At 49.8% G+C, this 110,077-nt stretch overlaps 1 protein-coding gene across 1 annotated transcript; it reads left to right on the plus strand.

Annotated features, from left to right (window-relative positions):
* Positions 1-10,531: 10,531 nt before the first annotated feature.
* On the plus strand, positions 10,532-72,019 carry LOC311158025 (gamma-aminobutyric acid receptor subunit alpha-3-like; the record flags this gene model as incomplete). The annotated part of the gene is made up of 9 exons (XM_084213131.1): positions 10,532-10,620; positions 15,300-15,425; positions 41,807-41,870; positions 45,830-46,050; positions 55,573-55,655; positions 59,575-59,718; positions 61,591-61,743; positions 64,743-64,954; positions 71,491-72,019. 9 exons carry the CDS (start codon positions 10,532-10,534, stop codon positions 71,818-71,820), a joined length of 1,422 nt encoding a protein of 473 aa, XP_084069257.1. The 3' UTR covers positions 71,821-72,019.
* Positions 72,020-110,077: the final 38,058 nt, after the last annotated feature.

Below are 110,077 nucleotides of genomic sequence, written 5' to 3' on the forward strand. Positions count from 1 at the left end.
AACAGCCCTACACCACGTACTGGGTGCTGTCATTCATGTGTGAACAGCCTGAGGACAATTAAAATGTTGGCTGTCCACACGAGATCTCTCAACTTAGGTCTCTGCTGCTCAGGCAAAATATTTTTCAGAGGACAGAAAATAGCAACTTGAAGGTCTTGCTGCTACTGCAAAATTGTCCTGTGAGTATTTAATCTCCATTGTCTGGGGTTGGATGTGATGTTGAGGGCTGGAGAAACTTATCTTGATTAGGGTTTGTGGTGGTTCAGAGTTCCTGTAAGTGAGCCAAGCGTTGCAGTAACATTAAAGCTGCTCTGGTCTAAAACATGGCAGATTTGATTGTGGGGGCAGTGACCAGTTTTTGTTTGAGATGTTGGTATTCAGATCTTGTGAGCTTCTCAGGTCTTGCCTGTGGACCCTGCCCAGCAGAGGAAAGCAGAACTGCTGGCATTTAACCTGCTGCTTACAGATACATCTGGATACATGGACTAGTAAATACCATCCTCAGACTACAGGGAGATGAAATTTGGCTTTGAAAGAGAGATGAGGTTCTCTTCCTACTGTCCAGGAATGTCATGATGAATATTCCTATCTCACCAAAGTCAGGATGGCTGTGTTCTGCAGGGATGAGGTAGAACCGTGATTGCCCCTAACTTTCTCCTGGAAGCAAGAACTGGGTCATTTTCTAATACCTCAGTGCAGAGAACTGACAGCTAAATTGGATTTAATCACCCATGCCTTGAGGGCCCTTGTCCTGAAGTATGTTTCCGTGTTATTATAAGTGTTCAGAACCAAGAGTATTTTCCAGAAGAGCTCTGGGGTGGTCAGCAGTGCCTGCAGTGATGCTCCATTTGCCCACCCCACAGCCTCGGTGGCGGAGGGCAGGTTCTGTACCTCGGAGTCAGCTGCGGCTGAGCCTTGCGGTGCGTGCTGAGCAGGGAGAGCTCTGCAGGGACAATATATTTTGAGTGTGCCTCACTGTCAGCTTTCGCCTTCCCAGCTTCGCTGCCGTGTGCCTCTGCACAACCTCCCCGAGCCCAGCCGGCTGTGGCCAGCCCTTCCTCCGGGCTCCCTGCCCTTGCCTTCGCTGCCTACTCCTCGCTGCATTTTAACCTCTCTTCCTCCTCTCTCCCCTTCCCCGCGTTTTTCCCCTCTGCCTATCGTTTTATTGCGATATAAGCCTCGGTAATCCCAACTTGTGGGCCAAACTTCCCTGCCCCGGTGGGAGACCCGGCCAGGCCTGGCAGCGTGGAGGCAGCTTGGGGTGCTGCCCACCTCCTGGCAGGAGCATCAGCGCCTCGAGGAGCTGCCCCCTTCAACAGGTAGGGAGCAGCCAGCCCTGCTCTGCTCATCCTCCTGCGCCGAAAGGATGGCGGTGCTCTGAGGCCGGGGCTGGGCGGAGGACCCCGGAGCATCCATCGCTCGGGGAGGTGGCCCCAAACCGGGGCAAGAGACAGCGACCCATCCCCGCTGCCTGCGCTGCGGGGCGGGCGGCTCGGCACAAAGCGGGTGGGTAAACCCTCCTCCGGGGCGCGGGGAGGAGGAGGAGGAGGAGGAAGGCGGGGGGATGCTGCTCCCCTCCCTCTCTCCCTCCTCGCTGTCTGCCTGGCTCGCCGCGGCCGGAGCAGCGCGCAGGCGGCACGGGCAGCCCCGGCCGGGCGGCACGGCGGGCTGGGCGCGGAGCCCTGCGCAGCGCTGCGGAGCCCGGCGGGCTCCGGCCGCCCCCCGAGCCCCCCGCCGGGGCAGCCGGCGCCGGTGAGTGCGGGCGGGTGGGCGGCGGGCGCGTCCCCGCTCCCGCGGGGCTCCCCGCGCATCCCCGGCGGCGGCGGGCGCGGGGGGCAGCGCGGAGCCGGGCCGGGGATGGGATGGGATGGGGCTGCCGGGGGCTGAGCCGGCCCCCGGGTATTGTCTGGGGGTCGCGGACAATAGGCGGAGCGAGGAGGAAAGGGGGGGCTCGGCGGGCGGCCGCGGGTTCGGAGCATCCCTGCTGCCGCTGCAAGTCCCGCGCGCGTCGGTCCGGAGCGGAGCCGTGCCCCGGTGCTCCCTGCCGGGCATCCAGCCCGCCCGGCTGGCACTGCCGGCTGGAGAACGGGGAGAGCGGCTGCGGGGAGAAATGCCTGGAGGAGGACAATCCTGAACCCCCCTGGCTGGAGCCGGACGGGGAAGGCAGGGGAAGGGCTGAGGGGGGAGAAGGGTGTAGTGAAGCAAAGTCAAATTTCCCCCTGAATCCTGCAGCCAGGCCTAATGGGCACAGATGCTGTGTTGGGCTGGGGAGGGAAAGGAGTTTTGGGGGCTGCAGTTACTGAGACTGGTGTGAGGGGAGAGGGGAAAAGAGCTCTAGGTCTTTTCTCCTTCTCCCAGAGTTACTAGCACTGAGATATGGATCATTAAAAAGGAATAGCCTAATGCAATTAAGTGGCAGACAGTCCCCACTGCAACACTTAGCCATTGTTCCTCACTCTGCCTTCTGCCAGAATGGTTCTCGCCTGGACAAGAGAAGTACAATTGAACAAATAGTTCATTTCCCTGGCCAATTGCATCTGTAGTGTCTCCCTCGAATCTGCTGCTGACTGGCTGCAAATGCAGCAGCGTCCCCAGACAGAAACAGAGAACCAGGACCCTCTGGTGAGATTCCCGCTGCCGTGGGCTGGCAAGAGCAGCTCCCAGTGGCTGCTCACCCGAGTTGTTCTGATGGAAACAGCAGAGCAGGTTTGCTCCCTCACCTCTCCATCCCCTCAGTGCCCTTCTGGGGAGAGCAAAGAAGAAAACCAGCAGGTGCTGAGGCAGGACCAGCCCACAACTAGAAGATGCTACTTGTGGTTCAGGCAAGTCTTCCCCTTTCTGTAGTCTGCCTCTTAACTTTTTCCTTGCCCTGGAGGATGCGGGATTTTGGGGGGTTTTGGAGGTGATGTTGTTTCAGTGGAGTTTGGCCAGGCTGCCCTTCAGCCTGTGCCTGTGGTGCCCCGCAGTGCACAGAGGCAGGAGTGCTGGAGCCTGACCCTGCTGCTCCTTTCCGAGAGAGCAGCTGGAGGGATTGCAGCTGCACCTGGGCCCTCGGCAGGCTGGCCTGGAGGCTGCTGTGTCCTTCCCCTGGAATCTGCTCCTGGCTCTCAGCGTGCAGCCTGCCCGGCGTGTGGGGAGGCACAGATGCATTGTCTGCACTGCTGCGAGACACCCTCGGCACAGGGGGACTGCTGCTTCTCCTCGCTTTGGAGCTTCTTATCACAAGTCTGCATCATGAAGCTTTTCCCCTTCTGTTCTTTCTCCTTTTTTCTCCCTTTGTCTGTAGACTGCCACCTGTCCCACTTCACTCTCAGCTTCTCCTTCGCCTTTTCCTGCTTAATGTGTTCTTTCACCTCAGGTTTTTTTTTTTTTGTCTAAGTAGACCATGTCCTCTTCAGCCTGCCACTCTCCACACTGGAGACAGAGCCCAGCCCCTCATCTCAGTCCGAATATTCCTGCCAACTGTTTACAAAAAGTAGCACAATACCCAGGCTGAACACTGACATAATTACATACCCAGCCAGAGAGTGTAGTAAATAATCCAGCTTTTCAGGCTTTTGCCCAGTGGTGAGTCTTTTGCCATCTCCTCTGCCCATGGGCTAAATGTATTATACTTGGCTTGCATTCACTCACATTCTGGAAGCACGGAGGCAGCGCAGCCGTGTGTGGCACAGAGTGGATGTACAGGGATGCCTTGCACCATACACACTCCCCATGCCTCTGTGTCCCTGGCTGCTCCTGGGACCAGGCTCTGACAGTCCTGCTGGGCTCCTGCCAGGGCAGGGAGGCTGCTGAGGTGTGGGGATTGTTCCACCAGCAAGAGGAAGATGGTTCTGGGGTGAAGGTCAAAAGTGCCAGCAAAAAACCGCGGGGCTTGGTGCGCAGTGTTTGCACTGCTGGCCAGTTTTCCAGAGGTTGGTGTGTACATGGAATTGCAGATACAGAGAGCTGTGAATACTGTCAGCACGGTTGTATTTCCAGTTGTGATTGTGAGCCTGGGTCTGTCTGCAGTTGCTTTGATTGTGAGTCAGTCTGTCTGCAGTTGCAGTAGCTGTGAATCAGTGTCTGCCTGTAATTATGTGGGTGAATCAGTGTTGGCTTGTTACACTATGAGTGCAAACGGTTTCCCATAGCAGTTGTGGGTGTGAATCACTCTACAGTCCCTTTGGATGTGTTTTTGAGTAGAGAGATGCAATACTTGGATTAATTTTGTTTTGATGAGGAAAAACTGTCAAGCGGCTTCTCATTTTGGAAAATTAAAGCTGGGTTGGGAGTTGGGCACAGACCTTATTCCTTCGTTACCAGCAGAACAACTTAACAGAAGAAATCCACTTTAAGACTTGCTCCCAAGATTTACATGTTGATCTAAACCTTTAATTTCTTTGCCTGCTACCTCTGCTTCCAAGTGTCTTCTTCTGCTGGCGTCCCTTGCAGAGCTGCAGACAACACATTTGATAACCATCACATGTGCCTCGTACCTTCTGTGTGTGGCAGATTCACAGGAAGGTTGTTTATGGCTCCTACAGTGCCCGTGTGTTTGCAGGGACGAGCCAGTGTGTGCCTCTTGGGTAGGTGAGCACAAACATTTCCCTGCTCAGGAGTCGAGGACTGTGTGGTTCCTCTGCCACGCGCCCCTCGCTGCGAGCCAGGGCTGCTTCTCTGCGTAGGTGGCAAACAGCAAGTTGGATTTAGGTGGATGGAAGTGCTGCTGCTCTTGGTCTCTGATTTCTCTAAAATGCTGTAGCAGCTTCTGCCCTTCAGCGGCATCTGTACAGCACCAACCAGCGCTGAGCTAGAGGCAATTTGGAGACGTCCAGGCTACCTCAGGTGATGGAAGCAGAGCACTGGGCTGGATCCAGGCTCCCAAGGGCAGCCTGGCCCCGTGCTGGCTGCTGCAGGTAGAGCTGGGAGCTGGCAGGGCTGGGCTGCTGAACGGGGTGTCTGTGCCTGTGCTGTGCAGCACACACGGGCGTCCCAGCCAGCTCATTTCAGAACAAAGGGATGCAAACGACCTGGGATGCGAGACAGGGGTCTTGTGAAACACCACAGCTCCTTACTCAGCCCTTCCTGGGCTTCCAGATGAACTGTGGCTGCTCATTGCTGCCCCTGCTCTCGAATGAAAAGATGTTTTTGTTCCAAGGCTCCCTCCTTTTTAGCTGGAGTGATTGAGAACTGAAGAAAGCCCTCCCCAGCAGGGACACAGGGCAGCATGTGCCTTGCCTGTGTTTATTGCTGCGCTGAGCACTTGCTGGCTGCTGTCTCTGCGGAGAGGGCTCGGAGCTTTGCTCAGAGGCATAAAAGAGGCACAGCAGTGGTCACCAGAAGCCTGGTGTGCTCACAGAGGGTCAGGGACAGCTGGACAGAGCCCAGCCTGTGCAGGCTGGATGATTCTGCAATCTATGAGGGGTGTTGAAGAACCTCCCCTGCTGCCTGGGACCTGTTTTGGAGAACCTCCAGTGCATGAGGAAGGGCTTTAATGAGCTTCTTGTGCTGTGCAAGTGCTCCTAAATTTGGGGGTAAATATGCAGGTGTTGTGAGGTCACCTAGAATGCTGTGCTTGGCCGTGCTGCCATGCAGGTGGGCAGATGGTGCTTGACACCACCGGGGTGTGGATCACCCTCTTCTTCCTGCACAGAAGTGATTTGATCTGGGCTTTTGGGCTGAGGCTGCCTCTTCTTCCCAGTCTGATTTCCAGCTGGCTCCCAGCATCAGCTCCTCACTGCATAGCCCTCCCTGAGATACCTGACTTGACAAAAGATGTGCAGCTGCTGCAGGTCCTAGGGGCTGAGTGGGAGCTCTCCGTGCTCTGCAGCCCTCCAGCTGATGCCACTGGTGTCCATGCACGGCATGTGGAGATGCTGATCCAATAGCACAACAAGTGGACAGCATCTCTGGGTGCAGTGCTGGGGCAAATTTGTCCTTTGGGCTGGTTTCTGAATGCTCTCTGCATGGTGAGACTATTGCTGAGTGAATCAGATGGTTCCCTGGCTGTGCATCTTCCCAGGAGGCAGTAATTCGGGTGAGATGCCCATGTGACTCTCACAGACGTGCCCAGGTGGGTTTATGGGCCTCTTCTGCCTTCATTTCTTTTCTGGTGCTTGCAGTATCCCCCTCTCTGGTCATTCTCTCAGGTTTTTTTGCAATTTTATCTTTCAGTCTCCACCTCCAGAGTTCTGTGTCTCTCCCTTGTCAGCAGTGAGCCTGTGCTAATCACTCTTTCCTAGGAAGGCACTTCAGAATATTTAATGGTTTCTAGAATAAGGATTTCTGGGAAGATCAGGCTCAGTGTGCCAAGTCAGGAGATACCCAATGTTGGCATAGCTACTAGGATACCTTGCTGCTTTGGAAGTTTCCAGCACTTTTTTTGGTTCCCAAACCCACTTCAGTGGGAGCAGGGGCTGTCATGAGGGAAGGAAGGAAGGGAGCTTTTCCAACTCCTTGTTCACAGCACATCCAACAGGAAGACTGTATTTCCCTGGAGTGCTGTAGGGCTACGATGCTCTGGAGATTGGACAGATTGTCTTGGAGAGGAGTGGGAATGTTTGTGAAGCCCTTAGGTGTGTGCTTTTAAAGACACCTGCCAAATTCCCTGTGTTGTGAACTTCAAGTATTGCTGGATTCCAGTCAGCAGGGCTCTTAGGAAATCTGCATTGGATTCAGCTGTGGAGGTTACCAGCAACTGCACAATTAGTGCTGAGTGCATTTGCTAACTGTGCCATTAAGGAGTGAGCAGTGGACAGATGGAGGAAGGAAGAAGTGCAGGGCTGCTCTGAACACACACCATCCCTCCAGACTCCATCTTGCACAGACACAGAGAGCTAGAAGCTCTGGGGAAGATGTTCTTTAACTCATGTGGAAGAGGGGGGGAGGGGTCACTCTAAAGAGTTGTACCACTCTTCTGAGCTTGAAAATGTTGGTATTCTGCACTTTTTTCTTCATGGACACTGTGCAGTTTTCCCTTCAGCAAGTCCTAGTAAGAGATTTGGGTTTTTTTCCTTCTGTGGGGCTGTTAACAGCCAATTAACGTTCCCAAACCCTCGCTTGGTTCCATGCAGTTAAATGCACGTTGCCTGCATCCTCCCTCCCCTTCCCGAGGATCAGGGATCCCTGCAGGTATTCAGATCAAGGCGTTGGCTGATTCAGAGCTTTCCTGAGTGGGAAGTGACAGCTGAATAGCCTAGCACGGGGACAGCCCCAGCACGGCTGGAGGAGCTCCAGGGCTGCTGTTCCTGAGGCACTCTCGTGGGTGTTCCCATCCCTTCCCTGTGCTCAGAGGGACCCCTTTGCCTGCTCTGCCATCAGCACCCTCTCCAAGAGCTACTCTTGTGTGCTAAAATCTGAGGAGCTCAGTTACTGGGCTTTTGAAACCTGGAGAGTTGTTTTACAAACTGATTTTATTAGGGAGGCTGTGTGGCCAGTAGCTGTTGCACCAATTGGATTCTCGTGTGTGCCTGTGGCTGAGCTTGCAGGAGCCCCAGGAAAAGGGAGAAGTGATGCTGAGAGCTGCTGTGCCACGGGAACCACACCAGGATCTGGCTGTAGGGGCTGTGTGTGATCCCCTGAACTGTCTGAATGCTGAAATCCCCTCCTCTGCAAATCCTCCTTGTATTCCCCAACACTTTCCTGCATGGCAGCAGGGTGATGAGCAGGGCTGGCTCTGCTTCTCAATCCATCTCCAAGTGTGAAGTAGCCACAGAGCCCCGCAGGCTCTTCTGTCCAGCTTCCCAAGAAAAACACAAAGCATGGACCAAAGGAAAGTGGTAGGAAACAGTTCCAAGCTGCTCTCCATGCTGTGCTGTCCTCCCCCAGTCCCTGAGTGCAGCCATAGCAAAGCCCCATTTTGGGGACATTCTCAGTGTGAACAAACTGGGATGTCACTGGCAAAATGTCTGCTTGGGCAAGTAGTGAAAACAGATTTTGCTCCAGTGCAGGTGGGTAGAGCTGGTTCTGATGCTTCAAATGAGACTTAAGCACAAATTTGATTTAATTTGAGCACCTCTGTTGTCCTTGGCTAGCATCTTCCTCATCAGAACTATGCAGAGTAGAAAATGAACCTTCATCTCTGTAAAATATTGAAGGAAAACTCCATGAACAAGGTTTGGTGAAAATGGAGTTGTTAAGAGCTTCTTGGCACAGACAGGACCCACCCACGTGGAAGGTGTTCTGGATTTTGTCATTGTTCCTGACCCTCCAAATTACCTTGTTCCTCCATTTTCTGGTACTGTTTTTTTTTTTTAGCTTCACTTTTCCACTGTTGGTGCATTATCTGCCCCATGCATGGTTTCACCAAATCTGATAAAGATGGTCCCAAATGTTCTACAGGAGCCACAGAGCCAGGAGGCACCTGCTGCAAATCCAAAGTGTTCTCATTTGTGTGGGGATCCCTGGTCAAAGTCTGCTGGCTGTGCAAATTCTGCCCAAACAAAGCATTTTTTGAAATCAGCAGTTGAATGGGAAAATGTTGATTTCAGTGAAAATTTGCAGTGGTGTTTTGGGGAGGGGAGAGGACAGACAGCAACGGTTCTTTTATTTTTTAATAACTTTTTGTTTGCTTTTGGCTAGTATTTGAAATTGCCTTAGGAAAAAAAAATCAATTAAATACTATTGTATAATATGCAAGTTGAAATGAAATGAAAGGGAAAAGTTGAAAGGAAATCTGTTGAGAAGCTGCTTATTGAAGAAGTTCTGAATTTGACTTGTAAGAAAAATCAACATTTTATCTGTCCTTGTCATGATTTGGAACGAAGTCTCCCCAAAACGTTGGAGTTTCCCACAGAACAGATGTTCAGCCAGTTAATTTGTGCTTCATCAGCAAATACTTGAATTTCCGAGTCTCTGTGTCCCTTCTCAGCTGGAAAGTGGGGAGAGCCAGAGGAGGCCTCCCAAATCAGAGCCTTTCTCACCAGAGCCATGGGTGTGTCCATGCCAGAGGAGGAGCTTCCCTACGGGGCATTCAGGTGGAATCCTGATTTGAAAAGCCTGAGCACGCTGTGCCTAAATGAATCTGTGCATTCATTTCTGCAAGGATTTTATGTGACTGATGGGGAGGAAGGTAAAGGTAACTGGGGCCAAATGCTGGGTTGGTTGGTTGGGTTTTTTTTCCCCTTGTGCCTGCTGTTAGTGAGTATCTTGCCAGAACAAAAGCTGAGGTGGGTAGCAAGGACTGGTGGTGTCTGGCTCTTACCTTCTGCCTGCCTGGCAGCTCGTGTGCTCCTAGAGCTGAAAAACAAGGATCAGGCACAGCCTCCAGGGAGACTGTAGGGCCTCATTGCTGTGGGGAGACCAGTTAAATGCAGAAATGTGATAAAACACACCAGCCAGCCTGGCCTTGTGCCTCTTCTCCAGGTGCACACTGAGGACATGTGTGCTCTCCAGGTGTTTCCATGCTGCTGGGCTGAGCCCTCTGCACAGGAGGGATTTCTGCTGGGAGGTCTCCTCTCCCACATTGCTGTGCAGAACCCTTGCTCCTTGGCAGCACCAGATAGTTCCTCTGCCCCTTCATCCTGGGCCAGAATTGCCATCCATCTGCTGGGCTTTGGCTGTGCAACCAGCACCTCCTTCAGTGCTGGAGGGAGCTGCCTGAGGCTCTGCAGCATGGGGTGGAGAAACCCAGAGGTCACATTTGGCTGGCACCAGCACCTTGCCCTGGTTTCTGCCTGCTGTGATTGACTGGAGCCTTCACTGCTGGCTCTGGGGGCTCAGAGTGGGGCTGCCTGTGCCTGGCTGAGCCCCCTGGGTGCCAGACAGGGAGCGTTGTGAGGAGGAGATGTCACGACAAGCTGTATTTATCCAGGCTGTTGCTTGGCAGTGCTGCTCCAAGGTGCATCAACATAATGAGATACATAAAAGGAGAAGGCAGTTAAATGTGCAATAACATCACAATAAAAGTAAAACTGAGCATTAATGAAAACTCTGAGCACACTAAGTGTAGCATCGTCGAGCGCTCCCACCACCTTGGGCCTCGGTGGTCAAACTTAATAATAATTCCTGGCAGTGTCATTACCAGAATTAAACGAGGGTTTAACTGTCTAGAAAAAGATGTTGGGGAAAAAAAATGGGTCTTGAGACTTCCCAAGTGGTTCTGCTGTGTGGATGTCACCGAGTGGCAGAGGTAGCAGGTGAGCTGGGGACTGCTGCAAGGGGCAGCTTGTGACTGTGCCTGCAGGGTGAGGTGGAGGAAGAGCCAGGGTGGTTGTGAGTGAGCTTTGCACTTGCTGCTGAAGCACTGGGCAGCTGCAGGATCTGCTGGGAGGGTGGGGTGAGGTTTTAAGGTGTGTGCCTGCTTGGCTCTGCCATGATGCAGCTTGCCCAGGGCCAGCAGTGCTCCAGCCCACGATGCTGCCTTTGGTTCCTGAGGGTTTCCTGAAATCTCAAATGCAGGGCCCCAGGAATACTGACTGCTGCCCAACATGAAAAACTGAACTGTTTGCTTTTCCCTAGTAACTGAAACCTCTTTTCTCTCCTCTCATTCCCCTCTGTCCCTCCCTGGCAGGTTTGGAGGCTCGTTTTGCAGTGGCTGCACGCTGCCACCATGGCACTGAGGCTCCTGGGAATGGGGCCCTTCTCCCTCCTCAGCCTTGGAGTCCTGGTCCTGCTCCTGGCTCTCCCTGCTGATGCTGGGTAAGGTGGTGAGTGCTGAGCTCTTGGCCAAGGCTGCAGTCCTCTTACTGAACTTAAATATCCCGGGGTCAGGATGTGTATGAAGCAGTCCAGGGCAAAGTACTAAAGGGTCTCTGCTGTGTTTGACCATCCTCCCCATGTCCCCATCCCCATGTCTTCCACCCAGGGGCTGTTCAGTCCCTGACGTGGCTGACACTGGCGTTATTTGAGGTGCTCTCTCTGAGATCAGTTGTCACCAATTTTTTGCAACAAAACCTATTTTCAGATTTGGCCTCTTCACAATTCATTCTGGGCAAGGACTCTGCTTGCCTGAGTTTTAACCTGGAAGAGAGATTTCCCCCACCCCATTTAATATTTTAATACTATTTTAAAGAGCAGAAAATCAATCTGCTTCATCTGTTTGGCTGTTAATGGTGTAATGACCCACAGGCAGCACACCTGACCTTCTGCAGCACTGGGGTTCTCTGCCACTCTGGCTGCTCTCCTGTGCCTGGGTGTGCTCTGGCTGTCCTGGCAAGGAGAGTGCTGCTGCCAGCCTCACCTTTCCAGCCTCTGGAAACTGTCTGGAGGGGATGAAAGCCTGTCATCCCACCAGAACCCTTGCTGGGTGAGCTCAGGGAGCCCTTCGAGGAAGGAGGATGGAGATGTGGGGAGGGAGGAGCTCTGCACAGAGGGAGAGAAATGCAAATAATACATGATTTCTATAAAACATTTAGAAAAGCCTTTAGAGTGCCAGGTATGGACACTGAAATGCTGTCTGCTGAGTTACAAGTCCAGAAGGGATCAAGGATCTTCGTGCATGAAAAGATGTTGGTGCTGCCCCTCCCGCCCTGTTCTGCTTTGTCTGCCTGGATTTGACTTTGCAGCTTGCCCTGCCCTCTGAGTGCTGGCCCTGCACGGGCACAGTCAGCCCTAGCCTCTCACCCCATCCCCACAATGCCTGTGGGGGCTGCCCCCATGCCCTGTGCCTGCAGCTCTGCCCTCCTCACTGCTGCCTTTTCCTCCCCACCCTGTATTCAAGGGGCTGCTGCTCCCTCACCACCTGCCACACTGGGATTGCTCTCACAGTACTGGTCCCCAGGAGGATTTGCTTCCCAAATTGGGTGTGAGGGCACCCCTGTGCTGATGTGGCACAGCTCCCCAGAGAGCCTGTGCACAGGTGGCAAGGTAATGACTTTTCCTCAAGCCTATCCTAATTAAATTTGCTGTAAACCTCCGTCCTTCCTGCCTAGAGGATTTTAATTATTTTAAAACCTTGATCCCGCACATCTCTTTGCCGTCCCTTTATGCCTTGCTAAAGGGCAGCTTTAGCTTTATGTTAAGGTGAGGTGAGGCAGCCCAGAGCTTTCCTGGCAAAGGAATTATTAGCCCAAATCAGGTGCCAGGCAGAGGTGCTGCTGGCTCTCCCCTGCCTGCACCTTCCCTTGTCCTGCCTACGCTGCTCTTCCCCCAGTGCCTCCCAAGTGAATCCCACACTGCTCACATTGAAGTCAAACCCTCAAATGTCAGGCTAAGTAAAACAGCTTTGAAATTTGTAAACTCATTTTTCCCATCACCGCTGAGCCTCCGCCAGGAGTTCCTTCACAAAAATCCATCCTCTAGCTCTTTATATTATGGGTAATTTTTAAAGATAGCTTATAAAACATTAATGAATGAGCTTTTCATGAGCATGCTAGCTATTCATAAGTTATAGATGGTTATATACTCATCAGCAGAGACTGGGACAGATTGCTTTTAACCATGACATCTATTGAAAGCTGGTACAATTGAAACCCCACTAATTACTGCAGGCATTTGTTAAATTTCTCAAAACTCTTCTTACCTGCAGGGAGTTCAAGTCCAGATGAAAAGCCAAAGCCAGCATTTGGATTCAGCTGGAAATCTTGGAGGCTGTGATGCAGTTTGTAATGCCAGACATGTTTTGATGTTTGGACGTGGCAGGTTGCATTAGGGCTGGATCAGGTGTTATCCCAACCATGCCTCACCCTATGCCAACTGGAATTTTAGCACACTGTTACCCTCCTTGTGTTCCTGGAGGCTCAACTTCCTGGCTTCACTGCTCCTCCAGGTGTTGCTTTGCTAAAAACCAGAGGCCAAGTGGTCCTGGGTGAGGTGGGATGTGCCCCTGGAGAAGCAGACCTCAGGCACTTGAAAGGAAATTTCCCAGAGTGTTTGGTCAATGAAACCAATGAAAATTAATGTCAGAATTGCCCAAAAGGGAATATTTCAATTAACTGCAGCATTCTAAATAGTATTGATTCAGCCTGACTCCAGAAGTACCCATACCCTGCTCTCAATTTTTCCTCTTTTGCTAGGAAATACTCCTTGCACTTCTTTTGTCTTACAGAATCTGGCTTTTCTGTTGGGTGAACACTTTGGTAGAGAGCTCCAAGCCAGCTTTGGTACTTGCCACCTTACTGACATTGACAGTGTATTTACAGGTGCACCAGCAGTGTCAGGGGTAGCCAGTCTGACCAGATGGGATGCAGCAGGATTAAGCTTTGAACTCCTTAAATAATATTCCTTTTTCTGTAGTTTTTTTTGGTTTCATTATTTTTATCCCCAGTTATTTCATGATGCGTGCTGAAAGCAGTGGCTGCCACACATCAAAGGGCATAAGGCTGGGGTGGGAAGGAAAGAGGCAGAAGTGTTAGAAAGTGACAATCTGGGGGCTTTTCTTCCCCCAGCATGACATTTCTGATGGTCACAGGTGCTGTCCTTAGTAACTGGAACCATGACTTGCATTTCTACTCCCTCTGGTCTGTGGCATTCATGATCTTCCTCTGGCCAGTGCTCCCCAGTTTTTCACCTCTCCATTTAGTGCCAATTTGCCAGTCAGAGCTTCCCTGCTCCTGAGGGGCTCCTGTAGCTGCTGCTGAGCATCCCTCTGCTTCAGCTGCCTTTTTTGCCCTGCCTGGCTGGGCTTCCTCAGCCACCTCACTGCCTGTTTGTGCCTCTTAATCTTTCTTTTTGCCTCATTTGTCTCTCTGTTATTTCCTCTTCCATCTTCCTTGAAAACTTCTCATCTCTATAGATTTTTCCTTTTTGTTTTCTGTTACTTAATCTTCTGCCTTTCCATTTGTTTTGGTGCTAACAGCTATTTCTGCTGGGGAAAGCTGTGCTTGAAGCCACAGCACTGCTGCTCTGTGCCATCTGAAATCTCTTTTAGAGGCAGGTGGTTCCAGAAGGACTCACAATCTCCTTTTCTGTTGATTGAAAGGGAGACACAAAATGCAAATGTATTACTTGAGCCCCTTGTGTTTGCAAAACCGCATTGAAGATTTTGTTCAGCGAGATGTGCTTTTTTAGAGGAATTTACTCCTTGTTTTATTCCACCTGGGGCAGAATGTGTTCTGAGGAAATCATCTTGTTTGGGGGCTTCCAGGCTTCTTGTGTTGAGCAGAGATGGGAATGTGGAAGCTCATTTGTTTTTATAAGCAGGGAAAGTTCAGCAAACTGCAGGGATGGTTCACTAAGTGTTTTAATGATGAGGCTTTAAGCCTGTTTACTGAATTCTTATTTTTCTGTCTCCCCTCTTCCCTGGGGCAGAGATCTTTGAAATGGCTCAATCTGCCAAATACCTGGTGTCACTTCTTCCATGCTGCCTGTAAGGAGATAGTGGCACTTCAATAACTCAGTTCCCACAGCCTCTGCTCAGAAAATGCCCATTTTTAGGGGCAGGCAAGGGATGCTGGGGCATTCCTGTTAAAACAGAGCTCCTAATCCACTCCCCGTGGTACAGTGGTGGATCCCACCATGGTGGATCTGAGCTGGGAAAGGTGGGGAGGGGACAGTGAGGAGCTCTGTGGGGACATAGGGGAGCTGATCAGAAATGCCCTGTGGTGTGTGCAAACACAGGAATTTACCAAAACCTGAGTCTCATCCTGCCCTCCAAGCCCTTCCCTTCCTGTAGCTGGGAAAGAAGGGAAGGGGAGAGTGAGGAGCTCTGTGGGGACAGTGAGGAGCTCTGTGAGGACAGAGGGGAGCTGAAGATGATCAGAAATGCCTTGTGGTGTGTGCAAACACAGGAATTTACCAAAACCTGAGTCCCATATTGCCCATCCTGCCCATGCCCTGTGGTGAATCCTGCATCACAGGAATTTACCAAAGCCTGAGTCCCATCCTGCCCTTCAGGCCCTTCCCTCCCTGTAGCTCTGGGAAAGGTGGGATGGGGACAATGAGGAGCTCTGTGGGGACAGAGGGGAGCTGAAGTTGATCAGAAATGCCCTGTGGTGTGTGCAAACGTGAATTTACCAAAACCTGAGTCCCATCCTGCCCTTCAGGCCCATGCCCTGTGGTGACTCCTGCAAACACAGGAATTTACCAAAGCCTGAGTCCCACCCTGCCCTTCAGGCCCTTCCCTCCCTGTGGCTGGGAAGGGAGGAGGCCTGAAGGGCAGGATGGGGACTCAGGCTTTGGTAAATTCCTGTGTTTGCAGGAAAGAGGGGAGGGGACAGTGAGGAGCTCTGTGGGGACAGAGGGGAGCTGAAGCTGATCAGAAATGCCCTGTGATGATCCTGCAAACACAGGAATTTACCAAAACCTGATTCCCACCCTGCCCTTCAGGCCCTTCCCTCCCCGCAGCACTGGGAGCACGCACAGTGTAGATCTCCCCTCTAACCCTTAGATCTCCCCTCTAACCCTCTCTCCTGTTTTTTTCCCCCCTCTCCCCGTGCCAGGCTCTCTCAGAAGCACGTCTCAGACGTGGTGGATGACAGCAAGGACAACATCACCATTTTCACACGCATCCTGGACAGGCTCCTGGACGGCTACGACAACCGCCTGCGGCCTGGCCTCGGAGGTCAGTGGTGCTTGCTGCAGCCCTCAGCGGGGACAGGCAGCTTTGGAACGGCTCTGGCACTGCCAGGAGGGCAGGAGGTTCAGTGCCAGGCTCACTTTGGGGCTGTTTCCCCGTTTTTGGGGCTGCTTGGTAGAGAATGTGCAGGCAACCCCCGAGGAGGGGAGAGAATGATTCATGCGGCTCCATCTTATCAAAAAGTATGGACCAAGAAGGGCAGTGCAGTGCTGAAGGCGCTGGGTAAAAGTTGGCTTCCTCACAGGTCCCACCCTCTTCCTCTCCCAAACTTCAGGCTGAGTTTTCATGTTACGAGGAGGGACCCTGATCAAGAGATAGAAAATCAAGAAAAGAGTTATAATTCCTGGGATTTAGTGGTGAGGGTAGAATTTTGATCCTAATGAAGGCTATAGCAAAATTTTCCTGCCTATCAATGCTGTCTTTTTTGATCCTTTATTTTCCCATGATGTCTTCTCAGAAGTTATTTCTACCTCTACTTGGCTTTTGATATTTAATTATCCAGTGACACCTGTACCGAACACATTGGTTTCATTTCAGATGGTTACTATCAAAAGGCTAATTAATGACTTCATTATATTATATTATTCTATACTACATAGTATAGAATATAGTATACCATATCATATACTATACTATAGTATATAGTATACTATATACTATATATATTACTATAGTAGATAGTATACAACATACTATATATTACACTGTATTACATTACATCTAAACTGAACCTGCCAAGCACCCAACTCTGCACACACTGCACAGAATCTCGTGACTGTCCCCCAACAGTCTGCACACACACCTGGCCCTGACAGGCCAAGGAAACAAAACACCATCACTGTGGGTAAACAATCTCCATGTTGCATTCTACTTTGGCACAAGGCACAGCAAATGATAAGAATTGTGTTTCCATTCTCTGAGGTTCAGAGATTGTGAACCCCAGAAATATTCTTGGGAAGAATTGCGCATTGTTTTTCTCTGTGAAGAGAAATGTGGGGCTACAGTTTGGCTGTTGGGTATCTCGTGGGCTGAGAGGTGTGAGTCCCAGGGTGCTGTGGTGGCCTGTGACAGTGCAAGGACAGGCCTGCAGATGGAGCAGCTGTGGGTGAACCTATTCCTGCTATTTTAGAGGCAGGAAAAAACAAATTCCCTTGCAGAAATGCTGATGCATTCATTGAGGGGCCAGAGCGTGTCCAGAGAAAAGGTCTGGACACAACTCTGATGAGGAGCAGCTGGGAGAGCCCAGCCTGGAGAAAAGGGGGGGCATTCTCACTTTCTACAGCTCCCTGAAAGAAGGTTGGAGCCAGGTGTGGGTCAGTCTGTTCTCCAAGGAAACGAATGACAGGACAAGAGGAGATGGCCTCAAGTTGCACCAGGGGAGGTTTAGATCAGATGTAAGGAAAAACTTTTCACAGAAGGGGTTGTAAAGCATTGGAAAAAGCTTTCTGGGAAATGGTAGAGCCAGCATCCCTGAAAGTGTTGGTGTGGCACCTGAGCACATGGGTTAGTGCTGAACATGGTGGTGCTGCTGGCTGCACAGTTGGACTTGGTGACCTTTCCCCACCTGAACCATTCTGTGGCTCTTTACCACCAGCTTGCAGAACCTTCAGCTCATCTTGGTGTTGATTTTAGTCAGTCTGCTTTGCTACAGAGCCTCTATCTCCACATCTTCTCAGTTATTTCCTATGCAGCTGTCACCTGGCAAGCTCTCCCCCCGTGCTGCTCTGGGCACCGGGCACTCACCCAGGCCCTGCTGCCTCCTCCAGCACTGCTGCCAACATTGCTGCTGCTGCAGAACCTCTCTGCAAACTCCTGCACTTGTCTGAGGTGCCTCAGAAAGAAAAACCAAGGAAAAACCTTCCCACCTAATTCCTACAGCTAGTCAGCATGATCTAAGGGGGCAGAAGAAACAGGGAGATGTGTGGGGAAGAGAGATGTGAGATTAGGGAGCTGTGGGCCTGGCTGGTTTCCTGGTGGGCTGTTGCTGTGGCAGAGGTGGCCCCTCTCAGGTGCTGACAGCTGAGTGTCCCTGGGCATGTGAGGGGATGTCCCTGCACTGCTCTGAGCTCTCCTGCTCACCAAAGCTGTGCTGCTGGTGGTGATTCCCACCCAGAGCTGGAGCCACCACATGCTGTCCCATTTTCTGCAGTCCTGCTGCCAGGAGCTGCTTTCCTGAGCTCTTGCATGCTGATGGGGTCTCCTGGAATGGTTCTTTCCTTCCCCAGAGCAGCCCTGCCTCCTCCCAGCCCCCTGTGCAGCTCTGTGCCACAGCCCTGTGCCCTGCATCTGCCCTTTGAGACAACCCTGGGCAGGAAGGGCTTTTCCAGCGAGCATCCTCCCCTCTGCTGTGCTGCAGGACCCAGGCAGGAAAGGGTTACAGTGTCTGCATAAGCAATCAGTCAGTTTTATTGCTTTTGTTGCTTGTTTCTTTCCCCCAGAATTAACTGTGGTCCCACTAATAGCTTTGCTTCCTCAAGTCTCCCCGATGGCTGTATTGATTTAAGTGAAACGAGTTCTGCACGGGGACTGAGGGGCATTTATGCTCACTGTAGGCTCAGCTGCAGACAAGGCTGCTCAGTATTAACAAGAGGAGTCCCAAGAGCCCCTTGCTGGGGAAGTTCAAACCTTTCTTGGAACATCTTTGCTCTGTTGCTTTAGATCCTTTAATAACGTGTTTAACATAATAAATTGCCTTTGCCTGAGCCAGCCCTTGAGTGTTTAAGAACTGCTTTCACCTCCTTGCTGGGGCTCCCTGCAGAGCCTCCTTTATGCACCTGGAGCTTCCCTGGGGCTCCCAAGAGCAGGAGAGGGGAGATGTGGCCAGGAGAAGGAGGTGGAACTGCCTGGCCAAGGCTGAGATGTCCTGTGCCCAAAAAGAAGAGATGCTCAAGTAGTGGGATGCCGATGAAGGGACCACAAGAGATTCTTTGTGAATGACAGAGACTTGAGGCACTCTGGCAGACCCAGGTGGGAGGTGGTGATGAGGGCTGCAGGTTTTGGGGGCTCTTGACTGGCAGTGAGTTGTCCTCTGTGTGTGGAGCAGCCTGGTGAGCCAGGCTCCCCCCAGTTTTTGGTTGTTTTTCCTAAGGCTGAAGCCTTGGAGGTCTCTCAGGAGGAGAACTAGAGAAAAAGACCTCTCCCACTGCTGCTGGTGGCCAGAGAAACAGAAATGGTCCTGCTGCAGACTCCAGAGTTTGGGGTTAATGAAAGAGCCTGGGGTGGCAGTCAGCAAGAGGTGGGCTCCTGCTGTCCAAGGCTGTGTGAGGGCTGGAAAATTTGTGGATTTCCTTGCTCCCCATGAGCAGCTGTGCTGCAGTGGGACTGGGCCATGGACAAGGAACATTGGTTTTCCTGTGAGACAGCACTGGGCAGTCCCTGTAGTCTCCCCATTTCCCTTGGGAATGTTTTCCATTGCTTTTCTGAAGATGTCAGGCAAGAGCATCCGTACCCTGCAGCCCATGGAAAGGGCAGATGTGGTGCTCTTGTGCCCACACCAGGCTGCTGGAAGGATGGAGTTCCCTAAATTTGGTGTAAACCTGTGTGAAGCAGGACATGCAGGCTCTTTGCCTGGCTTGTTTTCCTGTTCTGGCTGAGATGGCCCTGCAGACATTTGGGACACGGAGGGCTGGGCAGGGTTTGGGGCTGCAGCACCTCTCAGAGCTCTGCAGTGCTGTGTGTGCTCAGCCCTGTCCCCTCCTTCAGCTCCCTGTGCACCAGGAGCTGAGCAGTGTTTGTTTAGACTTTGGGAGAAGACACTGTGTAAGCAACAGAGTGTTAATGTGGTGACTTCTCCCCTCAAGATAGCCTCTTTGTATTTATTTTCTTATCCCCTCTGCTTTCACCATCTGCTGCCACCCACTCTAATAGCTGCCATGCCAGAGCTCCTCTTGCTGCCAGGATGCTGCAGAGACAGGAGTTGAAGCGAGTGCTGAGGCTGCTCAGGAGTGCCTGCTGCTGCTGCAGAGCCAGGCTCCAGGTGAGCATGGCCCTGCCTGCTGCCCCTGCCCCAAACAGGACACATCCAGGCCAGCCAGGAGTCTGTGCTGTCCTGAGGCAAGGGGCAGATTTGGGAGCACACTTCTTCAGAAGAAGAAAGGCAGGGGAAGGTGGCTGTCAGACCCCTTCTTCTCCAGTGACCCCTGCAGCACTGGGGACAGGACCATTTGTGTCACAGTGCCTGGCAGGAGGTTTCTCCCTGGCTCTGCCAGCTGAGCCAGGGCTGGATTCCTCTTAGGAACAGAGCAGAGTCTTTTCTTTGGCCTCATGACCACAGAAAGACGGTCTGGGCTTGGGGAAGGGGCAGCTGCATAAACAGAACCTCTTCTAGGGCTCAGCGTGGGGCAGGAGAGGAAGGAGTGTCAGCACAAGGGCTGTGTTTCCCCTGGGAGAACAGGGGGCAGATTGGGTATTAACTCAGGAGAGGACAGGGATGGACCCTGAGGGAATGGAGACATCTGCTGTCATGGCCAGCCTTGCAGGATCAGAAAATGTCCTGAGAGAGCTTCTGTGGGCAGCATGGGCCTCTGCTCCTGCTCTGGGGCTGTGAAGTCACACAGGTCCTCTGTGAAGTCACACAGGTCCTCAGTGAAGTCACACAGGTCCTCTGTGAAGTCACACAGGTCCTCAGTGAAGTCACACAGGTCCTCTGTGAAGTCACACAGGTCCTCTGTGAAGTCACACAGGTCCTCTCTGAAGTCACACAGGTCCTCTGTGAAGTCACACAGATCCTCTGCCCAGCCTGCAGGGGCTGAGGAGGGAAGTGTCTGTCTCCAGCTCTCAGGTTCTCCTTGCTGGGCTCCCTGCAGAGCCTCCTTTATGCACCTGGAGCTTCCCTGGGGCTCCCAAGAGCAGGAGAGGGGAGATGTGGCCAGGAGAAGGAGGTGGAACTGCCTGGCCAAGACTGAGATGTCCTGTGCCCAAAAAGAAGAGCTGCTCAAGTAGTGGGATGCAGATGAAGGGACCACAAGAGATTCTTTGTGAATGACAGATGTCCAAAACCACCCTGTGTGTCCTTGCAGACCTCACAGGGCCACCGTGGTGTCCAGCACAGTGACCATGAGGGAGAGCAGAGGTTGGGGGTTCCAGGGTCAGTGGTGCTCCCTGGACAGCTGAACCCCCTCTACCTTAGTTCCTAATTGATGGCATTTGGGCCCCTTGTGCTGCAGCTGAAACAGAGCCATGCTGGGAATGCCTGGGCAGGGCCAGGAGGGGACATTTCCAGGCATTTCCTTCCTCACAGCCTCAAGAGTGCTTTAAAGATGCTTTGGCAGTGTAGGGCTATTACTGCTGGAGGAGGAGGCATGTGGGACCTTCCCACAGCTGTTTGCAAAGCAAAAGGGGTTTTTCCAGCTCAGGCAGAGACTGGCTGTTCCACAGGGCCAGGGGTGTGCCTGAGGTACATTTGGGGTAAGGCTGAGGAACCCAAAGGGCATCTGGACAAACTCTCTGTATTGAGTGGTTGGGAAGCATTCCAGAAAACTGCTGGGCTTTTCCAGGGCATGCCAGGAGGAAAAGATTTTGCCCCAAGGAAGAGGAGAAGATAGTAGGCTGCTCAGTTTTCTGAAAGATGAGTTGTAAACATCCTAGATAAGCCAGTTTCTCCACTTGCAATTAAAAAGCAATTTGTACCATGTTAAGCAGCCAGGCTGGGATCAATGAGTGTTATCCCTCCTGGATGCAGCATGACTGACAAGGTAACTCGCGGTGTTTCCCTGAAGCCTCCCTGGAGTCCCTGACCAGCTCAGCCCTGCTGAGGGGGTGGTGGCTGCTCAGCATCCTGCCAGGCCAGCTCTGCACCAGAGGCTCCTGGACAGCTGAGCTTTGGGAGCCTCCTGAAGTGTCCATGGGGTTTAGCAGGACCAGCAAACACAGACACCTGGATTAAAGCAGCACAATTCCCCAGGCAGAGCAAGGCCCTTCACCCAAGGTTCCTTCTTCCTTGGGGACAGGGCTGGCACCCACTCCTTGTCCCTGGGGTGGTCCCATCCAGGCAGAGGGGAGGCCCAGTTTTTACCCTCCCAACTGGGTCTATCCAGAGGGTGAAAGCAGCCCAGGCTCCTCTTCCTCTTCTCCACTGTGCTGCTCTTTGGTGTCAGCACCTCCCAGCCCACGCTGGGCTCCAGCAGGACTTGGTGCAGCCAGGGTCTGCTGCTTACACCAGGACTCAGATCAGGGGTGCCCACCTGGCCTGTGGTGCCTTTTCTCTGTCCTTAAGCTGTCAGTTCTGCCTTGCCAATGGTTTTGATCTATAACCAGCTGTTAATATTTATCCTGTTGTTGTATTTCCATGATTATTTTGTCAGCAAAGGGCACCTCAGTTGGGGTTTCTCTGGTTTCCTCTTTCTGTGGTGCAATGTCTCTTCCTGCTCTTTTAATGATGGTGTAGTTTGGCAGGATGGCTCCTGAGGAACATCTGTATCCCTGCCTCCACCTGCATTTCACTAATTCAAGTGCTGATGGCCAACAGGGTTTGGATCTGGGTTCAGAGCAGCTCCCTTTAGGTTGAGACATTCCCAGGAGATGCTTGGTGTGCTACACCTCAGTGCGTCTGTCATTTTGGCCTGACCTCCTGCAGGTGAGGGTTTGTCTGTTACTGTGGGAGCACTAAGGCAGAGGGGCTGAAATAGAATAATTAAATTACAGAACTGCCTTCTCTTGAAAGTACAGTGCTCTCCAAAATGAAATAGCAAGACCTTATCTGCCTGGCAGGATCCAAGGAGAAATCTGTTTGCAGTGACATTAACCTATAACAGTGGTAAAAATTGTTAAATTGTCCAGATTGAAGTTTATGGAACTTTTATTTCCTAAAATCTGGATGAAATGTTGAAATTGACCTTTTCACTTGTGGATAGGTTTTTCACCTGTGTGTGATGAAGCTGCCTCAGAAACATTATCTAAACCTAGTGTTTGTGTGAGAGAAAAATGAGATGACAAACAGAGTTGTCCTCTGTTGTTTATTACGATTTCTAGGGTTTCAAGTCTGTGTTTAGTCTATTTTTCTGTCTTAATGTTCCACTTCTCCCAACTTCTCATCTCTTCTCTCTGATCTGACTTCATGCTTTGTATTGATTACTCCAGGGAGGAATTTGCTCCTTTCTTAGGAAAAAAAAAAAAAAGCCAAAATCCATGTCTTATCTCAGATTTTTGTCTCTGTCTGAGCTTCCTTGATGAGTTTTAATTTGAAGCTGAGGCATTGCCTGAACAGCATTTCTTTCTGTTTACCTTCCTGGGCAACGGGGACCCTGCTCTGCTCGTCAAACTTCTGAAGTCAAGATCTGTCTCTGAAAAAATTAAAGAAAGGTTGTCTTCCCCTCGAGGGCAGCTCTCCAAAGGCAGCTTTGCTGTGGATTTGCAGACCCTGGTGCTCTCCTCTCTGGCCCAGAATTCCTGGTGGTGTTGCTGTTGAAACCCCTGGTGCACAGCTGTGTGTGAAAAGCCTTGCACACATCAGAAGGCAGGCGAGGAGCACGGCCCTGACAGCTGTGCCTAAGGGTGGAAGTCTTCTCTTAAATAAGTTATGAATGTGCTGAGGGCAACAAGCCTGTATCAAAGCTTCAGGGGTGTCACAAGAACCAGGGAGGGGTGGGGAATCTGCTGTGAAAGGAGATGGATTGCTTTTGGTGTGAAACACCTGGCTTTGGGTCAGCACTGGTGCTTTGGGGGCATCTGGCAGAGCTGTAAGGGCATCACCACGCCAGGTCTGTGCCTGCCACCCTCTGCAGGGTCAGTTTTGTGGCCAAAGTCCATCACCAGCTTTGTGTGCATCCTTCTGGGCTCTCCAGGGCAGCCCAGCCAAGCCCCTGGGCTGTGGGGCTGTGGTTTGTGAGAAGGAGAAGTGTTTCTCCTGCTCCTGTGGGTGCCTATTTTAGCCCAGCCAAGCCCCTGGGCTGTGGGGCTGTGGTTTGTGAGAAGTGTTTCTCCTGCTCCTGTGGGTGCCTTTATTAGCTGTTGCCTTCCCTGGCTGCGTGTTTCCAGCCAGGAGATGCTCCCCCTGCCCTGCACCCACACATGTAGGCAAGAAGATCTTCCCCAGGGGGCAGGAAATATTTCTAGGAAAGGAAAGCCACCTGGAGGGGGTTTTTTGCCCCAGTAATATGTACTGGAGTATTTCAGAGCTGCAGTGCTGGCTCAGCCACCTGCAGTGAAGCAGTGGGAGCGTCGGGCAGCTGCTCCCTGCCCGAGGGGGAGCTGTGCATGTGTCAGAGATGGGATGATGGTGTTTGTTTATAATGACTCTGGAAGGCGATAGCTGATGTTTCAGCATGTTGAACATGTGTTAGATGGGTTTAAGAACATTAGTAGATGATGTTATAGATGGCTATAAACTGCTTGTGAGGATGTCTTTATTGATCTGTTGGACTATGGCAGCTTCTCCTTTATTAGAATTTCCATTTGTTCAGGCCCATGTAAAGGATTTATAATGGGGCTTTGATATGGATTGAGAAATAAGATTGTTTTATTGGATGTTATGGAGTTTAAAAACAACTTTAATTGGTTTGTTCTGGGAAGGTGGTGGGGAAAGAACTGGTCAAATACTGAGGAAACGGCAGCTATTTTATTTGATGAGCTAGAGGATAAAATGTTTGCAGCAGTTCATGTAGTAATATATAGGTATTGTTTATGTCTGATGAGGCAACGTCATTGATTGTGTTGGTGGTGAATTTCAGCCCTGATCCACCTGGAAGAAGCAATCAAATCACATCTATCTGAGCCCCCTGTGGAGGGGGGATTAATGCTGCTTGAGACCTGTTAGCTTCTAAATGCTGTTCCATTTATTTAAAGGTTATTGTTTGATTAAATAAAAATACTGGAGTGTTTGTGAGGGTGGAAGAAGCATGGGTCTCTGGGGAGTGCTGCAAGGCTGTGAGGCTAAACTGTGCAGGGTCCCTTAAGCACAGACTATTAAAAGTCAGAGGGAAATACCCTGTTGCAATAAGTGGCAAAACTCTCACCTGGTTGGGCAGGAATTTCCTGTAATATTTCTTTGTCTACTAACTTGTAACTGAACTTTAAAAATGTGCCTCTGAAGGATGTGCAGCTAATGATTATTAAAAAGAAAAAAAGAGTTCTTGTGGAGTACTGACAATTATAGGCACAGAGTATAGCCTAGAGAGGGATTTTAATCTGCAATTTGCATTGTGAGGAAAGGACACCCCGTTCTCTTTACCTTCTGGAAGGATATAATTCGAACCAAAGTGCTGAGAACAACAGGCATAGAAGAAGCATATGATTTTTTTATTTTTTTTCCCCCTCTCCCAACCTGCTGGAAAATCCTATTGATGACAAAAGTTCAGGCTGAGTCAGTGGATGGAACAACTCGTGACTGGAGCGAAATAAATTGTGTCTGAAAAGCCAGGATGCTGTTTTGACATCTCAAAAGCCACTTCAGACAGCTCTGGTTTGGAAAGATCAGCTGTGATACGAGAAACTTTGCTGAGGAAAGGGTCTGAGGACCATAACAAACCCCCCAAAGCACAGCCATTCGCCCTGCACAGGTCTTGCTGCATCCTTCAGAGCTCTTGTTGAGGAAGTTTTTTGTCCAGGTTTTTGTTTTTGCTGTCCTTCATTCATTCTTACTCATCTGATTTCTTATCTCATCATGTGGATGTCACTTTAGCCAGCTGTGGCCACTGTCCTGCAAAAAATGCAAACTCTGTGGGGTTCCCTCCTCCCCCCCCCAAGTTGTGTTTTCTGTGAAGGGTCTGTGCACATGTGGGAATTGAATTCCAGGCTCTTGTGCATGAAAGATGAGAGCTCTTTCCTTTGGCAAGATGCACCTGGTCTTACCTGAGTTTGAAAACACCTTTTCCTAGAAAAGGGCCTTGTCTGCTTTCATGAGGAAGGGTTAAAAAACAAAAGCATGAAATCTCCTTTCTTCTTCCCTAATCAATCTGGCCATGGTTATGAGAGAAGCTTTCTGATAGCTCCTCTTTGTCATGTCGTGTCAATACCATTAAGTCCACTTTGGCAAAGGAAGCAATGTATAATTAATCTGCAAATCAGTAAGGAGGATGTGATTTTTATACAAAGGAGAAGGTCTTTAACTGCAGAAGGCTTTGTGTGGGCATGGCCATGCTTGGATGGGACCTGCCTGGAGCATCCCTGTCCCAGCAGCCCCCCTGGGTTTCATTCTAGGGACATACTTTCAGTGGGGCCCATTTGCTGCCCTCCAACAAAAGGACTGAGTCAACAAATAAATGGGAACCAGGTGGGGCAAGGCTGAGGTTAGGAGTATGCAAGTGCCTTTGAACACCTGTCCAGTGAGTTGGTTGAGCCAGAAAAATATCTTTAAGACTTTGCCTCTATCTACTGGCTTTGTTGTTTTGGGTTTTTTAAAGCTTTGGCTCAATTGAAATTATTATTATTTTGATGCAGAACGCATTAAAAAGGGAAAAGGAAAAAAATCCAAGCCCTATCTGGACTGATTTGTTCCCAGAAAGATGTTCAATTTTGTATGTATAATTGAAAGAGGCTAAATATAGCTGTATTAATATTTATGGGCCTTATGTTGGAGTCAATACAAGAGTTGCTGTTCAAGGCAATTAAGCTTTACCTTTTCACATGTAGGATTTCGGTGTTTGGAGATGACATTAGTGGTGTGACCTGCATCCAAGAGAGAAAACACTAAAAGCATGCCACCATCTGTGGAGTATGATACCCTGTATTTAGTGCTGTTTGCTGACAGGCAGTTTGTCTCCTGCGAGGCTGATCTCTCCAGGGCAGGGCTGCTGTCTTAATAGCAGGGAAATCAGGGAAAACAGTGCTCTGGGAGGCTTGCAGGAGAGCTGGCCCTGCTGTGTTTTGGGAGGATCTGAGCCACGAGCCTCTAGTGACATCACAAAGCGAGGATTGCCCACCTCTGCTGCATCTGTAGCTGCTGGGGATGAAGGGAAAACCACGATGGTGGCACTCGATGGATCCCGTTTGTGCTCACACCACCCACGCCCTAGAGCTGGAGCACGGGAATTGTGACTCTGGGAGGGCTCTCCGTGCCCTCCTGTGCCAGGGCTCAGGCTCTCAGTGCCTGTCTGCAGGGCCAGTCACAACCTTCATGTCACCAAAGCACCGAGAAAGCAAATCCTGTCCGGGGCTCTGAGCCGCTGTAGGGAGCGTGTGCACGGGGAATTAGGTCGGGGCTGTAAGGATGAAAACAAGTCAGTTTGCATGAATAACAAAGGCAAAGTGATGCTGTGCTGGATTTCTGAAGCACTGCCTTTCAAGAGAAGGGTATCTATCACTGGGATAACACGACAAGAATCCTGGCAGTGGCTGAATTGCCCTGCATTGCTGCTTTTTGGGAGCTGCAGCTCCTCACTGCTCCAGTTAACAAAGAGCAGTTGGATGCTGTGAAATCTCTCACTGATAGGGACTGTCTGAGTCCTGCCTGTCTCCTAAATTTGATTAATGTGTCAGGCTTTTTCTTTTTTCCATCTGGCTCTGACAACTGCCTTTGGGAAGGAGGGCTGCAGCAAGGAGCCTTGCTTGGGCTTGACCTGCCCTCCCCAGGGCTGCAGGTGGAGATTGTCTCAGTGATGCTGATCGTGGTGCTCATCCCTTCTCCAAGGACTCTCAAATCCTGCGTGGGTGTGTTTCTGTTCTTTCCCTGGTGCGTGGTGTGTTTGGGTAGCTGGAAGCCTTTTAACCTCCTTCAGTAACCATCAGGGGGGTGCATTTTCCAAGGATTTTCATTAGCTTTAGCTGCTGGAGCACAATGGCTGCTTAAACAGCGAGGGGAAAGTGGAAATCAAAGGGCACACCTGCCGAGGAAAAAATGGGGGCCATGCTCTCAGTGGTGGAAAATGAGTTTTCAACTCCAAGTGGCCCTTTGGAATTCCACCTCAGCTCTGGGGATTTGCTCTGGGTGATGCTGACCCCAGCACTGGTATTTCCAATTACTGATGACATAATCCTTGCCCAAAGGTGCTGGCTCCAGAGCAGTTTTCCTTGGTGTGTCTGTGAGTGAGCCAGTCCCACCTCATCTCTGTTCCTGAACAAGGGCAAGCCAAGCCATATATTAAGGAACAAGGAAATTGCACCAGTTAAATTTAAAAAACTCATTTAGCTAAAGCAGTGTAAGCGCCCATGAATATTTATCTGATGTTATGGAAGCGTGCGGACTCCCACCTACTTTATTAAATTGATTTTCAATAAAAATGCAAGTGGAAGACGTTTGATTAATGGCTGGTGGGACGGGACAATTAATGTGAAGTCTGGAGTCAGCAAGAAGTGTCCCCTGAGCCTGTGTGTCCCTGCTCCAGGCTGGGCTAAGAAAAGGTTTCTAAACTCCTCCAAGGGACCACAGCAATGTTTATCCATGTGGTTTCTAAAATGGGGTGAACAGGAGCTGCTGTTTGGCTGGTGCATGGTTTTGCTGAGGTCCTGACCTTGAAGCTGGTGTGTGATATTTGCTCCCAGCGTTCTGATTTTCCCTGATTATCCCTGCTTTTCCCACCCCTCGGAGCAGGCTGCACCTGAGAATTAAACCCAGCAGCGAGCTCCAGCGCTCGCGCCGGCTTTGAGTGAGGCTCCCTGGGCCTTTGCATTTAAACATGCCTGGGATTAGCTCCATCAGCCTCCAGATCTGCTCAGCTCCTACCAATTTCCTGGCTCGGATTTGCCTCCTGCAGGAAGGCAATTTGGAGCTGTAAGGTTACAGCTCTATTAAGGCTCTCCAGCGCGGTGTCCCGCCGGGATCCTCGCGGCGCTGCCGCCGCCTCTTTCCGAGGAGCTGCTGGGAGATGCTGATCGTGGGCCAAGTGAGGCTTCCTGGGATGGGATCCTGCTCACTGAGGGCACCTGAGCAGCCCTGCAGGAACTGGGGGCTCCCCTGTCCCAGCGGGCAGCAGAGCTGGGAGCTCCTTGCAGCCTGGAATGGAAACTCTCTGCCAGGGTCTGGTGAAAAACCTCTGGGAGCTGCTGTGGGAGGGATGTTACAGCTCCTGTGCTCTGCAGGGTTTGCAGAGCCAGGGGTGCAGGGTTTTGGGGTGATGGTTAGGGGCAGGCAGCGTGCCCTGGTGGGACAGGGAAGGCTGGGGTGGGTCGGGCAGGGAGGTGGCTCCATCTCAGCACCCCTCAGCCCCACAGCTGTGGGGCACAGAGAGGCACCGCAACACCGTGAGCCGCTGAAACTGCTGCCCAAGTGGCACCAGGTAAACCTGGGGCACAAATCCTTTCCCCAGCCAGGATGGCAGCCCCATGCAGCACTGAGGAGCAGGATGAGCGCCTCAATGCCCTCAGCCCTTCCCAAGGGGCACGTGGCACCCAAAGGGCTCCAGCCAGATGGCACAGGGAGAGCATCCAGGGGCAGGGAGCTCCTGCTGCTGCACCTCCAGCACAAAGAGGCTTGTGCAGTCTCTGTTCTGCAGCACTTTGGGGTTTTCTCTACGTGCAAATGTGGCAGCAGGGAATAGGCACAGACACTTCTGACACAGTTGGGCACTCCCCTGCTGTGCTTGCTTTGCTGGGGAGCTGGGCACGGACAAGAGGGATGGGAACAGAAAGGAATTAAAGGAAAAAAACAGGGGGGAGCAGATGCTGGGCATGGACAAGAGTGATGGGAACAGAAAGGAATTTAAAAAAAATAAAAGGGAGTAGGTGCTGGCAAATAACTGCATGGCAGAAAAAGTGAGGGAGAGTTGTGGTTGAAAACAGAAGCTGAGAAAAGGCAGATTGGCAGGCAGCATATTTCTGGAGACAGCTTTCTCCTCTGTAGGCTGAGTCACCTAAGAAACGTGTCAATAAAACACACTCTCGGGCACTGTCTCTAATAAATATATATTTAAGAGAGACATTTCTTCAAAACTTCTGCGAGGAGATGTCGAATTCTGAAGGGATGGCATGAAAAATGACATCTCCAGTGGAAGCAGAGAGTTGCCATGGGAACTGGAACGCTTTGAACATACATCACTAAAACAAGAAAACATTTTCCCCAGCAAAGGAAATTAAAAATTACATACATCTGGAGGCATCTGCCCTCTGCCTGTCTCTGATGGGAGTATCAGAGTACCATGCAGCATATCATAATTCATGTAGTGGGCAGGACTGACAATTCCCTATCAGTTGTTGAATTTTTGTGAGTAACTGTGATAAAAAAGCCTTCCTGTCCTTGGGACAGGCAATGCTGGTGTCTGAACAGTGCTGGGGAGAGAGAGATTTAGAGCCAAAATGGAATTTCCTCCGAAATTGTTCTGCTCACCTGGGGATAAAACAGGAACCTGAATGCACAACTAAGCCCATCTTGCCACGTGGGCATGAATCCTCTGCTGGCAGAGCTTGCTGGCCCCACTGGGCAGCCAGGGACTTTTCCTGGGAAGCAGGGGAAGGCAGGTGAGAGGGGATGTCCTGGGGGAGCACAGAGAGTGTTTGGGGGTTTATCTTGTGCTTTGGAGACTCCATTCTCCCCTGCAAGTCTGGGCAGCAAATCCAGGAGGAGTTATTTGCACCTGGCAAAATAAAATGTAATTCTTTCTTTCCTTTTTCTTTCTTTCTCAGTGCGTGGCAGAGGTGGCACAGGGTGAGCCCAGGGGAAATGCTAAATTGACCAGTGCAGGGCAGTGTGAATTAAATAAGTTTATTTGCACACTCTATTGGCATTGCTGAAATAAATAAGCACTGGCCATGCAGCTCAGTGACCTGTGCATGACAGGGGACAGACAGCTCGGTGCAGAGCTGGGCTCTGCCACACAGACACGTTGGGGTGCATGGAGAAGGGAAAATGTTTGTCTGCAGTGCCCTGGGAGTAGAGGTGAAGGATGCCAGAAGCATCACCAGAGGCACACTGTCTGAGGAGCTGATTGAGTTCTCTGCTGAAGGAAATGCCAGCCAGGAGCTAATGGATAAGGAACCAGAGTGCAAATTACAGCTTTGCTCCCTGCTATGGTACTCTTGTATCTTGTCTCAGTACCTGGTGTTGGCCTCAGGGGACAGGCTTGAAAATTAAATGGGCCCTTCCTCTGAGCTGTACAGCAACCCCCAGGAGTCACTTTCTTCTTCTATTTTTTTATTTCCATTTTTTGCCCACTACAGCCCATCACGTGTTCTGGCAGTGCTCAGCCTGCAGAGGCTGGAATGAGATCCAGCCTGAGGCACAGGCAGGCAGCACTGGGGCTGGGAGGCAGATGGGGAAACTGAGGCACAGCAGAGCTGCCTTCCGTGCATGCTCAGAGCCACGGTGCAGAGCAGCAGTGCTGGGGCTGGAGCCCAGAGCTCAGCCTGCAAGCCTCATGCACTGAGACATCTCTTTTCTTCCTTCTCCCTCTGCAACAACACGCATTGAATGCAGATTTGGTTTGAGTTAGACTGGTTTGGGGGCCCTCATGGCAAGAGGAGCTGGAGCATGTCCAGGGAAGGGAATGGAGCTGGGGAAGGGTCTGGAGCACCAGGAGGAGCTGTGGGGGCTCAGCCTGGAGAAAAGGAGACTCAGGGGTGATTTAATTGCTCTCTACAGCTCCCTGACAAGCAGGACAGACAGGTGGGGATCAGTCTCTTCTCCCAGGCAACCAGTGACAGGGTGAGAGGAAATGGCCTCAACTTGAGTCAAGGGAGGCTCAGGTTGGATATTAGGGAAAAGTTCTTTACTTAAAGGATTGTAAAGCCTGGAACAGGCTGCCCAGTGAAGTGGTGGGATCACCATTCCTGGAAGTATTCAAAGCACACGTGAATGTGGCACTTAAGGGCATGGCTTAGTGATGGACATGGTGGTGGTGCTGGATTGAGGGTTGAACTTGATGTTAGAGATCTTTCCCAAGCTTAATGATTCTCTGTTTTTTCTTGCATTCCCGTGTTTGCTTCCTTGCTTTCCAATCTTTGCAGCTGTTTTCTCTGTTGTCTATCAATGATTATCAGGTTGGCAGCAGCAGTTTTGTATTGCACCTTCGTGCTTATCTTTTTCCTGGGGATCTGCCTGATGAATTGCAGAGCTCAGTAATTGCTTTACAAACTCCAAGGATGTTACTGGCACTGATCTGAAGATTTTGTAACTCCTCTCAAAGCAACTGTGGCTTGTTGGGAGGTGGTGATTTCTGCTCAAGAAAGACTGGCTGAGAATGAGTTACCTAAAGGCTCAGTGTTTTTAGGAAAGGGAGTAAGCAAACCCCTGCCAGGCCAGTCTGTCTGAGGAAGAATCTTCAGAGGCACACGGAGTTCATGTAGGTTATGGATAAGCCTGGTCTAATAAGTGGTTTTCCCAGCTGAGTTGTTCATGTGGAGGGATACAGTAATGCTTTGTTTTGGTGCCTCATCTCTCCTGTGTTTGAACCTCAGGCACAGCACTGAGGTGCTGAACCTGCTGCAATCTTTCCCCAAGGGTTCTGTTCACCAAGATCCGTTGGCATGGCCAGCAAGAACCTCGTCACTGATCCCCAAAGAGGAGAATTACCTGAACAAGGTCATCCAGGCAGGCCCAAACCAGCACAGGTGCTTTGCAGGTGACATGGAGGGGGTTTGCCCAGTGCTGAGGTAGCAGCCTGGCATTTTTGCCCTTAGGTTACTGCTCCTGCAGCACAATTCTCCTGGCTTTGGTTTCCTCAGGGCACAGCTGGATGTACCAGCTGGCCTTGCCTGGCTGCTCTTCCCCTGTCCACAGGGACCAGCAGGGATTCCCTTTCCCAAGTCCCTCTGGCTTAGCCATCAAGGCCAGCCTTTAATACTGAGTATGTTAAATTATGCATGCTGATTTATATTCACACATTTTCCCATTGTATTTATAATATATAACAAACATGTTTATGTGGCATCTCCCTTCCATTACCACAGGGTCTGAGAGCACTGCAGAACCTCTAAAAGCATGCTCATACATACATATTCCTCCTCTGTCTTCCTGGCATCTGAGGGTGTCCTGAGTCCTTAAAATAGTAACGACAGTAGCTTTGTTCATTCTGTCTTAGTTCTGTCTGTGGCAAAAATAGCACAGCTAATTTGTAGCTCTGTTTGTAGTCTGTATGTGTGAGAATGAGGGGTGTGTATAAAGCCTCCATAGCTGCACACCCTCCAGCAGTTGCTGTTTCTGACTCTTTCTTCTGTCCCTGCTGGAGTGGTTGTTTATCAATAACTTGCACCACATCCTGAGTCTAAGCCCTGGATCTGTATCTTAATGTGGTGATAAAAATATGTGCACGTGGATAAAAGGGGGGCAAGCTAAATTAGTCACATTCTGTGGAGCCTTGTGGTAGGTGTTTAGCCAGGGCTTCTGATGGTGCAAGGCTTATCACACCCATCTTGCTGCCTTTTGTCTTTCATAAGCTTTAGAGCCTGTGGCTGATCTGAGCAAAGCCTGACAGCAAAGGTGGATAACTCTGAGATTTGGAGTCCCTCCAAGATTTGTGGAATTATGAAGCTGAGTGGAAAAAGACCCAAAGCTGAGAGAGGTAACTAGGTGGGATCAACTGGTGTTAGGCATCAGAAAATCAGGGAGGAAAAGCTGATTTGAGGGAAGCAGGGTTTGTTGGCTCCTCTGCTGGTAAAGCAGCATCTCTCCTAGGCTGCTCTGCTGGATAGAGCTGTAACCTGCACCCCACACTCTTGACAAGTGTGAGAAAATGCCTTTCACCAGCATGGGAGGGTGTGAAATCCCTGTAGCACCTTCTGCAGCACCACCTGGGCGTGCCAGGTATGCCTGGAGTCCCCTCAGCCAGTGTGTGTTGAGACAAAGGGGCAGTGCAGCCAGGTCAGAGCAGAAAGCTGGGCTACCTGTGCTGTTCCCCCACGGAAGGGCTGGGGAGGGAGTGCAGTTACTCACCCAGCAGGGCCAGCAGATGCCCCCTGTGCCTCACAGCGCTGCGCTGAGGAGCCATGTGTGTCTGAGAGCTCTGCTTTAGGCAGTAGCTGTGCCTTGATCCCAGCTCTGTTGGTGATGGAGTTGTGTATGTGTGGAGAGAGCTCAGCCCTGGGTCAGAGCCACAGGCACATGTACAGACCATTTGCAGACTCCTGAGGGATTTCTCTTCCAAAAACCAAGCTGATCTTCCCCATACAACCCAGGAGTTTGTGCCCAGCAATTAGACATCCATCTCTGCCTGAGAGTGTGCCATAAATCCCAGACAAGCCACACTCAAGTGGTAACTGGGTCACTTCATGGTCCTGCAGCTCCTTCCTGCAGAGGACATTGGTTGCAGCCATGTGAGAACTCTGCATCTGCAGCATGTGGTGTGAGACAGGGAATCAATCTATTCCCTGCCTCAGCTCCCGTGGCCCTGCTAAGAAAGGGAGCCAGGGCAGGCTGTCTTTCTGAGGCTTTGACAGGCATCATCTCACTTCATCTGGGCTGAAGAATTGAGCACATGTAATTGCAGACCATGCTGATCTCTCTCATCACGTGTGAGTGGCTTTGTTGTTGGCTGTCTCTTGAGACAGCCCCTGGAATTCTTTTGAATTCCTTGTTCTCCCTGAAATATCCAGGTTGAGGGGAGAGAGGAGAGAAGCACAGCTGGAAGTGACACCACATGGGTAGCTGTGTTTACAGATTGGATGATTTCTCTCTAGTCTGGCTGGAGGACACGCAATTGTAGACACTGATGTGCCATCACACCAGAGAGAAGGTAGTAATTAATCACCATGGCTCACAGAGCAGCAACTTGGGAACTGGCTGTACAGCAAATGCTGGCAGTGCCAGGGGATTGGAGCCGCAGCAGTGGGTGAAAAAAAGCCTGGGCACCCCAGGATTGGGAAACAGGCTTGATGTTTTCCTGGCAAGCAGCAGATAGCCTTGTTCCCCATCTAAATGTGATGTCCTTTTGATCATAACCCTACAGAAGTCACTGGAAGCATAACTGAGGGTGTCAGAGCTGTTACACAGACCCAGTTACTCTGGAATCAAGCAAATAGCTGGGCAAAACTGTATGAGACAAATTGTCTGTGACATGGCAGAGCTAGATAAGGATCCAACCCAAAGGTCTTGTTGGCAATCCCCTGCAGGCTCTTACTCACCCCTGCTTTTGCTGAGATAAGACATTTGTTTCAGACATTTATATTGTTTCTTCCCTTACTATGTGGTTTATTCTGCAGAGTACAGATTTCCCAGTCCTCTGTCCTTGGCTGACCCCACTTTGCAGTAGATGAGCATCCTGTCATCTTTAACCACTCTGTCCCAGGTCACCAGCCTTCATCCATGGACCCTGCTCATCCTCATCTCTGTGCTCCCTAGAGAGAGAAAGCTGCCATCAGAGGTGGTGAGGTCTGGGTGGGCAGAACTACCTGTGGGATTACCTGTGGGGCCAGCAGTGTCTCAGGATGTTGTGATGCTTCTGCCCGAGTGAGCTTTCCTGGAGATATGGGTGTTTCAGGTAGCTCAGGGAATTAAACATGCTGTTAGCTCTGTCTGGCCTCTGAAGGGCTGGGCCACCTGCCAGCCCCCTGGTGACACTCCTGGCCCTGCTGGCTGCCACTTGGCACTGACAGGACCCAGACATTCTGTGTATGTTCTTGCTGCTTCTTCTCAGAAGAAGAACATGTACACACTGCTGTCCACTTTTGGGAAAGGTGCCCGGGCTGAGCTGCCAGGCGGGGGTGAATGTCTCTGATGGGAGACTTGGCTTTCACTTCTGAGCAAGTAATTTTATATTCAAGGTTGCTGGGGTGCTGCAACAGCCAAGCAGTGTCTGAAAAAATGTAGTTTTACTTTGGGACTGGGAGTTTGAAGAGGTTGCTCATGACCTCTGTGTGTGTTGTCTGAGATCCCTCAAGTCAAACCCAGCTGAGGAGAGAGAAGGGCTTGTGCTGAGACCTGCCTGCACCTCGGCTCTCCAGCCCTGCTCTCCCTTTCCCAGAGGCTGCAGGAGATTCAGGTGGCTTTTTGCCCCCTCTGTTCCCCAGCAGAGCCTCTGCTCCCAGGGTACCTGGTGTGGCAGCACTCCAGGCACAGTAGGGATGTTTGTGGTCGTGACATTAGCAATAGCTCACACTGCTGTGGCCTTTTGTGTGGCAGGAGCTCTGTCAATGTCCTTGGAGTCAGCTTTATCCCCTGGCTGGGCTGGACAAGCCCAGGAGGCATCACCAGCACTGCAGTGATGTTCACTGCAATATTTCCTTCTCTGCTGCTATTTCTGAGCTCCCTCAAAAAGAAAAAAAATTGCAAGAAAAGCAACTCTGGGGTAAGTGGGGGAGTCTTTCTGCCCCCACAGCAGGAGAGCAGCAGTGAAGGACACGTCAGGGTTTCATGGTGTGTGCTTGGTGATTTAGATGTCTCCATTTCTGCAGTTTTAGGCTGTGGAGAGAGGTCACCCTCTCCTCTTGGGCTCCCACCCCTCTGCTTGTGCCTCCCTGTTTTCTCCCAGCACTGGCCTGGCATTCCCAAGTGCCACAGAAGGTGCCACGTGCCACACCACCCAGAGATGTCCCTCCCTTCTTCAGGGCCTCTCATCCTGCAAGGAGACACCATTCAGCTCCCACTTCCCAAAACAAGGCAGCACCAGAGGTTAAAAACCAGCTGAAAAAGCCCCAGGTGGGGGCTGGGAAAGGCAGCCCTGATGTGATGGGGGTCAAAGGGAGAGGAGGGCCCCGAGGGGGGAGTTGCTGGCTGGGGCTGTAGTGACCCCTCTGAAGGCAAGGGCTGCCCAGGGCTGTGGTTCAGCTCAGCTCCAGTGGGCTCGTGGAGCTTGTAGCAAAGGTCATGGAAAACTCTTCTGTTGCAGAGGCTAAAAGTGGAAGGAAAATTAAATTCCCCCAGTGGGAGGCTGAGAAGGCGAAGAATGAAACACACAAAGAGCTTCTGTGTGCAGCTGCAAAAATTACCTTCTGCTGCTTGTTAATTACTATGGCAAGGAGTTGGGGGAAGCTGTGAGGTGGAAGTGGGTAGTACCAGCTGACTTCTTGTGTTTCCCTTCCCAGAGATGCTGAGTTAGCTGGGAAACACCACCCTGGTGCTTCTGGGTGTCACCCTGGTGTCCCTTTGAGTTGTGTGGAAGAGAGCAAGGCTGCATCCCCTCTCTTCACGGTGCCACTGTTCTCAGCACAGGCTGCTGGGGATCCTTCCCCGAGGGTTTAGTGTGGTTTTTGGGGGACATGGAATAAGGGGACACTGAATGAGGGGGTCTCAGAAATTCTTGAGCTAAGGATAAATGGCGTTGTCTAGGAGGGAGTTAAGAGGCGTTATCAGCTTGTTACTGCCCTTCTTAGGTTGTGACCACAGCTGGAGATGGGACATTGGAGCCCAGAGCAGAAACATCTCCCTCCAGGAGCCGGCTTGGAGTGGATTGATGGTTTGTACCCCTGGCTGCAGAAAATCCTGAACCCTTCTATTCTCAGCCACACCGCCCCGCACAGAAACACCAGTGCAGACGTGTTTGTCACCTCCCAGCTCCCTCAGGTCCCCGCAGAGCCTGGAGGAGCTCCCCACCCCCCAGCTCATCACAGCCGGGGCTGTGCAGCCTCCCTGACGTCAGCGCAGCATCCAGGAATCCCCTGCACGGAGCCGCAGCGGCTTCGCCCCTGTTTGGCACAGCACGCATCACTCGGGAGCCCCCAGCGCCCGCCGGCACGGCTGCAGGCACGGCTGCACGGCTGCAGGCACGGCTGCACGGCTGCAGGCACGGCTGTGGGCACAGCACCCCGGCTGTGGGCACAGCACCCCGGTGCAGGCACAGCATCCCCGGTGCAGGCACAGCATCCCCGGTGCAGGCACAGCATCCCGGCTGTAGGCACAGCATCCCGGTGCAGGCACAGCACCCCGGTGCAGGCACAGCATCCCCGGTGCAGGCACAGCATCCCCGGTGCAGGCACAGCATCCCGGCTGTGGGCACAGCATCCCGGTGCAGGCACAGCATCCTGGCTGCCTGTGCATCATCCCAGTGCAGGCACAGCATCCCGGTGCAGGCACAGCATCCTGGCTGTGGGCACAGCATCCCGGTGCAGGCACAGCACCCAGTGCAGGCACAGCATCCCGGCTGTGGGCACAGCATCCTGGCTGCCTGTGCATCATCCCAGTGCAGGCACAGCACCCTGGCTGCCTGCACAGCATCCCGGTGCAGGCACAGCCTGCAGGACCCCCCTCCTGCCCAACCGCGCTCAGCGCAGCCCCAAACCTCCGCGGCTGACACCCAGCCGGCCGAGCAGGGCTGTCAGGGTGATTCCTGAATAAACTGCGCTGGATGAGTGCAGGGGAGGTTTAACACGAGCCCGCTCAGCCCCCCGTGCCCCCCTCCCAGGCTCACTGGCAGCTCCGCAGCCGGGGAGGGCAGAGGCAGCGAGGCGGTGTAATTCGTGTTCCAGCCCTGCCGCTGCTCCCCGTGCTTCCAAGAAGCGAGTAAAAATAGCACTCCGTCATTTTGTAAATAATAGCTCGCTATCTCCTCCCGGGCCCGCGGAGTCACGAGCACTTAAAGGGGGAATTGCAGGGGAAAGGGGGTGTCTGCCTTGGAACCGGGGCCAGGGAGATGGGGAGGGCTGCGATGGGGGCACAGGGGAAATGGGAAGCCTGAAACACCTCAGCATCAGCTGCTGCTGGTTTGCACCTTGTGCACACCCAGGGAGGTGACAGACCCGCTGGTATGGAGCTGTGGGGGCTGGAGCTGTCCCTCCCCTCGGGGCTGGGAGGGGATTGTGGGGGTACACAAACAGCCAGATCTGGGGGAGCAGGTTCCTGGAGGAGAGGGGTAGCTCTCAAAAAGCAGGCAGGTGTAGTAAGTGCCATGGTAACACTGTGGGAAGGGTGGTTTGGTTTGCCATTTGCATTGCAGATCTGCCCAGCTGTGGGGGATTTCTACAGCTGGGAGCAAGGCAGAAGCAGGCTCTGTACCCTGGGGGGAAGGGGCAGCCCTGGCTGACCTGTAGAGCCTTGTTCTGCTCTCACACTTGCTCCACATTCTTTCCAGGAACGTGGTTGTGCTGCAGCTTGGGAATAAGCTGAGCCTATAGATGGGCAAAGCCCCCAGACAAGGGAATCATCCTCAAACAAATGACTTGGGAACGTGACGTGCCACTTGGATCTGCAAATTCAGTTCAAATACTGAACCTGAAATCTCTTGCTTTTCCAGTTTCATGTTGGCTCCAGGGTCCTTTTTATGCATTCCTGGTGCAGCAGCTCAGCAGGGTGGCTGGAAGGGGCTTGGGCAGCCCACCAAGGGCTCTGTTGGGCAGTGTTGTGCCAATCCTTAGGGCAGCCAGACCTGGGCTCTGCTCCTTGCTCTGCTCCAGCTTCCTACCTGAACCCAGCCCTTGAATTTTTGTTTCTCTGGTTATAAACAGGACTGGCAGCATCCACCTGCCACCCCAGCAGCCTTGAAGACTCGACTCGTGCTGTAAAAAAATTGAATTACAGGGAAGGATGCTGCTAGGAAATGAAAAATGCTGTTTTGTGTTCTGCAGCAGTTCTAGAGAAAGTGCCTACCCCCTATAATGTCCTTAATTGTTAAATCTTTGGTTAGAACTGTGCAAGACAGCCAAGCTACAGCATGAGCACATCTATGGCGTGAGCAGAAAATAAGAATTTCCCTGCCAGGTCTCTAAGCAGAGGCAGGAGATGCTTTTCTCTCAGCTTTCTCTTGCTGATAAAGAGATGCAGTTTCATCTCATTCAGGCTCTGGGTGGGTCAGTGTGAGGGTAAGGAGGGGGGAGGCTGCTGGGGCAGCTGCTGGTTTCCCTGCAGGTGGAGGTCTCACAGTCACAGAGCTGGGAGCAGTGCAGGTGCTCTTGGGCTGTGGGATCACAAGGGAAGTGAATCTCTGAGGCTGCAGCTTGCTCTGTTCTGCTGGTGTTTTACTTATCTCTGGATTTCCCAGCTCTGCTGAAATCCCTGCCTGCGTAGCAATGATTTAATTTCAGAAATCCCTCCGGATCCCAGCCAAATCCTGCCCTTAGGAGCACTTATTAACAGGGAGGGTTCAGCCTGCCTTTTGCCATGAGAGGTGCAGGAAGCTCATTTTTCTCAGAGCTGAGGGACATCACTGAGCCAGTGGTGAAGCCCCAGCTTGTCCCTTCTCTGGGTGCTGCATGGCCTTGCCAGGGGGTAAATCTGCAGGCTGGAAAATGGGGGATTCTCTTCAGACATGGGCGTAATTAGTTATTAATATTAATAAGTTATTAATAGATTATTGAGGTTTCCTAATGCCATTATCTTTGATTGGATTTACCAGTAGATTGAAGGGTCAGGGAGGGGTTTCTGGAGCTCTGTGTCAGCCAGGTTACAGCGTGATGAGGGCATAAAAGCTCATTTAAGGATTGCAGGATCATATCAAAAGGTGTCCAAGACGAATTCTGCCTTTTTGTCTTCTCCTGGGTTCCTGAATCCCCTCCCCTGTGCTTGGACCCTGCAGAGCACTTTGGAAAGCACAGACCCTTCCGTGCCCCCCTACTGAATTTGCTGGCAACCTCGGTGAGGGGAGAGAATGACGCATCTGACTCCATTTTATCAGAAGGCTAATTAATTAATTTATTATACTATGTTATTCTATACATCTAAAACTGAGCCTGCCAAGGACTCAACCCTGCACACACTGCCCAGAATCTCATGACTGTCCTCCAACAGTCCCAACACACACACACACACCTGGCCCTGACAGGCCAAGGAAACAAAACACCATCACTCTGGGTAAACAATCTCCATGTTGCATTCTACTTTAGCACAACACAGGCACAGCAAATGATAAGAATTGTTTTTCCTTTCTCTGAGGTTCAGAGAATGTCAAACGCAGAAATATTCTTGGGAAGAATTGTGCCTTGCTTTTCTCTGTGGTGACAAATGTGGGGCTGCAACCCCCTGTCCCTCTGAGCAGGGCACAGCTCATCCTGCCCCTCCCAGGCACTGCCTTCCCGGGCCATGTGTGGCCACAGCTCCTGATCTGCCATCCATGGCTGCAGAATGGATCCCAGCAAGGGGAGGGAGAGTTTTGTGTTTTCTCCAAGACAAAATGAGTTTTCTCTCACCACATGAGGTAGCAGAAAGAGCCTCACACCACTCAATGTTCTCTGCTGTGTGCCTCATCTGGGGACCTGTTTGGAGGAGGCTGAGAATCCCCTGAGTGTTTCAGCCTCACAGAAGGGACTCATTCTATTTGGATTTCTGGGTGTTTCACAAAGTGTACCACATACATATTTCTCTTTAACCTTCTTTTTAGCGCATCAAGATGAGATCAAGGGTTACTTCTATAGCACAATAATATCAGCCATGGGCTGCATCAAAAGCTTCTCAGCCATAATAACTAAAGACATGTATACGTATATTTTAGCCATTAAGGAGAAAACCCTGCCAGAATGCATTATCTTATTTTGGGCTGTAAAACTTTGAAGCACAAACCTAAAGCTTCATAGTACTGCAAAATGACTCTCAAGAGACAGAAGGATTTCCATAGCTAAATTAAACAATGGGCCATCCAGGCTACTTGCAGGGCTGCTGCAATGGACAAAATTGGGTCCTGTGCATAAAACATGAACTCTGCTTTGCAGCTTTAAATTGGTTCTTTCATTAGGAGAGCAGCTCTGAGCCAGCTAGTGCCACACAACAGCATGATCTATCCCTAAAGTGGGGAGGATTTATGGGAACCGAGTGCTGAACTCAAGGCAGCTCATCCATCATGTTTTGAGCACAACCCAGTGGGCAGAGCATAGGACTGTAAATCTGGGAAATCACTGTGCCTTGATTTCCCTGCAAAGCAGGGTGGCAGCAGAGGTGTCAATTAGGAAACAAGCCAAAATCCAAGGAAGGAGAGCTCTGTGTGCACGTGCTGCTGGCTGTGTTCAGCACTCCAGCTTATCTGAAGGCATGTGGCTGAAATTGCCCCTGGTTTTAGCAGCTGGGCAGGCAGTGGGGCCCTGTGGCTTTGCAGGGGCAGTGAAGCTGCTGCTCAGCATCCGTGAGGGAATCTCAGCCCGGGATGCAGGGGCAGCACGTGACGAGTGAGCAGCAGCAGCTCTGTGAGAGTGAGGCACTTAGGAGAACAGCAAGCACCATGGCAGTAAAAGGCAATCAGAATATTGATTCTTTTTACATACAGATAAGCCTGGAGCTGTAACAAACCCAGGGTTCCCTAAAACTGCTGGAACATTGCTAGGCTGTTTATCTGGCTGGGAGACACAAAGGGATTTCAGATTAAAAAGGAGTTTCAAAGCATCAGGTTTTACCTCTGGATTGAAAACATGTGGCTCTGTAGCAGGGTATGGATGATGCAGCCGCACAGATTCTGTAAATATGCATTGTCTGGCCGTGTGGGACAGATTTGTCCTCAGTGTAAGCGTGGGAAGCAGCAGAGCTGCACTGGAGATGAATGTGCCCAATTACCAGTGATAAAATCAGCCCTTGTTTGGGGCACAGAGCACGGTGCTGAGGGTTCAGCAGAGCAGGAATAAACACTGTGTAACAAACCTCAAAGCCTTGCCTGCACAAGGAAATTCAGCTCTCTAATTGCTCTTTTTTTCCCTTTTTTTTTTCCTTTTTGTCCCAGACAGTGTAACCGAAGTCAAGACAGACATTTACGTGACGAGTTTCGGCCCTGTCTCGGACACAGACATGGTAGGTGTCTCACAGGGAGGGGTGGCTCCTCCTCAGCTGCTGTGGATGTGTCCCCCCTCCTCCCAGGACAATATGGGTAAAAGTGGGGTTTTCCTAAGTGACAAGAGCTGGTGGTATCTCAGTTCCAGGGGCAGACAGGAGTTGTTTCCCAGGTGTGCTTGGGCTTTTGGAAACCAGTTGATAACTGGAGGAATGAAGGTGCTCCTTGGGAAGAGAGGAGGATGCCAGAAGCTGGTCTGGTTTGGTGGCAGTGTCAGAGACAATGATTCACCATCAAACCGTCCTTAGTGCCTGAACTGGAGGGTGGCAAAAGAGAAAACAGAAAATGCATGGACCGACTGCGCTATTTTGACATGTTCAGGGAAAATTATTAATGAAAAGGCCTGAGGTCTGAATTCAGGCTTGTATTCCCACAACAGTTTGTCTTCTAATTAAAACAGGACTGTGGAGCATAATTAATAGTGAGGTTTCTCAACAGCAGCTCGTGTTCCACACGCACCCAGAGAAGGGCTGGCTGTGGGTGGTTGCTCAGGAGCTCCAGGATGCCAGGTGAGGACAGCTGTGCTTTGAGGACTGAGCCCCTCCTGCATGCCCAGCCCCTGAGGTGCCCTGGTGCTGGCATAGCCCAGGCCAGTGGTGGGCAGTCCATGCCATGGAGGGAGCCCGTTTTGGGGCAGGGAGCAGGTTGTCACTGGCTAGGCTAGGCTGGAGCAGCGTCCTGTGGCTCTCACAGCCTCTCCAGAGCTGCAGGGGTTGAATTTTCTGGGCTGGCATGGCCTGAACATCTCTCCCGCTGTCCCACAGCAATCCTGTGCTGGCAAGCAGAGGAGCTGAGGGAGAATAAAATCTCTGTGTTTCATGGAGTAGCTCACTCCATCACTCTAACCCATGTTGCTTTGGGAAGACCACTCCCTCCAGGGTAAGAAGTTAAGTTGATGTCAGTGTAATCAAGATTATGAACCTCATCTGAGTTCTCCCTCTCTCTCTCCTGCTTTCCTACCACAGCAGAGACCCATTATATATTCAGCATTCGTAGCCCTTGGGGAGTATCTGATAATTACTTCCAAGGTGGAGCATATTTGATTAAGGGACTGTGTATAATGAGCTGTGAAGAAAAAAAATATGAGGTATTGAAAAGAAGAAGGTATTCTCTGCAATGTGATTTGACAAAATGAATATAAAATTAGGAAGACAGTTAAGGAATAATAAATTATTTCCCCTCCGCGTGCTTTCGTTCCGTGTATTTTACAAGTGCATAGCGAATGTGTTTTAGCTCTGCTGCTAAAAGTGAGGGAGAGAAACCCCATCTCCTCAGGAAAGGGGGAGAGCCTGCTCTGGGGCTTCCTTTCATCTCAGGAGCAGGGAAATCCCTCCTTCCCGCTGGCATCTGCCTGGTGCTGCTCCCCTCCCACCGCTCCGGTGCTCGGGAGCTGCAATTGCGGAATCGCAGAATTGGAATTGCAGTGATGGAGGAGAGGCAGGTAAAGCTGCCCTGGGGAGAGGGGAGCAGCTGCTTACAGAGCATGGAGGAGGTGGAGGAGTGAAATAGGGGTCTTGTCAAGCCAGGTCTCATCAGCTCTTGGAGATCTATTTCGCACCCAAGATAGCTCAGCTACCTTAGGAGGCATAAAATCAGCAGGATGGCTTCTGTGGTGGTGTTGGAAACAAAAAGTTTTAATAAAAGGCAAAATAACAAAACTCTTTACAGAGAAAAACCAAGCCAGGTGCAAGAGGCTCTTGCTCCTGGTAAAACACCTCTCAAAAGCCATTAGTTCCTTTGTTCTCTTCTTTTTCTGGTAAATTGCTCAGGTTGGACTTTTTGGTTTCTGTCCAATTGCCCATCCTTAAGTTTGAGGTGAAGTCCCCCAGGTGCTATGAAGTGTCTTTTTACCTAATTAAGGAAGTTTCTTTCCTCAGTTTTCTGGGCTTTTTTCCTTTTTAAGGAGGCAAAGGATAGTTTTGTCACTCTGTGAACAGGGGGCACATCCCTACAGAGGAGGACGTGTAGACCTTTCCACTGAGGTGCTCCAAGGGACTCCCAATCTCTCTTTTGGTTTGGAGAGCAGAGCCTGTTCACACCTGAGGTGTCACCCTGTTCTTCTAAGTTCTTCTAAGCCTTCTAATGTGTACATTCTTGTAGTGGAGTATCTCACGCACTTTGTTGTAAACAATTATTGTTTTTACATTCCTCTCTGAAGGAGGAGAAATTTGATGGACTGTTGGTTTGTCCAGTGTCATTGGAGAAGTGGCACTTTCACCCTCCAATCCACTGTCACTTTTGAAAGTCTACAAATGTTAGAGTCAGAAAATAAAGCACCCTTCTTCTTCCCTTGGAGTTGCAGAGTCCATGTTGTTTTATTTCATGTCCTATTGCGACACTGAAGTGCGCCCCAGTCCTCGGGACTGAGCTCTTGCAGCTTTGCCTCAGTCCCAGGGAAATTATTCAAAGAAAAACACAAATTGAAGGGGATTTTTTTGTTTAGTGGATGGACTCTGAGGACAGAGCCAGTCTGGATGTTTTCAGTCATTTCTGTAGGCAGAGAAGAGCATAACACAGAACTCAGTGTGCTCCTTGGAAGGGGTGAGTTGGGAATCATGCTTTTATGGAAAGAAGCATAGAAAAGAGGGGAAGATTCTGAACATGATTTCTCTTTGCTTCAGGAATGATTCCTAAGCATTAAAGAAGATAAGCAGGGCCTTGGAAGTCATTAAAAATGTTTTGCTTCTTTGTCTAGCACTTTTTAAATAGAAACAGGGAATGAGAGAGCCCTTTTCCTGGTAAGGACTTTTCCCAAACCTCCTGGGACTGCACACAGGCTCATTTCTTTGGGTTTATCCCAAGGAATAATGAATTAGAGATCACTTCCATGAAGGGGTAAAATACCTTGTACAGGGCAGAGCCCTTGAGAATGCAGAATTTTTCTTTCCTCCCCCAGCCAGGATCCAGAAGGTTCATATTTGAGCAGGGGTGTCTCCATGGCCAAGGAGCAGGGATGGATTTATTTACAGAGATGCCTCCATTCAGCTGCCATCTGCTGCAAAACCTGTAGGAATTTCTCTGTCCTATAGGAAAGTGATGCACAGCAGTTTTTCAGCGCTGCTGAGAAGTGCTGCAGGAAAGAAATCACTCACAATGATAAGTTTGGTTGGTCCTGCAGCCTCCAGGAATGTGTAAATAAAGATTACGAGTCTGCAGCAGCAGGGGGAGGAAGAACAGTTGGGACAGAGAGGTTTTCCAAAGACCCCTCTGCCTCTAAAAGTGGTTTCTGAATCTGCATTCACTGAGTGATGAGCTGGCTTGGCTGCAGGGTTTCAAAGAGGTGACTTCTAAGTGCCCCAGCTGGAATTTGGACTAGGAAATGGGTCTCTACATTGGCAGAAAGGAAAAAAAAAAAAAAAAGAAGAAGAAAATGGAAATAAAACAAGAAAAAGAAGACAAAAGAAAGTCACAGGATCTTGTAATGCCGGTAAAGTCTTCGATTCAATGATTTTCTAAAGGTGGCCTGGGGAACAGAATAACATTAAGACAATGTCATGCAAGTTTCTTTCTTTTTTATTTTTTATGAGCAGAGGTATAATTACCAGCATCCTGGCCAGATTCCATCTCCAGGATCTTTATTTTTACCTTCTAAAATACCTGTGTAGCTGCACAAAGCGGCCTTTCTCCCCTGAAACTTCTGCATAGAGGTGGTGGTGCAGCAGGGCTACCCCAGCTCTGGCCCCTGTAGGCTGTGCTGCAGCTTCTCTGCAGTGCTCAGAAACACTGACATGCACATTTTGACATCACAGGTAAGTCATTACCCAAAATGTGCTGAATCCCACCTACCCTGCACTGCTGTGAACCCCTTCTGCTCGTTGCACCACACTTTGTGTCACCCAAGGTGTGCCAAAACCCAGCTTGCTGCCACTTCTTGAGCTGAGTAAAACACAACTTACTTTTCTCTCCTGTCTCCCCAAAGGAATACACCATTGATGTCTTTTTCCGGCAGTCCTGGAGAGATGAAAGGCTGAAGTTTGATGGTCCCATGAAAATCCTTCCCCTGAACAACCTGCTGGCCAGTAAGATCTGGACTCCTGACACTTTCTTCCACAATGGGAAGAAATCTGTTGCCCACAACATGACCACCCCCAACAAGCTGCTGCGCCTGGTGGACAACGGCACCCTCCTGTACACCATGAGGTGAGTCTGCCTCTCCTTCCAGGGAATCCCAGTCCTCCTGCACGTGCAGGGACCTCAGGGTGCCTCACAGCAGGCTTGCACCAACTCTTGTTAGTAGATTTGAGTCTTGCCTGTGGGGATCCCAGCTGTGGGTTTCTCTGGGTCTGGATTGAGGGCACTCGAGAGGGCAGTTCATGTTGGGACTCAGGTGTTTATTATTTCTTATCAGGAAAACAGTCTCACTGCTGTGAGTTCTGCAGCAAGGCACAAAATGGCCAACAATCTCCTGTTCCAAGGGCTTTTCAGACTAAACTATCCAATTAAGAACTGACACCTGGATTATTTTCCCTTTTAACCCAATAACTGATCCCACAGAGCCCACAATGGGGACTTTTCTGCCCAATTACAAAATGCCACCCAAACCCATGGAGAAGGAGGAAGAAGCATGAAGAAGAAACCCAGGACAACACCCTGTGCCCTCCCTCCTGCTTCCATCCACAACACACTAAAAACCCCAAAACCTCAATTTCTCACCCTGTGGCACACCCACACTGCTCTCTGTAATCTATTGCACACTTCTGTGGGTTCCAGTCTGTCTTGAAGTCTGGGAAACTTTCTCCATGAATGAGGGTCAGAGTCAGTGCTCCCCTGGGGCTCAGGGCACCCCAGAGCAGACACAGAAATATTCCCTGTGGTGCCCTGGGTTTGCACACCTACCCTGCTGTTTTCCATGCTCTCCTTGTTTTGTACCTATGGACTGTCACTGATCCTCAGCTTGGACATTTTTACAGGTAGATTTTCCCTCATCATTCACATTGATTTTTCTGCTTTTATGTGCTGAGGTAGATGTGTTGGGATCTGTAGTTTGTGAGGTTGATGTGCCACCTGGCTTCATTTTCTTCCTGACCTGTGATGGGATATGGATCAGGTGTCCAGTGTTGGTATGGGAACATAAGGCTGGGAGAATTTGCTATTCTCCAGCAGCTTGAGAAGAGATCTAAATTTGTTCAGCATGTTAGAGCAGAACCATTTCACACATCTAATGAGACCAAGCTTGCTTGTGACAACAATGGGATTGTTTTTTCCCACTTTGTGGAATAAAAAAAAATCCAAATCTATGTGATCGATGCACATCATTAGGGAAAAAACCCAACAAACAGCTAATTAAAAACTGTGATTTGGAGAAGCCAGGGTTGCAGGAGCCATAGGTTGTAAATGAAACAACAAGCTGCTGATAAATGCACAAGAAAGGTATTGAGTTAGTTTTGGCAAGGTGTAAATCTTTGTTTTAAAAAATTATTTTCTCTGTCTCCATCTCCAAGCCAATGCTAAGTAATAACAGGCTTCATTGTGGATTCTTCTTCATTGTGTGCTGAGATGCTGCACTTTCACCTCTGTTTATGAGGACCAGGCAGAATTTCATCTCTTCAAAACTGGCTGTGAATCTACACGGTGTCAGCAAGTTTTACAGCCCACATTGATAAACAATGCCTTGCTTTTGTGCAGCAGTTCTCAAATATGAGCTAATCCTGCCAGTGCCCTGGGGGTTTAGGTCTCCACACATCAGTGATCTCACATTAAGGCAGATGGGGTAAATGAAGGGAAAAGCCCAACTTGACTTAAGGGCTCTGTTTTGCTCCCAGCTCTCTGACCTGCAAGTAGACAACTCACACTCCCCACACTTTGGATCATTGTCTGACTGTAAAGTATTACAGGAGCTGCTGGCATAAGACAGCCAAAAAAAAAAAAAAGACTCAATTTCAGAGCTTTTAAATCATTTCACTACTTCTTTATTCAGCAAACAGCCATTAGCTTCAGCAAGTTTTGTGTGACTAAAAAAGTATTGGATTTATTTTTCCATTCAGGGCTGGGCAGGTGCCAGGATGGCAGCATCATGAGACTCTTGGGAATGAGCTTCTGGAAGAAAAGAGAGCCTTGGGATTTTTAAAAATAAATTCAAACCATTCTTCAGTTCAGCACTCTCTGCTGAAGAATTGGGGAATGAAGGATCTCCTCTTACAGGTGCTCCTGGCCCCCTTGAATACCTCCCTAAGGTTTTGTCAGAGGTGAGGAGCCCACTCAGAGGCTGAGGGTTGGATATGAGACCTTTTGTCATGTTTTGAAGTGCACAGAGCCAGGAGCTCTTGTGCACAGAGATCTTTTCTTTCCCCAGTGGGTGAAGCCCAGGGGAGGCTTGGGCAGCACATCCTGGAGCTGCTCATGTGGTTAGAGCTGCCCAGATGACCACAGCGTGCAGGACTCCTCTGGGATTGCAGACAAACACATCCAGGATGGGATGTCTGTCCTGGAGCATCTGATGATTCCCTTTCTTCCTCTTGGTGCTGCTCAGGACCACCAGGGTCTCTTCTGAGTGAGGTGTCAGAAAGGAGGATGCAAGGGCACAGACTGCAGGGCTAGGACCAAGCCTCAGGCTCAGCCACCAAAATCTGTCTGGCTTTGCCACTCCAAGGCACTCCCACCTCAATTTCCCTGTCAAACAGTGATGGTGGTATCACCCTCCCTTGTTAACTGCTTTGAAACCTCTCCCAGGAAAGGGCTGAAGGGAGTTTTCTGTCCAGGTGATGCCTTTGCTGTCCTCCCCCACAGCCAGGGACGTGCATGTGTGTCCTTAAAGGAGGGACAGGACCTTGAAGCCAAACTCACACAGCAAAGTGCAAATACCAAAGGGCTGCCCTGCTCACTGGGGAGAGAGTTTGAGCTTCCACCAGATTTCCAGTGCCTGGCAGCACTGCCCAGGTGAGCCCTTGCATGGATCAACCTGGCCCTGCAGTCTGACTCCTGAGAATGTCCTGCTCCTTCCCCCAGGCAATATCCTTGAGGGATCAGCTCTGCTGATATGCAATTAGAGGCACGTCTCCTGCTATTTATCCTGCTGGGAAAGCCAACTTCTCTTAGTCAAGGCTTACAGTTATAGATGAACTTGCTCTGGTGGAACAGCAAGTCTGACACATGCATCCAGCAAAATTACACCTGTGTGACAATATTTATAGCTCCTGGAGAGAGTCTCTTTATCACTGACCAGAGCTCCCAGGAGCTGCACAGCAGCTGTAGCCGAGCATCCAGAGATTTCCTCCTTCGTGGCACATTCTCCTCCTGGATCAGTGCAGTGTCACAGGGCACAGCCCTGACCACTGACAGGCACCTGGGCCACAAAACAACCTTTGTGACCACTGCACTGAGCTGCATTTCTCTGCTTCCCAGGATGACTGATCCCTCTGGACCTCCTCTGTTCCTCCAGCTGCCTCAGAGAGCAAGGGCAGTGCAGTTTTATCACGTAGCCCTGCCTCTGCAGTCTCTTCTTGCAGAGCTCCTGTACGGTCCCAGTAGTTCACAAAAGCCCAGCTCTGGTCTCTAAACTCTGGTGTCAGACCTGAGTGCAACAACGTGGGAATTGTGCGTGGATTTATGTAAGGAAGAGGCAAAAGCAGCCAGCCATCTCTGGGTGTACTCTCTGGCTCAGACTGTGTGGGGCACACAGATAATGCTCTGCTTCTCCCCAGCCTTGAAGCACAGAAAAACAGTGAAAGTTTAATGCTGTGCTGATGGGATTCAGCTTTGTGAATCAAGGCTTTAAAAAGCTCTTCTGCTCTTAACAGGGCCTGTCAGAATGGCGTGTTGAGGCTTTGTGGTTATTGTCAGAGTGGTTCCCAGACAATATGTGCTCAAGTTATGTACTTGGAGGATGTTTTCTTTACCTGTCAGGCTGACACATTCCCTGCATGCCCAAAGGCTCTGCCTCAAGAGCCTGTGCTGCTGAAGACAACGTGCAGTCCTTGGAAGGAGGCTCTGTGATCCCTCAGGTGAGGCAGAGGCAGAGCAGGAGGGAAAGCTGAGCCCAGGACACGTGCAGACCTTCAGGGGCTGTGGAATCCCAGAGCAGGTTCTCTACCTGGTGTGCCATGCTCAGAGGTTTGGGCTTCCCATGCTGCCTTTTGAAATCACAGAGCTTTGCAGTGTCTCTCCCTCAGCACAGGCTTTTCTGGGGTGTCTTTACTGGCTGGGGGGTTTTTAGCCCCCAGGCTGTGATGGCTCCAGGCTTTGCTGCACCCTCCCCACGATGGAGGTGCAGCCTCTGTGCAGGAGCAGCAGCTGGGACAGCCCAGCCCCAGCTCTCCTGGGTTGTAGGGGCTGGCAGCTGTTTGTCTGTTCCCACACCAGGGCTGATCCCAGGAAACATCACAGATGGATCCAAGCAAAGCAGAGCTTGGCTGCCTGATAAAAACACAAGCAGGCAACAAGATGAGATTTGTTCCAACTTTTCCCTGCCAGAGCAGATCCAAAGACAAAAATGATCCGTTTTCCAGGCTTGGCTTTGTGCAGACAGGCTTTTTTAAGGAAACTGTCCCAGGAGGGAGAAATCTTCAGAGAACACCTTATCTCACTGCATTTCTGCCATCATGGGCTGAAATCTCCAGGGGCTGGGGGAGGATGGAAAGTGAAATCAGTGCTTCCAGATCCAGCACGAGGATCCTAGGAGCAATTTGGCTTTCAAGCTCAAACCCCTCAATTAAACCTAACCTAGATTCTCCCACAGCCTAAACCGTAAACACTGCTCGGCCTGACTGTGGTTATTAATGAACCTCCTGGAGAAGAAATCAGGACAAAACTCCAGCAGTATCCCTGGCATAAACAAAGCCAGCCCTGCCATGCAGGGTGCTGTCATGTTTTTGTAGCACTCACACACCGAGGGATTATTACATTTGCGTCCCAGAAATTGGGCTGAGATCCTGGCTCATGCTGCAGCTGCACGCAGGTAACGACAGGGGCTCTAATGACACATCAAAGGCTTTGCTAAGCTCCTGGTAACCATGAGAACGCAGCTGAAGAGGTTTGTTATCCCCTCAGCCCTGGCAGAGGGATGTTTAGCCTGATTCACGCTTCTTGCCATTGTGTTGGCGCAGTTCAAAGGACTTCCCGTGACTTTAAAAGATAAAAAAAATACAGGTTCTGTCCTGGATGTTCCACTTTCGGTGCCATTGTGCCAGAAAAGTGAAGAGAAAATGTTGGAACCCAGGAAATTCTTCTGGCTGCCCTGGAGGACTCGAGACCCTGCCAAGGGGCTCAGAGACTTTGGCACAGAGCCCATGACCTCTGTGCCTTTGATTTGGACCCATGCTAAAAACAATTACCAACCCTATATGAAGAATTACAAGCCAGGAAAGTTTAAGTAGAATAATAGTTGGTTTGCCATGGGGTGAAAAATAGATTTTTGGGGTTTTTAGAATGGGGGTTATGAAGCAAGATGGAGGAATCTGGGCGTGCCCAGCCTTTCTCCTTCTTCTTCTTCCTCTTCTTGGCCTCCATCTTCTGCTGTGATGGTGGCACTTTTGGATTGGTTTAAGGTAGAAGCTCACTGTCTAACACAGGTGATAGGTATTGGGAAGTTATGGTAAATGATGTACATGTAGTTTTTAGTATAAAAAGATAACACTGCCCAGGGCAGCCAGTGTGCCTCTGTCTGACCTGCTGGACAGACCTCGGCAGGCCAGAGACAGAATGTTAGAGACAAGGAACAATAAACAACCTTGAAAAGGAGAATGGAAGAATCCTGACTCCTTCTTTGGCTGCCAGGCTGGGAAAAGAGACTTTCTAACCCATCTTGGGGTCACTGTGAGCAGCAGAGATTCCGAGAAGAAAACACGAGGAGTTTGGGGTTTGGCTTCAAGGCAGTTCTGCATAAGTTGCTGCAGGTGCCTGGGACTGATGAGCCAAAGGCTCTGACTGCTGGCTGATGATTTCTGGAAGCTTGGCTATTTTTTAGGTGCTCTTTAGGCTTTCTAAGGACTTTCCAGGGCTGCTAGATGTGAATAGCCCATCAGAGCAATGAAGCAAAACACAATGGCTCTCTGGCCATCAGCTGCCTTACACAGCATAAGGGGCAGAGATGAGAATTTCTGCAATAAACCCTTTAATCCAAATGCTGCAAAGGCTGTGGTAATTGTCTGGGAAGGGAGAGACATTCCTTGTGGTTTGACATTTCATGTGTTACCTGTGAACCTGCTGACCTGTGGCTGGCTGAAGCTGCTGAACCAGACTCATCTTGCTAGAATGATGCAACTTTTTTCCTTTTTTTATTTAATTTTGGGAGACTTAAAAACTCCTTCAGTTGTAGGTGGAGGAGTGGCAGATTAGGTTGCCTTTCCAGTGGTTTGTTGATGGATTCCTTGTTTTATTACTTGCTGGCTCAGCTAATAAAACAGTCTTTAGATTTAAATTGCAGCTCCCACATTGAGGGAGTCATCCAGCATCCATATAAAATTGTATCCTTCCCTTGACAGCACTTGCTCTTGTTGGCCATGGCCTGGAGAAGGCAGGATTTGGCCAAGACCAGTCTCTGCTGCTGTCCTGGTCCCTTCTGAGGCTCTTCCTGGCTGCTCTAAATGGCACAAACCCACCAGACCCACTATCTGCAGTCCTTGGGGTCATTCAGCCTTATTCAGAGTGGCTGATGATCACAGCCAACACTTGCAGACAGGACAGTGGAAGGAAAAGATTTCCCTGGGTTTTTTGGGGTGGGTTCAGGATGCATCAGAAGGAGGGCACTGGTCAGAGAAGAGGTCCTTTGGAAAAGCCAACTTTGGGTACTCCCAGCTAAGAGCCTTTTGAAATAATAAAGCAAGGAGTGAAGCAGATGAAAAGACAGGGAGGTAAAAAGGAAAATTCTGGTGTGGGCTGCTGAGGGAGGCTGGGGAAATGTCTCAACATTTCCCTGACACAAGTGACAGTGACAAAATGAGAAGCAAAAAGTCCATTGCAGTTGGAAAAGACCCAGAAAGAATTGAAGACTGAGATCTGTGAGAATATGCCTGACAAGCTTGCCAGCCAAGAGTTCCCCAAGTGGATTTTCAGCTGGCTGTAGAGAACATCACAAAAGAAACAAAACAGGAAGAGAAAGGCAGTCAAGTCCAGACCAAGCTGCCAGGTTTTTACACCTGTGCTTCTTGAAATCCTTATTGGAAAAGAGAGGCATCAGAGCAAATGAGCAATTTGTTCATGGTGGCCTTTGAGTGTCCAGGAGAAAATAATTACAACACTGTGCTTGTAGGCTTGTGAAAATCCCTGTCAGTCTTCAGTGAGCCTTGACTGAAGTCTAAAGGTCAGGTCTTCTTCCCTTTCATGTAAAACAGGTGCATTCAGTGCAGTGTGAAGAACAGATCACCGAGTCAGACAGAGTGATTTGTCTCCAGAAGTTGCTTTGGGCACACAGTAGTTCTTGCCTTGGCTGAAAAAGCCAGGCTGGAGCCAGCTGTGAAGCAAGGAGGACAGGCAGCATCCCCTCCATCCCCTCTTTGCCAGGTTCTCACAGGGTTTCCATGGGCAGGGGTTCAGGCAGGACTGGCACACCCACTGGGGTTTTTACAGCAATTTGTGAAGGGTTTGGTTTTGTCCACTGAACTTTATTATGTCAAATTTTAAAAAAAGTCCTCTTTTTTTTTTTAATAGCAGCATTTAAGGTTTGTCTATGTAAAAGAAATAATCCTTATTTTTATTTTATTTCCTTAAAAAAAAAGTTATTCTTTGCTTTAGCAAACAAAACCCAAAGCCTTTATTTTTTCAGGGTTTATTTTGCATTTCACTAAGCTCAGTATTTTCTGTGAAGAACAACTTAGCTGAACATTTTTCTAGCCAAAGGAAAATATCTGAATAGAAGCTTCTCAACCTGAGTTTTGCACAAGCCACCTTCAGTCTGTGCAGTTGCCCTTTCTATCCACATGTTGCTCCTCTCCTGCCATGGTTTGTTTACTGTTGTGCTGAGCCATCAGAAGTGAGTCCTATTTCTTTTTCCTACATAAGGTTCCTTCAGAGAAGATCATTTTAGACATCTCCTGGGAAGCTGCCTCTCCTGGCTCCCTCTCCCTGGCTGCACTATTTGCAGTACTCCAGGAAGGAACACCAGCTCCCTTTTTTAGAGCCCTTTATCATGGATCCTTTCATGCCTGGCCCCATATTCTGCAGCTTTTTATGCTTTTTTATGGCTATGCCTCCCTCACAAAGCTGCTTCCTGACAAGGCATCCTACTGGGATTTGGGGGATTTGGAAAGCACAGGTTGTCCTGCACACCCCCAGGTATTCTGCTGGGATTTGGGGGATTTGGAAAGCACAGGTTGTCCTGCACATCCTCAGGTATCCTACTGGGATTTGGAAAGCACAGGTTGTCCTGCACACCCCCAGGTATCCTACTGGGATTTGGAAAGCACAGGTTGTCCTGCACACCCCCAGGTATCCTACTGGGATTTGGGGGATTTGGAAAGCACAGGTTGTTCTGCACACCCCCAGGTATCCTACTGGGATTTCAGGGATTTGGAAAGCACAGGTTGTCCTGCACATCCCCAGGTATCCTACTGGGATTTCAGGGATTTGGAAAGCACAGGTTGTCCTGCACACCCCCAGGTATCCTACTGGGATTTGGGGGATTTGGAAAGCACAGGTTGTCCTGCACACCCCCAGGTATCCTACTGGGATTTGGGGGATTTGGAAAGCACAGGTTGTTCTGCACACCCCCAGGTATCCTACTGGGATTTCAGGGATTTGGAAAGCACAGGTTGTTCTGCACACCCCAAGGCTGTTGCAGTTCCTCACCTGCCTGCAGCAGCCTCCACAGTGGAAGGAGGAGCCAGGGGAGGTGGGATGAGGTGTCCTACATGGACAGGGGGTGCTGTGCCCTGGTGGCTCCATGGATCTGGACTTTGAACCATCTGTCAGCCCTCAGCTCCTTCCAGAGCACCAGGCCTGTTCCCTGGGAGCCCCTGACTCCATGTTCTTAGAAGGATATTATATTATATTATATTATATTATATTATATTATATTATATTATATTATATTATATTATATTATATTATATTATATTATATTATATTATATTATATTATATTATATTATATTATATTATATTATATTATATTATATTATATTATATTATATTATATTAATGCTATACTAAAACTATATTAAAGAATAGAGAAAGGATACAGAAGGGTCAACAAGAATGGTAATGAAAAACTTGTGACTCTCCTCAGAGTCTGACACAGCTGGCTGTGATTGGTCATTAAGTTAAAACAATTCACATGAAACTAATGAAACACCCATCCGTTGGATAAACAATCTCCAACCACATTCCAAATCAGCAAAACACAGGAGAAGCAAATGAGATAATATTGTTTTCCTTTTTCTCTGAGGCTTCTCAGCTTCCTAGGAGAAGAATCCTGGGCAAGGGGATTTTCCAGAAAATATGATGGTGGCACAGGAGCTCTGCTCACAGCCCATAAGCTGTGGCACAGGACTCTGGGGCTCTGGCACATTTCCCCATTGCACTCAGTGGGTGAAGATGAACTTGGTCAATAGGTTTGAGTTCACACCATGGAAAAGCTGCCAGATGTGTGTCCTTCTGTCCTCTCCACAGCTGGGGGCCTTCTGCCCCGAGGCTGGTGAGCACCTGGAGCCTTTGCCAGTGCTGCTGGCTGCAGGAGGCAGTGGCAGAAGGGCCAGCCTGTCCTGAGCAGCCCCTGTGCTTTGTCCTGCAGGCTGACCATCCACGCCGAGTGCCCCATGCACCTGGAGGACTTCCCCATGGACGTGCACGCCTGCCCCCTGAAATTTGGGAGCTGTAAGTACCCCCAGCACCTCTGCAAGGAGGGGCTACAGGGCTGAAGAGCAATCCTTACTGTGGCTGGTGTCACACAGGAGTTTAGTAACGGTAACATTCATTTTTGCTGATGATAATAATGTGACCAAATTGTTTTTTCTGGTGTCTCATACATGCAATTCATCGCCGAGCAAGTCTGTGCTCAATTCAGGTTTACAAGGTGGGTTAGACACCCTTGGTTTTGCTGTAAATTTATTTAGAAAGTAACCAGGTGAGAATCAGTCTTTTCTTCTCAGTCTCTTCTTCTCCCAGGTAAAAAGGGACAGGATGAAAGGAAATTACCTCAAGTGCCAAGGGATGTTTAGTTTGGATATTACAAAAAATTTCTTCACTGTGAGGGTGGTCAAGCATTGGAACAGGCAGCTCAGGGAGGTGGTGGAGTCACCATCCCTCAAATTGTTCAAAAAATGTGTATTTTGGGCACCTGGGGACATGGGCTTGGCAGTGCTGGGTTAATGGCTGGACTTGATAATCTTAGAGGTCTTTTCTAACATTAATGATTCCATGATTATAAATCTGAGTTGTGCTTTTCCTTCATCCCAAGGGGAAGCTGGGAAGACAGATTTGGGACAGCAGTGGAGTCCCATCCCGCCAGCCTGAGCACCTGGTTCCTCTGGCTCCGTGCCCCAGTGGAGCTCACAATGCCCCTGCCCCTCTTCAGTCTGCCAGACAGGCTGCTCTCAGCTGGGAGTCTTGGAAACTCTGGGAGTCTCAGCCCCAGCAGCCAAGGGTCCTGGCTCAGGGAAGATTTGCAGGCTGCTGCTGAGTTGAAAGCTGCTCCCGGACTTGCAGCTGCTCAGCTGCTTGGGCTCACCATAAAATTCCCTCATCTCTCCCAAAAGGAAGTTAAATTTCACTTGGTTTTGTTCGTAAAGTGAGTGGGAGCCAAACCCCAAGACCCTGGCTCACCATGATGTGGAAATAAACATCCTAGTCTGGCTCTGCCTGGGCTCTTTCCCAGGTCCAATGAACTGAGCACCACTTTTAGTCTGTATTTGTGTTAGATGAGAGAGCTTCCCACCTCCAGGTAAAGAATGAGCCCACACCAGTAACCCCCAGAGAAACCCCAGCCTTCCCAAAGTGACACTTCCCTCCTGTAGCCATTTGGGAGCTAACTGAGGACAAAGTTGAAAAGTTTGATTGGCAGGAGAGGAAATCATATTTATCATGTGCATCTGCTCTTCTGCCTCATGACAAAGTGTACCCATGAAAGTGGATTATTCAGAACTGCTGAAATAAAGCTATTTCTTAGGCAGCACCTAATTAAATGTAGAACTCATTGCCACAAGACATCACTAGGGCCTTAGAGAAGGATGAATTATTAATGTTAATTGACCTTGTGAGGAGGGATATCAAATCTCCTACCTCAGGCCTAAACTCTGGGATTATTACAAGACTGGCAGGAAGGCAGATTACTGCACATCTAATTGCTCATAATGTTTCTTGGTGAGGAAAAGAGATTAATGTGTGTGTTTCTGCTGGAACACCCTTTGGGCTTATTTTTTTTACTGATTTGACCTCTGAATGATGAGAGTTTTGAGACAAGGAGCTCAGAAAGCTGCCCCTGGTTAACATTAATGTGACTTTTTCTAAAGCACTCACAGAGCATCAGAGCTCACCTCTCCTGTGCTGGAGTGGGATTAAACCAGTGTTTTCACTAAAAAGCCATTGACAGCTGGAAGCTGCTCATTTTCAAGAAGCCTAAAGCGGGTCAGGTTTGCAATTAGAAGGACAATGCCAGTGCCAGACCCTGCCCAAAGCATGCTGAGTTTGCCTCACAGACCATTTTCTGCTGATCCCCACCAGTGACTCAGCAGTGCCCTCCTGTCCCTGGGCCACCAGGGCAGCCCCCTGAGGGGGCAAGGCAGGGAATTTGCAGGAGAATTCAGGGCATCAGGCATTCCAGAGAGCTTCAGCTGCCCACCTGCAGCATCCCTTGGGCCAGGTGCAGTGAAGGGATGGCTCTGCCCATCCCCTGCTCCCTGAAGAGAAATGTGCACAGCAGAGAGCTGTTCCTAAGCCATCACAGGACACTGGTACAGCAGCTATCTGAGACTAGGGGAGCAGGAGATGCTGCTGAATTTACCAGCTCCCCTAAATGTCCACGAGCTGTCCCTGCTTGGATTGGTTTTTGCATTGCAAACGAGGCATTGAGCTGAACCAAAGCAGCTGCCTGGCATTAAATGTGTTCCAAACATCCATGCCATGCCTGTGTGACATCAGATACCTTTCTGTCCCAGACAACCAGACTGCTAGGAGGTATTTTTCCCCATAATGGCCAAAATTCCTGCTCATTCCAACTACATATACATGCATATACTTGGTATGGGCAGGAATTGCGTGTATATATTTATATATGCTCTGAAGGAGGATGGAGGGCTCCAGAAGCATGTGCAGGGCTGGAAGGAGGGTTGGAAAAGCAGAGTGACAGGTGCCAGCCTGCACCAGAAGAGCTTAGGCAGCACTCTGGCCTGCTGAGGAGCCTTGGCTGATCACCAAAACCTCTCCCAAGGCTTTGCACAGCCCTGCTTAACATGGAGCAGGTTTGCCAAAACCCAGAGCACAGCAATAACAGGGGTTGCTTTAGAAAGATCACAGAAATGTGGTTTTCTCAGGACATAATCTTCCACAGAGCAGGAGCTGAGAGTTTTCTCCAGTAGATCTGACACCATTGCTTGACTTGACCACAGCCAAAGAACTCCTTCAGGTCTTCACCAGGAGAAGGTGGTGGTTAAAAATGAACTGAAGGCTTGGTTTTGTGAACTTTGGTGGGTAAAAATGAACTGAAGGCTTGGTTTAGTGAACTTTGTTCTTGCTTAAAAAGCTGGTGCAAACTTGGTATGTACAGGAATTTTGGGCATTACAGGGAGAAATAGCTCCCAGCAGTCTGGAGAGACTCAATTTTTGGATAACCATAGGACTGGAAAAGCCAAGAGCACTCTTGACAGGGGGGGTTGGTCACAAACAGAGGGAAAATGCTGCAGACAGGTGGAGGTATTATAAAAAAAAGGCCTTATAAAATATGGTTTAGGCCCTGCTACTCTAGCTAAGCTAGGAGTAACTTGTAAGTTCCCATAAGGAAAAATCATAAGAATGAAGGCAGTTAACACAACAACCTGTTCTAGTAAGAAAAATAAGTTTGCACCTGCATAACCAATAAATCTGTCCCATGAGAATCAGTGAAGAAAATATGTAAACAACCCAAGAATAGAGAGATTTGATGAAAAGGTAAAATGCCAGTTATTAACCATTGAAATGAGTGGCAAGAGAACTACTAGCCAGTTAGAGTTGAAAATGAGGTCTGTAAAGACTATATAGAAATGAGTAATGTGAATAAAGAAGGGGCTTTTCCTGCATGAAGAAGCTGAGTCCTGGCTGCTTATTAATGCAACAGGAAGAAGCATTTAGGTGAGAGAACACCACCTCCAAATCTCAGAGTCTTGGAGAGGGTTGCCTTTGAGTGAGAGTAAAAACTTTGAACTTTTTAACCTAAAATTTACCCCATTTGCATTCAGCCTTTGCTGCCAGCTGCTGCCAGCAGGACCTTCCCTGTCCCTGGCATGGCAGGGCTGTGCTGTCCTGCTGGCCCAGCATCCTGCTGGCCTGGATGTTGTCCCTGTTGGAGGCAGCCCTTGCAGAGTCAGTCTGTCTGTCAGTGACAGAGCTCTGCCCCTCTGCAGCTCCCTTCCAAAAAGCCCAGCTCACTCCTGCTCCTTTGATTTAACAGTTGTTGATCTGCCTTGGTCTCTGGCCATGCTTGGCTGTGCTCAGCCATGTGGCTCTGAGAGATGCACAGCAAAATTCATTTGGCTACAGGCTAATTTTGGTATATTTGAGGTCAGGCAGAAGCACAGACCTCCTTGTTCTCCCTCCTCTGCAGATGCCTACACAAAGACAGAGGTGATCTACACCTGGACCCTGGGGAAGGATAAATCTGTGGAAGTGGCCAAGGGTGGATCTCGCCTGAACCAGTATGACCTGCTGGGCCACGTGGTTGGCACAGAGATGGTTCGATCCAGCACAGGTATTTGTGGGACCACCACGGGCTCAGCTCCTCCTGCCACGAGATGGGCTTGGAATGCCACGATTTGGGATCATTATAGAGGCAGTCCAGGAGCACAGCACTTCCTGAGGCAGGAGGACACAGCTGGTGACATCTTCAGCAGTCACCAAGAGGCATGAAGAGGTTGTGGTTCCAGTGGTTTCCACTGAAAGAGTCTTGTTGCCCACAGTCTTTAGGAGAACTGATCTCGAGCATCTAAAAACGATCTGCTGTGTGGAAAATTTGCCCCGTGTTGTCCAGCTGGTTTGTGCTGCTGAGGGTTCATTTGTCTTGGATTCCTTTCCAGCCCCTCAGGAAAGCACTGCAGGCAGGGAAGGCAAAGGCAACATAATGTTCAGTGTGGTTTTCACTGCATCTGCTTGCACAAATATTATCATAACTAATAGAAGATTATCCCAAACAAATGTTTCCTCTGATTAATGACCAATATTAATCATCTTTCTCTCCCATCTGCTGCTCCTCCCTTCCCCTCTGAATCCAGGTACTGATGGCTTCTGTTACCTCATGTGTGTCTCTCATAATTCTTTTTTTTTCCCTTTTATTTTTTCCCTCTGTATGCACCAGTAGTTCTCTCATTTGAGGATATTTCCTCTCTGGTGCACTTGATTTTAATAGTGTCTGTCTGTAACAACTCATTTCACCTCCCTTGGGGAAATGTGGGGAGCCCAGGGAACTAAATGTCATAATATCTGGCCCATCTCTCTACTTAAGTTGTAGTAAAATGTACAGATGAATAACCTGGAGTGGTGAGAAAGCTGCTAAAGGCTCCTGTGTGTAATGATTTAGCAGAGCCACGCTCACAAAGTAGAGGCACAGTAATCCAAGAAAATACCCAAAGCTTTGGGGGGAGGAATAGGATGTTGAGGGAAAATAGGGACAGCTTCCTCTTCAGTTCACAGGTGAGACCTTCAACAACAGGACTTGCCTGGATTTTTGAGATGGTTACAGCGAGGAAAAGTGGGATATTTTCAGGATTGTCAGAGAAAATAAACTCCTGTGTCCTGCAATCCTATTAAAAGCACTGTTAGGGTGTCTCCAGCCTTAAGGGATCTTACCCACAGCGTGGCTCCCTGGGATGGGAGCAGCGTCAGGAGAGACCCCCTGGGGCAAAGCAGTGAAAGATTTTATTGCCTACTTGTTGACACTGGCTCACCTTGGTCCCACACACTTTTTGTAGCTAATTAAAGAAGACTAAGAGAAGTGTTTTGAAAGCTGTGCTGGGGCGCACACCATCTTGAGTGCTGTGTCCAGCTCTGGCCCCTGAGTTTGGGAAGGATGTTGAGATATTTGAGCACGCCCAGAGGAGGCAACGAGGCTGGTGAGGGGCTGTGAGGAAGGTTTGAAGGAGCTGGGGCTGTTTAGCCTGGAGAAGAGGAGGCTCAGAGGTGCCCTTATTGCTCTCTACAACCCCCTGAAGGGAGGCTGCAGACAGGTGGGGTCGGTCTCTCCCATCAGGCAGCACTGACAGAGCCAGAGGACACAGTCTCAAGCTACATCAGGGAAGGGATAGGTTGGATATTAGGAAGAAATTTTTCACCAAAAGAATAATAAAGCACTGGACTGCTCTTCCCAGGGAGGTGGTGGAATCACCACCTCTGGATGTGTTTAAAATAGACTGGACCTGGCACTGGGTGCTACAGTCTGGTTGAGGTTTTAGGGCATAGGCTAGACTCAGTGATCTCAGAGGTCTCTTCCAACCTCATTCTCCTGTGATTCTGTGATTCTGCACCTCTCCTTCCCACCAAAATCCCACTGAAAAACTGAGAGTTTGTCCAGGGTGGATCTCTGGGGTGGCGGGGCTGGCCCAGCATCCCTCCCTGGCTGTCTCTGCAGGGGAATACGTCGTCATGACCACGCACTTCCACCTCAAGAGGAAGATTGGGTACTTTGTGATCCAGACCTACCTGCCCTGCATCATGACTGTCATCCTGTCCCAGGTCTCCTTCTGGCTCAACAGGGAGTCTGTCCCTGCCCGCACAGTTTTTGGTGAGTCTGGTAGCACAGGGCGAGGGCAGCAGGGGGTGTTGGGGAAGATGGAACAGGAAAGCCTTGTAAATATGATTGCCTGGCAAAAGGTTTTGAGAATATGGAAACCATAAGCAAGATTGAAATGAAGGCAATCTCTGAGATCCCTCAGTTACTGAACAACTGGAAAACAATGGCATGGCCAGCTGAAGGTGATCCCCTTTGGATGGAACAACAGCCTCTGCTTGCAGGCAGCTCCAAGGGGCAGAGCAGACCCTGCTGGCTTGGCAGAAGGGCCCAAAGAGGAGTTTTTAGGGTTTAAAATGTAACACAGTGTGGTGATGTAATGATTCTTACAGGCTGTATGTAAATGCTGTAGGATTTGTATCTTGTGTTAGATTGGTTAGTGAGAATTAGAATATTCAACACAGAGGAAGATTTATGGTACTGTAACAGGAACCTTGCTCTCTCTTTTACTTTTTCATCCTCTCTCTTTTACTCTTTTGCTCTCTCTCATCCTCTTTACCACGCTCTTGCCTTCTTTCTCTTTACCTCTCTCTTTACCTCTCTCTCCCTCTTTGGGCTCTGCTCTGAGCTGTGCCTGGCAGCTCCCAGCAGAGCCCTGCACCCAGGCCCTTGGCAATAAACCACAACCTGGCTTCAGAGATCTCTGTCTCTGTCCATCCTGACCATCCTACCCCTGCCCCTCCTGCAATGGGGAGAAAGGGGAATGCACTGAGCATCAGGGCTGCTCTGTGCCAGGCCCTGAGCAGCATTTCCAAGCTGCTGGCCATTCCCCAGCACAGCTTTCAGTGCCTTCCCAGTGAGCCTGCTCCCCCCCAAATCACTGCAAAAATACTCCTGGCCATGGCTCTGCTACAAGCCCAGCCATAAATATTAACAGTAATCAAGGTATTGATCATCTAATTATGTGCATTTGGCTGTGTCTGCTTATCTGTGTTGGCTCTGGAGCAGAGCAGAGGATAGGGACACGGGGAGGCATTTAAAGCCCTACCTTTGAAATTGCTAATGTGCCCCTGGTCACAGCTCCACATAACAAGTTCCTGGGCTGAGGCAGCATAACTGCATGGTGAATATAGTGTTATTATTTCCTTCAGCTGCTTTCAGATCCTCTCACCCAAGCAAAGTGCCAGGCTGGCACTGCACATATATTAATAGCTTTTACAAGCATTTAATAACAGAATTGCTTTGTGATTTCCTGTCAAGACCTTTAGTTCAGGATCTACACAGACATGCTCCCAGAGCAGGTGTGATGCTGCAGGATTGTATATCCTGGATGTAACACTGCCCAGCAGATTCCATTTAACAGAGAGGATATTGGACAGAAGTCCCCAAGCAGAGAGGGGATATGTGGTATCATATGTGATTCCCTCCTGTGTTACACTGAGAATTGCAGTGAATAAGTTTCCTCAAGCAGCAGCTCAGATTGAGCAGGCAAGAGCTGACTGAAAAATTAAAACCTACCTGTGTGACAAATGTCTTTGATCCCAAATTGCCTTGCTTTTCTATTAAGAAAATAATGAGAACTCAAATTGTTTATTCCTTTTTTTTCCCTGCCCCTCAGAAAGTATTGTCAACAATATTGAATTGAAACTCTTAAATTACCAGGAGTATGGCTTAAGGGAACTGAAAATTAGTCAATATTTTTATAATGTTTTTAATGCATTTTTAATTGAAAAGCACATTATTGGGGAAAATGGATGGTAATGGTTGCTTGCTTTAATGAAAAAAGCTTTAAAAGACATTTTGCAACAGATCATTTGTTTAAGATAAATCATTGTGACATTTATTCTGGCAGCTTGGGCCGCTGACAGCAGGACCCAGGATCCCAGGTGTCCATCCATGCAGGTCACAAGACAGTGTTTCTAAAACCCTGAGAGCTGTGCTGGATGAGTGGCCAGTTTCTGATCCTCCCTGAGGTTCACGACTATCTAGCTGTTCTTTTCACTGTTATTTTATTATTTTTATTTTGTTGCAAAAAGCAACCAGAGGCTTCTCCATGACATATTCTACACAAGCTGGGTGTAGCATCCTGCACCTCACCCTGCCAGCAGGTGAGGAATGCAGGGCAGTGCCTCCCTGTGAGCCAGGACTCTTGTGGAGAGCAGAGGTCTAGTCACTGCAGCTTGAGGAAGGTTAAGAAGGTTATCTTCATCCTAATGAAGATGTTTGCCAGTGATTGTACTCAAAACTGAACCAGAATAACTCCCTGGGCAACCTGGGCCCTGACTTGAGGAGGGGTTGGACAAACTGCTGCCCAGAGCAGCTGTGGCTGCCCCATCCCTGGAAGTGTTCAGGGCCAAGCTGGAGGGAGCTTTGAGCAACCTCAAAGTGCCCCTGCTTGTGGCAGGGGTGGAACCAGCTGCTCTCTAAGGTCCTTCCCAGCCCAGGCTATTGTAAATCAAAGGTGACTCCAACAAAAGGGAGAGAGAATGATGATCTGACCCCATGTCAGAAGGATAACTAATTACTTTATTATACTACACTATGTACATTGTATCTAAAGTGAATCTGCCCTGCACTCGCTCTTGCTCACAACTGCACAGAACTGCATCATCTCTGATTCTCTCTGACTGTCCCATGACAGCCCCACACACACCTGGCCCTGACAGGCCAAGGGAACAAAACATCCTCACTGTGGGTGAACAATCTCCACATTGCATTCTGCTTCAGCACAACACAGGCACAGCGAGCGAGATAAGAATTGTGTTTTCCTTCTTCTCTGTTTGTCTCACAGCTTCTCTCTGTTCAGAGGGCATGTGAGTACCACAGCAGGCCATCCTGTGATTTTAGGCTCTATGAACCTGGCCTCCTGTTCAGTTATTCTCTGAGTTGCACTTAGGACTAGTTCTGGGTAATCCTCCCCTAACCACAGCGGGAGGAAGGAGGTGGCTCCTCCTTTCCCATGAAGGGAGCGGCAGCACTTTTGGGAGAACCAGGTACAAGTGCACGATCTCAACCCTGTGACCTCATCCCCGTGCCCTGCTGTGCCCCCACAGGTGTCACCACGGTGCTCACCATGACCACACTAAGCATCAGCGCCAGAAACTCCTTGCCCAAGGTGGCGTACGCGACGGCCATGGACTGGTTCATAGCCGTCTGTTACGCCTTCGTGTTTTCTGCGCTGATCGAGTTCGCCACCGTCAACTACTTCACCAAGCGCAGCTGGGCCTGGGATGGCAAGAAGGTGCTGGAGGCCCAGGAGATGAAGGTCAGCCGAGGCTAGGGGAGGGGGTGGGAAGAAGCGCTGCCCGAGGGAGCCGTGCCAGGCACAGCAGTGGGTAACGTGCAGCCCCGCAGCACTCGGGGGCTGGATGGTACTCACTGCCTGCCCAGCCCAGCTCCTGACTGCAGCGGTTCTTGAGGGCTGGGAGGAATGGCCTGGGGCTGGTCGGGGTGCTGAGCTGGAGGGGAACGCCCAGGCATGGCTGCTGGCTCTGTCCTCTGTCCTCTGTATGGCTGTTTGCCAGGAAACATCCGTGCTTTGGGTCTGCTCTGCTAGTGGTCGTGTGTCACCTTCCTTTTCTTTCCAACCCAAACCTCAACCCAACCCAGCCCTCCAACCCCATTCCTTGCTGCTAGCATGCCAAAAAACCCAAACATGCTGCAGGACACCCACGGAGCCCTGTCCCCTGGCCAGCTCTAACACTGGTGCCATTGCCCACAGCTGCCAGCAGCTGCTGCTCTGAGAGCTGGGCACAGAGGGTGGGTGGGAAGCCAGCAATCCCAAATGCCAACTGGCAGCAGATTAATGCCTGGCATCACCCACGTTTCCCCCCCCTTACTCGGGATCAGCCTCTCTGGCAGCTTCATCCTGACAGGCTCTGCTGCCCCTGCTCGTGCCCCCCTCCCTCTGAACTGATTTAATCTTGGCTGCGCAGAGAAATCGCTTACTGTAGCATGCTGCTCCTTGTTTATATTTATTGAATCAATTTGAAAATCAGCTTTGTCCTTGTTCTTGGTTCTGGAGCCTTTATATTTTTCTCCTTTGCATTTTAATGTGTTGTTGGAAATTGTTGTGGGGCTGTATGTTAAACACCTGACAGAACTGCAGCAACTTTTGGGAAGACAGCAGCCAGTCATCTCTCTGCTGTGGAGGTCAAAGAAGGTGAACAGAGCCATCAGTGGGTGTTGGACGCCTCTCTCTTGTCTTTCTTGGACTCTGTCTATCTGTTTGCTTTTGCAGCTGTGGTCTGAGCAACAGACTCATGGCAGAAAGCGTCCAGAGGGGGTCAGGTGATGGCCTGCCACTTCCACCACAAACAGTGATGCCAACCTGGCCTCTAGAGATGAGAGAAGCCTTTCCTGAGTGATTGGCACGAGTGAAGAGTCAGGACAGGTCCTCAAAGCCGTGGTGTCCCTTTCAGGGATGGGCAGATCAGCACAAAGTCAGGATTCACACAGCCTTGGGCAATTATGTGAACTGGGTGGAAAAAGCAGTCAAGGCTCAAAAGCTGCAGTTTATCTTCGAAGCAGCGTGTTCCTCAATTTATTCACTGACCCAGCGCCACAAGACTAACAGTGCTGAAACAATAGGCTAAGAGCACGCAGAATGTTCCTGCACATGATAATCAAACAGGAAAGCAAGGCAGGACCAGGAATGTTTCAGAGGGGGAGCTCTCTGTGCCTTTGCTGCAATTGCTATCAGCCTGGAGAATCAGGAAGGGCTCCACATTTGAGGATGCTTTTTCAGGCTATCTCTGATCTTCACTGAAGAAGCAAACTCACTCCCAGTCTCTGCAGCTCAGGAGAGCTCCCAGAAGAGTGATGGGCTTTCAGGGAGCTTAGGAATACCATGTGTCAACATGTTTGCTTTTCATCTTTATTCCAATGAGTATTTCCAAGCAGTGAATTTGCTACGCAATGGAGGTGCCTCATTGGCTCAGTTTCAGCCTTTAATTAGCTCCTCTTGAAACAATTGACAAGCCAGGTGGTGGAAACCACAAAAGGAAGAAGAGGCAGAAGAGTAAGTACAGGCATTTTAAAGGGTTTGTATCAAGGGTAAAACTGCCAGTGAGAAGCCCAGGCTGAGCCCTGGTCTCTGGAGATCCTTCTCCCCAGCCAAAAGCAATGTTCTTTATTGGTGTGATAGCAAGGATCCTCACTCCAGGTTTGATTGCATGAGCATGAAAAAAAATCACTGTAGGCAGCAGCAATGCTTCCCATCCCACGTGGACACAATCAGTGGAAAAGCTGCTGGTTGCTGACAGACACCCCCAGTGTGTTTATTCTTTTTTTTCTCCCCCTCAGCCAAACTGTTGGTTTAGATGGGAAAACCTGGGGTGTTTTCAGGTAGAATCTAAAATGCTGGGCTGATCTTGGTGAGTTGCTGGTCTCTGCATCATAAAATCATGATGGTGTTCTGGCTGTAGCCACAGCTGGTTCTAGTTGGGAGCTACTCTGCACATTCTCTGCAGTTCTCAAATGAAAAGCAGGCAGATATCACCATGGATGTCACTAAAAATTCCCTTTAGCCTGCACTCTGATAAGGTTTGACCAATATTTCTTGGACCCAAAGCTTTTTCAAGCCTTTCCAGCCTGCCATCAGTAAGTGCTAATTGTAGATGGAAAGTTTATTTTCTTTTTGTATGGTAGAGTGGCTGCAACCAGCCTAGAGCTGCAGATCAAATTGAAGAGAAGTACTTGGGTCAAAAGAGGAAAACTTGTTAGGAAAGGAAAGGTGACTTTTAAAAACAAAACATCAGCAGGAGGAAGGTGTGAGATGGCAGAGAGGTGTGAGATGAGTGAGAGGCCAAAGAGATTGAAAGGTGAGTGGGTTCAGTAGCCAGCAGAGCTCCTGACCTCCATCATCCTCAAAATGCCTTGTAAAAAGGACCCACTTCAGGACAGAAGGGCTGTGTCTGGACAGAGAGATCCATCCACCATCCAGCCACAAGCACAGCCACCTCAAGGTGATTTCTGCAGTGGCTGTGACACTGAGGATCCAAAGAGAGAACAAGCAACGGTGACTTTGCTGCTGGGAAACTGCAAGGATGACATTTACCAGTGAGTTTACCACAGAAAGTGTTGTCTGTTTCTCAGGATGGAAGATGCTTTGGATTCTTGGAAGACACTTAAACCCACTTCTGCCTGCAATGCCATATCTGTGCATAAAAGCTGATGTAGCTCTGTGTCTGTGCCTGAATGGCACTACCCTGTAATTCTGGGTGTCAAGAAGCAGCAAAACCAGTACAAGTATCTGCAGCCAGATACATAAAAGCAGAACATGCTTTGGATAGAGCAATAATCCTGGATCTCTATTTTTGTCATAAGACAATAGTTCTTCTCTGCATGCTGAGGTTAGGTCTGGCCTTTTAATGTACTTTTTACTAAGAAAAACATGCATGAGGTGCTTTTTCTACTGGCTGGGTAAAGCCTGACTTTTTGTGCAACCTGCTCAATTCTCAACTTTACCCTTTGATCCAGCTCCCTTGGGTATAATTTTTCTTTTTCCTTTGTTTCTTTCCATTTGTGGCATCTTTGTTCCAATCCTAGAGGAACAAGAACCTTGACAGGGCACCATTTTCAACCAGGTAGAAGTCTTCAGGGCTCAGGATGGTTCAGACCCTTCTCCTTTTTGTCTGCCTCACTATGGTCAATGTTTTTGCTGGCATTTCCCCTGCTGGTCGTGCTCTGCAGCCCATGTGTCCTTTGTTCATTGCATTTGCAATCTCCATGATTTCTATGAGGATCCCAGAGGTCTTTTCCAACCTAATGGATTCTGTGATAACACTACCAGTGATTTATGTCCTCAGCACCTCCAGCACAGTCCATGAATCATTCTTCAGCAGCATTTCACCCTCTTTTCTCTCATCACTGTGTGGTGTGTTGGGCTGATCATTTAACCCATCCAACCTCTTTGTCTGCTGATCCAGGGAGTGTAAGATCACTGGGATCAGTCCCATATAATCTGAATTGTCAAGTCTCTGGCAGGCTGCAGGAGGAATTTTGGCTTGGTGTGGGGAAGGAGTGATACCTTTGCTGCAACAGCAACTGCAGCTGCTGGGCTTTGAGTTATGGGATACAGCTATGCCAGAGACTGGAGCTGCTTGGGGTCATTAAAGTGACTTTTCTCTAGAATGACAAGTGGCAAATACTTGGATTTCCCGAGTTCTGCAGACACTGGTGACTTTCAGAGTTGCCTGTCAGAGTCATGGTGCTTCCAATTCAAATTTTCTCCTGCCAAGGAGCAGGTACAGAGAACTAATCTCAAGCAAACCATAGACAGAAGCAGTAGTTCCCATAATTTAGGTGTTCCGTTGTTAGTTCCTCAGCAGAGAGGCTTGAAGACAAGAATATTTAGCAAAAAATACTATTATTTTCCAGTGTGCCTGTTGTTGAACAACTTGTCAGACTGCTGCACTATCCAGGGAACAGCTTTATCTCTACACCACATTCTACAGCTCTTCCCTCAGGAGATCAGCACAAGGACATCTTTGTGCAGCAGTTCAGTCTCCCTGGGCCTCCGTGGGGCCATGAGTGCAGGAAGTGCTTTGCAAAATAGAGGTTTGAAATAGGACAAGTTCTCAAAGCAAATGTGGGGGTTCCTTCTGTTTATCCACTCCTTCTGTTTCAGGAGGATGTGGAATTCCTCACAGATGAAGGTGCAGGGTGAAGGCTGGGAGCTATTTTGCAGCTGACATCAACAAGCACATTTTGTTTTGTTTGAGTGTCAAAACCTTGCCTGAAAAACTCATTTATAAAGCCCAGCAACCAGGCTGAACCATTTCTCTGACATCTCAGGGGCAGAACACATGGAGAGCTCATGCATGCCTTGGGCTAGGCAGTCTGGGTGTTCTGGTGCTCCCAGCTCTGGGCAGGGTGAGGACTCCATGGGCAGCTGGGAAAAGGCCCTGGCTGAAGGTTCCCAAGCCTTTGCTCTGCCTGAGCATCCTGATCTGAGGTCCAGGGGAGCCCAGATTAATGCTTGGGGTCTCTGGATCACACTATTGGGAGCAGCAGCTCGCTGTCACCACCCACAGCACCCAGGTTTGCCTGACTTTATTTCAGCTGTTTTCACATGGATCCACTTTCCAAACTCTGGGGCAGGGAAGCTGTCCAGGTTGAAAATGTCATGTCACTGGTATTCATCTTATTCCTCTAATGAATGACATGGCTGATTAATACTAAGATAATCACAGTGCACTGCCAATCACGTTCTGTGAACAACATTCTGTTTTTCATTTCATTACTGATTTTTAATTATTTTATTGCCTCCTGTAGCTGTGTTAATAAGTAATCATACTTAAGCATATTTAAGTGTTCTAATAGGTGAAGCATCTTTAGCCCTTGACTTGCTTTTTGTCAGTTCTTTAGCAGGAAAAGTTCATCTGCTAAGGTGCAGAGGGAACACCTTAACATGGCTCTGATGGCTGCAGAATCAGACCCAGTTAGTTGTTAAAGACCATCAAATGCTGTGAATATGGTCCAAACAGTGGTTTAGTCTGATCTGGAGCCTGAAGACATCTAGACCTCCTCCTAAAAACTTAATTTCTGTAATTGCTGACGTTATTACAAGGCTGCCTGGCTGTGGTGTTGTTGTGAGGGGTTTAAAGATTGCACAGAAGTCTGCTTGTAGTGTCCCTCTGAAAATCCCTGTGGAAAATTCATTTCCTAAGGAAACCAGGAATATCCATGGTGACTGTAGACACGTTTAAAATGGAACACAGCACTGAAAGCCAAAGCCCTCTCTCCTCCTGAAGTGCTTCCCTCATAGGAACGTGCATGACCATGCCCAGCAGCCCTGGGAAATGCCTGGATGAGCCTCACCTTGTGCTTCAGTTGCTTTTGAACAGAAAAAAGTCATCCAAAGGCACGCCTTGTTCTGAGTTTAGAGACCAGAGCCCCACCATGAGGCACTGCTGTGTCTGGTGCTGGCTGCTGGTGTAGCAGGGGGCACCTGTGGGGTACCTGAGTGCAGGTTTCACTCTCCTTGGAGCCTTGGGTTGCTCTATAAAACACAGTGCAGCAGGAACAACACCTGTCCCAACCCCCTAGGTCCATCTTCCTGCCCACCCATCCTCATGAACCCTGAACTGCCTGTCCCCAGCATTCACCCCATCCCTCAGTGCATCACATCTGACTCACAAGGGCCATTCTGTCTGCAGTTTGTCCTCACTGCAGCTCATGTGCCGTCCCCCAGAGCCCTGTGGGAGGGATTCCCTCACCTCCCATGATTTTCAGCATCCCTTGGGTAGGAAGGCAGGAGGAAAGGCTTCCCTCTGCCCTGTAGTGCTGTGCTGAGCATTCCACAAATCCTGGTTGGTGCAAATGCCTTCCATCTGTTCTGCACCTGACCTGGGTGGGTCATGAGGTGCTCTAAAGGGTTCCAGAAACAATTTGAGCATCGTAAGGCATTCCTGTGAGGAACTCAGGGTGCAAAAATACGGCAATGCTGTTGCCCATACTCTCAACGTGGCTTTTTGCCACCAAAAACATAAAATCAAGCTGTAATCCTGTGTGCTGTGTCCTCCTCTCACCTGACCCAGGAAGCAGCCAGCCAAGCAGACAATCCAGTTCTGCCCCCAGGATGAGCACACGGGGTGTCATTCCTTTTTGCACTCTCCTTTCACAAGGTGCATTCCTCCCTTCCTGGCCTCCTGCTCCTCACACCCTTCTCCACCTCCTCACCCGGACCAGCAGGTAAACTCAGAGGACAGAACATTCTCCGTGCTGTTCTCTGCCTCTTCATCTCTGTTTGTTTGTTGTTTGTTTTTTCTTTTTCCCCCCCACTCCCCCCTCCCCTAGAAAAAAGAGCCGGTGGCGCTGGCCAAGAAAACCAACAACACCTACAACATCGTTGGCACCACCTACGCCCTGAACATCTCCAAGGAGCCCGGCCTGCCCACCATCTCCAAGAGTGCTGCTGCCACTGCCACTGCCACCAGCGTGCCCCCCAAGCTGCCCCGCCTGGAGGAGAAGCTCCCCGAGAGCAAGAAGACCTACAACAGCGTCAGCAAGGTAGACAAGATGTCCCGCATCGTCTTCCCAGTGCTCTTTGCCATTTTCAACCTGGTCTACTGGGCCACCTATGTGAACCGGGAGTCAGCTATCAAGGGAATGATCCCCAAACAGTAAAACAGGTCACACAAACCTTCCATCTGTGAGCATCATCCCAGCAGGAATTCTCCAGGGCTTTCTTCTTTTCTTGTTTGGTTTAATTATTATTGTTCATTTGATATTATGATTATGATTATTATTATGATGTCGCTCTTTTATAATGTAAACAAAACTGTGATTTTAATTTAATCCCATATATACTTTGGTTTTGTTTACTTTGATGATGAAAGCTAAAAAAAAATAATAAGGGATCATAACAAGTTGTGCCTCTAACATCTTAAGTCTGCTGTCACCCATCTGACCAAGTCCCCTTGTGCTGCCATCTCTCCTCTGCCACCTTCTGTGGTCCCCATAGTTTCATGCCTCTGCCATTTCATGCTGTCCCCAGGGGCTCCTCCTCCTCTGAGATGGGCTGTCCTGGCATGGGGGATGCTCCTGGACACCTGGCTGCAGGCTGTGTCACTCACTCAGCCTGGCTGCTCTTCAGTGCCTGGCACCTCTGCTGGGTCCTGCAGCTGGGCTGTGAGTGCAGGTGAGCTGGTCACCCGTGGGGACAGGGGAGCAGCCTGGCCCAGTGCCTGCTGGGGCAATCCTACCACTGCTGTGGTCCCCAGAGCCTTTGGTGGCAGCATCTTGTAGGTATTGCAGGTCTTCTTCCTCTCTGTCTTCACCAAACCCAGCTGGTTTTGTCTCTCCAGACCAGAAAGGTCCTGGCTGGCGGGCATCCTGCACTCTTGGGGCAATTTGTGTTAGCAGGAAGTGTGGTTCCCACCAGAGAAATCATTTTCCTCAGTCAGCAAGTCCAGGCAGAAGCTTTACAAAGCCTTGGAGGAGATGGCAGCTGTGGGGCTGCATGCACCCAGCATCAGGACTGGAACCACAGAGCTCCTGCTCAGCTGGATGGTCTGGCACTTCCTCTTATGGCCCCATCCACTCACCCTTTTAGCAGATCCTCTGTCCCAGCCCCTTCTTCCAGCCTCCCCTCACCTTCCCCTGGCTGCTCAGCAGCCCTCATTGGTGTCTCAGTGCCCACACCTGGATTTAGGCAGGGATGCTCCCTCCCCTCAGTCTGATGGGAAGGAGCTCAGCCTGGGGCAGCCCAGCTCAGGGCAAACCCCTGCTCCAGTGCAGGGCGTTCCCTGGGGGACCTGACACAGGGATGAGCCAGGGGATGGGGGGTCCCCAAGGCTCTCCCTGCCCCTGGTGAGCTGGGGCATCCCCAGCACCACGGGAAAACAGCAGAAGGGGCTCTGGAAGAGCAGGGTGACCCTGCTGTCCCACAGAGCAGCTAAGGCCCAATCTAACACTGCACACCCCTGCAAGGAAAGCCCTCCAGTGCCTTGGAGAGAGGCTTTTTCTCCCTTCCTGACCACCACAGTGCACCCAAACCAGTGTTTGTCCCTTTCCCAGCAGCAGCACAAAGTGGTGACGTCCAAGCCATCTGTCCCTGGACCCATGGGCACACTGTCCTCCTGCAAGGAGGGACATCCTGTGCCTGATGATTCCTTGGGGTAGCACAGTCCTGCTGCCACAGAGAGGTGTGCCCCCTCTTCCTTGGGCCCCCCTCTGGCTGCCCCCCAGAGCTGCCCCCAGCGTGTTTTGGGCTCCTGCAGCCAAGCCAAGCCCCCAGCACCCCCAGAAGGATGCCTTCAGCATTGCTTTGAGCCCCTGTGCCAGGCTTAGCTTCCCCTGCCCGTGCAGGAGCAGGGCTGAGCACAAGGCACAGGATTTCCCCACCTGGAATATCCATGGGGGCATCAGGATGGAGTGAGGAAGGCCAGGGCACTCTGCCCTGCAGTGGGTGGCACTGGTGTATGTCCTGCCTGTCCCTTACCAACCTCATGGCTCAATAGCAGTGCAGTCACTGCCCCTGCCCACAGCTGAGATTTGCAGAGGAGTTTGGAGATGTTTAGCCCAGTCCCAGGGTGTTGAGACCACAAACACATCCATGTGGCTGGCAACATTGGGAAGGAGGAACCAGAAATTCCCCCCCGTCCCCAAACTGCTGCTAAGGAAACCAGCTCTGTCCACGTCCTCTCTCCCAGCACCTGAACCCCAAACCATGTCATTTCTACAGTGCCTTTCATCCCCAGGGGCTCCCTGCTGGCTGGGGGGACCCAGCAGCTCTCCCACTCTGCCTGCAGCATCAGGGTGGAGGAGCAGAGGGGAGGGTGCAGCACCCCCAGCCCTTCTGCTGGGCAGGGAGGACATCCTGGCTTCTTTGGCACCTGGTTCTGCCTGCTGGGGCTCCTGCTGCTGCTGCACCAACCCCACTGTGACACCCCAGCTGCCCCATCTCTGCCTGGACCTGTCCCCAAGCCCCTCACCCCCAAGGCACTCCCCACACTCCCCAAGCAGTGAGTTCCCTTCCTGCCACCCTTCTGCTCCCTGGGCTCTGCACTGGGAAGGGCTACAGCTGTCTGCTTGGGAAATATTTCTTAAATCAGCTAGATGAAGAGTGTCTCATAAAGCATTCATGTCACTATAACACTCAGGCCTAAGTGAATGGAACAGAAACCCTACCACAAGCAAAGCCAACACAATAAAATGGTCACAAAGAGTATGTTGTGTTTACTAATGGAATTACAGCAAGTTTAAATGCTGCATCCAGTGATTTAGCTGGCCCTGCTGCAGAGGGGCTTTCCTCTGCTAGCCTGGAAATGCCCCAAAATCCTTTTTACCCCAAGAGCCACATTGCTGTCTGTCAGTGCCTGCTTTGTAGAGCTCTCCATAAATAGTCACAGAATCATAGAATTAATTAGGTTGGAAAAGACCTTTAGTATCATCTAGTCCAACCTATGACCAACACCTCCTCATCAACTAAACCATGGCACTCAGTGCCACATCCAGGCTTTTTTTAAATGTCCAGGGATGGTGGCTTCACCACCTCCCTGGGCAGATGATTCCAGCACCAAATCACTCTTTCAGTGAAGAATTTCTTTCTAACTTCTAACCTAAGCTTCCCCTGGTGCAGCTGGAGGCTGTGTGCTCTGGTTCTGTCAGTGCTGCCTGGAGAAAGAGCCCAGCCCAGCTGAGCACAGGCACCTTTCAGGAGCTGTGAGAGTGATGAGGGCAGCCCTGAGTCTCCTTTTCTCCAGGCTGAGCACCCCCAGCTCCCTCAGGGGCTCCTCTCAGGGTTTGTGTTCCCAGCCCCTCCCCAGCCTCATTTTCCCTTCTGGACACATGCAGGAATCTCAACATCCTTCCCAAGCTGAGGGGCCAGAACTGGGCACATTCAGGTGTCAGCTCTTCCCATCAGCCCCAAGCACCCTGGGGCTGCCTTTGCTGCCTGCCAGGCCAGGTGGGCTCAGTGCTGTGGGGTGATGCCCAGGAGAGGGGCTGGGGCTCCCTGAAGTGCTGGAGCAGCTCCTGAGCCTCCTCCCTCCCTCATTCCTGCAGTGATCCAATCCCTCTCGCTGAGCTGTCAGGGTGAATTCCTGCTTGTCCCTCTTCACAAGTGAATTCCTGCCTGTCCCTCCCCTCCTGTCCCTGCCCAGGACCCTGCCACCGATGTGGCTTGCCTGTGACACCCATCTGCTGGCCCTTCCCAAAACTGATAAAGTTTTGGTGCCTGCTGAAGGTTTCCTGCCTGTGCCTGTGTGAGCAGCCTCGAAAGCCAAGTCTGTTCCCAACCAAAGGCTGGCATGGACTCTGAGTCTCTTTGCCAGCTGGAAGCAGAAATACCAGCATCCTTTGGTTAAAGACAACAAACCAAAGAGGATTTCTAGTTTGGCTTCCAAGCAGGAAAGCATTTTGGGAAGATAGTTATAAATAAGTGGTTTAACATCTCCTGCCAGCAGACATCACAGAGAAGATAATGTTCTTTTTTTATAAAACTGTCAGTGACTCAAATTAGGACTTTTCCCTCCCAGTTAACACGAGGATGTTGATGGGGGCTTCTTCTTAGTGCTTGCCAGGCCAGAGCTAATCCAGCATCAATTACTGCAGTTTTAGGCTTGCTGTGATAGCATATCAGGGTTCCATTTTTATAGCTGATCTGTATAGAAATCCATCTGATAATCTAACCCACAGTTGTGCAGAGAGTGGGCACTGTGACCCTCAAGACTCCAGGATTTCTTTCCTTCTGGCAATGCCCAAACTTCCCTGACTTGATGCACTGACTTGAAGAGACTCTCCCAGGCAGGAGCTGGAAGGCTTTTAGGGTGCTAAAAATGAGCTGTTGGTCTGCCCCCTTGTTTTGCAGCTCCCACCACCTGGAGAGCACACAGTGCAGTCCCATTCCTGCTGGAAATGTCAGAGGGATGTTTTGGCACTGGCAGCTCGCCCCTTCCCTCTTCTGAAAACGCAGAGAACGGAGCCTGGGGAGGCAGGGACAGCTCCTCTGGGTCCCTCAGCAGGCAGGGACAGCAGATGTGGTCACTGAGAGCTCCACTTTGGTGTCAGTGTGGAGAACACCCCTGTGGGGTGACAGGAGAGGGCTGGGCAGAGGTGGTCCCTCAGTGCCAGCTGTTCTCCTGAGGCTCTGGTGGAGTTCCCCTCACAGAACATCTTGGAAGCTCCTCAGACATCACCCAGCACTCCAGACAGAGTTTCCCTGCTCTCCTCTGTGCACCCAGCTCAGCCTAAGCACAGCCCCTGTCCTGATGCCTGCAGCTCAGTGGCACTGGCAGGGTCCTGGCTGGTTTGCTGCAGGACATCCCTGTGTCAGCAGGTACAAGATTGTCCCCAGCCTGTCCCTGCTGGCCCATCCTAGGCACACCAGGTGCATCCATTTCTCACCCTTGATTTCTTCTGTCCGTGTCTTGGATTCCTCTCAGCCATCCCTGGGGAGGATCACATCCCACAGTCCCAGGAAGGGTTTCCCCTGCTGCAGGTCACCTCTCCAGCAAGAGCCTCTGCTCTGCTGAGAACCTCCCTGAGACCTTCAGGATCCTGGGGCTGCTGCCTCTGCCAGGGGGTCCAGGAGAGCTCTGCAGCACACAGGGTGCTCTCCCTGCAGGTTTTCCTTGGAAAGGGCTTGGCAGGGACGTGCTGGTGCCCCCCTTCCTCATTCTTGGTCCTGGGAGTGGTGGAGAGCAGGGGTGGGGCTGCCCCAGCACAGAGTGTCAGGCCAACCCCCACTCCAGGCCCTCTTCCCCAAATTTTATCCCTCCCTGGGGTCACACTCCAGCCCACCTGAGCAGACACCTGTGTGGATTTTGCAGCCTGCAGGGAAACATCTCCATGACTCCTGTTGAGCTTGGGGAGGGCTCAACCAGGGCAAAGGACACAGTGATGGAAACATAAACGCTCTATTAATATTCAATAGGAAGAAAAAACACCCAAGCAACTCACCAATCCTCTCCATATCAAGCTAAACTACTTCTGAAGGTAGTTTTGGCAAGAGGCCACAGCACAGATGAGATTGATGGCTTCCAGGTATAAATATTTACTGTTTGACCTTGTTATTGTTCCATCAGCCAAAGGTTTCTACATATTTATATATTTATATATATATACATGCGTGTGTGTGTGTATTTATGCTCACAAACACTTTCCATCTAAACGTCAAACCTCTTTGTCTTTGAAAGCCAGAATGGCCACTTTTAATTATTTTACTTCCCTCTCATTCTCTTTGCTGAATCTTCTGGAGTGACTGAACCCTCTGCAGCGGGCTTTGGGAGGCACAGGGAGCAAAGGGAGCAAGGGAGAAGAGGCTCCCCCACTGTGGGGGCTCAGGGCAGGTTTGTTGCACGGAGCAGGGTCCCTGCTGGCAGTGCTGCAGGGACTTGCTGTCAGAGCATATCAGAGTTCCATTTTTATAGCTGATCTGTATAGAAATCCATCTGTATATGACCACTGAAACCTAACCCACAGCTGTGCAGAGAGTGAACCTCAAGACTATGGCATTTTCTTTTACAAGAAAAGAAAGGGTTTTTTCGTAAGTTTTCAGGAAAACTTAGTCCCCAGTGTCCCAGGTGCACAGCCCTTGTCCTGCTCTGCCCAAGGGATGTTCCTGAGATGTTTTGGACAGCTGAGTGCTACCCAGCAATTGCTCCTCAGCCCATGCAGGTGGGATGCAGGGATACCCGAGGGTGTGAGCATGGTGGGAGCTGTCAGTGGGAGCTGCTCTCCTGCTCTCAGCAGCAGCAGGACCACTCACAGGTTTTGGGTGGCCTGTGAGCAGTGGGGCTGTGCTGAGCAGCCCCTCACAGAGACACCCAGCCCCAGCTCCCCCAGCATCACCCCTGCCCGTCCCCTGCCTCACAGAAGCACTCAGTGAAGCTGCAATCGCGCTTGGAGCTCCTCTGTCCCCTCCTCTGCTGCTGGGGAGAGCCTGTGGCAGTCAGCTGGGAGGGCCTTGAGGTGTCCCAGCCAGGAGAATGAAGGATGTCACCAATTCTTGTCCTGGGTGTCTGCCTGCCTCCCACCACCAAATCCCTCCTGCTTTACAGACTGGTCCCAGCAGTGGGTCTGCCATCCTTCACCACCCGTGGGGATGCTGGTTTTTGCTTCTGAAGCTCTAGAACAAACAGCTTCTGCCTATTCTGTCCTGTTCTGTCCTGTCCTGCTCCTCCCTGCCCCATTCCCCACCAGGACAGATCTCTCTCCTGTAAAAAAGACTTTTAAAACTTCAGCAGTCCCTTCTGCCGAGAGAGGGAAGCCTGGTTTCACATTTGCTGCACAAGCCAGGGCGCTCCCACAGCCTTTGAAGGCTCTTGGCTCTTCTCCTCAGCGCTGCTTGGAGGCCCTGTCAGCTTGATGAGACCATTGGCTCGTGCTGCACTGTGAGCTGCACCCTGGCTCCCTGAAAAGTCTGTCTGTGCCTCCTGTCCTTCTGCAAGGCACCCAGCAAATGTAACAGCAGTCACCCGCCAAACGATTGGATTTTTGCCAGCACAGAAAGTCGGGGCAGAGCTGGGAAACCTGAGTCTCTGCCACCCTGCCTTTGCCAGGCTGCATTTGGAGTGCAAGGGTTCCTCCCTGCTGGCACCAGGGCGTTTCTCAGCCCCTCCAATCCTGCCAGGTGGCCTCGAGCATCCCTTCACCGACCGGACTGTCACTGCCCGCTGGCCTGGGGACAGCTGCAGGCAAATGTCCTGCCTGAAGGGGAGGGCACCAGCTGCTCCTCAGGTACAGGGGGTGGCACTAGCAGCGTGCCAGGGCAGCCCATCCTGGGTCAGAGCACACCCAGCACCTCAGAGAACACCTCCATTGTCACTGCCCCACATCCAGGCTGTGCCCCAGCACGTCCTCAGCTTGGCTTTCCATCTTGTCAGACTTTCTTTACTCCACTATGAGAAAGGATCTAGCTGGCAGCAGTTTAATGCATGACAATCCTGTTATTACAGCTGTAAATAAATAACATCTAGGGGGGAAAAAAAAGCATTTTAAAAACTTTTTGTTGACTTTGTTTTCACTACTGAGTAGCTGGTAGCCACTTTCTTAAGGGATTTCTCATGGAAACTGTGACCTTTATTCTCTCTATTTCTCTCTCTCTCTCTTTCTTTCTGAGATTTTTTTCTGTGTTTCAAATGCTTTTTGGTGCAATGTTCAATGCCTGTTTGTATTTTTGAATTGTATTTTTCAACCTTTGCTGGAAAAAAGAAAAAAAGAGGCCCATTCTAATTGGCAGGATTTTTAGTCCTGCCATTTTTTTCAGCTTTTAGCTTTTTCAGTAAGTCAAAGCAACAGAAAAAAGCCTCAAAAAATTACAGTGAAGTTCTGAGGAGAGGTTAGAAAACATCAGAAACAAGTACATGAGTAAGATCAGCAAGCTGAGTGGAGGAGGAGGAGGACTCTTGTGACACCTACTAACCTCCTGATGTAGCACACAAGGTGGGACTAGACCTCTTCACTGAATTAAATCACTCTGCTGTTCCACTCTACCCACTCTCTCGAACTCCGATCAAAACAAATAAAAATTCATATTTTAAAAAAACACCTGGTTTTTGTCATCATGGTTATTTTCCCCAGGTTTGGTTCTCAAAGCCAAACCCTCTGGGCTTTGGACCACCTGCCCATTTGGGGAGTTTGTCCCACTGACAGGCAAACAAGCCATTAGAAAATAATATTCTGGGGGAAAGTAAAAGCTTGAGAATATTTCCTGTGCCCATTGTGTCATGTTTCAAATGCTTTCCCTTCCAGTGACAGGGGAGGGCACAAGGTCGGCTGGAAGGCAGGGTGGTGGTGATGTGAGTGCTGGGAGAGGGGTCTGAGGTGCTTTGCCCTCCCCGTGGGTGACCCATGGTCAGACCCTGCTGTTCCAGGGAGCTGTGGGGCATTTCTCTGTGCACAACATGAATCAAACCTCCTGCTTCTCTAGGGGCAAGGAGAAGAGACTTGGCCAGGAGCTGAACTGCCAGAGGGCAGGGTTAGATGGGATATTGGGAGGGAATTCTTTCTGTGAGGATGGGCAGGCCCTGGCACAGGTGGCCAGAGCAGCTGTGGCTTCCCCTGGATCCCTGGCAGTGCCCAAGGCCAGGCTGGACAGGGCTTGGAACAGCCTGGGACAGTGGGAGGTGTCCCTGCCATGGCAGGGGTGGCACTGGATGGGCTGTAAGGTCCCTTTCAACCCAAATTGTCCATGGTTCAGACACCTTTCACAGAATCACAGAATCACAGAATACTGGGGTTGGAAGAGACCTCTAAGATCAAGTCTAACCCATGCCCTAACACCTCAACCAGACTGTAGCACCCAGTGCCATGTCCAGGCTTTTTTTAAACACATCCAGAGATGGTGATTCCACCACTGCCCTGGGAAGAGCAGTCCAGTGCTTTATTATTCTTTTAGTGAAAAATTTCTTCCTAATATCCAACCTATCCCTTCCCTGAGGTAGTTTGAGACTGTGTCCTCTGGCTCTGTCAGTGCTGCCCTTTGGGAGAGACTGACCCTCGCCTGTCTGTCACCTCTGAGCCTCCTCTTCTTCAGGCTAAACAGCCCCAGCTCCTTCAAACCTTCCTCAAAGGGGTTTCCTGCAGGAGTTTGGCTGTGGCTCCCCTGTGGATATCAGATTTACACATGCTATATTTGACAGCACGTGCCACATCCCCCAGCCAGTGTGACGTGTTCTGTGTGTGGTGTGCTCACAGAGCAGTTCAGGGTGTGGGGGCTTCATTTGGACACCCCACTGCATCTCTCTGGAGCCATGAGCTAGTTTTCCCTACTTTTATGAGATGTTATATTTAGCAACTAATGGAAAGAAGGATTTTTCTCCCCGTGTAGAAAGATCTGAAATTAAGCAAATCTCTCCAAATGCAAAAGCAGAGGGAAAATCACCTGCGAGAAATGCTGAAGTTCATCCTCTTGCATTAAGCTTGAAACTTTCAGTGTTTCTATGGACCCTTTTTTGCATTTTTAGTCAAAATGTTGATGATTTATCCAAATCCAACGTATTCAGTGAGGACATCCCCCTCCCCCCAGCTACCACTGGGAAGTAGCAGGAGAAGGGAATAACTCCAGTGAGATCATCAATTGTTTTCCAGGCCTGGAGAGGGAAGGAAACACCCTGCACCTTCCCTGGATTCCCTGAGCACCATCTGTATGCTGCACCAGGGACTGGCTGGCGGGACAAGATCTCCAAACATATTGCAACCTTGGACAAAAAAAAAAAAAAAAGTTAGGCATTTGAATTTGCTGCATTCAGCTGAATCCTCCCTCTTCCTCCGAGATTTGGATGCCAGAGGAGGCTTGGGAGAGCTGGGGCTCACAGCTGCTGTGGCAGATGGAGTGTTATCATGGGGCTGAGCAGCACAGCCTGCATACTTATGGCTTCCTCAGGAAGGAGCAGGGCTTGTGGCCTCGGCAGGAGCAGCCCACCACTGTCTGGAAGCACAAAAACCCCAATCTGAAGTTTTCCCCCCTTTCCCCAGCCCCCCTGCCCAAGTCCTTCCCTAATCAAGACTGCACAGGGTTGGTCCCAGCCTGAAAAGATCTTCCTGACTCAGAAGACAAAAATAAACAGCGATGTGAAATGCTTCCTTGCATTATCACTTCTCTATTTGAACCTAGAACAAGGACCCTGAAGAGGAACAGAGTGTAATTGCAGTGTCCACAGAAAAGAAATAGTAATGAAAACAGACAGAGCTGGGAGAATTGGCAGAGAAGAGGCAGAGCTGAACAAGTATTTATTACCCCAGCACTTAGTGCTCAGCCTGACAGGTGTCTCAGGAATGCAGGAGCTGGGTTTTATTATTAGGAGCTCATAACACAGAAGTGCTCAGGGTGAGGGGAGGGCAGAGCTGCTGACGTGGGGCTGCTGAGGTGCCAGGAGCTGGGAGCAGATAATTCCTCCCCAAAGAGGCCAGTGGGGATGGCTCAGCCCCACGGGGAAGGAGAGGATCCCCTCTGGGGCACAGTGGTTTCCTTCTGCCTGCAGAAACCTCTTCTGCAAACCAGCTCCTGAGGTGGGGCCAGACCCCAAAGCCAGCCCTCACAGGACATTCATCATGCCCCAGGATTGTGGCTTTTGTATTTTCACATATTTGTAATCCTGCAGTTCTTCAGTGCATAACTCCAAACTCCACACACAGTGGGAGCTGCTGCTCTCCCATTTTGGGCAGACACAACAATTCCTCTCCAGGCCTGGGAACCAAGGACACCTCACTGCTTCAGGCCAGAGATGGAAACAAAAGTGAGTTGGGGGGAGCAAACTGGGGGTGAATGACTTCATTACCCCCAGTATGCCAATGGACCAAACTTATAAAAGTGTGAAAACCTCTGTGTCACTGTCACATTTTCTGTAAAATCCCTTCGCCAGGATTTCTTCTCCTGGAAGCTGAGGAGCCTCAGAGAGAAATGAAAACAATAATTATCTGATTGCTTCTCCTGTGTTTTGCTGCTTTGGAATGTGGTTGGAGAGTGTTTATCCAACAGGTGAATTGTTTTTACTTAATGACCAATCACAGTCAGGCTGTGTCAGACTCTGAGGAGTCAGTCACGAGTTTTTTTAATTAGCATCTTCTTAAGCCTTCTGTAAGGATCCTTTCTCTGGTCTTTAGTATAGTTTTAGTATAGCATTCTATAATATAGTATAATATCATAAAACAATAAATCAGCTTTCTAAGAACATGGAGTCAGATTCTCAGTTCCTCCTGCATCCTGGGGACCCAGCAAATGCTACACCTGTGACCCGTCATCCATTCTGGCTGCAGCCCCTGGGGGCTTTGTCAGCCCTAACTGTACCTGAGGGCTCTTCAATAAATAGAACTGCTCTTTATTCTCCTAATTTTGCCTGGCCTCTGTTTTAGGCAGCCCCACAAAGGCATCATTCGGGGTGGGATGATCAAGAATGCCAGCACCGAGGCAGGGTTCCTCCTGCAGAAGGAGCTCTCTTCTCTTCTCTTCTCTTCTCTTCTCTTCTCTTCTCTTCTCTTCTCTTCTCTTCTCTTCTCTTCTCTTCTCTTCTCTTCTCTTCTCTTCTCTTCTCTTCTCTTCTCTTCTCTTCTCTTCTCTTCTCTTCTCTTCTCTTCTCTTCTCTTCTCTTCTCTTCTCTTCTCTTCTCTTCTCTTCTCTTCTCTTCTCTTCTCTTCTCTTCTCTTCTCTTCTCTTCTCTTCTCTTCTCTTCTCTTCTCTTCTCTTCTCTTCTCTTCTCTTCTCTTCTCTTCTCTTCTCCCTCTGCTCCAGGGGGTCCAGCCCTGCACAGCTCCCATCTGCAGGGCTCTTCCCAGAACTGTTGATGCTGAATGATTTTTGCCTTTTTTTCTTTTGTATATTCCCTCTATTCTTTACACATAGATTTGGAGCCTGTTATTTGTTGCTAGTTTTCCCTACCTTTATACCACCCTGACAGGCAAAAAGACAAAACACATTCCAAGGCTGAAAAACAGCTCTTCAGAAAAATATGTTTTATTTTTATAAATCAAGTTTTTTAATAAAAAAATTATAAATATTTTAATAAATAAAGTTCCATCTTTAATAAATAAAGTTTTCATCTGAGGTGGAAGGATTTACAGAGGGGGAAATTACCTCACCTCTTATATCTCTAACTGGTGATTTTTATCAAATCAACTAATTTGCTAAATTTGTAAAACTGGAACTTTGGCTAATTTGCTAAACTTATATAACTGTATTCACCCTGTGAGGGCAGGTGGGCATTTTGTGGATATTTTCCATATCTGCCCCTGGAGGGCTCCAATAAAGACCAGCATAGAGATTTATACTTTTATTTATATTTATATTTATCTTTTACAATTTATTTTTCATTTATATCTTTATATTTATATATTTACATATATTATATACTTATTTTTATGTTTTATAATTTTATATATTTATATACTTTTATATTATAATTTATACTTTTATAATTTATATTTTTATAATTTTACATTTATATTTTACAATTTAAATTTCCATTTATATTTTAATATTTATATATTTACATATAGTTATATATTTACATTTATGTTTCATAATTTTACATATTTATATACTTATATTTATATTTTGTAATGTATAATTTTTATAATTTAACATGTTTATATTTATATTTTATCATTAAGATTTTGTGTGTTATATTTATACATATATATTTATATATTATATTTATATATTTATATATTTGTGTATTTATATATTTGTATATTTTTATATTTGTATATTTTATATTTATATATTTTATATTTATACATTTATATATTTGTATTTATATATTTATATTTTTATATTTATATATTTATAATTAAATATATTTATTTATACATTTTGCATATATGATTATATATTTGTATATTTGTATTTTTATATTTATATATTTATATATTTATATATTTATATATTTGTATATTATATATTTATATTTGTATTTATATTTATATAATTATATTTATATTTTATAATTATATTTATATTTATATATTTATATACTTATATGTTTAGATTTATATATTTGTATATTTGTATATTTATATATTTGTATATTTGTATGTTTATATATTTATATATTTATATATTTATATATTTATTTTTCTATATTTATATATTTATACACTTGTATATTTCCATATTTCTATATTTCTATATTTATATTTATATTTATATATTTGTATATTATATATTTATATTTATACATTTATATTCACATATTTATATTTATATATTTATGTTTGTATATTTATATATTTATATTTATATTTATATATTTGTATATTTATATTTTTATATTTCTATATTATATATTTATATTTATATTTCTTTCTATTACCTCCTATATCAATATTATCTTGAAAGCATGTTGTTTTACCTTTTTCTTTCCCCACCACATCCCCTTCCCACCCTCGGGTGGGTGAGGGGAGAGCAGCAGCCAGAGCAGACCTGTGGGAAATGGATTTTGTAGAAAAATTCTCAAATCTTGACAGAAGGCTCACGCAGTGTGCATCTGCATGCAAAGCTTGAGATAAGAAATGCTGACTGAGAAATGCCATGGGATAGGACAGACATTGTTGAGAGAGAAATGGAAATAGAAATAACTTTCAAAGGTGGCCTTGCAAACAGACGAGGTACTTTGGAAAAGTAGAACTATGGAAGGTGCATTCTAGCAGGACCCACGAGGAGTGATTTTAGATTATTGGCTTTAAGGTATTTGTAGTACAGTGTGGCAAAAGCTGCCAGGCCAAGAAACACTTGCAGTGATTGTAATTAGGAAAGAGTTGGCTTCTGATGGTGATGGAGTGAATTATAACATCTTGTATATAGCATTATATAGCTATATATATATATAGCATCTTATATATAGCATTGTCTCACCCTTCTCAGGAGACTGGCAATGGAATAGAAGTGTTTAAAACACCTCTCAGCTGCCCCATGTCTGGGTCAGGAAAGGGCTTAACCCAACAAGCTCCCTCTGTGTCCTTCAGGGGCAGGGAGATGTCCCCTGGTGCCTCCCCTACACCTCACCCCAGTGTCACTGTCACATTTCCTGAAAAATCCCTTCACCAGGAGTTCTTCTCCTGGGAAGCTGAGAAGCCTCAGAGAGAAATGAAAACAATAATTATTCGATTGCTTCTCCTGTGTTTGCTGCTTTGGAATGTGGTCTGGAGATGGTTTTCAAACTGGTCACTGATTGGTTTAATGTGAATTGTTTTAACTTAATGACCAATCCCAGGAGTTTTTCATTAGTATCTTGTTACACCTTCTGTCTGTATCCTTTCTCTATTCTTTAGTATCATTTCAGTATAGTATTCTTTAATATAGTATAATATAATAAAATAATAAATCAGCTTTCTAAGGACATGGAGTCAGATTCTCAACTCCTCCTGCGTCCTGGGGACCCAGCAAATGCCACACCCCAGGGCCACAGAGGGTCCTGCAGTGGGGATTTGGCTGGCACAGCCACAGGGGACAGGGGACTCAGCCAGCCTGGGGACAGCAGGGACCAACAGGGCTGTGCCATCCCCATCACCACCACATCTGGCAGGCAGAGAGAAAACCTCTCTGAAAAACAGTCCCTGGGGATTTTCCCCTGAAGGGGAGAGGTGCAGGGGCTGGCTGAGCGTTAGGTACTTGATGAAAGCTCTTTGGGATGCCCCATGAACAGCAGAGGAGTGGCAGCAGTGGTTTGAGAGAAGCAGGACTGCAGCAGGGATAGTCCAAGGACATCAGGGAGGACAGGCTGGTAGGAAAAGGCAGTATTTTGTTTATTACACAGCTAGCACAGCTGGGGAAAAGAAGCCAGGCTTTCCAGCCTATAAACTCTCCTTGGGATGTGGTGCTGGAAACTCCAGGCTTAGAGCTGAGAGTTGGTCTAGGGAAAGTCTGTTCATGAGGCAAGCAGAAGGCAAAGGCTCCCTGCTCCCAACAGAGTGGCAGCTTGCTTGAAAGGAGAAAGGTGCTTCTTGGGATTTTGGGAAGAATAGGAGACAAAATAGTATTGCTGAGCTTATCCAGAAGGATTTTTAAAAGATACAGGAATCAGTATAAGATAGAAAACTCCTCTGAAGTCAGCACAGCATTTTCTCAGCATATTCAGGCTGTACCCTTGCCCAGAAGCCTGGGAGCAGTCAGTCTATGGTCTGACCCCAGCCCAGAGCTGTGCTGAAAATGACCATAACTCAGCAGCCCCTCTGCCAGCATCCAAAGGAAGCTGCTCAGGCTCCTCTTCTGATTTCTCTTTGCTACAGTGAATTTTTCATATCTATGGCTGCCTGTAATCCCCAGTTTGCCTGTAAAACTAGCCTGTGCCTTCTTAGTGCTTTATTACACCCAGCATAAATCAGGAGTGGTGGTGAGACAGGGCTGATAAGGAGGATTTATTATGCTTGAATAACCATCTATAAGCACTCATTGCTGAGGGACTCCCCCTCCTCCCTCTGGAGAGCAGAGTACAGTCCTTGTCAAGTGTGAGCACTCCATCAGCTGGGACTGGGGAGCCTCACTCACATCCCCAAGGTGGGGAGAGGGTTGGGTTCACCTCCCTGTGCTTATCACAGGATCACTGAACGCTCTGGGTTGGAAGGGATCTTTAGGATCATCTCATTCCAACCCCCCCACCACAGGCAGGAAGGCCTTCCACTGGAGCAGAGTGCTCAGAGCTCCATCCAGCCTGGCCCTGCACACTCCCAGGGATGGCAGTGGCACAAAGGGAAGCATCCCTGAGCAATTTTCCCTGTCCCACATATGCTGAGGTTGATTTATAGGTGAAAAAGCCCTGAGGTGGGGGTCTGCCACCACAGGTGTCCCAGGTGAGGAGCAGAGATGTGCAGAGTAACACACTCGGGTTAGGATGCTCCAGGGCACAAGGAGCTGGCCATGGGGAGCTCAGGGTGGCTGAAGTTGCATTTCACCCACAGCAGCCACTCCTCTCCCTTTTGGGTGGCCATCTGTGCAAACCCAGGGCACCACAGGGAATATTTCTGTGTCTGCTCTGGGGTGCCCTGACTGACTCTGACCCTCATTTGTGGAGAAAGTTTCCCAGAGTTCAAGACAGACTGGAACCCACAAAAGTGTGCAATAGATTATAGAGAGCAGTGCAGGTGTGTCACTGGGTGAGAAATTGAGGGGTTGGGGTTTTTAGTGTGTTGTGGATGGAAGCAGGATGGAGGGCACAGGGTGTCATCCTGGGTTTCTTCTTCATGGCTCTTCTTCCTCCTTCTCCATGGGTTTGGGTGGCATTTTGTAATTGGGCAGAAAAGTCCCATTGTGGGCTCTGTGGGATCAGTTATTGGGTTAAAAGGGGAAATAATCCAGGTGTCAGTTCTTAATTGGAGAGTTTAGTCTGAAAAGCCCTTGGAACAGGAGATTGTTGGCCATTTTGTGCCTTGCTGCAGAACTCACAGCAGTGAGACTGTTTTCCTGATCAGAAATAATAAACACCTGAGTCCCAACATGAACTGTCCTCTCAAGTGCCCTCAATCCAGACCCAGAGAAACCCACAGCTGGGACCCCCACAGCCATGTAAGCAGTGTAGGGCAAACCTGGGGGTCAGCATCCCCCTGGGAACACCAGTGCCTGTCTGCTGGGCTCAGCAGGCAACTGGGAGGAAAGCTCAGGGTGGAAATCAAGCCCAGCTGTCCCAGGGCAGCTCTCCTGCAAGGGACACAGAGAGGAGCTCAACACGTTCAGTGGCTTTTACAGAATTATTTCTGGGCAGCTGGGTGACATTTTGCTGCCCTTGCTAAGTTTAGAGAGCAATTGTTGTGCTGCTTGTTTGGGCTTTTTGCAGCCCTGCTGTCTGGGCACCTCATTTGCGTAATTTTTTTCGGGTGCTGGCTAATAATGACGTCATGTCAGAGCAATTCATAATGCTGGACTGAGAGTGGGCTTTGTTGTCATGGTAACTTTTGATTTGGAGGCTTGCAGGAAGGAGACAGGTAAGTGCTTGAAATTGCCATATTTCAGCATGGTTTCAAATGCCTCGGACGTCTGAGGCCCATTTTCCATAAATGAAATTTCAAGCCTTGTTGAAGTACTTTGTAAACAAAATTCATTTATTGCCTGAAGAAAATGGAGGGGAATTTAGTTGCAGAAAATACTTTTAGGAAAAAAAATGAAGGTTTCATGAAGCGCTCTACAAAATAATGGGAGTTCAACACAAGCAGGATGTGCTAATGCTGCTTTGCTCCCCAAACCCAGCCCTGGAGAGAAGTGATCCTTTCCCTGTGAGGTGACAAAGTCCAGTGGCTCTCAGGGCTGGTCCAGCAAGGCAACTTTGATGCTGGGGGAGGTAACGAAGAGGGACAGAAACAGCTCTGATGGGAGCAATTTCTAATTAGTTTCAAACGCATCCCCCACGAGTGTGCTCTGTTCTACCCAGTCTGAATCAATGAGCCTCTCTGTTCCCAAAATTTGGGTCAATGTGTACTATATTAGTCAAAATACTCTGGGAGCTGAGATATTCATTCAGAGCTGGATATCAACATGCTCGTTTGGAGCTGTGATTATGATGCTTGTGGCTTCTCTGGAAATCAAACAGGAATGATGATCCCCTCTGGACACAGTCAGGCTGAGCTGGGCTGCAGGGGGATATTTCCAGCTAGGAGGCCCTGGGCCTCTGAGGAGAGGTTCCCAGTTTGGAGAGGCTGTGTAAAACCAGCCAAAGCTGTACAGAGCTGATTTCCCCTCAGTAAGAGCCCGAATGAGGGATGTGGGACTCCAGGCAGCTCTCCAAAATGCAGTTTATTGTACCCAAGAGTTACAGCAGTCCAGGGCTGTGGGTGACAGAGCCCACAGCTGTCAGCTCCACTTTAATTTTGGTTACACTGCATTATTTACTTTTCTTTGCTGTGCATCTTAATACATAACAACCAATCAATACTTTTTCTATTACCTACAGCCTATCACAACCACTATTATTACCATATTATGGTCAATACTAGCCAATCACATGAGTTAGTATGTTTAAGCTTTAAGTTGTTTATTCAGTTTTCTTGCAGCGGAAAATCCTTAGACCTTTTTTCTACTCGCCACATTGACATTTCTTATTTGCCTGTGCTATCTTTCTGCTTGGTAAAAGCATCTTCTTGTTTGTGGCCAGCTTATCCTTTGCTCTAAATCATAAAACCTCTTTCCAACTCGAGAAAACTTTTGCTTTCTTAGTAGTTCAGCAAGACTGGCTGAGCAATCCTCAATTTACACATCTGTTATTCTTCTGTATCAAAACCTGCTTCCATCTCTCAGGTTCCACACTCAGAGAGCTTTCTGCCAAGCACATGTAGCTGTGAAACTTTCCTGTCAAACTTTCATCCCTCCCAACACCTCTCCAGGTGAACGCCAGCCTGGCCCCAAAGGCTTCCCACGGAAGGCAGCGCTCAGCATTTGGCTCCTGCATCCAGCCAGGGCTCAGGGGTTGGAGCCTTTGGCTCTGGAGCCCCTAAATGTTCTCCAAGGGGACATCCAGGGGCTGTGAGTGCAGCTCACAGTGTGGAAGCAGAGCCTGGTGCGTTGTTCTTACCAGGCTCTGGGTCGCAGCCTTTATCCAAACCCTCTTCAGAATAATTTATATATTCCCCTGAAGCGTCTCTTCCTCTTCCTTCCCCTTTCAGTGTCTCCCCTGAAGAGTCCTTCCATAATTTATATATTTCCTTGAAGTGCTCTGTCTCTTCCTTTGCTAGGAGCAGGGTGGCCACCTGGGGGAACTTCCCTCCAAAGCTCAGGCAATCCCCTGGCACTTAAACCAGCACACAGAAAAATGTCATTTTCCTCAAGGCAGGTGGCAAAAGAAACTGTTGTAGCTCAGCTGCAACTGGTGGTTTGGGGAGGGAGGGGGATAATGAGAGGAAATTAAGTGTTCAAAGTCAGTTAGGCTCCAGTGGGGATATTTAGGCATGGCTCGAGCACAGGGGTGTCTGGAGAGGATTGAGCAGGGCTGGAAGTGTCCTGGGCTGGGTCAGGACCCTGCTCCAGCCCAGGGGGGCTCAAAGCCCTTCCTGGGAATTGCACCAGCCTGTGAAGGAGGGAGATTCCCCCAGCAGGATGGAGTGTGGAGGGAGCTCTGGGGGGCTGTGGGTCCAGGGCAGAGCAGCAAACTGGGGCTGGATGTCTTGGGCTCGCCAGGAGCCTGTCCCTGGTGTCGAGGAAGGGCCTGAAATAGAAACACTTTGGAAAGAGCAGGAAAGGAGGGGGTTTGGATGGCTCCAACCCTTCTCCATGTGATTTTTCTCCAACCTTCAGAGCAGTTGTTGCTTCTTTTGGTGGCAGGAGCTATTCAGGGAATTTGAACTGAATTTTTGCACCACTTTTGGTGCCTAAATATTGCATTTATTTAAAGGAAATAGGTCATTTGCTGAAAACACACTGTCCTGCTATGCAAAGGAGAAAAGGGAGGTATTCCTGAAATTAACCCAATCCAAGTGTTTGCTGGGGGTTTGGATGGCTCCAACCCTCTCCACATGATTTTTCTCCAACTTTCAGAGCAATTGTTGCTTCTTTTGGTGGCAGGAGCTATTCAGGGAATTTGAACTGAATTTTTTGCACCACTTTTGGTGCCTAAATATTGCATTTATTTAAAGAAAATAAGTCATTTGCTGAAAACACACTGTCCTGCAGTGCAAAGGAGAAAAGGCAGGTATCCCTGAAATTAACCCAATGCCTGTGCCAGTGTTTGAATGGCTCCCAGTCTGCAGGCACTAAACTGGGAGAGCCCAAAGCCTTATCTGAAGAGTGTCTGGTTTCTGACAGCCCTCAAGCAGCAGATGCTTCCTGTGATCCTGGGCTCTGTGTCACTCTCACGCATCTCCCAGATCCTCCCAGTGCAGGGAGCTGCCTGCAGGAGCCCTTCCTGCTGTTTAATTTTGTTCCCCCTCTCTTGGGAGGCTGGGGAGCCCTCACTGCTCTCTGCAGCTCCCTGGGGAGGGGAAGGAGGAGCTGAGCCCTTCTCCCTGGTGCCCAGTGGTGGGATGGGCTGGAGTGGCTCCAGCTGTTCCAGGGGGGTTCAGAGTGGATATTAGGAGGCATTTCTTCCAGAGAGAGTGGTCAAACACTGGAGCAGCCTTCCTGGAGAGCTGGTGGGTGCCCCAAGCCTGTCAGTGTTTGAGAGCTGTTTGGACAATGCCCTTGATAATTATTTTTGCTTTTGGTCAGCCTTGAAGTGGTCGTGGAGTTGGACTAAAGGGTCATTGTTGGTCCCTTTGGGCTGGAAATCTCTGATTGTTATAACTCCTGATGGGCTGTTCTATGATTTGGTATTGAACTCATCTGTGACCACAGAAAGGAGTTTCTTGTTTTAGTTGTGGTATAAAACCCCCACTTTATTTAGGTTTGGGGGCTCTGGTTTTCCCTTCATTTGATGTCTCCTTGCCTGCTTTCATTAGAAGTTAAACCCTCGGTCTGTGTCCATCCTGTGCCTGCCTCTCCCAAAAACACACCTGGATTTTATGCACCTGGATTTTAAAGAATCACAGAATGGTTTGGGTTGGAAGGGGCCTGACAGAACATGTAATTTCAATCCCTGTGGGCAGGGACCCCTTCCACTAGAGCAGGATTCAATATCTGTCACGGGGGCTGCGGGAGCCGAGGGCTCTGCACAGAGACACCCCCAGCCCGCCCCTCCTGCCTCTGCCAGGCTGCACACCCACAGCCCGAGCCCCTCCAGGGCTCCTCACCTCCTGGAAAGGGCTGCAGGAGCTCAGAGCTGGTTTGGGCAGCTCTGTGTTTGGCAGGAGCCCACTGGAAGGGAATTGCCACAGGACAGAGCAGGGTGTCTGTGACTGGGGCAGAGGAGAGCTCTGTGGGGCAGTGGCAGTGCCTGGAGGTGCTGTCCCTCTGCCCTGACCCAGCTCCCCAGCTCTGCTGATGCTCTCACAGCTCTGATGAGGCTTTTCCCCCCTCTCTTTGCCCTTGCTCTGCTCAGCTGGGGCGCCCCAAGCTCAGGCTGAAGGATTTCCATTGTCCTGCTCCTGCCTGCCAGTCGTGCCCAACTCCCGTGCAGGGGGTTCTGAAGATGGAGATAAATATTTCCTGAGAGCAGAGTTCACTTTATTAGTGATCAGCACAGCTTTTCAGGGACAAAACATGGATTTAGAGCTTAATCCCTGACTCCTGCTGTGCTGCAAGCTCTCTCTAAAACCTTTATGGACACCAAGGCCATGTTGGAGTTTCAAAGTTAAGCAGTCCCTCTCTGCCCTGCATGTGAGCACAGGGAGGATTAGAGAATCACAGCCCCAGTGGTGAGCATGTTCTGGTTCTCAGGTGTCTCCCTGCTCGTGTGGCATGGCTCCAAACCTTCCCAGCTTCTTTCCTGTGCTCAAGGCTGGAGCTGGTCAGGGAAAATCAAAACAATCACAACCCTCCCGATGCAGGAATAGTCTGTAAACAAAAGGGATGGTGAATTTTAGCATAAATAAATATTAATTTGGTGGGTATTTTTTTTTTTTGGAAGCTTTTCATTTATTTGCCATCTGTGATTCTGCTGATTAAAAAATCATCCCATCATCCCATCCAAGACAGCAAAGGTCTGGCTGGGGCTTGGCTGGCTCACTCTGTGGCACAGAGATCGCTCTGCAGGCAGATGAACCCTATGGTTAATTTGTGCCTGACATGCTGAAAATGGCTCATCAAAAGAATCAGAAAAAGAGCTAAAAATGTGCCAGGGAGAATTCAAACAGCACAGTGAGACCCCAGTGCAGGGTTCACATCCCCTTTAGCAGTGGGGGTCCAGACCAGCAAAGCCCTTGCTTGGAATTGCACTTTCCTGGCCTTGCCTGAAGTTCTGGAAACATCCTCCAAACACACTAATTTGATGTTGGGGAGAGAGAGAGAGAGTGGGGACAAACACAAAAGATGACCAGCAAAGTAAATGTGCGAGGAAAGAAAATTCAGTGGACAAAAGGCTTTGCAGTCAAACCATTCAGGCAGCCACAATAGCTGCTCCCTCCTCACCCTGAGCACCCAGCCCTGGGCACTGGTGGCTATTATCTCTCCTGGACCAGGCTGGTGTTGACAAACAGAATGTGGCTTTGGTTTTCCATGTGTGCATGGGCAGGGGGAGCAGCCAGCTGCCCCTCGGTGCCTGCTCCTCTCCCTGTGCTTGCCCTGCCTTATTCCCATGGAACCAAGAGCTGAATGGTGGCAGGAGATAAATGGAGAGTTTGAAAAAGTGTTAGGATAATTAGGCACTGAGGCACAGTGCAGGGGAGGGCTGAGGGGTCGCTCCTTCAAGGGCTCTGGGTTTTGGGGAGCTTTTGGATATTAGGAAGAAATTTTTCACCAGAAGAATAATAAAGTACTAGAATGCCCTTCCCAGGGAGGTGGTGGAATCAGCATCTCTGGAGGTGTTTAAAATAGACTGGACATGGCACTGGGTGCTGCAGTCTGGTTGAGGTGTGAGGGCATGGGTTGGACTCGATGATTTTAGAGGTCTCTTCCACCCTCATCGTTCTGGGATTCTGAGGTGGTGGCTGCTGCCATCAGATAAGGGAAACTGAGTGTGGGATTTTCAGGGTTTGCTGTGGCAGGAAGGAAATGATGAACTGGACTTCATGTTCTTAGAGGGTTAATTTATTATTTTATATTACTATATTATGATAAAGAATGCTATACTAAACTATACTAAAGAATAGAGAAAGGAGACAGACAGAAGGCTGAACAAGAATGATAATGAAAAACTCGTGACTCTCTCCTCAGAGTCTGGCACAGCTGCACCACAATTGGTCATTAAGTAAAAAAAAAAATTCCCATGTTGGATAAACAATCTCCAACCAGATTCCAAAGCAGCAAAACACAGGAGAAGCAAATGAGATAAGAATTGTTTTCCTTTTTCTCTGAGGCTTCTCAGCTTCCCCGGAGAAAATCCTGGGCAAAGAAATTTTTCCAGAAAATACGACAATAACACCTGACAGCAAAGGCTTCTTTAGCTCCACTTCTCCATCCTGAGCTGCTGTGGGAAGCAAATAAATGAGAGAACAAGGGAGGGGGGGAGGGAGAGCCTGAAAAGCAAATAAATGAGAGGACAAGGGTAAATTGTGAGAGCTGACTGGGACATGGAGGGTTCTGGAAAGGGAGCAAGTGTCCAGGCACCTGCCCCTTTCCTCAGCATCTCCTCTGGGAGATGAGAAAAGAGGCACAGCAAGAACCTGGCTTTACCTGCCATGGTCTCCTGTAAAATGTGCTGTTACTGTGCAGACCTCCTGCCTTATTTTCTTGGGAAGGAGATTCCTGAGGAGGACAATGGCTGATGAGAGCGGTGCAGAGCTCCTTGGTGCCAAGGGCACATGCTGGAGATGAGGATTATTCCTTCCATTACACAGCTGGGGAGCTGAGCACTGAGAAATCCCCTGCAGGCTCCAATCAAGAGAGTTCAGAGCTGCAAACAGCCCTAGACCAGGATACTCCTCAATGGAAAATGCTGCTTCCCATGATGGGATGAGAGGCTGAAAATCTCTAGGGCACCGGGATGGCAGAAATAGCAGCGTGGAAGGAGAGAACAGAAAAACCCACAGAGGGAAGTCACTGTCATTAATTTAATGTTTATTAGGTGTGCTGGGAGGCTGAGTGGTCCAGAGGTTTTCCTTCTGTGCTACTGTTCCCAGAGCACTCTGTTTGTTCTTTAGGGCAGCTTTGGAGAAAAGCTTTTACCTCCCCAAAACCAGCCTTGGTGTCAATGTAAAATGAGATCATTACTTTCTTGCTGGCAGAGTGGTGTGAAACAATGGTGACTCAAAAAACAGTAATCTCTACAAAACCAAGGCCTGGTCTCACTTGGCAGGTGTTATTTATTTTTCCTAGCAGAGGGAACAAGAAATTGTAGCTGGAATCTCCAGTTGGCTTCCCAAGATACTACTGTGACATTTTAATGATCTGATTCCCCTCAAAGGTGGCATTTTCACTTGTTCCCCTGACCTATCACTGTACATTTGTTGTGAAACAAACTGTCTGCTATCAGCCCTGACATCTCAGGCTCAGAGGAAAATAAAATAACTCTTTGAGAGTCCAGTGCAGTGAATGGACTGTTCCCCCTGTGAACCCTCAGGAGGTCACAGGCTCTTTGGGACATGTCAGTGCACCTCACCTGAGCAGAGGCTGTGACTGGGGTGCACCTGTGGGATGCTCCTGGCCTGTGAACGCTCTGTTCCACTCATTAACACGTGGCTGAAGTTGTTCATGCTGTGAGACCCCTTTCTCCTCTGGACTCTGGAGGAGTCACAGCAGGCAGAAATGCTGTTTGTGACAGGCATGGCTTGGAGGAGGTGACCTGCAGAGGATGTGGCTTCCAGGGTGCCCTGCCCCACAGCCAGGCTCTCCTTTCCACTCTCTGGAGAAAAACTGGTTCATGCTGGTGTAAAATGTGTGCAATGAAGAACACAACTACAGCAAAATAGTTTATGTAAAGCACTGATGTGGGAGAAGTTTCATAAGAGGTTTCATACCTCAAAAAGGCCTTTTGTCAAAAATAGAAGCATTTTCTGTAAGGGGAAAAAAAAAAAAGATCAAGTTTCTTGCACAGTCTTCCTGTCGTGCTAGCTGCCATGGAGACCTCCTTTTCTCCCAGAGTGCAAGATGCTGCTCCAGCCCTTTTGTGAGCAGGACAGAGAGCACAGGGAGCCCTGTGGGGAGTGACAGGGCTGGGGACAGCAGCTGCCACCCGCTGGGGGCTGAGCTCTTTGCCTGAGATGTCCCGAGGGGCAGAGCAGGGGCTGCTGAGGGAGTCCTGCCTGGTGGGACACAGCCCAGGCATGGGTGAGCTGCCAGGGTCACCTGGGAGGGAGCAGAGAGGAGGAACTGGCTGGGAAATTGGCTGGGCAAACCACCCCTGTTGGAATTCAGGACATCCCTCTGGCTGTCCTGATTGCCCAAAGCCCTGCCAGGGGGCTCAGAGACCCTGGCACAGAGCCCAAGACCCCTGTGAGTTGGATTATGACCCATGGAGGAGTTACCAACCTTATACGAGGATCTGCAAGGCGTGAAAGTCTAAGTAGAATTACAGTTAGTTTGTCACGGGGTGAGAAATAGATTTTTGGGGTTTTAGAATGGGGGTTCAGGAGGCAAGATGGAGGAATCTGGGTGTGCCCAGCCTTTCTCCTTCTTCTTCTTGTCCTTCATGTTCTGGGTGATGGTGGCACTTTTGGGTTGGTTTAAGGTAGAAGCTCACTGTCTAACACAGGTGATGGGCATTGGGAAGTTATGATAAATGATGTACATGTAGTTTTTAGTATAAAAAGATAACACTGCCCAGGGCAGCCAGTGTGCCTCTGTCTGACCTGCTGGACAGACCTCGGCAGGACAGAGACAGAATGTTAGAGACAAGGAACAATAAACAACCTTGAGAAGGAGAATGGAAGAATCCTGACTCCTCATTTGGCTGCCAGGCTGGGAAAAGAGACTTTCTAACCCATCTTGGGTCACTGTGAGCAGCAGAAATCCCGAGCCTCCACCTCTCCAGGAGGCTGGGACGGGCAGAGCTCAGAGCCCAGCACCAGGAGCAGCTCCCTTCCCCTGGAAAGCAGGGACACAGCAAACCCCAAAGAGCAGCAAAGCAGAGCTCCTGCTCCAGAGGGGCAGAGCTGCTCCCGGGGCAGGGATCCAGGCAGGGAAACCAGGCCATGGAGTCCATGCAAATGACTTTGCTCACGGAGCTCCAAGCCCATTTGCTCTGTAGGAAGCAAGGCTGTCAGCAGTGACAGGGGTGGGATCTCACAGCTTGCGACACCAAATCAAGAATGTGGCAGATGCTTTCTTTTTTTTTTTTTTTTCCTCTCCCTCAGCTTCAGAGGGCCCTTAGCATCACTTTAGGCACCCAAAGGGGGCTGATTTCAAGCTCCATGCCCCTGCTTTTCTGCCAGGCTAAGTGGCAGCACTCTGGGTAGTGAGAGGAATAGCAGATTTGTCTTTACAAAACCAGCACTGGGAGGTAAAAGAAACAATGGGAAGGATTCCACTGATTGACGAATGGAAAAATATATTTGCCTTTACAAATAAACTTTAGGGTTGCTGATAAATGAAATTAGACATTGAAAGATGGAAGAAACAATGGGGAAGAAAAACACCTACATTCCATAAGAATTAAAAATGAAAAGGGAGGGGAATCTTTGTATCAGGTGTTTTGGGAAGTCTGAACCTCTCAAGTACCTCAGAAATGGGGAAAGAGAGAAGGGAAATGTGGTTGGGAAATTGGGATAAAAAGGAGGCTGCATCCTCCAAAAATTGGAGAGATCCCAGGGGAATGCCCCATGGCCTCTCCCTTTATTTGAATAAAGCCAAAAAAAGGCTCCTCTGTCTCCTTTTTGGACATCAACCTCTGGTGTTTGTGGATTAATTTTCCCAACAGTAGTGTTGGTATTGCCTCTGCAGGGCGATGGGATGGACTCCGGATGGGACTGGGGATGGAGCCCCTGGTTTGGGGCAGGCTTGGAGCACAGGAAACCCCAAGGATGCCCTTGGAGGCACCTGCTGAAGCAGCAGAGCCCCTCCAGGAGCCACAGGCAGCAGCATGGGCAGGGAGAGAGGCACCTGCACAGGGCTCTGCGCCCGCCCTGGGGAGCGCTCCGGAGAGCAAAAGCTCCAGTTATGTCACTCATCATTCCTAGGCATTTTTAAAAAGAAATCCCTCGGGGCAGAGGCTCTGTTTTCATTCAGAGCTGCACATGATGGGATGTGTGCCTTTGCTCTGGTTTCTGAGTGCCACTGTTGTTGTAGGTTAATTATCATTAGTAATTAATCATCACCACTCGCCAAAAGGATTTTCTCTGCTGGTCAGGAGTCACACAGAGCATTAGCAGCTTCTTTTTTCCCCCTGCAAACACAGCTCCGGCTTGATTCAGGGATTCTTCTGCCCTTGGCAGCTGCCTTGGATCCTCACAGCCCCTTGAAAGGTTGTTGAGAGGAGCCTGGGTTGTTGTCCTGCCTGGTAACTTTTTCTTTTTTAACACAACTTAAATATGGGTAGCTAAATTCTCTCCATGAGAAGTGTTGCACAGGCTCTCCTAGACCAAGTCTTGTTGACTTTCTCCTTCTTTTAATTCATTTCTGATGCAGTGAAACAGCTGAAAAAAAACCAAACCCAAACCCTGATGATGCATCCAGTGGCAACACATCAGTTTTCAAAGATGTAGCTGAAAAAAAACCCAAGGAACTGCTGCAGCTCCTGCTTTTGCCATAATTGAAAAGTAAAACCAAGAGAAGGAAAGGTGGCATCAGGATGTGTCTGCTAGGGAAGGAGAGACCCCAGGAGGCTCAGAGCAGCCATGGGCACAGCCATGAGCTGGCTCCCCTGGCACAGGGATGTCAGCACTGCTGCCACTCCAGCACTGGCCTCTCCACAGCACTCTGGGCTTGATTTATTTTTTCCCTCACAGATCCAGCCACCGAGATCCTAAAACAGGTCAGGCATATGGGATCATGGCATGAGCAAGCTCGGCTGGCACGAGCCCAAATTTATAAGGAACTCGGTTGTTTCTTTCTCTCTTTTTTTTTTACCCCATCTCTTCCAACTCCAACCAAATCCTAAACATGAATTATGGCAACCACACATTTATGGGATCATGGCATGAGCAAACTTGGTTGGTTTGAGCTCAAATTTATAAGGAACTCAGTTGCCTTTTAATATTTTGGGTTTTTACCTCCCCCTTCCAACTCCAGCCAAATCCCAAACATGAATTATGGCAACCACACATTTATGGGATCATGGCATGAGCAAACTCGGCTGGTTTGAGAGCAAATTTATAAGGAATCCAGTTGCCTTTTAATATTTTGGGTTTTTACCCCCCCTTCCAACTCCAACCAAATCCCAAACATGAATTATGGCAACCAGGCACTTATGGGATCACGGCATGAGTAAACTTGGCTGGTTTGAGCCCAAATTTATAAGGAATCCAGTTGCCTTTTTATATTTTAGTTTTTTACTCCCCCTCTTCCAACTCCAACCAAATCCCAAACATGAATTATGGCAACCAGGCACTTATGGGACCATGGCATGAGTAAACTTGGCTGGTTTGAGCTCAAATTTATAAGGAACTCAGTTGCTTTTTTATCTCTTTCTTTTTTTTTACCTCCCCCTTCCAACTCCAACCAAATCCCAAACATGAATTATGGCAACCAGGCTCTTCCTGGTGCCTGCAGCTGCTCAGCAAAATTGACTTTCCCATCAGCGCTGCTGCTGGGAGCACAAACCTGGCAGCTGAGCACCGGCCCCAGTTGGAGCCCTGCTTCTCCCATTCAACAAAAGTTCAGCCAGCTCGGAGCATTCCAGACTCAGCGAATTATTTTCTGACAAACCCGTGGGTTTATTGGGAAATTTCCGCCCGCCTCTAATTGGGACAGCTGTTAAGGCGGCGGTTTTCACAAGAACTCAGAGTGGCTTTCAGATGAGCACAGCTCTGAAAACGGCTGCTGCTTTGATAGCTGCTCGTTGCCTTTCTTGTCTGATTATTGGGCTTAGTATCTCCCTGCAAGCTTAAAAAAAAAAAAAAAATTAAAAATCCACTTTGCCGGTCTCATCTTTCTCTTCTCTTCACCCAATATTATCTCCTGCTCCTCCTCCTACTTCAAGGAGACTCTGTCAGTTTGAATTTGACCCTAAATCTGAGCTTTGCAAAAATTAACGTGCAGAGCATTTCAGATTAAGAGAATCTCTCTCTCTCTCTCTCTATTTTTTAGCCCCCCCAGGGTTCACAAACGCTGTTGAGAAGTCAGAGTAAACATTTGCCTTGTTGCTTTAGCATGGGAGATCCTGCCAAGAAAATTAACGGGGCCTATCTCCACAAAGAGAGAAAACTCATCTCCTTCTGATGGGGGTTCTGAGAGACTCGCTGCCTTTCCCTAATGACTTTGTTTTTAATTTAATTGTTTTTCTTTCCTAATCCCACATACATTTTTGCCATTTAGCAAGGAAGTTGAATAAAGCATATGAAGGTTCATAAACAGCTAATTCAGTCCCAGAGTCTATGAGCTGGAAATTTTATGTCCTTAGGGAGCCTTGAGGGCTTGAAGAAAACCCTAGATGAAATGAGATTGAATCTTGCTCTGATCTGCTGGGAATTCCCACCAAAGCCACCTTGCTCCCCACATGGCAATGGGAAGGCCTGGAGCTCCAGAAGCCCCAGGTATGTCCTGCAATACACATTGCAGGTAGGAAAATTGCTTTGGAGCAAAGAGAGGAATGGATTGAATTTGGTTCATATAGAATCTTTTTTTTTTTTTTTTAATATTCCAGTGAAAGAGGAAAAAATGAAAAAAATTCATCTTGTCATTTCAGTATGTTGCTCAAACCGAAACAGTGGTTCTTTTTCTATTCTTTTATTTAAAGAAAGTCAGGTTTTAAATGAACAATGGTGTGCTGGAGTGGAAAAACTTGAAACATTTAATTTAGAACATGGATCAATGAAACATTTTGGCATTCTTAAGCAAAAGATTTTATTTCAAAACAGGTAGGAGAAAAGTGCTTTGATTGCAGCCGGTTTTGCTTGGACTGTGGTTCTCGTTTGTTTTCCTTCTCATTTAAACTAATTGCCAAATTCTGCCTATATTTGCCAATTAATTTCAGGCCCCGGGGCTCTGTTGTGCACCAGATTTGTGGTTCATTTGAAATGAAAAATCTTTGCTCACAAATCATGTGTACACAAGGAGCTAATGAAGGTCCCCTGACTTTGGCTCCTGACGTGGAAGGTTTTTCCTGGCCGTGCCTCCTGCCAATCCTGGTGGGCAGCTCTGCTGCTGCTGCTCACACCTTGGGGAAGCACACCCTGCCAGTGCCATCCCTTGGCTTTTCTCACCAGGAGAGGTGCCCGGGACCTCTGGGCACACCCTGGGGAAGCACACCCTGCCAGTGCCATCCCTTGGCTTTTTCTCACCAGGAAAGGTGCCCGTGACCTCTGGAATCCACACCGTGCCTCCAGCTGCCGACCACAGCCCCAGCCCGGGGTGGCAGAGGGAAGGAATCTAAATGGAGAGGAGACACGTTTATATTTAGAGCTGGGGGTTGCTCCTCGCTCAGATGACGCCGGGTTTAAGTAGGTCAGGCGGGAGACCCGCGATATCCGAGTCCCCTTCAAAGGCATCCGGCCGGCACTTATTATTCCAGGCATTTCCCTTTCACTCTGCCTCCCCTTCACAGCCCTTTGTGCCTGCTGCTGGCTCTCGCTGCCCTTCCCAACACTCCTTCCTTTCATCGCCTTCCCCACTCCTCCCTCCTCCCTCCTGGCTCTGGGACAGCCCTGGGGACAGTGGTGGCCTCAGCTGTGTCACCAAGCCTCAAGGCCACCGCTCTGGGGTGGCAGCTGGGGGCCAGAGGGGAGGCTGCTGCTCTGGGGGGACCCTCACAGCATCACAGCATCCTCCCCCAGCTGGGTGTTTAACCTGAGCACACCTGGGGTTAGGTAGAGCCAGCAATGGTAGCAATAAAAACGCCCAAAATGCTGAAGAATTCTTCCAAGCTCCCTGTTTAACCCCATTCTAGGGAAGCAATCTCTGCCCTGACCAGCCTGAGAGCACCTGCCTGCTCTGCCCTGCAGCCCTGGCACCCAGGCACCCGTGCCAGCCCTGGAATCACTCCTAATAATAAAGATTCTGGGCACATCCAGGGCCCTTCCCGCACGTTCCTGGGCTGCCACACCAACAAAGGCACAGGAGGAGAGCGTGGGGGGCTGTCACAGGCTCTGGGATGAGCAGCCTGTCACCTCCATTACCCACAGAGGCTGAAATCCCCCTCCTTCAGCACGGGCGGGTCTGACAGGGGCGAGGGGGTGGCAGAGGAGCAGCCCCCGAGGCTGCTCCTCCAGCAAACCCTTCAGAATGCATTAGGCTGTGTTTGCCCAGCTGACTGGGGTTATTCCAGTGCTCCTAATTACAGACTTTGCAGGGTGCTGGCAAGGGCTTGGCACCTGGGAGAAGAGGGGCTTGGCTGATGATGGGCAGGTCGGCAGCGCCCTGCTGTCACCTGTCCCAGCCTCCCAGGCTGGACTGGGGCTGGGCATGGAGCAGACCCTCCTGTGGGTCACCCAAACCCATTCTCCAGCCCAAACCACCACCAAGTCATCCCCACTTGCCTTTTTTTTTGAGCCATATTCTTTGCTCACTCCCAGTCTATTACGTTTTTCAACTCTCAGGGGATTTTTTTTCTTTTTTTTTTAAACTCAAGGCCTCCTTCAAGCTGATCACAAGGGAATGCTGAGTGCTTGTTTTTTAATATTCTGACAGGTGCTATTTTGCTATTTGCTTGTGATGATTCAGGACATTTGCATGTCTTTGTCCTTAATTAAAAAGCACTTCACCCTTGCTGCAGGGGCATGGAAGATTTTTCTGATCTATTCATTTTGGGTGACTTTTAATCAACATATCCACTCCGTAGATGCGGGTGCCTTTCTGAGAGGGGGGTGAAGCAGCGTGGAGAGCTGCGTGGGTGTAATTATGGCTTACTCTATTTTTTTGGGGGGGGGGATGGAGAGAGGAGGGTGAATTTTACTGCAGTTGAAAGGCATTTTCTAACATCCTCCTGGAAGACAGGAGTCCCCTGTCCACCAAGCACATGGGCAATGACAAAGGCAAAATTTGCTGCAAAGGCTGGAGCTGGCAGAGCTGCCTGGGGAGTCAGCGCTCCCTGACACAGGCTCTGGCCAGGAGCCTGCAGACAGACTGTCCCCCAGCCTGCAGCTCCTGCTTTAGACCCACCCTGCTTGCACAGACAGGTCTGGCTCAGCTCATCCCATCCCTGCAGGGCAAACCCCCGGGGCTGGGCATGTCCCTGTGCAGGGTGTGGGGCACAGACCTGTGTGCCCCGTTTTCTGCACTGGGGGGCATTTGGAGCATGCCATGGGTGAGCCTTGCTGTCCTCCAAACACAAGCAGTTTTTGCAAGGTGAAAAGGCAGCACCTTTGACAGCAAGGCCTTTTTAAATGGCAGCACGTGTCGCCTTGGGCTGTCAGGGAGGCTAAAAGTGAGTTTGGAGGAGGGGATTCAGCAGCAGCAGCAGCAGCTCAGCCTGCAGTGACAAGTGCAGAGTCTGAAAGCAGCTCCCATGTAGGGACCTCCCAGGCCTTAGGGGAGGTTGTGAGGAGAGGGGAGAGCTCTCCATGGATGTCCATTGTTTGGGGATGAGAGGGTGCTGGCATGGGGCTTCAGGGATGTGAGGCAGTGGGATGCAGAGGGGGGAGGCTGCCCTGGGGAGGGTGGCAGGAGCAAGGTGCTGCTCTGCCCTGGCTCCTTGCCCTGATGGTGGGACCCTGGCAGAGGCCATCAGCCCGAGGTTTCCCCTTTCCTCCCCCCAGCACAGGCAGTTTCTCTGCAGGTGTTCCCACTGGACTGGATCACCTTGCAGGTGGGGTGGAGGGAAGGGGCTGCAGACCCACCTGGAGCCCCTCCTGTGCTCTGTCTGGCCCTCACCCCGTGGGGACATGGGAACCAGGCTCTGCCTTGGGGACCTGAGCCTGCCAGGCCAAAGAGACCCCAGGGAAGGAGCAAACCCTGAGTGCTGAGATCCCGCAAGTGCTCTCTGATATTCCAGCCTTTACATTTCTGTCTCCTCCTAGAAAATACCAGACTGAAAAACAACTCCAGCAAGGCTCAGTGTTTATATCTGTTCTGCTTTTCCATGCTGGGGAGCACAGGCTCGTGGGAACCTTTGAAGATTATTTCTCTTCAGTTTTCTGAAGATCCTTCAGCCTCCTCTTGAATCTTTTTATTTTGCCTCCTTTCAACGCATCGGCCCGATTTCTCTGAGACTTAACAGCAATGAACAAGATTAAGATTGGAGCTTAGAGAGTATTAGGAGACAATCTCTCCTTCCCTGACGTGCTGGCAATTGCCAGATCCTGGTGCCAGCATCCCTCTCCCGGAGAGGCTCCTCGTGCAGGCATTTCTGCTCCGCTGGCTCTGGGAGCGCAGGGGCTGCGGGGCAGGGCAGGGTGTCAGCTCCTCTGCACTTCAGCTGCTGCTGCTTGCTGCCAGCAGAGGGGCTGGGATGGAGCTGGGAGCCAAGGGGAGAGGGAAGGTGGGTGCTGGACACAGCAGCACTGACTGCTGGTGGATGGGGTGTGGGTTTCCACGCTTTTGGTTGGGAAGGAGGATCCTGGAGCAGGTACCTGGGTGAGGCTGGCTGTGCCAGCAATGGACAGAGCAGCTGGATGGGCTCTGGGCTGGGGAGCAGCTCTGCCAGGGTGGGAGTGGGACAACACCCTGATGGCAGGACCACGGGGGGCTCTCGGGGCTGCTGTGGGCTCAGCTTGTCCCCCCTGGGCCAAGAGGGCACAGAAGGAGAGGCAGTCCCATCGATTCCCCCATGGGAGTGGATGACAGCAGCACAGCACACGCTCCCTTCTCCCTGCAGGAAGGATGCTTTGGGGCAGTGGTGCAGAGGATCTGCCAGGCTGCCCCAGAGAAGGAGCAGGCACTGCCCCTGCCCTGAGCTGGCTGTGCTGGGAGCCCACGTGCTGGATGGGCAAAGTGCCTCTGGGCACTGTCCTCAGCTGGTCACCTCCCTGCTGAGCTCTTGCTGATGAAGGCCTGCTGGGGTGGCACTCGGGGCCACAGTGCCACTGTCCCAAGCACTGCCTCCCTAAAAAACAACAAAAAACAGCCCCTCCAAAATGTGTCCCTCAACTTCTGGCATTGGAGAGAGAAGGGAGTCTCTCTTTTGCACAGGAACACTGGAACTTCATGCAGGAGGAAATGAAAGAGGCCTGGGAAATGTCAAAGAACTCCCAAGAAGGGAAGAGGTGTGAAGAAATGGGCTTGCTGCAGGCAACCATCACAGGGCTCCAGAGCCATCACAGCCAGCTCAGAACAGCTGCTGGGACCCCAGCCCGGGCAGCCCCTGCCTCAGGAGGGGCTGTGCTCCACCTCAGCTCGGCAGGAAAGCTCCTTTCCACAGCTTCTCCACTTGTCACCATCCTGCCTTATCCCCAGGCTGACAAAATGTCAAACTGCCGCAGGGCCGGGCGGGGAGAGCGCGGGATCGGCTGCGGGAGGGGGCTGTAATTGAACATCCACACTCGGACACAGATGAGCAGTTCCCATTATTTACTGGTGTATAAACATTCCTGAGCCACTGGAGAGAGAAGGCATTGAAATCCCCGTGCAGAAATGCCCACAGGTATTAACAGCAAAGGGCAACCCTGCCTCCCTCTCTCCTTTTCCTACACCCTTGGGTCAGCAGGGGCTGAAGTGGCCTCAGATGTGCCCTCAGGGCTGCAGCAGGGCAAGGGCCAGCCAGAGTCACTGCTGGCCACGGGGTTTGGATGGTCAGCACCACCTTCCACATGTTGGTCTGCTCTGAATCCCAGCCTGTCCTCTGCAGAGCCCCGAGTTCTTCCCAGCTGAGCAACCCTGGAATCACTGTGCCAAAGGCAGCTTGCATCCCAGTTTTTGTTGGATCCATGACCCTCCTGGCTGCTTTTCCCCTTCCCTGAACCACTGTGGCATGGGGTCACGAGGAGCAGTGGATCTCCATCCAGAAGCAGCCACGTCTCTACAGTGCAGAGAAGCAGCTGTTCCCGTTCCTGCAGCTGCACGTCCCCAAAGTTTGTGTCAGCACTTGCACAGGTTTTGAAATAAAGATGGGAGTTATTCTGGGGTCTAAACTACCAGCTCATGGTCCTGTGCTGGACGTATCACATCAGATGTACAGATGCAAATTCCACTTTAAAAAGTATTGAAATAGCTGGTGCTCAGATTGCTGAGATTTTCCCCTTTTTTCTGCCAAATGCTGCCAGTTCTCTTCCCCTTCCCAACCTTTCCCATGTACATTTTCTCTTTTTGCATTTCCATCCCTAGGAGAACTGTAACATGTGAAGCCCTGGGATGGGGATGGTTTCAGAAAAGCAGATCCATAAAAGCACAGGAAATGGCACCTTTCCCATCCCCAGGGTGACAGCAAGAGCTCTTCTGACACACAGGATCAGATCACCTAGCAATTGGTGATCCCTTTCCACTAAAAAACTAATTTTGAAGAGGGACTGCCTGCAATGGAAGGAAAGAAGAGACTCCTTCAGGCCTGACACAGCAGCAGAGGATGAAGGCAAAGTTCTCACTCCCATCAATGCTCTCATCACCCCCGGGACAGCCTGCACCAGCTCCTGCCACGGCCTGGGCTGTCCTCCCACACCCTTCACTCTCCTTGGAAAATATTCACGTCACATTTGTTCAGGCTCCAAACACATTTTTTAAATCTGTCAGCACTGCGAGTTCACTCCAGCACCTAAAAACCGAACTGTGCCCTGTCTGCTTCATCTATCATTGCTGTCCACAAAGGTGGGGAGGCAGAGCCCAGCTGAAGCTGTTATTGATGTCATGTGAGCCCAGATACAGCATCTGCTGCTGTGCCTGGCCAGCCTGAAAAACACAAAACCAGGGTTATGCTGAACAAATGCCCTGGTGGAGTAAACAAATGTTTCTACTGCACAGGACGTGCCCCAAGTCGGAGAGCAGGGCCAAGCCTTATGCAGGGTTTTCATCCTCCAGGTTTTGCAGAGGGATCCTCAGCTGCCCTTCCCCAGGCTCATCCAGGTGTGTCAGGGTGCTCATCCAGGTGTGTCAGGGTGCTCATCCTCATGGGTGCTGCTGAGAGTGACCAGCCCTGGGCCCTGGCCATGGGGAGAGGGCTTGGTCTGGCCCTGAGCTGCCCCAGGGATGCTCTGGCTCGGGGACAGCTCAAGGACCAGTTCACTGCCAGGAGGACAGAGGACATCAAGGACAGTGGCTCTGGCTGTGCTCTGTCCTCAGCCAGATGACGTGGGGAGTGAGGGAGGAGGGGAAGGCGAGTTCACCTCCATGCAGCCCTTCAGAGCAGTCTGCTGCATGGCCCTGGCACTGCTGCCTGCCAGTGCCCTGGCAGCTCCTTGTCCTGGAGTGCCCAGCAGTGCTCTCACACCTGACCTGCTCCTGCAGAGCCCCGGGATCTGTCTCTGCCTGGGGTCCTTCAGTGCTGCTGCAGGTGCTCCTCCACCCTTGAGAGAGACAGATCTGTCTGAGGGAGACTGTGCAAGTGCCAAGAGCCTGAGCTTCCTCAGAAATGAGCTCCTGAACACCTTTGTCAACAGTCCTGCCTTATCCTCAGGCTGACAAAAAGATCATACTTTTCCCCACTTGTATCAGCTTTCCCTCTGATGCAGCCCAGACGAAGAGCAGACTCCTGAGGCAAGCAGTGACCAGCCCTTTGCACGGGCAAGAGGTGGCAGAGCTTTGCCTCCTGCCTTCCCCTGCCCCAAACGCAGCCCCAGTGCAGGAGCAGGCGGCACACGCCCCAAAAAGGGGCTCTGAGAGAGCACTGAGGGGTTTGGGAAGGGCTGCAGATGTGCCCAGGCTCATCCCCCCAAGAGCACTGCCATCCCTGCATGGGTTGGGATCCTTGGGCCAGGGCTGGAATTGTCTCCTTGTCTCCCAGAGCTAAATCCTGCAGTGAGGGCTGCACAACCAAATCCTCATTTGCTGTGGCAGCTTGGCCCCCCAGGCTCTGGGCTCATGAGGGCTCTGTAAATAATAGGTTTTATTAGTTTGCCAGTTAAACTGAAATACCAGAAGGGATAAAAAACATCTTGAATAAAACATTGCATCTCCTGTTTAAGTTTCGAATCCCATGACAGTAGACCTCAAAACAAATGTCTCTTCAAAGTGGAAAATAGGGCCTGCTCCCTCCCAAAACATAAGAGCAGGACATTTTGTCCTTCTCAGCATTTGGACTGAGGGCGGTTTTCCTGGTCAGAACCAATCACGGTGAATTTGAAATGGATTTCTTCCTAGCCAAGCCTGTACTGCTGATAAATAAGGTGTTTGCTCGAAAAGCAGTGCCCTTGCTCTCCAACACCACCAACAGGCTTCATTCTTGTCCTTGGTTCCAGGGAAAGACTCAGCACTAGTTACAAAATGAAACCCCTGGAAATGAAGAAGACCAGAGAGGAGAATTGCTTGGAAGCTCCTGGTGCACAAAAATTGCCTGGAAGGTGTCCCCAGAACAGCATCATGAGGGGATGCTGTGATGGCCTGACATTTCCCAGCCCATCTCCACTGTTCTGAGCACAGCCCTCCCCAGATCTCTCAGTTCTCAAGCAGCAGAACGGGGTAGTCAAAAGAAATCAGTCCAGTGAATTTCCCCACGTACCACTTCACATCCTGCGTCTTGAGGGGGAGCTGAGAGCACATATATGAACCCCTGGATTTTCTGTGGTCTGCTCATGGCCACAATCCTTGACAGCTACATCTTCCCTGCAGCTATTCTTGCACCTTTCCCAACTTCAGCTTCCTCTGGATCCCTGAAGAATTTCTGGAACAATCCAGTGGCTTGCTCTTTGAAGCTTAAAGAGCTCTTTCCACCTTCACTGCTGCTTTGATATTCATTATTTACTCTTTTGACATGTGCTTCCTGTAAACTCTGCCATGCAGAGCTGGCTTCTTTGCATGAAGTAAAGGCAACATCATCTATAGTTGCTTCATTCCAGGGAATGCCATCTCGGAGCCCTGATGCCTGCAGCTGCCTCTTGTGGCTTTGGGGCCACCCAGATCTCAGCTCGAGGGCTTAAGGTGATCCTTGCAGCAATCAGCAAGGGAGAGAGCCTGGAAAAACCACCCAGGAGTGCTGCTGTTCCTGCTGCTTGTGCTCCCGTGGCATCCCCATCACCACCCAGACTGGTCCTGGGGGTGCCTGGGGAACAGGGATCTCCCCACCCTGAGCCAACCAGGCAGCACCAGGACGATGGAGAGCAGATGAGTGATTTGCCCCTGCTGCTGTGCCAGGCCCAGAAGTGAGAGGAGAGAGTCAGCTCTCCTGCCCTGGTCCAGAGGAGCTGGATTTGCCATCAGAATTACCAGAGCTCCAGGAGATGCAGGGCCAGGCTGCTCTGGGGACCAGCTCCTGCACCTCAGCCTGCAACTAAACACTGAGGGACAATTCTTGGTACCTCGTGTAAGTTTGTTCTGAGCAACTCTCACCCAGAGCTCTCCAGGAAGGAATCTGCTACTCCTGTTTGTCCCTCCGATGTCAGTTAAGAAATGCCCGAGTGCAGCTTGGCAAGCCCTGAAAGAAAAGAGTGACAGGTGGGGAGCCCCCGGCCCAGCCGCGATCCCCAGCTGTCCCGCAGCTCCTCCCCACACACCCACCTGGCTGGTTTTGCGGGGCAGCAGCCCCAACAGGTGGGAAGGGACCCTCTCCGGACTGCATCTCGCTGGCAGCTCAGCCCAGCGGGGCCTGACGCCTTGCGTAATTTAGCAATAATTACCCACTCTTTCTTTTTTTAGCCAAACACCCTAACTGTTGTACATGGAAAGGAAAAAAAAAAAAAAGAAAGGCGAGTATTAAGAGAAATCAAACGCCTCGTTACGCAGAGGGGGAGCGAGCGCTGCTCGCACCAGCTGACGATGCTCGCTCCCCGGCAGCGCGGCTCCGGCAGATGCGCGGGTGCCTCTCGGCGCGCCCCCCCGGCGGCGCTCAGCCCCGGGGCTGCGGGGGAGGCCGGCCCCTGCGCGGGGAGGCAGGAGCCGCCG

The sequence above is a fragment of the Fringilla coelebs genome (assembly GCF_963513975.1).
Source record: "Fringilla coelebs genome assembly, chromosome: 11".
In the NCBI taxonomy this organism is placed as follows: domain Eukaryota; kingdom Metazoa; phylum Chordata; class Aves; order Passeriformes; family Fringillidae; genus Fringilla; species Fringilla coelebs.